Consider the following 108,984-nt stretch of genomic DNA (forward strand, 5'->3'; position numbering starts at 1 on the left):
TTGATCCCTGGGGGAAATTATTTTTTGTTACAGTGCTCCATTTTAAACCAACATTAAGACAAGACAGACAATACGCTAACTAAGAATAGTACAATATATACATATATATACACATACATACATAAGTCACTTATAAATAAATAGTTGGAAAAGAAACATGTGTAGCTGTAGCAGCAAATCAATTGCAGTTAGAGGCTACATTAATTCCCCCTCTGTAAGCACTTATTGAAATTATCTGAGCACATTACAAGTACATATTTGCTTACTCTGTATGCTCTAGTGATGGGTCGTTCGCGAACGAAATGGCTCTTAGAGCCGGCTCTTTGACGTGAACGACGCGAGCCGGCTCCTTATCGCGAGCCGTCACGTGGGTTTTTTTTTTTTTTTTTCTTCTTTCTCTCAGCCTCTCTCTCGCACTTTTTTTCCCTTCACTCTGCACGCGAGCCTTGTGCTTTACGCTGGGCAGAGGGGGGAGGGGGCGGTAGTTACACTCAGTAGCACAGGAACAGAGCCAGAGAGAGAGAAAGAGAGGCAGGGACAACAACATTAGAAAGGTATAGTAATCATCCACAACTATTTTCGGTTGCAGATGATAAAGGATTGAGAAAGTTTATTTATGCAGGTCCATATGACAGAGAATATGCATGTTCTTTTAGTTTTCATATTATAATTTATATTTAATTGTGTTGTGGTTTGCAGTGTTTTGTGTTCTTTTCACTTTAAATTTGTGAAAGGAAAAAGCTGAAAATTTAAATAGTTAAAAACTTGAAATGTGAATAGTTGATTTTTGTATTAAATGATTTATTTATTACATTTTATGTGGAGTGAATAAATAAAAGTATATTTACGGTGGCCCCTAGAGACAAAGCACATACAAACTTCAAATCACGTACGAACTCTGAAGCATGTACAAACTCCAAAACACGTAAAAACACGTACAAACTCCAAAACACGTAAAAACTCAGAAGCATATAAAAACTCAGAAGCACATAAAAACTCAAAACACGTACAAAAGACAACAGAAGTGCTCCAGGATGCTGGGCGCAGTGTTGAGCCTTTGTTATCTTGTGGCTACACAAGCCAGCAAGTACCAACGACCGGATTTGGTGTGTGGTAATAACAGGTAAATGAACTTTTTTTTAAATTATTTGAATATATATATATATATATATATATATATATATATATATATATATATATATATATATATATATATATATATGAGTGCCTGTGTATAAATACACAAACAATACACACATGCTTTCAATTGTGTCATTTAAGTGATCTAGTAGCTCTGCTTTGGAAGTTCAGTTCATGCTAGAAATGTGTTTTGGAGTTTGTACGTGTTTTGTCTCTAGGGGCCACCGCATATATTTATATATAAACATATATAAATAAAACCACTTGTTTTTACGTTAGTAATTCCTTTTGTGCATAATTTTATATTATTGTTAATAATAAATTAAAGCAACAAAACAACCTGAAGAGCCGGTTCGGAGCCGAAAGAGCCGGCTCTTTTTAGTGAGCCGAACCGAAAGAGCCGGATCTCTAAAAAGAGCCGGAAATCCCATCACTAGTATGCTCAAATGTGACCCGTTATAGCCAACAGAAAAAAAAGCGGAGGCCCGAAAAACAGGTGGGGGTTCTCCACCACCACCACTCACAGAGGCTGAGCAGTTGGCTTCCACATTTGTGATAATGTTGGCAGCATCACATATGATCTTCACAGTGCAGAGAACACAAATTAGCATCCATTACTATAATGAAATGATTTGTTAGTTTGAAATGCTACAGGGAACTATGTACCTGTACATGAATGCTGTGGAAAGACTTCCTGTTCACATAGTGTCAGAGTATTTTTGTTTTTAAAGGTTTTATTATTCATATAATAATCAACTAAGAGTGTTTATATTTCTCTTCTGTACTCAACCAGCTGTATATTTTAATTGCTGGCTCCCTACTTTATAACGGAAACTGTTTGCTTTCACATAATCACTCTTTTGCCTTCACATTGTCACTGTTTGCCAGCCACGAGTAAGAAACAACCTTGTAGAAAACACAAAGTTTTTGAGAAACCACACCTGCGTTCTTGACAAGATAAGGATGATATTTCCTTTTTTGTATGCTTCATGATGTGTATAAATAAAGCCAGACTGCACCAAGGAGGTGTGTGAGTCTCTCCCTGAGTCTCTCACCCGTGCACGTTTAAAACTGCTCTAAGTGTCTGAGTGATATTTCATTGCATCTGAGTACTTGTTAAAATAGAATATCTTTAACACATAGTCTCCTTCATTTACTGAAGGAGCAATGATTGGAATGTGAGTGCCATCTATACAGACAATCACGCCTGGGAACCGTGAACATAAATGTAAAATTTAAGTAGTAGTTCAAATATCACCACATCATGAATTAAGTTTCGTTCATCCTGATACTTGCAATTTTGTGGCATCCCTCTTTGATGAATCTTGTGGGTCTATGACCGGGGAACACCACAAACGAGTACAGGAGACGTTTCAGTGCAACTGTAACATTCCTGACTGCCCGACAGACGGAAACAGCCTTGGAAACGTGCTCAGCGTCACCAATATTATACAGAAAGCTCCCGTTTGCAAAAAACCGAAGTGCAATACAAATAATATGTACAGAACTGAGAGAATGTCCGCGATGTGTCACATGAGCAGTATTAGGCCTGAGGAGGTTATTCAAATAAATTATAGATTGTGCTGAAAAACGGTAACGTTCACACAGGAAATCATCAGGAAATGATAAAATGTCCGAACGCGCTCTAATCACTCTCTCCCGGCGGAGAGCTCTGCGGAGAATTTGGGCTTCAACATCTACTGGCTCTTCAAGGAAGGGGCAGGCCATGTCTGACACTTCCTACAGTCAGGTTTCCGACAAAGAGGCGGAGAAGGTCAGGGTTAGTTGAAGTAAACCTGCTAGGGGGCAGGTTAGCTTCACGGAGTGTGTCGTCATAGTAACTCACTCAGAATTAATCTAAACTCGCTTTGTGAAACCGAAAACCCAGAGTTTTCGTTAACTCAGGGTATACTTACTCAGAGTTTGCACTAAACCGGCTTCCTGAAATAGGGCCCAGGAGATGTCCTTACTGAATCATCAGAGCTGAACAGGTGATGGAGAAACAGGTTTACCTTTTAGGTGACATGAATGAGTTGAAGGGAAGTTATAAACTGTTTCTGAGAGAGAAATAACACCAGGATCCTTTTCTAAGTAGCTGACAGCTGGTAACTGTGCAGGGGCAGATCTAGCAAAGTTTTGCCAGGGGGGCAGGTAGGGCATTAACAGGGAGAGGGGAACACAAAGATATACTTTTCTTTCTTATTCTCATGTCTCGCTTTTAACAAATAGTTATCTGAATCTTACAGCAAACGTTTTCATCTGATGTAAAATGTATAGAAATCCATTACTGTACATAGTAATTTTTTTTAGGGTCCCATCATATTTTCTTCAGAAGTAGCTAAGTACTGTATATGATGCCAGTATTTTCCCACATTTTCTAGATACTGTACCAGTACTGTGTGTAAAATGCCATCAAAAAGTCAATTAAGTTGTATTCTTTCTCACCTGTCTTTCTGTCTCCTTTCACTTTTTAAAGGTTGCCATGTTAGAAAAAATATTTTGCCCTGCCATACTGTTTATTGATGTGGCAAATGAATGGTTTATGAAAATATATCTAAATCTGTCATCAGTAATGATCACGTCTCACCTCTAGTCTTCTCTGTCTTAATTTCAGGTTTTCACCCTGTGTTGGAGGTTAACTCGACCAAGCAGTCTACTTTCGGGTACTGTTTAGTACTGTTTAGGATGGTGTAGGTTTAAGTTTATTAGATTGATACATATATACCAACAAGACAGTGTACATCACTGTGACAACAGCGTTTGTTTTCATTCAAAGGCTTTATGGTTTTTCCTATAGTACCTGGTGGGCTGGTCTCTAGTCTAAATGCCCGGGCCGATTTTTGGCCCAGTCCAGCCCTGAATACATCTAACTTAGAACATGAATTTATTTTAGGTCTTTGTAGTTATTGGCCTACTTGGTGAAAACCCTGCACAATACTTTATTATTATTATTATTATTATTATTATTATTTAATTTGAAGATTTATCTGACCTATTCACCATGGTCATGAAGTCCTGTTAACTTGTGGAAAAACAAACTGAGCATTTAAACCGAACTGATTTTCTAATATATATTGGAAGAAAATTGGAGAGGGATAAATATGCCCCAGCACTGATAAGTGAAATTTCAATAGCAAGTTGTTGTTGTTGTTAATGAAAAGGAGAGAGAGAGAGAGAGCGAGAAAGGATAAAAAGCCGTTCAGGGTGCTGGGTAGTTTCTGACCTCCAGGCATTTTTATGACAAGCCTGATAAAGATATTAATTGCTCTGACAACGTATGTGCAACATTTTCTTTAGATTGGTTCATTTGGTCTTTATCTCACCGTTCTTGACTTGCCCACCCTAACGTAACGTAATATAATGATTGGACACTGGGAAAATAACCTGTTAGAAAACAGCAGAATCTTGCAGGATGTTAAACTTAAAGCAGACTTGCATGTAAAACATTGATTTTAGCCACATCACAAAAAACTCAAAGCCTGTTATTGCATTACATTCTGTTAGGTTCAGAAATTAAATCTAAAAAAAAAAACCTGTTAGTGTGACACTCTGTTGTTTATGTAAGAAGTCTCTTTGTGTGTCTGTTTCCTTTGTTTCCCTCTTTTATGGTTTTTCTGCTCCACCCTCATTAGTGTGACAACTACAGGTGACACTAATGAGGGTCGAGCTGTTGAAGGTGTTAAAGGTTGTTAACGATTGTTTTCACCTTTCACGGTTGTTTTCATGTGTCCAATCACTGGTGCATATGGTCTCCACCTTATCATTTATCACTCTGTTCTCCTTGTGCATGTTTACCCATGTTTTTATTTTTATCAACTCTTTGCATTTTGTATATTTTTTCAAGTTACTTTCGTCACTAAATACTTTATTTGCATTGCTTAGGAATTCTTACAATACACAAGAATGAAAGTTTTTAGGAGTCTTTAGAAAAACTAATTGGAAAGGAAATCGAAGAGTTGCATTTTCTGGTATTTATGTGTCCATTGCAGAGAGTAAGTCCACATAATGACCAGCTTTTCTCTCCTGGCTTGTCTCACAGCTGATTCACATTCTAAAAATCAGCAGTGTCTACTCTCATGTTGATGTACAGTAACACAGTGATATGAGGACAGCTTACCTCACTGTTACGCTTCTTGGCCAGCTTCACTTCTTCAGCTTAAAATAGATCCGACGGAGCTCAGCTGTACTCAAACAAAATGAATAAAAATGACCAAACTAGAGTTAAAGTGTTGATTTTTGATTATGCTGATGCAAACTGCTCATCACTTCTTTGATAAAACAACAAAAAACAAAGTTTTTACAAACATTACATATTCACTTTTAAAAAGTTGATATGACTTATCATCAATGATTGATTCAACATTATGCACGAGTTTATTCTTTGTGTTTCAAAGTCTTTGGGCATCTTCATGTGACAAATCTATTTTGGTGCATTGAGCCAGTAGAGATTTGAATTAAGCTAAATTTATGCTGTAAGATTTTTTCATATAGAATATATTTTTTGTTGCCCCCAAAAACATTTTAACAAACTGACTGTGATTAAGATTTTAATAATAAAAGATAATATTACAATTATTTTAACCATTTTGTTTCATTTAAACTAAAATTTGTTTTCAGGTATTTTTTCAGGTAACTGATTAATTTTCTAGTAGACCGATCATTCACGCTTAAGAGGATAGAATTGCCCATAAATACTGATTCTGAGCCACAAGTGATTTTTATTAAATAACACTTAAATACATTTGATTTTTTTCTGACTCTGGTGCTGCTTCTTTAATAGTTTCCTTTAAGTGGCACCTATGTTTTCCCATAGTTTTTCCCACTCTCACATGCACTTCTGTCCTTTAATGTGTAGAACAGTGTGTAGCTTTTTTGCATGTCTGAAAACGGCTGACTGGTTTAGACCAGGCATGAACTTTAACCCCTCTTTTGAGGTCTTTAGCTACAGAGAGCTGTTGAGACTCGTTGACCCAGCCAGCCCTGAGACGAATACATGTAGATTGCAAACAGCAGATAAAGGTTATGCAGGTTTTGTTTAATTCACAGTTGTACGACGCCCTCTCGTCCCTGCTTTCTCTGTTTCTTTGTTATGCTAGTGCATCATTAAAAAGATGTTTGCAGTGGTTTTGGTGGGAGAAAGTGGTCGATACTTCTGTTAAAACCATCTCACATTCTCCCGTCATTTACTTTTTTCTAACTGGCTCTGCGGGGGAGAATCAGTTTTCAGTTAGATGTGTGTTATAATGTTAAACTGTTATTTTGTTATTATCTTATTTGTAATACTTTTGTATGGTTTCATGGGGGAAATTAATTAGAGAGCATTAAGCTTGTTATCGTATTTCTATTTAGAACTTTTATTCACTATTGAATGAAAATCCTCCAGACCTGTACAAAATGATCACAGAGTCCCCTCAGCTGAAATTTACTGACATACTCTACATAAAATATTTGGCACAAATTTTATGCATGTATTAACTGTGATAGGAAACGTGAAGATCTTTATTGCCATTCTTCAGTCTGTAGAAACGATCCTCTAGCTCTGTAGTAGGTTATTTGTTTATGCACTTTAACTGTATCAAAAACAGTCAAATCAAAGTAAGAACTGATCTAATCTTTAGATGATGATGATGATAAATTTCTTCCAAATCCATTTGTAGCAGCTAGAGCGGGGATGTTCAACTAGATTCCCCGAGAGCTACTGTCCTGCAGCTTTTAGACGCATCCCTACTCCAACACAGCTGAATCAGATGTGCTTCAGCGTGCCATCAAGTTTGGCAAAGGCTTGATAACAAGCTAGCATTTGATTCAGGTGTGTAGCTCTCGAGGACTGGAGTTGAACACCCCCGCTCTAGCTGCTCCAAAAGGATTTGGAAGAAATTAATCATCATCTAAAGATTAGATCAGTTTTTTTTTTTTTTTTTTTTTTTTTTTTTTTGGCCTGTCCCGTTTGGCTCTTTTGCCATCAGAATTGTTGTCTAAAGGCAAAGAAAGATGCCCAACAGATTTACTTTACCAAACTGACCATCCCAGCCTTGCCGTAATGGTCCATTTGATTCACCTTTTATTGTTTATTTTATTTTCACTTACTGAATACGGGACAGACTTGACTGGGGGAAAGAAGGGGAGAAAGAAAGAGGGAAAGAGAAACAGCTGAGAAGAGAGGGACGGGGGAGAAGGGCAAAAGACAAAAACCAACAGAACGGGCAGAGAAAAAAAAAATGCATATATCAATCACCTGGATCACCTGCTGAGAAAGAAAAAAGAAAGCAAGCAGAAGAGAACAAGAGTAATAGAATAAACAACATCACAATGATATATGGGAATATGACAGTAAATACTAAATGTTAAACATTATTGTGCAGCACATAAGATCAACAGAACACAGTGTGCTTTGAGGTAGGAGCCAAAAAGGGTGTAGTTTGTGGGTGTGATCACCCGTGTGTACACCTGTGAGCATGGACGCGCTTGTTTTTTTAAAAGGTTCCTTCATGTAATAATCTGCTAGAGGGTGTGGGGGGGCCACAGCCCCGTCCTCCAGGGCGTGAAGCAGGTGTGGAGGAGATCAAAACTCCAGACATCCAGAGGCCCCCAGAACACAAGAGACCAAGGAAGACCAACAGAGGGCCAGCTGCGCCACTGTCCCAGAAAGAGCTGAGGAGAGTCCCAGATGAGGGCTCACTCAGCAGCCGCGGAGCAGAAGCCAGGGGGAGTTGCAGTGACGCGCCCGTGAGCTCCGCCGGCAGCCAGCTGCGCCTGAGTGACCGAGCCCCAGGCCGAGAGGCCGGGGGCACCCCACCTCCGAAGTGGCCCGAGCGAGCCCCAGGCTCCAGGCCCCGATAAGCGGCCGCCAAGGAGTGAGCCGGTGTGTACCCGGACGCCCATCCCCGGACACAAAGAACCACCAACGCACCGATTAGATCAGTTCTTACTTTAATTGGACTGTTTTTGTAAGTGATCATGGATAAAGTTAAAGTGCATAAAAAAAATAACCTACTACAGAGTAGTCACACGTTTATGTGGCTCCATGCAGATTTTGGGCTGCTGAAAATAACATGCTAAAAACAGATTTTTGCTGGCCTCTGAGTTAGCTGATATACAGTGATGGACTGCAGATAAGATCTGTGTAACTCTGATGTGATTACAAAACCTTTGGTGCTGTAGAACATTCAGTTATTACAAGCTTGAAATAAACTCTTTTAAATGAAACATTGAAAATATTCTTTACTTTGATTTACATTTAGCTAAGAAAAAGGGACAAAAATGGGTGGCGCAGTGTGACTGGTGTTGTTTTCTAAGTGTGCTAGTTTAGACGTTTTACACAGGAATTCTGCATGAACACATGCAACAGCAATATGTCATGGTGAGCTTTCAGATGCATATGAGAAAGAGAAGGGACATGAAATTAGTGGGTGTAAGTGATGTGATCAAGCAGTCTGGAACACAACAATGGAGTGATGAGCTTCAGCCTCAAGTAAATGGTAAATGGCCTGCATTTGTATAGCGCTTTTCTAGTCCTTAAGGACCCCAAAGCGCTTTACACTACATTCAGTCATTCACCCATTCACACACACATTCACACACTGGCGATAGCAAGCTACATTGTAGCCACAGCTGTCCTGAGGCGCACTGACAGAGGCGAGGCTGCTGGACACAGGCGCCACCGGGCCCTCTGACCACCACCAGTGGTCTGTATCAAAAACATGGGGTTAGTATCTTCCCAAGGATATTTGGCATGCAGCCAGGAGGCAGCCTGGGATCGAACAACCGACCTTCTGATTAGTGGCTGACCTGCTCTGCCACCTGAGCTCAAGCACCTTTGATTGACCTATCGAGAGTTTTTGAGGTGTAAAAGGAGTCGTTGACACACCCCACTTGACTGATGTCAACAGCAGACAAATAGGAGGATATACAGGGATTATTTTATTGACAAAGTCATATGTTAATTAAGTACCAGCAAGCTTTTTAAGGGTCACAGACCAGGGATGGTCACTCTGCTTTGGCCCAGTGTGTGTGCAGGCTGGAAGAGCTTCTTCATCTGCTTCTTACTGGATTTGAACTTTTCAGAAACTCCTGCAAGGTAAGGATTATTCTCTGCCACAAACTATAATTTGCTGTGTAGTTCAAGTTTACCTGTTGTAGCATCTCTGCTGGTTAGATGTACTGCAATGCTGTTTTCGTCAAGTTAAGCATTTAAAGTATGGATAGATCTTTACTGACCTGTTTTAAGTAATTTTGGGAGTGAAAGTGGTTTTTCTGTTAAAACACATCTCAGATTATCCTTCATTTGTTTCTTTTTGGCTGGCTGTAGGGAATTAACGTGTGCATGAAATGCTTTGTGAAAATAATCTAGGATTGTAATAATAATATGACTTTTTATATCCACGTTTCATGAAGCCAGACTGAGTCAGAGATTAATTTATTTGTTTGGAGATGAATACAAGGAGGCCTTGTTTTCAGTGACTCACAGGCACAAGCAAATTTCACCTCAACAAGCTTCTTTAAATTCACATGGCAACCCACAAGGACGTTGGGATAGTTATTTCATATTACAGTCTTGATGGAGGTGTGAGGCTTGCCTGAATAGTTTGGGGCAAAAATAAACACCTTTTACATAAAAAAAAGAGCTTAAGTGAGGTCTTGGTCATTTTTTGTTTAGCCTGAGTTGTAAATTGTTGTTGTTCCCTTTCCAGGTGCTCCTACATTTCAGCGAATCAGTGTGATTACTCAGGGACAAAGGACTATTAATTGTAGGTCTGCGGCCTCTGCATTGGTTGAATTTGTGTAAGGAATTGAAGTGCAATGGCTCAAACAGTCAACATGAAGGTCCAGGAGCTACCATATCTGCCACCTGAAGTTTGGGTTTTGGTGTTCGGCTACTTGAACACTGAGGAAAAGCACACAGCCCGCCTCTGCTGCAGACACTTCAGAGATCTCATCGACCACCCGTCCCTGTGGAAGGATTATACAGCAGGACTCTCCAACTTTCCCCGCTACACATCTGGATTCTGGGACACCGTGCAGTGCCGTGGGGTCAGCCGTGCCACAGTGCGACATTTACGACCCAAAGATTGGAAAATCCTCAGCAAGTCCCTCCCATCGCTCAACACCATTGTCTGTGTGAGGGAACGGCGATATTACAAGATGAAATACTTAGACAACCTGTGTGAATTCCCCAACCTGACGAGTCTTGGGGTACGAAACGCCACCTGGGTTGGGCCGTTCGTGGTGCAGTGTCAGAGTCAGCAACTAGTCGAGCGGTTGACTCACCTCAGCGTCTGCAACATTCAGATGTCCTGCGACGACACTGTGGCGTTCATCAATAGCGTGTCACGCTTGGTTAACCTGGAGTACTTGCTGTTCCACCAGCAGGAAAGTGAAGGGCTTGAGAGGATGAGGCCAGTGCCCTCCTGCATCTTCCACAACCTGCTGCTAAGCCTGAAGAAACTCAAACACTTATCCTGGGGAATGAAAGGGGAGCCACCAGTGCCACTGCCCAACAACTACTTCTACCCACTGGACCCAGAAAACCCAGGTAAGCCAGTCTCCTGATTATATTTTACACTTGCAAGCATCAGAACCAATACAGTCACTTTTTACACCTTTGACAAGAGCTTTTCATCAAGAAAATACAATATTTTCTTGACATTATGCCTTAATATTGGAACAAAACCCATCATATTGAAGTCAGTTGAGCTGCACACATGCTGCATTATTATATATATTTCACCTCTGTAATATTCTTGATGTTTATAATTGAGCGATTTGTATATATTAGTGCTATTTCTTGTAATATATTGTATTATTTAATTGGTTTAGTCTATTACTGTTACTATCTTGGACCAACTGTCTAAGCCACATAATTTCCTTAGGAATTATTATTCTGATTACATTCATAAATACATATTATTCTGATTAGTATTGTGAGCACACAGCCTGTTGTGCAGTATTGTGTGACTATGCTAAACTTAACTGACAGAGACTAAATGTTTAGCTAACCACTTCTTTTATCCTGTAGGAGAGTACGGCGGCCCAGAACTGATCTCTTTGGAGTTAGTCAATTACACAGAAATCATCCTGTCGGAGGATGCGCTGAGGGGTCTGACTTCACTCAAGTCGCTTGCTGTCCACTACAGGTACCCCTGGGATGGTCTCCAGTGCAACCTCTATTCCTGGCTCAGTCATCTGCAACAGCTGGAATCACTCTCAATCATTGGTGAGTCAAAACATGCATTTAATCTTTGTATTGTGTGTGTAAGTGTGTGTAGTAAGCAAAAATCTGTTGTCTTGCATGCATCCTTTTGTTTGTTTGTTTGTTTTTTTAAGTGAAGCTGTGTGAAGCTCCAGGCCAAAACTGTTTTCTGTAACTTCTGTCCTGTCGTTTCTTTCCTTATAGGAGGGAATTTTCTTGCCTCTTATACGGAAGACCTTCCATCCCAGGTGACCAGTCTGACACTGCGAACATCCATATGCGCATGCCAGATGAGCTCCATTGCATCTCAACTCCAGCGACTTGAGCATCTGGACATAGATAAGAACCGCTTTGCTGACAGTCTCTGCAAACGGCTTCCTACACTGTTTCCTCAACTCAAGACTCTTAGGATACGGTATGCCCAGCAGATTTTTATTTTTTATTACTATTACAAAGTAAAAGTTCCATTTGATGGTTTATGTGTGACCTGCAGCATCAAATCATCTCACTTGAAAAAAGTGTCGTCATTTACATTTTGCTGCAAATGAAGCTTTTCTCTGTCTTGATTTCTTAAGTACAACTGAAACACTACAGAAAATCGTGTCAACAATTTCCCATTATGGGTCTATCGTTGCCAACACGCAACTAGAGCTGACGTTTTTTCCTGTCTTGTCTTCTGTAGCTTCCGCCGTGAGGAACCAACAAGAGACCTGCTGTTCCTCAACAAGCTGCGACACCTGGAGCGACTGGAGCTGATCAAGAGACAGACATACATTCTTATAAGTGACGAAAACAAAACTTGGCCCAGTCCATCTGTGGAGGGACTGATCAAGGAGCTGCAGGAGATCTCCAGGAACAGGTTCAGCATCATGACCACAATGCCCGAAAGGGACGTTTTGCAAGAATGCGACTGCATTTGGGAAAGAGTGGAAACACGATTCTAACCCTGAGCAGTGCAAAGTGAACTATACAAACAAAAATTATATTATTATACAGTTTTCCTCCAGTGCCTCATGTGACTTTCATGTAGATGCAGCAGGTCCTCAGTTCTGTAACTGTCAGTAACCCAAGGACTCACAATGCATGCAACACCACCTTTAAAATAAATGAAGGTCAGAGCAAGAAGTTTTGTTGCTGCAGAGAACTTTACACATAGTTAAAATGATGTGATGAAATATTCTACTGTTTTGTTTTGTTTTTTAAAGGTTTGGTTCAACAATATTACGATGAGAAATTCTCTGGTTCTTTATGATTGAGTGTTTATGTTTGGTTTTTTTCGATCAAATAAACTAGTTTTCATAAAGAACTGTATTATTGTTTTTCTGTGAATTTAGTTTATTATTTCATTTAACAGCTTTCAAATCAAATACAGACCTTCAACTGATTGTATAGAAAGCCTCCCTTCTAAGAAGGATATTATCAGTGTCACGCTCATGTCTAGCTGTGGAAATTCAGTTCAGTTCAAAAAAATTTTTTTTTTCAGCAAAAAAAGACAGTAATACAGAGAAACCCAATCACAACAACCCTGTCATGTTCCAGGTGAGTGCTGTTTTTTTCCATTGTACCAGTGTTTCCACCTTGGGAAGAAGGCGTGTTGTCTACTCGGATTGGCAACACCTGTGTGTAATCAATGTCTACAGGGATTTAAGACCAGAGCTCACTTGAACACTTCAGAAGGTGGAAAGAGGCAGTGGCGGGCAACAGGGGAAGGTTGAGACAAACCAAGGAAATTACAGACCTATAGCTTTAACATCGAGTATCTGTAAAATGATGGAGCAAATGATAAATCAAAGTGGGTTCAGAAGAGGGAGAAATTCAAGGGATCCGGTGTTGTGTTTGGAACACAAAGTCAGGAAAGCACAAATAAAGAGGGTCGTGGCAGTTTTTTTTTTTTTTTTTTTTTTTTTTTTGATATAGAAAAAGCCTATGACATGATGTGGAGAGAAGGCCTACTAATTAAAATCAGTTAATTGAGTGTGATGGGGTCAGGCAGAGATAAAGAGTATGTTCTCCCTGTCACAGTTTGATTTAGTTCTTTTTCGTTAAAGTTTTTATTGCACGGTCCTAGGGGCCGCTGGATCATCCAGATTTCTTCTTTGAGACTCCTGTTCAACTTCTCTGCTCCTCTTCTCCTTCCCTCGATGGTCCTCTTTGGAATATACTGTAGTCGATCCCTTATGACTGACTGGTTCTTGTATTAAATGATTGTGAAAATATTCAGCTTCTGAGCTAACGGGAAGAGTGGTAGATATAATAAAATATAAATTCTAATAAATTAACTAAAAACACTATTAAAACAAGAACGGCAGACAGATTCCTGCATTAAATTGTGGAGGGGATTTAGCCTCCACAAGACACTGAGTGCTTTTGTGCTTTTGTTTAGTAATCAACATAACCACACAATTCTTTGTAAACAAATTGTGTTTTATAAAAACTAACAATCTCTAAAGTGTACATGCAATATCAGTGCCAGAGGAAACTGTCTAGTCCATCTGATATCAATATTTCTTATTTTTATTAGAGAGAGGGAGAGAGAGACTCTGTACCCACTTCTGGTGGTGAAAAAAATTGTTTTCCTTGGTCTCTGGACTTAGGTTCAGAGAGCGGTGGCACCTTTGCCTTAATAAGAAAATCACCCAGGTTCCTGTTCCTCCTAAAGGCTGCGATTATTCTGTGGTCAGTCAAGATTTGGTTTCTTTGAAGAAGATTTTGAAAATGGGTCCTAATCGTTCCAACCAATTTGCACGACGCAGGGGAATATGTCACCCATACTGGGAGCATGGGGGGGACACATCAATTGGTTTGGTTTGGTTATTAGAAATGATTTAAGGCACTTTCTTAAGAAAGAGCGACTATACCCTCTAGTGGCGAGTGCCGCAAATAGGATTCTGGTGGCCTGTTTAAAATCACATTGCTGCGTGCAGATTCTGTGAAAACGGAGTAATTGTGATTTAATAAGCCCAGCAAATGTATGTTTTGGGTGAAAACTGGTTTTAAACAGTAGGGCATGTGTATCCGTGGGTTTAAAGAACACTTTTACATCCAATCTGTGGTCAGTTAGAAAATTTGGGCCCTTGAATGTTGTCGTGTCCAGAAAATCAATCTTGGTTTTATGAAATGTGGATTTAAGCTTTATTGAGGCATTATGGCCATTTAGGGTATTCAGGAACCCTTCAAAATCTTGCTCAGAGTGATGCCATATTCCCCAAATGTCGTCCAGGAACCTGTAATAATATAGTGGCTTTTTAACACACTTGCTTAAGGCTTCAGACTCCCATTCAGCCATGAAAATATTGGCGTAAGCTGGAGCGAATTTTTTACCCATGGCTGTACCCTTTACCTGTAAATAGAAATCCCCGTTGAATTCGAAATCATTTCTTGTAAGGTTGATTTCTAACAATTGTATTAATTCTTTGTCCGGTCTCTTTTTTTGTCCAGATATTTTTGGAAAATTCGTCTGAGTTAATTCCTTCCTGGATGTCAATGTTTGTGTACAGACTGTCAATATCAATAGAAAACAAGAAGGCTTCATCAGGGATTTCTATTTGTAACTTATTCAAAGACGGAGGATAAATGTCATTTGATACATTCTTAAGATGATGGATCGCTTTAATGAGTCTGTGAATTATACGGACCTTGGCAGAAAAATCTGGGTCGTCTGATTGTATTCTATCTTCAGGCGGCCCAGCTCGCTCCGAACGAGTGGGTTTTAAATAGCGATTATCTTGGGTTGGTCTCTGCTGAAAGTTCCCTCCCCGGTGTCGGGTCACAAAGTGATTCACAGCCGGCCGTTCCCTTCTCGAATTTCGGTCCCGTGTTTGGAAAGGGCGATAATCATTGTTTTGTCCCCGTCCTCTAACAACTGACGCGTAGGTCCTCGGGCTGTTGCGGCTGGGGTAGCTGGTGTGTCGGGCCGTCCTTTGTCTAGTCATATCGGCCGACCAGTAGCGATCCTCATTCCGGCCTCTTCTCCGGCGAAACACGGTCCAGTTGTCCTCTGTCTCCCATGTGGACATGATTGGAACAATGCCTCTAAACTTTGTTTAGCTGCGTTGCTGCTAAAATTCAAAACAAGCAGCGTCAAGACGTTCTCTTCTAATGGATGAGACAAACTGCGACTGAGTAGATAACTGAGTGCTTTATTTTAGCGTAACTCAAAATTACAAAAGTCAAATATACTTGCAAGCCAAAACGCGACGTTTCGGTTACAATGAACCTTCTTCAGGCTGGCTTGCAAAAAAAAAAAAATAAAGTCCGGTACAGCAATCATGATGTCCGTACGTGATCCGTACAAATGAACAAGATACATGGTTAGACACCATGTATCTATGTGCCAAATGGCACAACAACTTTTCTGGAGGTGTTCTAACCCTACCTTCTAGATTCGCCCTCACCAAAATGTCCCCAAGACTGGGATTCTTCCTGGGAGCTCTAATTACCCGCGCCTGACTGGGTACCTCCCAGCCCGGTTGCATTACTCTAAAATGCTCTTGTATGCCACTTAAAAACTGTGTAATCCCGATGGAAGGTACAGACAAAAGGGAGGAGTAACTTCTCTTCCACCATATCCTCTGCCCCTAATTCTGTAGGAGGTCGGGTCTCAGTCTCAAACAGCCGCTGCCCTGTCCCCACGTTCGATCGACTCATACCTTTAGTTTGGGAAAGGCGAGTGGGAGAAGGGAGGAGAGAAGCTAATGTCTCCCTGCGTGCGCTCCTTTTTAAGGAGAGTACGCAGGGAGACAAGTAACCCCGCCTCCTCAGGCTCCTAAATAGTACTGTTATCACCTCATGCAAGTCTGTTTCTTTTCAATAAATCTGGTGAAATCTGAGGATTTGGGATTTTAATTATGCCACGAAATGTATGAGGCGGGTGGTAACTGGTACGATGCATGAGTACGTGCGTATCCGTGGGTTTGAAATACACCTTCGTTCTCATTCTTTTCTGACCATTCACTGTTTCAAAAAACACTGTCTAGGAAATTAATTTGTGAATGATTTGTCTCATGTTTGAATGATGGTGTGTATTCAAGACCTGCACAAACACTTTAAAACTCTCCTCTCCATGGGCCCACGCGCCTATAATATCATCCAAAACCCGGAGATAGAATATGGGTTGCAGTGCGCATTTGGCCAACGCTTCCCTCTCCCACTCGCTCATATAAATAGTAGCATATGACAGTGCATATCTCTGCCCCATGGCCGTGCCCTCAACCTGTAAGTAATAATTATTGTCAAATTGAAAATCGTTATTGGTAAGACAGAGTTTCAGCAGTTGGAGAATCTCCGTATCTGGGCGCTTAGCGTCCGGGTATCTCAGAAAGATGTTTTTTACTGCCGCTAGACCCATCTGTGTATTGATATTAGTATGTAAACTATCAATGTCTATAGTGAATAGAAAGGCTTGTTCAGGCATGACCATGGGACGTATCGTCTGCAAAAAGTGATAAGTGTCCTTAAGATAACTGGGGTGCCAGTTGGAGAGAGGTCCCAAAAAGAGGTCTGTGTATTGCGATATGTTGTAGGTGGAGCTACTGCAGTCAGAAACAATCGGTCTCCCAGGTGGAATCTCATAAGGGACCATCCAAGTGTCTGGTTGTTTATGTATTTTTGGTAACAAATAAAACTGCCTAGGCCTTTGATCATCGCACGTCCGACCCTACGGCTCGTAGAACTGAGCATACCTAAAGTCAATGTCCAGCAAGAGACTCTTTATTGGCTCAAGCTTTTGCTCCAGATTTTGCAGCTTGATCAGCTCCTGACACTAGCGGTACTATTATCACCACTGTTATGTTCATTCAGGTCCAGGTTACAGTTAAAATTAGGATGGAGGGGATCAGAGCGGGCAAGCGAGACGCTACTCCTCTTTTTCCCGTTGTTCTATCGTCATTTCCCCCACCATATATATATATATATATATATATATATATATATATATATATATATATATATATATATATATATATATAAAAAATTTTTTTTTTTTTTTTTAAATTTGGAGCTGGTTAGCTGCAGGCCGGTAAAGCTCGCTAGGTGGACGCCGGGAGCGCGGAGGGGCTGAATGAGGCGTCGTCAATATAGGAGGCGCCGGTGACCGGGCGAAATCCACCCCTGCCCCTGAGTGTGCCAAAAAGGAAGCAGAGGGAGATGCAGGTAACTCCTCAATCCCTGTATTCAAATCTACAGCCACATTAGAGCAAACCATCTTATTGGGATGAATCAGACCCTCCCTCCCCACTGTCCTCCTCCCTCCCTCCTTAGCCTTCAACTTCGCCTTAAAACTACACTCCCCACCCTCCCCAAGCGAGGTGCGGGCATTCCCCTCCCCATATTTCTTTACTTCTTGTATCTACTCCATTAGCGTTCTCCATTCGCCTAGAGAAAGCGTGTGGGTTTTGTTTGTTTGTTTTGTTAGCAAAATTCAATTTTATGGGTGCCTGAGTCGGCAAAGCTGGAAATTGCTCCTCATCATTTAAATCTATTCCTAGTGCTTCAACCGCTATCCCCTCTCCTCCCTCTCCATTTTCTGCCTGTGGATGCCCGCCCTCCAACTGTTTCCCACGCTCGTCGTCTCTCAAAACCAAAAGTGATTCCACAATTGTAAAAGTGGAGGCCTTCAACCGGGCCCCATATCTCTTCCCTGCCCACCCTTTTGCAATATCGAGTGACACCTTGTTCATTTTCACATATTTCAAAGACTGTATCACAACTTCATAATTTGCATACAGAATGTTCATGTTGTTCTTCGTCCAGGAGTCTGTGTTATCCGCTAGTTGCGCTTTAACCTTATCATTCGGTGCTGCTGGTTTAATAAAATCAGAAAGTCTGGTGGCCTGCTTTACCATGGCCCGTGGGTAAATGCCCGTTTCCAATGCTTCCTTTACCACATTTTTATGATGTACAGCTTGAATTAGGTTGAAGGTGTCTTTTGCGCACTGTCTGGTGTTAATATCGGGTGCATGGTTTATTCTAGCAGGTGGCACATCGGCTCTCCGACTCCTAAACCGTTTCACCACAGGCTTGTCTGGCCTCACCAGTACTTCAATTTGTCCCGTCCCTCCCAGCCCCACCTTGCGCGTTCCCGGACCAGTCTGCACTGGGCTTTCCCTCTGACCCAATTCATTATAGGATCTAACTAAATTACCGGTGAGCTCACCTGTGATGTCCTGCGCGTGCCAGCCCGATCCCAACCTGTCGGGTGGGTTCTCCCGTCCTCGCAGCTTTCTCCGGCGTTGTGGGAACAAAGCGTCATGTTCCACCTCCTGTCATTGCTCCTCTGCCGATGCTGCATAGCATGCTGCCATCCCGGGCGGTGGTTCTCCTGTTCCTTTCACACAGAGTCTGTTTGTAACGAGGCTCAGCAAAAACAATTAATCCACATATGTCACAATGAGGATATACACAGAAATATTTTAAATGGAGTTCCAAATGCCGTTTCTCGGGTATACCTGAGTTTTGGATCAGAGAGAGCGCTATGTCCTGTCTGAGCCTGGTAACCCCCTCCTCGTCAACAGGGTAGAGTATATTGGTCCCCGAAAGTATTTGTTCTGCAAGCTGAACATTGTCTACTCATTAGAATCTGTCCATTCATTTCATTCATTCATTTCATTTCTTTATTCATTTTCAGGCACAACAAATACCTATATTGAACATAAAATACACAAAACAAAAAACAAAACTTGCCTGAAAAAGGAGTGGGACGAAGAAAACTTATTAAATCCCACCCCTATTCAGGGGTGTATTGTATTCAGGTACAATACACCATGAGCACTTTACTTACCTTGCATACAAAGACGCCACAGGATGTTAGGTCCTGCTGTTATGGATGGGCAACAGTTGAGCACATCCATTTGCCGATGGCTGGACATTTTCTCCTAACAAGAGCTCTGGAAAGAAAAAACAAAAAACAAAAAACACAGGTACTGAATGTTATTCAGTGCAGCAGCCTTATATAATTCACATGTACAAGTTAGAAAAATGACTGCTGTGGTTAACATTAGCCTTTTTTGCTTACCTTGTTATATCCCTGCACTTATCCATTTGTGCTTGTGTTGCCCCAAATGGGTCAACAAACGCAACCCGCATCTGTTAGATACATTATCTTGAAAAACAAATGAGATCATGTTAAACCTAGTAATTTCACTTCAAATTCTCATGGTTGTGTGATGTCTTACAATGAGTGTCCAGTGTCTGTTGTCACAGACTGCTCCAGCTGCCACGTCATAATTCAGCAGATCTAGTTACAAAGTGAAGTGGAAATTTGGAATTCAATCATGAATAGTCTTAAATGAGGATGTTTAAATGTCAAAGCCAACTCACCTTTCTGAAACAGTTTGTGGACCCCTGCCAAACTGATGTCATGAAATAGGAGTCCATAATCAATGCAGCGTGTTGTCGCCCCACCAGTGTCAAATAGGCATTTATGATCTAGGAGCACAAACGGTACATTGTCATTTCCTTCCAATGAGGCGACCACTCATGTGGAAAACATTTACATACCTCACTTTCCAACTCTTTCCCAGGGGCCAAATCGGCAATGTTTTCCGAAAATAGCTTGTAAGGCCCAATTTTGGACCACAGCACCTTTCCCCTCGCATGGAGGAGGTGACACCGGTGGCGCCGATGGCCCCTCGCAGGGAGGCGGTGACACTGGTGGTGCCGATGGGCCCTCGCAGGAAGCAGACAAGTTCTTCAGTTTTGCTGGGACCCTCTCCTCAGGCTGGAAGTAGTGTGTCAGTTGGTCGATGTTGACCTTCAGAGTCCTCTTGCCCTTCTCTGACACCAAGTCAGCACTTTTGCCGTCCAGCATCACAATCTTCAAGGGTCCCAGCATATCAGCATCCAGTTTGCCACCTTTTCTCTGTTCTTGCCTCACATTTTTGCAAAAAACCAGGTCTCACCTGAAAGCCATCTTCCTCTCCCCTTTTTGTCTTTCCCCTGCGGATTTTGTCTTGGGTGGTTTTAACATTTTTGGTTACTTCAGCGTATACCACCTCCTGGGATTGTAGGCCCTCACACACGTCTTCATTTGAAATGATTTTAGTGACCATGTCTTCTGTGATCTGCCAAAATAGAATGACTGAGTAACTGGATTAGGATTGAGACATTTTCTTTCTTGTAAATTACATCATTTTACCCTGTATTCCTTTGGGATCTCCGATGGATACCTTGCCTCTCTGCCGAACATGAGGAAATATGGGCTGTATTTTGTCGTCAGCTGCTTTTTTGTCCTCAGTCCAAACATGGTGGACTGCAGAAATTTGTCCCAGTTCTTGGGCTTGTCACTCACCAGTTTGAGGGATCTGAAAGGTGAATGCATAAGAACAATATACTTAATAGCCAGCGTTGTGACATAGTTACAGCACAAAACATAAATGACAGTATTGTGCCATTTAATCTCTCCACCATTGGTTTGGGGATGGTATGGTGAGCAGAGGCTTCTTTGGATGCCCAGGGTTTTACACAAGCCATAGTTGACCTTGAAAGGGGGATCACATTAGTCATCCAAGCTTACATTACATATTTGCTTGAGCTATTAATACCTTACCTTGTTGCAGAACTCTGAGCCCTGGTTAGCAGTCTTTTAGGTGCACCAAATTTGTTGAAAAAAATCCAGAATACAACTGGTGACCTCATCTGCAGTTTTGTTTTTCAGTGGGTAGGCCTCTGCCCATTTGGTGAAATAGTCAACCATTACACAAATGTACTGATTACCACCATCCGTTAAGGTCAGTTTACCCACAAGACCCATTCTAACGAGCTCAAAGGGCTCTGTGACCTGTGAGGGGGGGGAAGAACATGTTACATTTGATGTATTTGTACAGTATCAAATATTCTGTCTGTGTTACTGTACCTTGATTGGAATGTATCCTTTCTCTTCCTTAATATTGGCCCGCTTACACTGGCATTGTGGGCACTGAGCAACCTATTGACAAATGAAGTAACGTTACATGCTAATAATCAGCAAAATGCCTTAGAGCTGTAGGTGATATGGGTTAGTCAGGAGCAACAAAGTACAAACAAAAGACAAAAACAAACAACAGAAAAACAAACAAGGGGGGGGGGGGGAGTTTTGGGGTTTTCAAAATGAGTTTGAGGCTCATTCAGACAAAATGTGCTCACCCATTTTTTTTAATGTTCCCCTCCATGCCAGGCCAGTAATAGCGTGCCATGATAGCACTGTGGGTCTTCTCCCATCCACAGTGTCCGCCAAAGTGGCTGGAATGAAATTCCTCAAAAATGTCATTTGCCTCTTTGGCAGAGCAGACCACTTTTGCCAGGTTCTCAGTTTTGTTCTTCTTCTGCCTGCATACATAATACAGGTCTCCAGCTACATTAAGCATGTAAGGCAAGACAAGAACAAACAGAAAAAAAAAGAAATGGTCACATTACAGCACAATACTACACTCTGATGGTTTACATGACATTATCCATTGTACTCACCATTTATCCTGAAGGTCTCAGCTCTTCTCTTGATTGTATATCTTTCCCTGCTGGTTGATCCTTCAGGATAGCGATTGTGGAGTTTGAACTCCAGAAGCTCCCTCACAATTTTGGGATCCATTTCCCTCACCTACACCTGTCCACCTATCTACCCACTCCACTGTACCACAAACACAGACTCAAAGACACACCACACAAACCTACTAGCACACCTCAGTCACTCACTTTCAGAAGTCTACTCTCCCACAAGATCTTCTCAACCACACTGGCTATAGTTGCCTTCTAATCACTGTCTAACTGCTGTAAATTCACTAACTGCTATCGCCTCACAAAACCCGCAAATGTTGGTTGTACTCACTATGCTTATATAGACTGCATATAACTACCAATTCTCTCCAGCTGTGCTGCTTAATTACCTATATTGGCTACCAGTGTTCCTAGCAAACACCACATGATTGCACAATTGAAAGATACAAAATCACAGTAAAGAAATAGGCAGACTACTCTGACAAGGTGTGTTGTGAGCACACTAATGACATATTTCTGTAATCTATGTGTGAAGTACATATTTTTGTTGTGTAAGAACATAAACAAAAGGAGTTGTGATGTCTAAAACTTCATGTATATGATGAGATGTAAATGGATACACAATTGTGTTTCATGTGGTTGCATGGTTTATGGGACAGAAAAGAGAACATTGACAATCACAAATGTATTGTGATACCGATACCGGTGCCAAATCGGTACTTTTGAAACGGTGCCAGTGCTCAAACCGGTGCTTAAAGAATGAAGAACACAAAATTGGTCCAAAAATCTCTCATGTTCAGCTGTTTTTTTTTTTTTTTGTAAAAAGATAACAATGTTAGCCTTTTCTGCAGCTATGGGGCATATATGGTATCACTCTTGGCTGGAAGCAGTGCTTAAACAATGGAAAAGACACAAACTCTGTCCAAAACCTCTCATGTTTAACTGTTTTCCACTTTTTCTTTGGTCATTTTAGCCTTTTTGGCCAGGGTGAAGGGAGTATCTGCCATCAAACAAGAGGACAGCCGCATGTAGCTATGATAATGTTTGCTAGTTCACCTTACATGCATTAATTTAATAACGTGGTTAGCCTACTCAACATAAATTACACACGAACAACATTAAGCTACTCACGCAGAGAAGAACGGCTGCTGCTGCCATCATCATCTGTCATCATTTCTGCTACACTGGCAGGGCTAGGGGCCAGGACTCTCCTCTTCGTGTTTTGGGGGATGTTGCTAACTCCGGGTCCGATAACAGGCACCACACCCGCAGTAGATGTGCTCGGTGTGAGGTCTCGCAGCAAGCTATCAAATACGGTGCATTTCTCGGCTTTTTAAAAAAACCCGCTATGCGTCGCCAGGTGTTTCATCGGATTCGAGGTGTTACCTCCTTTGACAGTATCACAGTATCAGCTTAAAGCACTTGTTGCAGGCTGCTGAGTTTGCATATTTTGCTGTGAAGTACAGCCAGACTTTTGACCGCTTCGCCTTGGACATTTTTAATCTGTAGCTCTGCTCTAAAAGAACGTACGTACCTGGACCCGCCTACTATCCTCGGAAACGTAAAATGATTGGCTAGAAGTGTATCACAGCTCAGGAAAAAAAAGCACCGAAATGTGCGCTGCTTTTCGGTCTGGTTACTACCGTTTATGTCAGAACACACCGGTACCCATCCCTAGTCACAAGTTAATCTAGTAGTAGGCTATGGTACTTGGCCACAGGTGGCAGCAGTGGACTGACCTGCATTGGAGACTGGTCCAGCTGCTATGTGGTAGTCAGTAGATGGGTTCCAAATTGAGGATTATATCCAAGTTTTGGAGACTGTTTATTACTGATCACTGTGTAACTGCTGTACATTCAGCGTAACTGCCATCTCCTTATGGATTGTTATTAGATTGACCACACCTATACAGACTGTATATAACAAGCAACTCTAAAATGTTCATTTGCAGAGAAAAGACACACGCAGACTATGCTAACGACATGTGAAATTACAACACTGGTGAAATATTAGTGTGTCATATATTTGTTCACGACATTTTTCTTATGGGCAAAAGTATTGATATCATGATGAACAAGGGTGGTGATTCTTATGACTTTGTGTACATAATTTGGCATTTTGTACAAATGTAGGCTGATATTACATACATGATATCATTTCATTCATTTCAAAGGTTTATTTGCATGATGCACAGACAGACACAATTGAAAGGTGCAAATGTATTGTGCATGAAACGAATTCAAACGTGGTGCAGATTTGTGTCACAAGTTGATCTGGCTGTAGGTTGTGGCACTTGGCCAGAGGTGGCGCTGGTTGATTCAAGTACATGTTAGTGCACAAAGTAAACTGCACGCTGTAGTTGTGCAGCAAAAACGCTGAAACCGGAGAAATAAAACGTGCGAGGGGGGATGATAACGATGACAAGAGTCTCCCGATCATTGAGGATATCACCAGGTAAACTCGCGACATTTTTAAACATTTTGTTGTTCAACAGCATCAAGACTGACGGAGTGTGTTTGAGATAACCTTACAAGTGTCACAGAGACTGGTTTGTCGGTAGCAGCTCCTGAAACGCAAGTCTGCCACACATCTGTTCGACCAACGCCAGTAGATCTAAACGCCAGTAGATCTGGAACACCGGCCGCACAGGAAAAAACGGTCCAGAGCAATCCAGAGAATTGCGAGAGAATTTGTAAGTTTGTCTGATGTTGACTTACTAATTTTGGTCCTGAAGCCAGTCATTTCATCAAGTTTGGGCTCCTGACACTTTTTGTTGGTACTCGAACTGCTAGCGCTAACAGCTCCCACAGTTTCTGCGCTCAGTGCAACATGTTTTACATTTAGATGGTACTGTAAGGTTCAAGTGCTTCAGTGGTATGTAAACTCCTTTTTGCACAATTTGCACAAAACAATGCTTTTATCAAGGCTTCCGTTGGGTAGTCTTTTGAAATAAAATTTGCCTCCGATTAGTCCTAGCAACGTGCTTTCTTCTGATTCTTTGTAAAGTGAAAGGTGTTCATCAGTGCAATCGGTAAACCAGGAAATCGTGCATTGACAAACGTTCCCCTTTACTTTGAATGCAAAGTGAGACAGGGCTCTAGAGTGTGACCAATTTGGTCGCAAATGTGACCAAATTTTTCAGTGGTACGACTAAAAAAAAAAAATTTGGTTGCACCTGTGCGACCAAATGTTCGGGTAGCAAAAAAAAAAAAAAAAAAAAAAAAAAAAAAAAATCTGCAACCTTCCCTGTGGTCAACAACAGACACGCATTTTGCCCCTATCGTGGACTAAACCAATCAGAGATAGTCAGGGGCGGGACCTCTCTGATTGGCCGTGGTCCAGTTGAAAGTGCAGGTGGAAGTGGGAGGTGAGTAGCTTGAATAAAGCGATATCAATTCATTAAATCCTGAATCAACTTTTAAATATAACTGTTTTGCCAGAAACGCCAGATTCTCAGATTAAAGCTCACAAAACCATTTCAACAACAACCAAACAGCAAATGAGAGCAGGTACACGGATTCCACACAAACACGTAAACACAGAGCGGACCGACGCATCAGAATCAACTTTCTTTCTCGGCTTTCTCACCCGACGGCCCGTAGACGGACATGCTGTCGGAGCTTAGGGATTCTGATGCGTCCAGTACGCGTTGTGTTTACATCTTTTTGCGCTGATTCTGAGCTGCAGGTTTTGTCTCTCTCCAACCAAAATTCACCGAGCCAGCAGCAAAAGAAGCAGCAAACTGCGCTTCACATTTGATCAATGTCGTTATGAATTTTGCTGTTTTGCTTCCACAACTATTAAAATCACACTTCATGCACAGCTAGCTCTCTCTCTATCTCTCTCTGTACTTCAAGAACAGTTTCCCGTCTCCAATCTCTGTTTTCTGTATTATTCATTCGCTTATTACCCACCAGTCTACTGTTGTTTACAGCGCTGTCGGCTGCTGTCTTTTTCTTTTCTTTTTTTCACTTAAATGACCTCGGACAAGAAAGCCTATTTTTTCTGTTGTTCAATACTGAAGAAATTCAAACTTTATATGCAGAACATTGTAGAATATTTTTAAGGTTATCTGCTATAAAAAGCCAGACCAGGAAAATCTCCTTCATGTTTTTCTGTTTTATTCTCAGTTACTTTCACACAAAGGCATCTGCTGTGATGTTCACAATTCTGATGAAGTCACTGATAAATGATGAGAATTATAATATTTCTGACTGTCTGAGGCTAAGTTGAATCGAATCCGGACTTTGAAAACCGGAATCGAATGGATTATAGAAATCAGTGATGATACCCAGCCCTAGTGAGCAGCCTAGGCATGACAGAAGTGGATGTAGCTGTAATAGGAAAAGAACTATTGCTAACTTTTCTGTTAAGGCCTGATCCTTCAGAAATTCATAGCCAGTGCTCTGACACGGTGTCATCAATCTTTGAATGCTGAAAAAGCACAGTGTATCCAGAAAAACACATATAAATTATTATAAAATTTGTGTGCGCCTAACTTTTATGCCGGTACGCCTAACTTTTTAAAGTTAGGCGTACCGGTACGCCCATGGCAAAAAGTTAGTCTAGAGCCCTGTGAGACACGTATTTTTTTTTTAAATTTGGTTGTTTTTTTTTTTCAAATCATTAATCGCAATTAACGCGATAACTTCTGTGAAATTAAGTATTTACGAATTTTTATTTTTTACGTATTTTTATCAAATCATTATTTTCATGCATATATGTATAACTGGTGCTTTAATGTTATTCTTGGTCAAGCCACAATTTGTCTAGATCAGGTGTCTGAAACTCACGCCCTGGGGGGCCACTTGCGGCCCACCTCACCCCTACTTGCGGCTCATATATTGATGTGAAGAAATAAAATGCAATATGGCCCTTGAAGTTACTTTTCTTGTTGGGGAGGATTTGTTTGTTGTTGAGTGCAATGTTAAAATAAGTTCTTTAAAAAGCAAAAAATGATTTAATATGAAGGCATTATGAGCAGAGCAACAGCAAACATGTTGAGGGATTGGCTGTCTTAGGCTACGTTCACACTGCAGGCAAAAGCGCATCAAATACGATTTTTTTTTTTTTTTTTTGACCCTATGCGACCCATATCCGATCATGCTATGACAGTGTGAACGGCACAAATCCGATATTTTCAAATCTGATCTGGGTCACTTTTGTATGTGGTACTGAATCCAATACATACCCGATGTTTTAGAAAGCGACTGCTGTGTGAATAATCAAGTCGCATTAAATCCGTCTTTTACGTCACTGACACAAGACAGACGCCAATTATCAGCGCCCGATAAGACATCCGAACGCTTCCTGGCCATCCAGTGAAACTGTTGGGAAGACAACGTTGGAGAAACGTGACGTTTTATTTATACTGTGTAATCTGCAGATTCTGACAGAAATCTGCAACTATCCTTTGAAGCACCGCTCCTCTAAAACAGCAATAAGGATAATTATTAGGTTACATTATTATGTAAATAACAAAATAACTTAAAGCAAAAATTGGGAAACGTAAAGTCCGAAGTCTTTATATTAAGGGCCATCAGTCAAACAATATTGTTTGCTCTGGGTCTAAACAGCACGTTGTGTGTGACGTCTTCTTTTGCGCATGCGGGCCGCTTTGAGGGTTCACACTAGAGCGCGTTTGCTGTCGCATTTTATTTGTAGTGTGAACAAGCAGAAAAAAAAGATTTGATCAAAAAATCGGAATTGAGCATTAAGACCTGCAGTGTGAACGTAGCCTTAGTCCAGTGAGAGAAGTATTTATAATGAAAACAATTTTCACTAGCAGTCAAAAACTACTGTGTACACTTATGTCTGCATTTTTATTTTGTTAAATACGAAACATTAAAAGTGAGAAAAAAATTTGTGTTCACATTCACAGTTTTGTTATACTTGTTATATAGCTGGCACTGTCATCTAATGTGAGAGCCACGTAATTTTGAGATCCCTGATCTACCGTATATTCTGCACTATAAGGGACACTTAACCCTTGTGCTCCCCTTCGGGGCAGCCCCGGACCCCTGGGGTCCCAGAGTACCCCACCCTCAGTAGAGACAGGTGAATGAGGAGGCTGAAGAGCCGCATGCGGCTCCGGAGCTGCAGGTTGCCGACCCCTGGCGTAGATGTACATGAAGAAATTACTCAAAAATAAATTATCAGCATTTATTAAATAATCATGCTCCATAAATAAAAGAAAACAATGTTTTTGTGCATAACAAAAAGCACAATTGTGCAGTCAAAATGTAAACTAAAAGACGCTGAGCATAATAACAAAGAGACAGATTTCACAGCTGCTCTATTCCCAAGTGCGTCATCTACTGCGTGACTGACAGCCTTGAGTTTGAAATCCTCTTTGTAACCATGTCTCTGAACAGGTGCCATTTATGGCCCTTATACACACACAATATGGTAATATTACATTGAAGCACAGTATGTATCGCTCCAGACTACGGTAGCCGTAATGCTCCGACAGTCCATCAAGCGGTGCAGCCCTGTAGCCTACCAAAGTTGTACTAAAACATTTTTTGACAGATTGCTGAGCGCCGTGTACCACATAAAATCTGTTCGCGGTCAGTAAGCACAACCAGAATTCATACAAAAGGCGCACTGTCAATTTTTGAGAAAATCAAAGGATTTTAGACCGTGCAGCCCCTGTGGGCTGCATGTTGTTAGCGCGGTTAGCTCGTTAGCGCGGTTAGCTCGCTAACGTGTTGCCGCCGTGCAGCCCCACGCACGGGGCGATCCGCGGTAACTCGCTAACGGAGATTTGCCGCGTTCATCTTGTCATTGCCTGCAGGTGAAGCTATGGGGGAGGAGGAGTTGTGTTCAGTGAAGGAGAGCCAAGGCCGAGTAACGTTGCGTAGAGACAAAAGTGGACGAAAGAGGCAAACCTGCGGCTCCACAAGTATAATTATAACGTAACATATACTATATCGATATAAACGATATTGTATCTTATATCTCGTATGAAAATATATCGATATTTTAAAAAAAACCTCGATATATCGCCCAGCCCTATGAAGACATTTTATGTAAAAATGTATTGATAAAAAAACAAAATTCTTAGTACAAAGACTACGCCTACAAAATTATGAACATGGTAATAAATCCGGTCAATTTCTAGCAAACCAGCTAAAAATAAATAAAGAAAAAACAACTATATGTGCTGTTCAAGATTCATCTGGGAACACAATATATGATCCGATACAAATAAACAACATTTTCAGGGATTTCTATAAAACGTTGTATTCACCACAAATAAACCCATCTAAAAAAGAAATTGATCAGTTTTTGGACAACATAACTCTTCCAAAATTATTGGACACTCAAGCAATGGCACTGGATTCACCAGTGACACCAGGTGAACTCCAGGAAGCTCTGATAAGTATGCCCAATAATAAGGCTCCAGGTCCAGACGGCTTTCCTGCAGAATTCTACAAAGAATTCTGGTCGATTCTAGCACCAGTTTTCTACAGAACGTTGTTGGAAATTAAAGAAAAGGGCAGACTTCCATCAAATATGAATTCTGCAAACATTAATCTCCTGCTAAAATCAGGCAAAGACCCTGTATATCCCTCAAGCTATCGTCCAATATCCCTTATAAACGTAGACCTTAAAATAATCTGCAAAGCTCTCTCAAAGAGACTGGAGAAAATAACCCCCCTCTTAATTCATCCTGACCAAACTGGTTTCATAAAAGGTAGGCACTCATCAACAAATACACGGAGATTACTTAATTTGATAGACTACTCATACAGTAAAAACCTAGAAACTACAATATTCTCTTTAGACGCAGAAAAAGCATTCGACAGAGTTAACTGGAAATTTCTATTTGCAACTTTACACAAATTTGGTTTTGGATCCTCTTTCATAAACTGGTTAAAAATATTATATAATTCCCCAACAGCTTGTGTTAGAACAAATGACCAGACATCCTCCAGCTTCTGTCTCTTGAGGGGCACCAGGCAGGGATGCCCACTCTCCCCTTCACTGTTTGCAATTTTTATTGAACCACTAGCAGCAGCAATTAGACAGAATTCAGTAATTAAGGGCATAAAATGCAAGAACGTGGAACATAAAATCAGCCTTTATGCGGATGATGTGTTACTCTTTCTCCAAAATTCACAAACCAATATCTCTGGGGTGATTGAATTGATAAACTCTTTTGCAAGAATATCAGATTACTCAATTAACTGGTCAAAATCTACAGTTCTACCGATTAATTGCTCCCTCCATAATTCCTCTTCTACACCACTGCAATCAGGAAATATAAAATATTTAGGTATTAATGTTTCTCCCAAGCTTGCAGATCTAACTAAATTAAACCATATCCCACTTTTAAAGAAGGTAGAAGATGATCTGGCTAGATGGAAATATCTACCCATATCACTCATGGGAAGGGTTGCCGCTATAAAAATGATGGTCTTACCAAAAATAAATTATTTATTCTCAATGATCCCAACTAAACCGCCACAAGATTGGTTCAGATCTCTAGATTCATGTATGTCCAAATTCCTTTGGAAAAATAAACCCCCACGTATAAGCTTAAAAACACTACAAAAGACCAAGGATAAAGGAGGACTAGAACTGCCTAACTTTCAGCACTACTTCTTAGCCAACAGGCCTCAGTTTATCTCAGGATGGCTAAAACATACCCTCTTAGATGAACCTTGGCTAGATGTAGAACAAGCACTTTGCAATAATCTAGAGATCTCAGACCTACCATTTATCAGCTCAAACATCCAACGACATGAATGCTTTAAAAGCATCAACATCAGCGCTTCTCTGACAGCATGGTGGGAGTTTCTAAAATTGACAGCGTCTTCATTAATCCCATGCAAACGTACACCTATCTGGAACAACCCTGACATATTACAAAACAATAATATGATAAACTTTTCAGATTGGAGTGGTAAAGGAATCAAATATTTAGAACATATACTAGAAGGAACAGAATTTATTTCATTTGACAGACTAGTTACACAATATGGGATCAACAAGAAAAGATTTTTAGAATATCAACAAATTAAATCCATAGTAAAAAAGACATTTAAACCGGGTCAAGTTGAACTACAAACACCACCAAGTGTGGTTCAATTTCTTACTCTTAAAACCCCCAAATTACTATCCAAAATATACAGAATGCTTTCTAAAACAGATGAATCAATATCACTTCCTATTGCAAAATGGGAAGCGGATTTATCAGTTAACTTAGACCTAAACTTCTGGTCTCAGATTTGCTTAAAAACCTTTCATCTAATTAGAAATCCCAGTCTTCAATTAATTCAATACAAAATATTACATAGAGTGCACTATACAGGTCATCGGATGTTCAAGATGGGCTTTACGTCTACCAACAACTGCTCACACTGCCAAACCAATTCACCGGACAATTATATCCACGCTCTTTGGTTCTGTCCACCAGTTCAGAAGTTTTGGCGCGAGATATGTGAAGACTTATCGAAGTGTCTGAAATGTAACATTCCAACTTCCCCCTTAGTGTGTTTGTTGGGCAGCTTAGATAATGTCACTTCAGAAAAGAATATCGCCCATATGGTCTTCACTGCCCTATGCATAGCCAAGAAAACAGTCATGAACTGGAAAAATAAAAATAATCTTAATTCTAACCAATATAGAAATTATCTATTAGATTACATTAGTCTTGATACAGCCTCTGCCACCACATCAGATCAATTGCTCTGGACTGCTTTGATCAGCTCCATCACCTAGTGGGGGTGGGGGGTCATAGTTTGGTCCCGCCTTCACTGTTGTGATTGGTGTGGGGGTAGGGACAGGCTTAGGGCGTCGGGGGGTTCCCCGGAGGCATTTTCCTTTGGGGGCTCAACCCGGGGTAGCGGTCATGTCCGGTTAGGGGCTCTGTTGGCTCTCAGGTGACTGTTTCCTCGCGGCTGCGTGCAGCGGGACTAGGGGAGGGTCTGTGCTGACGGACGTGGGTTACTGACCTGGTAGCCTGGCTGCCCCTGGGTGGGTCCGGGATGGGCGTGAGGTTCTGGGGGCGCTCCGTCTCTGGGCTGGGCCCGGGCCGGGCCTCGGGGGCTTGGGTCCTGGTTGATGTGTTGCCGGGGTTGTGGGCGGGTGGGTGCATGGGGGCCCAGCCCTGGAGCAGGGTGCCGCCGGTGCATCGAGCCACCTGGGGGGGCTCTTCAACTGGTGGGGAAGATTGTCACATCTTGCAAGAGCTTTCCTCTCCTCAGGGGCTCTCTCTACAGGAGGGGGAGATACAGGAGAGGTGGAGGAAGATCTCAGCCTGGGTGTTTATTGTCTTATGTAATCTGGAAGAAGAGTGGATGGTGGGGTGGGTGCAGTTTTCTCTGTGGTGGGGTTGGGTGGACTGTCCTGGGCTCTGTGGGGCCGGGAGGCGCTGCTGCGCTGGGCCCCGGTCTGGATGGACCTGGGCCCCCTTTCCCTGGTGGGTCGCGGAGTGTGGGGGTGCCTACTGGGGTCAGCGGGGGAGCTGGCCCCAGGGAGGGGTCACTTGCCCCTCCCTTCCATCTCCAGCTGCCTCCCTCTTCCCGCTCCACCACAACCACCCACACATGCAGGGCCTTGGAGTAGGGGTATGTCACCAGGGTGCAGAGGAGGCCACCCCCCCCCCCCCCACCCCCCGTCCCCTTCTGGCTGCCTCTGCCTCAATTTTATCCCACAACTTAGACATTCACATTACTCACACTCTCATTACACATACATATAGGATCTTGGGGGTGGGCACGATACACGGAATCCAAAGTACCATCAGGGTGTACCCCCCACCCCTGGCGTCATTGCCCACCTCTCAATGTTAAATACACGTAGACATTGAGGGCCAGCAGGAGAGACCATGCGCTTACCTGCTGCTCTCTGGCAGGTAGCTCCATGCCCTCCTGGGTTTTAAATGCACCTTAGAACACACATGCATCAACACTACAATGAGCGGGTGGAGGGAGGTTTGGAGTCTTCTCTCACCCCCATTCTCTGCGACCTGCTGGAGCGGGGGGGCTAGGAGGAGGAGTTGGCCGTCCGACTGCGGTCTGGAGTGTGGGGCCTCCCTGCTGCTGCGGAGTCGGGGCGGTCTGCCTCCCCCCTACCGCAGGGAAAAAGGGTAACACCACCTGGGTCTGGGTGCAGTTCCCCCCCTCCAGGGGCAAGGGTACCTAGACCCGGGGCTTAGAGTACGCTTGGGGAGTGTGATCGTGTGTACAGCGTCTCTTTATGTCTGTCTCCACGTTGGTTGAGTGTGGAGTAAGTGTATATGAGAGCATGAGGGTGGGAATGGATGTTTGTATATGTGTGTGCCTGTATTTCTGTGTCTATATGTCAGGTTGGGTGTCAGGCGCCACCTCTCTGGGGACATCTTAGGCCCTCCAAGGTATGGAGGCCTATCTCCCCCTACCACCACTTCCCCTGCCAGTGGCGGACTCCCTCAGACATCGGTGCGTTGGTGGTTCTTTGTGTCCGGGGATGGGCCGGCTCACTCCTTGGCGGCCGCTTATCGGGGCCTGGAGCCTGGGGCTTGCTCGGGCCACTTCGGAGGTGGGGTGCCCCCGGCCTCTCGGCCTGGGGCTCGGTCACTCAGGCACGGCTGGCTGCCGGCGGAGCTCACGGGCGCGTCACTGCAACTCCCCCTGGCTTCTGCTCCGCGGCTGCTGAGTGAGCCCCCATCTGGGACTCTCCTCAGCTCTTTCTGGGACAGTGGCGCGGCTGCCCCTCTGTTGGTCTTCCTTGGTCTCTTGTGTTCTGGGGGCCTCTGGATGTCTGGAGTTTTGATCTCCTCCATACCTGCTTCATGCCCTGGAGGACGGGGCTGTGGCCCCCCCACACCCTCTAGCAGCTCATTACATGAAGGTACCTTTTAAAAAACAAACGCGTCCATGCTCACAGGTGTACACACGGGTGATCACACCCACAAACTACACCCTTTTTGGCTCCTACCTCAAAGCACACTGTGTTCTGTTGATCTTATGTGCTGCACAATAATGTTTAATATTTAGTATTTACTGTCATATTCCCATATATCATTGTGATGTTGCTTATTCTATTACTCTTGTTCTCTTCTGCTTGTTTTCTTTTTTCTTTCTCAGCAGGTGACCCAGGTGATTGATATATGCATTTTTTTTCTTTTTTTCTTCTTTTTTTTCTTTTTCTGCTCATTCTGTTGGTTTTTGGTTTTTGCCCTTCTCCCCCGTCCCTCTTCTCAGCTGTTTCTCTTTCCCTCTTTCTTTCTCCCCTTCTTTCCCCCAGTCAAGTCTGTCCCATATTCAGTAAGTGAAAATAAAATAAACAATAAAAGGTGAATCAAATGGGGAAAAAAAAAAAAGACATTTTATGTAATGCTAGAATCATGAACTCATATGATGTAGAGATGATTTGAAAAAGGCAGCTGTACTCACATAGACCCATTGTTCCACTCAGGGTGAGGAACTGTGTTGGACTGTGTCTTAAACAGAAGTGTGAGCATCAGCTGTTATTTCCTGGATAATGAAACTGAATGGGCGTCACTGGGTCTGTGAAGTAAATAAACGTCCTTTTATTTACGTTAGGTTTTTGGGTGTTTTACCCCTTTTTGTGATTTTTAAGTTTCCCCCTTTGGCTCGTTTAGTGAGGTCAGTTTGTTTGAGGTATCAGTATTGGTTGCTGTTAACTTTGAGTAGAGTTCTGTTATTTTGACCTCTTTTATGGGCCCAAGATTTTGATTTTTTTTGTATAATTTAACCAACTATGTTGTTGGGTTAAATAAAAAACAACTTTTTTTGGGACTGCACTGCGGTGGCCCTGAGAGGCTAAACGGACTGCAACTTAAGAAAACACCAGCAATAAGAAAAGCCCTACAAAAGCACACAAAACACAACGGAAATAGGAAAAATGACAACAGAAATAGGAGAAACAAAGCAGAAATAGGAAAAAACATTTCCAAAAGCACAAGGGAAGTGTTTCTGGGGAGACAATAATCCGACGGACCAGTTGCAGGAACCAAAATATGCTAAGAATTGCGCTGGTAGACACTTAAAAGAAGTGGAGGATCTATCAGTTTTGGAAAGAAACAGAGGAGAGGTAAGTGTGTTAGCCTAACTATTAGCCTAAAAATCCATCATCATATGAATGATGATAAAACACGCCTACCATCATCATCATTAAAATACTGAAACCATCATAACATTTTGACTTTGTAGTAACAAAAACATTTAATACCTGCTTACCGGTTCCACTTGCATTTTAGCTACAACCAGCTGATTTCAGGCACCAGGGGAGGAAAATGGTAGTGCAGTATACAGCCTGGATATTGAAATTACTTTTTTGTATTGCACAAAAGGACAAGAGAGATTTCTTTCATTTGCAACCACAGCATTTTTTTTTATCATGTAGAGAAAACTGAGACATACTGTTGAAATTGCACTTCTTTTTCAAATATTGAGATAGCTCAGAAATGAAATGTGCAGTTATACTACTTTACACGGGAGATTTTCACTGGTGGCATGTATGTAGCCCTCGATGTAAAAATCAGTTTAACATCTGTGGCTTAAACAGTGTAAAGACAGTGTATGGGATGGAAATCATGAAACATCTGTGTACATCTTGTTGGATTCAGATGTGTAAATCCACAAAAAGCAGTAAACCTCAGGCCAAGATCAGCTGATCACAGACTGTATACAGGTTTCAGTTCAAGAAGACAGATTATTGTAAGTAGCCTCTTAACAGCTTAGTATTGACATATGTTTCTCTCTCTAAATTACATTGGAAATACAGTAAAGGCTCACAGTCAGTGTGACAGGAAACAGAGGCACAGAGTTTTAGAAACCTGTGCAATGTGAAAGCCCTTTTTTCTGACAGTTGGAGCTACCCTATGAGCAAGCACTTGGGGATGGTGGGATGGAAAAAAAACCTTTTTAAGAAACCTTTGGCAGAATGAGGCTCAAGGACGAGCAACGGGTTAGGGATGACAGAAAAGACAAAATAAGAAACAAATCAAGAGCATATGAGGACAGGACAAAACACATGATGGGAGGAAGAGGACCAACGTTACTGACACGCAGTAGTGATATATTAACACACAGAGTAAAAGACAGAAGTGCTCAGTGTATGATGGGAAGTTAATCAGCAGTTGTGGCCTATAACAGCATAACTAAAGGATGGGACAGGGTCAGCTGATCCAGCTGTAGTTTTAAGATTGATCAAAACGGAAAGTTATGAGTTTAATGTTAAAAGACGAGAGCGTTTCTGGTTAAACAGGACAGGGACAGGAAAGCTGAAGGCTCAGCCTCACATTAGACTCATTAGACCTCACCAGAGTGAACTTTCTCTGCAGCAACACAACTCACAACTTTTATTCACACCTTGTCCTGATACTTCTATTTCATCTGCTATAAACAATAACCATACACTATTATTGCAATCTGGACTACAGCTCAAAAGTTTGTAGAGAATTAGAAGTGTCTTATTTCTGACAACAGTAAAAATCTTTTTGATGTTTTACTAAATTATTCAGAAGCGTAAAGAAATATAAATAATTAATGGTAACATTTATCATAAATCACAAATGAGATTTAGTGGAATATCTACCAAGTGTTGTTGAGACAACGTTGGTCTCTCCGATTCTTTTTGTCTTGGTAGAGATCACGCAGAGATGTTTCCAAATTTCACACAATCATTTTATTACCCATTTTCCTTACAGATGCATCTGGAGATTAGCACACTGCATCCTGTGCAGTCCTACTCTAAAGGCTGATCTGAAGACTTTCACACAACAGTTAAAGTTATAGTCTCTGGTCTTCAATTTCTACAGTAAACCCCCCACATTGGAAAAACACTGGTAAAGTGGCCAGGGGTGCTGACACCCTGACCCCCATCTCCTTTTAAATCAAATCAAATCACTTTTATTGTCACATCACATGTGGAGGTTCACTGGTACAATACATGCGAGTGAAATTCTTGTGTGCGAGCTTCACAAGGAACAGAGGTGTGCAAAAATACAATACCATAAGAACAAGCAAAATATAAGAATGGCTAAATCTGAGAGTTATATGAATAAATATATGTACAATATAAGAGTGTATGCATTACTGAATGTGTATACTAAATGTGTTTTTCTACGTGTGTGTGTGTGTGTGTGTGTGTGTGTGTGTGTGTGTACATATTTTACAAATTAAATAGAGTAAACAATAAAATATATAAAATATACAGAGGTTGGTAGTTGGACATGTGCAAAACAAGTGGCATTTATATACAGTGTGGAGTGCATAATGTTGAAGTTCCAGTAGTGAAGCTGAGGTGTCTATGAAGTGTTCAGCAGTCTGATGGCCTGGTGGAAAAGGCTGTCTCTCAGTCTGCTGGTACGGGACCGGATGCTGCAGAACCTCCTTCCTAGTGGAAGTAGTCTGAACAGTTTATGGCTGGGGTGACTGGAGTCCTTGATGATCCTCCCCGCTTTCCTCAGGCAGCGCTTCCTGTAGATGTCCTGGAGGGAGGGAAGCTCACCTCCAATTATCCGTTCAGAGCACCGCACTACTCTCTGGAGAGCTTTGCGGTTGCAAGCAGTGCTGTTGCCATACATCCAGTGAGGATGCTCTCAATGGCACAGCAATAGAAGGTTCTGAGGATGCGGGGGCTCATGCCAAATCTTTTCAGTCTCCTGACAAAGAAGAGGCGCTGCTGGGCCTTCTTCACTGTTTTGTTTGTGTGTACTGACCACGTAAGATCCTCAGCCAGATGTACACCAAGGAACCGGAAGCTACTCACTCTCTCCACAGCAGCGCCATTGATGGTGATGGAGATCTGTACTTCTCTGCACCTCCGGAAGTCCACTATCAACTCCTTTGGCTTTGCGACGTTGAGGGTGAGATGGTTGTCTTGACACCAGTGGGTCAGGGTGCTGACCTCCTCCCTGTAAGCCGTCTCATCACTTTTGGTGATAAGACCCACCACTGTAGTGTCATCCGCAAAGGGTCCAGTGAGTCGGGTAGTGCAGAGCAAACGAAGTCCCTGATCAACTTCTCGAAGCATTTGCTCACGATGGGGGTCAGGGCTACAGGTCGCCAGTCGTTCAATGAGGAGATGGTGGCGGATTTGCACAGGTCTGCACAGAAACAGAGAGTGAGCAAAAGCAAGAACTGATGGAAAATGTGACAAGACTGTGGCATGATCCGTTACCTTGGTAATGCAATGATCTGGTTGTTTAGAAGCCAGCATGAAGACCTCGTGAGGAACAGGCGAGTAATCAGCTGATTGTTCACAAGTGACTGAGCGACAGGAACCATGACATCTACAGAAGCCCATTTTCATTTGGTACATCGTGTTACCAGATGTCAGTTTGTAATGTTAGATCTCAACTTGTCAGTCAAGAAACCTTTTTCCAAAGATATCAGCACAAACCGAAATCATTGTGCGGATTAAAAACAGTAAATTGTCGAAGTTTGTGATGGATGATGTTTGTAATCTGATTAAATCAGATGTGTTCCTGGTTTAGAACCATGTGATCTGTCAACATAGGAGTGATTGTTACTAGAAATGGGCCCATGTATAACTGTGTAGACATTTCCTAATACATCATGGGTGATTTAACATGAATGATTCATTAAACACACATCTGTGAAAACATTTCTGATAACCTTTTTGTTATATTATGTTAAAGTAAATGTAAATTATTAATAAAAGGAGAATGTTTGAATTTGACCACAAAATTTTGAGCAGTAGTGTGTGTTGTATGCATGTGTCTGTCTGTATCTGATCAGGATTATGTCATCAGTGTCAACAAAACGCTCATTTTTTTTAGCTGTCTCTATCACCAAAATTGAGTTGGAGTGTTTTAACTCTGACAGCGAACTCTCCCTAACAAGTCCACTTTATTGCGTGCTCATTGACTTAAATTAAAGAAAAAATAAATGTGTCTGGATCATCCCAGGTTTTGTTTTTAACCTCATTAAACCAAGTTTACATTTTCCTCTAAAGGGGCTACAACACCCAGCTGCACAAAACCTTCACTTTTTTAACACTTTCACTCTTTGAATATTTTTCATTTCTTACCATCAGAATTCTCCAAAAGATTTTTAAAAGAAGATTATTTTCTTTCATGCATCACCAACTGAACCTTTTATGTAAACGTCTCAAGTTCCAACCTAACCTCATTTAATTTTGCTTAGCAAAGTACTTGTAACTCTAATAATTAGTAAGAGTATATTTCTTATCATCTATTGGTCATCTGACCTGATAAACTTCAATTAACATTATAACACAGGAGTGATTGTCTCTAAAAATGGGCTCCTGCACACTTGCATATCATTGTGATGTTGTTTATTCTATTACTCTTGTTCTCTTCTGCTTGCTTTCTTTTTTCTTTCTCAGCAGGTGATCCAGGTGATTGATATATGCATTTTTTTTTTCTCTGCCCGTTCTGTTGGTTTTTGTCTTTTGCCCTTCTCCCCCGTCCCTCTTCTCAGCTGTTTCTCTTTCCCTCTTTCTTTCTCCCCTTCTTTCCCCCAGTCAAGTCTGTCCCGTATTCAGTAAGTGAAAATAAAATAAACAATAAAAGGTGAATCAAATGGACCATTACGGCAAGGCTGGGATGGTCAGTTTGGTAAAGTAAATCCGTTGGGCATCTTTCTTTGCCTTTAGACAACAATTCTGATGGCAAAAGAGCCAAACGGGACAGGCCAAAAAAAAAACAAAAAAAAAACTTCAATTAACATTATAACACAGGAGTGATTGTCTCTAAAAATGGGCTCCTGCACACTTGCAGACATTTTTCCATCACAACTTATGGATGATGAATGATTTGATTAAAGCTGTGAAAACATTACTGATAAACTTCATGTGATATTACATTAAAGCCAATTTTCTCTTAAAATCAGGGACTTTTGAGCAGTAGTGTGTACTGTATGTTTGTATGTAACTATCTGACCTGGATTTTATCACCAGTTTCAAATAAGAATTTTCTTCAAAGTCTGTCTTTAAATACAAATGAAGTTCAACTTTAGCAAGGCTGATGGTAAACTGGCCCTAACAAGTCCACTTTATTGCGTGCTCATTGACTTTCTCCTATCAGAGCTGTTTAACCCTTGTGCTCCCCTTCGGGGCAGCCCCAGACCCCGGGGGTCCCAGAGTACCCCTGGGTCGCATTTCACAGGCCGCGCATCAGGGTTGGCTCCCGCGCCCCGTACACCCACGTTTCCCTCCCTGAATGCCACTCCCGTTTCAAAGTTTCAGGCAGGCTCTATCACGTTCGTCCATGGGAGGCCGCTGTTAAGCCTTCCCACAGAACATAATCTGTGTAACGATTACATGATTTGGGTTTGTTTTTAGATAACAGCCCCCTGAGACTTAATAAAATTAACTACTTTACAGAACTAAAATCAAGAAGCTCTACTGACAGTGTAGGAAGCTGATTTTGGAGGCCAGGGCAGTGGAGGGAGAAAGAGTTGGGCATCCCATTTTGGCTCTGCAGGTTTATAAGTATCCATCCGTGTCTTGGTGTCTCGAAAACTAAAATCTGTCTTAGACCTGATCTTCACTAGAAGAGAAATAATATTAATCAACAGAAAATAGGCTTTTGATGTTGTCACAAATCAATTTGTTTCACTAAATGTTGCTGCCTAAATAGAAAAGTAAGATAAAGCTGCAAATCAAACTCAAGAAAACTACTCACAAGTGTCCAAATGCTTAAATTTTAACTTCAAGTTGCCAGGATCTCTCTCATGTGCAGTTATCATATTTGGAAGCTCCTCATCAAGCTGAAATCAGCGATTTAAAGCAAAAATTCCATTTTTGGAGGGACTGATCAAGGAGCTGCAGGAGATCTCCAAGAACAGGTTCAGCATCATGACTACGCAGGGACATTTTTCAAGAATGTGACTGCATTTGGGAAAGAGAGGAAACACAATTCTAATCCTGAGCAGTGAAAAGTGAACAATACAGTAAAATGATGTTATTACACAGTTTTTTTTTTCTCTCCAGTGCCTCAGTGATATGGACTCATGTAGATGCAGCAGGTACTCAGTTCAGTAGTGGTTACCATGAGGAACCATAGCAGCTTTAAACATCTGTATCACCCCAAGGACTCACAATGGGTGCAACACTATCTTTAAAATAAATGAAGGTCAAAGAAAGAAGCTGCTGCTTTGTTGCTGCAGAGAAATTTTACACATGGATAAAACGATGTGATGCTGAAATATTCCAGTATTATTTTTGAATGCATTGCTACAAGCATGTTACAATGAGAAATTCTCTGGTTGTGTGAGCATTTATAAATTTTTATTTTGTTTTTTTGATCAAATAAAAACTAGTTTCATAAAGGACTGCATTATTGTTTTTCACTTTATTTCAGTTTAAATTTAGTTTATAATTTCATGTAACAATTTGCAAATCAAAATACAGACCTTAAAGTCGCTGTATAGAAAGCTTCACTCAGGCTCAGTAAGACATTATCAGTGTGACGCTCACGTCTAACTGTAGAAAAATGTTCAAATTATTTCAGTTCAATTTTTTGCGGCAAATCACAACAAAAGTCGCCTCAGACAGGTGACGTTTGTTGTGAGGCTAATTACATCAGACAGTAATACAGAGGAACCCAAACAATCACAAGGATGCCCATGAGCAAGCACTTAACTTGGCAACAGGGGGAAGGAAAAACTCCCTCTTTACATGAAGAAACCTCTGGCAGAACTAGGCTCTGGAAGGGGTAGCCATCTGCCGTGACTGGTTGGGGTGAGGGCAGGGGGATAACATGTGGAAGAGAGCCAGAGATAAGCAATAAGGCAGAGTGGTGTGTAAACACACAGTGAGTGAAAAAGGGTGAGAGAAGGTTAAAGACTCAGTGCATCATGGGAAGCCCCCAGCAGCCGAAGTCTATTGCAGCATGACCGAGGGAGGATTTAGAGAAAGAAGCAAATGTGTTGAAACCTGTGAAGCCTAAACCATGAAATCATTGCAAGAAAATTCAAACTTTTTGAAACTGGTTTGTTTATTCAAATGTTTATTAAACCTTCTGATAAGTAAATAGGAAAACATAACATTTGCTACATCTGGCTTTTGTGTGTAGTTAATTGCTTAAAAATGTATTGTAAAAAGTAAAATCACACTGATGATGTAGAAGTCTCAAAACCTCAGAGCTACAGGGCTAAAGGACGACAGAGAGTCACGGTTTATTTTTCCAGGTTCTCCCAAGTTTCTCTTCCACACGGTCGAGGAAAGCACTGTACACTTCTCTTCTTTGTTTGTGTCTCTGTGAATGAAGAGAAGAAGCAATAATAAAGATGGAACTTTACACCCTCTAAACTGTTGCAAGAAATAAAATCTTTCATACATTTGATCAACTTTGACACAGCGTTTTTGTGAATGTAACACAAGAAATAAAAATAGTTTAATCAAGAGAAAGATTCAACATGAAATTATAAATTCCCCCAACATGTTAAAAATTAAAAATTACGTATTTTTATCAAATCATTATTTTAATGCATCTATGTGTTTTAATGTTATTGTTAGTCAAGCCACCATTTGTCTAGATCAGGTGTCTCAAACTCACGGCCCAGGGGCCACTTGCAGCCCACCTCACCCCTACTTGCAGCCCGTACATTGATATGAAGAAATATAATATGATTTGGCCCTTGAAGTTACTTTTCTTGTTGAGGAGGATTTGTTTGTTTTTGAGTTCAATGTTAAAATAAGTTCTTTAAAAAGCAAAAAATAATTTAATATGAAGGCAATATGAGCAGAGAGCACAAACATGTTGAGGGATTGGCTGTCTTAGTTCAGTGAGAGAAGTATTTAGAAAGAAAACAAGTTTTACTAGAAGTCAAACTACTGTGTACACTTATGTCTGCATTTTTATTTTGTTAAATAAGAACAAAATTAAACCAGATGTGGTCCCACGTGTCTGGCCAGCAAGAGAGGACCAATTTGTTTGTTTGGTAGTTCAATGAAAGGCTTCAGTTAGTTAAAAGTGAGGGAAAAATTGCATTCACGTTTGCAGTTTTGGCTTGTTATACAATATTTGAAATAAAAAGAAACAAAACACTACATTTTAGTAAATATTTGTGGGTGTTTTCTTGTTTGTTTGTGCTGCTTGAACACTAAAGTGACCTTCACATGAGATGACAGTGCCCACAGATCATTTAAGTTTGAGACCCCTGATCGAGTTTAAACTTCTCCTGCAGAGGGCTGTAATCTAAAGAAAAATTGTATTTTCATACTTTGTTGCACTCACATGGCCTTTAAGCCTTCCCACAGAACATAATCTGTGTAACGATTACATGATTTGGGTTTGTTTTTAGATAACAGCCCCCTGAGACTTAATAAAATTAACTACTTTACAGAACTAAAATCAAGAAACTCTACTGACAGTGTAGAAAGCTGATTTTGGAGGCCAGGGCAGTGGAGGGAGAAACAGTTGGGCATCCCATTTTGGTTCTGCAGGTTTATAGGTATCCATCCGTGTCTTGGTGTCTCGTAAACTAAAATCTGTCTCAGACCTGATCTTCACTAGAAGAGAAATAATATTAATCAAGAGAAAAGAGGCTTTTGATGTTGTCACAAATCAATTTGTTTCACTAAATGTTGCTGCCTAAATAGAAAAGTAAGATAAAGCTGCAAATCAAGCTCATAGAAAAAAACTCACAAGTGTCCAAATGCTTTAATTTTAACTTCAAGTTGCCAGGATCTCTCTCATGTGCAGTTATCATATCTGGAAGCTCCTCATCAAGCTGAAATCAGTGATTTAAAGCAAGTCCAGTGATCATGTTAATGTTTTGTCTGCATCTTCCTCCTGTGTTTAAACCAGATATTGTGCTCTAAAACACACTGTATTGTCTGCAGTTTGCATGTGTCTGTGTTTCAAAAAGGTACTAAATCCATGGACTGTTTGGGGACACTTACTGGTCTGAAGTCATGAGGTTTGTGGTTCTTGTACGTCCCAGAATGATACTTTCCAATCTTGACAAACATCAGTTCAGTCTCCAGAGCATCAGGAGGCCTGTGTGAAGTGATGAACTTTGGAGGTTCTTTTCTCTTTGGACACGAGGACAGAGAATTTGGTAGAAACGTCTGATATCTCCTCTTCATTTCTTTGGGCTGAGGTGCAACTATCTTTATATTTTTCTTTCTTTCCCTTATTTCTGAAGTAGACAGACTGCTGTACAGTTTCACTGAGAAATCTGGTGGCCCGATGCTCTGCACATCACACTTCCTGTCTGTGTTTCTAAGCCTAAAATATTTGTTTCTTGCAAAGGAGAGATCTTGACACGCAGCAAATTGTGTTTGTCTTTCAAAAGAAACTGAGGACAATGGCTGTAACAACTTGGTTGGAATCATTTTTATTTGCTGATGTCCAAATAATAATGGAGGTGCTTACCCTGAATTTCAGGAAGATTTCTCATTGCAGACCTAAAATATGAATCCTCTGAGTTTGAATGTAATGTCCTTGTGCCGGTTGTGCAGATGTCCAGAACCCAGTTTTAGCCTAAGAAGAAGGAAACAGAAAGGCTAACTGCAGACACATAAAACAAGCTGCTTGGTAACCAGTGGCCTTAGCCTTCTTAACAAAAAGAACTGGGCTGAGCTCAGCAGGACATTCAACAAAACAGAAAACAGGAACTTGGCAACGCTGCAAACAATGTGGCCTCTGGATTACAGAGACCATGGCACCCTGCAATCCATTTTATTTGTTTTCTATAATGCAGTAAACCTTCAGTTTTACATTGTCAAATACAGTATTTTAAAGTCAAATTCAACTTTGTCAATTTTGTAAAATGTAGAGGACATAAAGGTGCATGAAAACCAAGAGTACTTGATTGCAGATTATTATTATTTATTATTACTTTAAGCTCACTTCAACTAACCAGGAATTAAAAATCACATTATTTTACAATTTGAAACTGTTACTATATAAAGAGTTTAAAGCACAGATATTCTTATATTTCTCAAAAAGTCCTACCACAAATAATGGTGTGTGATATCTGAGTGACCGCTAGATGGCAGCAGATATTGTCATCCTGCAGCCGAGAAGCAGAGAACAGCTGAAGTTCACAGGTATGACATGCTTTCTCATTCTTCTATTAGGAGCAAACTCTTCATTCCTATCTTTCATTTCCTGTCCTGAAGTACTAAAGTTCATCCTCAGAGAAACTCAGAGATGTGAACACAAACCAATGTGGTATAAACCGTTCAGATGGCTTAGAGCACATACAGAGTTAGAGGAAAGCCAGGATGTGACAAACAGTGATGCATCTTCCAGATTCAAGGTGCAGTCAGTCTGTTAGAGAATACTGCTTGAAAGTTTACAGCTGCTACACAGCAGATTTTTATTGACTGAACCACACAGTGGAAAGGAAGCCCACTCTTTTTCCTTCATGCCAGACGTTTAGTTTATTAGAACCATAACACCAGACTTCCCAAAGTGACCACATCTCAGTACATAAAAATAATATTAGATTAAATTATTGCTTTCATTTTTGTTGTTTTTTCTTTATTCAAAAGGTTTTGAATATAATTCTTATCAAAATGTCTGTTTCATTATTATTATTATTATTTTGATGTTTTTGTTGTTATTACGTTTCATGTTTAATCTTTCAATATTTATTTGACCAAGAAGTGAAAATAAGTGTAATTGAGGATCTTTTCTGAAGGAAAATGAAACGTGAGACTGGATGTGAAAAAGAAAAAAAACATTCTATTAAACTCAAACTATACTTTAAAAAATAAACTTCTTGAAACAGTATTGTATATCTATAGATTTCACTAAGATAAAATAAAAATGTTTTAAAAAATAGTTAGATTTGGAGGGTAATCATCAGGGAAAGATTTAATGTGTTAGAAGAAGCAAACCAAGATGACAAAGTTAAAAGGACTATGATTATCAGCGAACTAATAAAAACTGAACTGAAAAAAGCAAATCCAGATCCATCCAAAAACATCTAAAACTAAAGCAAATGGTTTTTGTTTTTTTTAATTTTATTTTTTAAAAATAAATGGAAAATTTCATACTACTGTGTAATAATAGTGGTAAGAGATACCAAAAACAAAAATCTACTTTTGTGGCTCTAAAATATTTGAAAACTTACTCCAACATATATGTTTATAACTTTAGGCAAGGCAAGACAAGATGATCCAGATGACCTGAGGGATCTGGAAGGTTCATACTGGGTCAGGAGGTCACTGATGTATTTTGGTCCTAAACCATTCAGAGCTTTATAGACCAGCATCAGAACTTTAAAGTCTATCCTCTGACGGACAGGCAGCCAGTGTAAAGACCTCAGAGCTGGACTGATGTGGTCCACTTTTTTGGTCTTACTGAGGACTCGAGCAGCAGAGTTCTGAATGAGCTGTAGTTGTCTGACTGATTTTTTAGGTAGGCCTGTAAAGATGCTGTTACAGTAATCAAGTCTACTAAAGATGAATGCATGGACTAGTTTTTCCAGGTCCTGTTGAGACATCAGATCTTTTATCCTTGATATATTCTTGAGGTGATAGTAAGCTGATTTTGTTATTGTCTTAATGTGTTTTTCTAAGTTTTGTCACGGCCTGGGGGTTCAGCTGGTCGCTGATCAGCTCTCTCTCTCTCTCTCTCTCTCTCTCTCTCTCTCTCTCTCTCTCTCTCTCTCTCTCTCTCTCTCTCTCTCGCCAGGGCTGAACTCATTATGGGTTCACGCCCTTGGTCCACGCCCTCGGAGGAAGAAGCACCTGTGCCTCATCAGTGTGGTATTTAAGACAGGAAGCAACGGCTGTTCTTCGCTGGATCGTTGCGAGAATCGCGTCAGTGAAAGTCGAGCGTCCCAGCAAGTATTTTCCCCTGCAGTGTGTGTTTAGCATCTAACAAGCGTTTCTTTGTGTACAGATTCCCTGGACTGTTTCCCTGGTGTGCGAGTGGATTCGTGTTTGGATTGTGTGGAGAGAGACGAGCATGTTCCCCTGGATTTTCCCCGGAGCCCTGCCCCCCTCACCTTTTGTACATAGCACTGTTGTTTAGCTGGAGAAAATTGTGGCACAACCAGTCATTAATTTCCTCAATGCATTTACCAAGAGCCTGTACAGGGTCTCCGTCTCCTGGTGACATTGTGATATATATCTGTGTGTCATCTGCTGTGATAGTTTATTTTGTTCTTCTTTATAATCTGTGCCAGTGGGAGCATGTAGATGTTAAACAGAAGGGGTCCCAAGATGGAACCTTGGGGAACTCCACATGTGATACTTGTCTGCTCAGATGTGAAGTTACCTATTGATACAAAGTATTTCCTGTTTTCTAAGTATGTTTTGAACCAGTTTAGTACAGTTCCTGAAAGACCTGCCCAGTTCTCCAGTCGTTTCAGTAATATGTTGTGGTCAACTGTATCAAATGCTGCACTGAGATCCAGTAAAACTAAGACTGACATTTTTCCACTGTCTGTGTTCAGACATGTCATTAAACACTTTGGTCAGAGCGGTTTCAGTGCTGTGGTTCTGTCTAAAACCTGACTGGAAGGCATCATAGCAGTTATTCTGTTTTAAGAAGCAATTGAACTGTTGAGAAACTGCTTTTTCAATGATCTTACTTAAAAATGGGAGATTTGAGATCGGCCTGTAGTCAAGATTGTTCTTTTTCAGTATAGGTTTAATTACAGCAGTTTTTAGTGGTTCTGGAAACACACCTGACATTAAAGAAAAGTTGATCTGTAACAGGTTTGACTCCAAAGTCTTTGAGACCTTTTTGAAAAAACTTGTTGGCAGGACATCTAAACAGCAAGAGGAGGAGTTTAGTTGACCTAAGATGTCCTCCAGGTCTTTGCCGTTAATAGGGTGAAACTGTTTGATGGTGTTTAAACAGTTTAAACAGTTTTTCGGTGGACACAGTACATATCCTGGATCTGCTGTTGATGTACCAATTGCTTGTCTAATCTTTTGGATTTTGTCTGTGAAGAATTTGGCTAAGTCATTGCAGGCCATGGTCGAATGAAGTTCAGCTGCCACTGACACAGGGGGGTTTGTTAGCCTGTCAACTGTAGAAAATAAGACCCGAGCATTATGGCTGTTTTTAGTGATGATGTCAGAGAAGTAGGACCTTCTTGCACTCCTCAGTTGTAAATTATAATTGTGAAGTTTCTCTTTATAGATGTCATAGTGAACCTGGAGGTTTGTTTTTCTCCATCTGCGCTCAGCTTTCCTACACTCTCTTTTTTCATTTTTCACTAGTGTGGAGTTTCTCCATGGAGACTTTTTCCTTCCAGAGATAACCTTCACCTTAATGGGAGCAATAGTGTCCATGAGATTTAACATTTTAGCATTGAAGCTATTGACGAGCTCATTGACTGAACCTCAGGACAGGTCAGGTGTTAATGGGAAGACCTGGTTAAAGATCTCACTACTGTATTCAGTTATACACCGTTTTGTGATCACTGCTGTTGATATATTTGTGTGGGCTGAAATTTTACTTTCAAAGAAAACACAGTAATGATCACACAGGCCCACATCAGACACAGTAACCTTTGAAATGCTCTGGCCCTTGGAGATCAGTAGGTCAAGAGTGTGTCCTCTATTATGTGTGGCCTCTGTTATATGCTGAGTCAGCCCAAAGTTGCCCAGAGTGTTACTCAGGTCTTTAGTCCCTTTGTCCTGAGGGATGTCCACATGGATGTTAAAATCCCCCAAAATAATTATTGTTTAAACCCAAAACCTGAAAGATTTTTTTTCCCCATATTTCAAAATTAACTCATCATAACAATAAAATACCCATTTTATTTTATTTTCACAATAACAAAAAAGAAAAAATAACATCTGTTGTGTTTTAGAAGAGGCTGACAGTAAGTAGAAGCGATCCCGTCGTGTAAACACTGATCTGTATGCAGCACCACAGTTGTTGCAGCAGTCACTTTGTTTGTAGCTTGGACAGCTGACATCAGACAGCAAAGGCAACAGGAAACCCGAGCTGAGACCAAACAGCGCCTGTGAAGGAAACTGACCTCACTGAGCCTGTAAAATCAGGAGCTGCCACCTTCAAAGGCTCCGGTCGACCTGCAGGCCCTCAGTCCTGTTTCTGAACAGCCCGACCACTGAACCGAGTAACATTTCACCTGTCAGGTAATCAGGAGTTCCAAAGAAACACTTACAGGATCCGGTGGTCAGACATGACACCCTTTATCTCCAAGTCACTCAGACAATATGGCTTCGTTGTTTTAACACCAAGAGAAGATGTAGCACAGATAAATTCAGAGAGAGAAGCCTGCAGATGACAGATGTGTAATTGCTTTTAAGGAAAATACTGATGTAACATGGAGTTTCTCATGTTCCCATCCCAACGTCTGACTGACCTTCAGGGCCTCCATCTGTTTTTATGCTTGTTCGAGCACTGCAGCTGAAGCAGGAGTTTAAGGTTACATTGCTGCTTGTCCCATATGATCAGTCTCTCTTCCCTCCTTTTCTTGTTTGTGTTTATCTTTGTTCACATAGAATAATAGGGTGAGGAGTGTGTTAATGTGGAGGCAAATCAGTGAATAAAAAAATGTCAAATTAAATACAATCAGTCAGAAAATTAGAAAAGGTTTGAATTTATGAATGATAATGTGGAGGTCGAAAGGAGCAAAATCCTGTATTTATGGCCATGTAATGTTTGTTTATCAGTTCAAAAGGTGGGCTCACACACAAAAAAATATATAAATATCTTGTTTTATAGATATTATTGATTGTTTATGTATGTTTAGCATTTTAGGCTCCTATATCAACTGGTCTTAACTTACAGCATGTTTGTCCATGATGGGATTTAGGATTCTGATTAGCTGGATCAGAGACTACACATATAGTTTGCATTGTTTTTTGGGTGGTGTTGATTGCTCCGCCTTGGTCGGGGAATGCGACGGGAGGCTGGATGTCGGGAGCTGAAGCAGGAATAGCTTGTGTCATCGTGACGCAGCTGCTCCAAGGTCGCATCTGTTCCTCACAAAGCAGCTCCCTTTGTAGCATGAGCAATTACAGCAAATCTATTGTTATACAAGGCTTTGCAAATATTTATGAACCTCGTGGACAATCTGTGTATTGAATCTGCAGTGTGTTCTTTTTTCTTTAATGTGATCTTTTTTTGTTTTGTCTATAATATCTGACTCTTTGATTTCAGTTTTCTGCTTTTGTTTGTAAAATGTGTTTTTACAGGCACCACACAAAAAGTTACTATCATGTACACTGTTGTTTGAGAAGCTAACACTGTTAAACAGGAAATTTAAACTTTTTACCCAAATGTTTTGTTAATTATAGCTCTGTTTGGCTGTGACTGATTATTTTTTTACTGATTCTTAGATTAAGATTCAAATGCGCATTTCGCGAAGGTGAATGTAAGCCTTTGACTTACACATCTTTTTTTCCCAGCATATTAATGCATTGTACCAACAGGGTGATTAATAGAACTCATATGCTCGGGCCTAAGTCAGCAGCCTTGCTCTCACCCTGGCTGTAAATCAGAGCACAGACTTACAAACTTACCTCTTCCTTTTTACTCTGTCTTATTTCACTAACTCCTGATGTTGTGCTGTTTATGACTAACTATATTTGTCTCATATTTGTTCATATGTTTTTCCCATCAGTGGTGAATGTTACAGTAATTATTTAGTTTACCTGCATAGTGTATATCACAGTTCTCAAAGGGACACTGCAGTGCAGCCATTTTTGCATTATTACTGATTGTAATGAGAGAAAATTGGACACAATTAGCTTGTATGATTAGGTTAAGCTATTAGGCAATTATGCCAATTTTCCTTTCAGTTTTTTCTTGCCTGGATGTAATTTGGCAGTTACACAATACAACATATCATGCAAGTATATATGTATGCTTGACACTGATACAGGTTTTCCCTACCTGATTGAGCTGAGGCAAATTTGCTTCAAAATCTGTAAAAAGAAAAAAAAGAGCCAAAGATCATAACTTTCATTGTAATTAAAAGCCAAAAAGCCAAAGTGAGAAAAACCCACTATCATTATAACAGTCACGAACAACCTCGGCTTCTGTATTGAGGTTTAATCGCTGGTTGTGTAAGACCAGGAAGGAAAGTAAGTGGGTTTTTACCTAATGGCTTTTCCAGGCTTTTACCAGGTTGATGGTCCAGGAGATTTATGAGGGAGGTCTTAAGTCCTCCAAACAGACGAGCGTCTCAACAAGACAGTCGGGCAGCTTCATGTTGCTCAGGGGGAAGAGAGGAGGAGGTGCGGTCCACAACCTGCTTAGCTGTTAGGTATCCACTGCTTCTGGTTGGCTCTGCAAGTTTACTTATAATTAATCACAGACCTTTGTCTTCCTGCTCTTAGTGAGACTTTACAGTTTATTTAATCTGGAAATAACCTTCCTGCTGATACTTGAATGTTAAAAATGTGAGACCATAGCAGTCCTGCAGATGTATAATAACTTAGTTTAACAGCTTAAACTGCTTTTAGAAAGGAAAGTAGGAACTGAAACAAACAGTTTTGTTTGATTAATAATTTGTCTAACTCTTCAAGCTGATATATCAATCATTTGGTGGGACTAATTTGTAAGATTGTAATCTTAACCTTTCTAAATTAGGGTGGATCAAGAACACATTTCTAGATGTCCTTCAACAGTTTTATAGAAGAAGGAATTGCAGCATCACTTCGTTTGTTGATGCTCTTAAATGTTAAAAAAACAAAACAACAACAACACAAATCCCCCTACATTTTCTTTTTCTTATATTATGTCTTCTTTGTTTTGAGAGCCATCCATTTTTTTAACAACTAGAATTGAGCTATCACTTCCTCTTTTTCATATTTTCCCCTGAACAGATCAGTTTCAGGTCTTTTAACAGAGCAAACATCTTCTCAGCTCCTGCCGGCAAAACAATATCTGAGGCACACAGCTGCAGTAAAAGCTTGAGAATGGAAACAAGCAGCTTGGAAAAAAGATGTTAATGTGATATCTGGTTTATACAAAATCCCACTATTTGGCGAGGATCAGTTCCCTGAAAAATTGAGCACAGAGGCCATCTGTTTTAGCAGTTTGGAGTTGTGACTAATGAAATACCACTGACTGGCCAGTAATAAACCTCTCGTGATTAGTCCTTTGGTCCTTTTCTTCCCATTTAGAAAGACAAGAAAAAAATGTGGTGAAGGCAGTTTTACAAGCTTGAGCTGACTGAGATTACTGATTGTTAACATGCATTTCCCTTCAAATAAAAATATGAAAGAAGCAAAAACAAGTTGAATTTCATTTGCTCTCTTTGTTAATTTTCCATCGTAAATTGTTGCAGAAAAAAAAGCAAAAGTTTCTGAACCACAAAACATCCTGGGGAAGGATTCCATCCCTGAATAACAGCAGTTAGACTGATGAAGGTTTACCTTTAACGCTTACCCAAGGAAATATATATATTGTTGGATTTTCCTAACATTTGTTAGTTAAAATAAGTTAATATCTAGTTAGTTAGTTGAAATAATTCAGACTTATGATGTTTTAAATTTAAAGGTAGGTAAAATTAGTATAAAAATTACTATTAGCTGAAATTCTCAGTGGTTAGTATAACTTGTTATACTTTGATAGCTTTTCTCTTGGAATTCATTAAGCTCAATGAGAAAACTGTATTGTTAGATTTTATTTGAACCGCCTTATTGTCTACAACCTTTCTTATTTCAGAATCACTTAGAAACATTGATGGGTTTTGCTCCTCTGCATTTATCCACTTGAGGGTGCCCAGGGTTTTTCCAGAACCTGGTGAACAGTGCCCTCCTGTTTTGTGCCTTGGTCATGGAATGATGTTCAAACCAGAGATAAATATTTTTGTGTTGTTTGTCTTCTTTACAGTATTCACTGCTGTTCCCGAGCTGCACGTCATCAGCTCAATTATCGGAAATAATCAATTGTTTCGGATTTGAAGAAGAAAAAAAACACGCACATGCTGTGGCTTACATTTTATGCTCATGTTTAATTTCTCAATATTTCCTGATGTTAGATGATACCTCTTGAGGGGAAATCATTAGAAGATTATATGACAATGCATCAGTTTTGGGTTGCAGCACGATTACGATTAATTTGGATCTTTCAGCATCTGAAACAACTCTTTTTCCACTCGTGCGGATATGTGCAGAGGTTTGGGTCGTCAGTAGGTTTGCTCCTCCTAACACACTGTAGCAGTGCAGCGTGCAGCAGTTTGAGGTCAGCCGCTGCAGTCCAGCATCTCCGGTCAGCTTCTTCTTCTTCCCTCAGCCTGAAGCACCTCCGGATTTCCTGCTGGTCCGTTCGTTTTTGGCCTGAAAGCCGATAGAGAGAGAGAGGGGTGGGGGGGAGAGAGAGGTCTTTTGGCACAACAACGGGGCCAATCGCGCTGAGCGCTCGCGCTGTTTGGTGGCAGAGTCGCGTGCTGGACACTGAGGGACGATGAGACCTGAAACTCTTCCCAAACTTCTTCTCTGTGTTGCATTTTCACTGCCCAACGCAGTGCACGTTCAAACAGGTAAGCTCACAGCTCTAAGGTAATCAGAGACACCGTCTTTGAGTATTTTAAGTATTTAAGTGTCATTTTGTCATTTCATATTGCCACATACAAATAACTTTTAAGACTATTCTCGGTTTAGGGGGATGCAGGAGGTTTTCAGGAGGGTTAATATAAAGACAGCTAGCTTTATTGTTGCTGCATGACTTCTTTAGCAGTGTCAAAAATAAGCTGACGCCTTTCCATCTATCATGAAGGTATCTAAGGCCACATAACCTCCAAATATCCCACATGACGTATTTTGCTCTCAGGCTTCCCCTCAAATAGGCAAACAGGATGTGGATTCTCTAAGTTCCTGTTCAGCTGACGAGGACTGTAGTGACCAGGTGTTGATTAGAAAGGATGCTTGCTTTGAAAGCTGCTGTCCTGGCTTTCGGCAGCTTGTCTGCCTGTCACTGCTGTGCAGGCTCTTTGAGGATATTACCTTTCACTTTGACCTCTCAGGTCAGGAAACTTTACGGTGCCAAAAACAAGCTAGCTCTTCATGGTTACAGCCCCCTCTCCTTTGTCTGTCTGGTCTATTTTGCCTCCCAGTAAAGATATGAAAGAAGCCAGAACACCAGTACATGCTGAATTTCAACTTGCTGTCTCTGTTTGTGTCTCACAACAGCAGTCTCTAAAAGTGCTTTAGATTGTAAGGTGATATGAATAATTACACAAATTGATTGAATTAAAATCCAGTGTGGTGAAGTCAAAATTACAAAAAAAATAATTGTCCAAAAACCTATAGACACAACTATATATATTTAAAAGGAAATGTCTTTATTATCTTTTGAAATGTTTTGCTTGGGAAAGAGCTAAATATTTACCATTGCCATTAGGTGTTTGCAGTAACATTCAAGTCTAATGGCAGCTGACATGTACCCCAGTGATTTTTGAACAGGCCTATAGAAGTACCCATCTTTGAAAGTAAAGAGGGGCCAGTCATCAGCTTAAAGTATGACCTATGAAGTATGAATTGGTTTTGGAGATTCTGCATTCACAGATGTTTACTGCAGCTGTCCTTGTGTGTGTTGAGGTCAGCAATCCACCAGTGCACCTTGGGAAAATATCTCTCCAAAACTGGACACTATGTCATTTAAACTAGCTACATTTGCAAAGTGGACTTTGCACATACATAATTGTAACCATGCATAACAGTTTATGATGAACTCTGTTTTGTGGGCATCTGGTCTAAACTTCACAAGACAGCAAAGCACTGGCTTCTCATCCTACATTGGCTCAAGATGTCCATAGAGTTTAGTGAGTGTGTTATCACCTTTCAGATTCACTTTGAAATGTTTCTGTTGAACACAGGCCAGCTGGAGAGTTGATGTCCACAATACAACATTTGGCCAGCAGAAAGCTTTCCGTATACAGTATTTGAATATTGCTACTGACAGTCTTGGTGAGAATCCAGTCCTTATGTTGTCTCTCTGGCTGTGCCTTCAGTGCTTCCTCCAGAGTGTGCGCCAGGAGGCCACTCGGTCCTCCAGAACCCCTACCGTAGCACCACCTTCAGCTCCAGCTGGCTGCAGCAGTCATCCCTGCAGGACTTCATCTGTGACCACTCCCTCACACCGGGCTGGTACCAGTTTCAGATTTTTGACAAGCCAGCGAGTATGCCCACCCAGTGTGTGGAGGTAAATGATGTTTTTGTAAAAGATTTTTCAAAGAGAGTGAGATCTGTTTACAAGTGTTGTGTTTCTTATAAATGAGCTTCCAAGGATGTTGATGCTGTGAGGAACTATTCTATTCTTTTTATCTGACTATAAATTATATTTCCTTCATCTACTACCTTCCCATGGAACTCCATTAATTTGATTTTGTTATTCAAACCATTTAGCTGACTCCTTACATTGTTTGAGTTACACATAGTCCAGTAGTGTCAACATACTATAAGATATGTTAAATGTACATTAGAGGAGGCCTATATGCTCATTTCAAAATCCATATTTTTATTCTTGCATTCTAATAAAGTAGCTTTGTGTGAGTCAAAGTTCAAAATAATCTTTGTTTATGCTTCACTGGGCTTTGGTGCATGCATGTTTATTACCTGCCTCGAAATATCCACTTTTAGTGACATCATAGAGATCCAAGTCAGGAAAACTATATAAAACTAAGCATTTCGAGCAGTTTGAAGGGTGAGCTTCAGGCTCCCAGGGATTACTTGCATGTACACTGGCCTAATTATTTGACATATCGTCATTATGAGCAACAGTCATTGTTTAGAAATTTATAGATATCATGTAAGGTCAATCATAAAAACTGCATATAACTCAAGTGCACAATCTTTTTTCACATTGTATAGAACTGAGGTAAATCAGCTTTATTAAAAGACTGCAGCTAAAACTCCAAAATCATTAGCTGCATTTGAAAATTTCCAATAAAAACTTCAAATATACCAATGAGAAGCTGTAAAAACACTCCAACTGTCCCCATATCCATCTACTGCAAGTAATTAACTGAACTTAGTTTAGGTTTGCTGAATCGTAACCTTTCTATTTCTCTATCAGCTTGTATAATTTGTTAAAACATTGATTTTTCTAACTTTGAGGCTTGAATTCAAGATGAGTCATTTTTTTTAACCAATGTAGGAATTTTTCACCAATTTTTAGAACAATTTCACAGGTATACTGCACAAATTCAGTCACTCATTGTGACCTCTATTAAAGGTCATAAAAAATAAAATAGAATTGCTTCCATTTCTTTGTTTTATATTCATGTGATAAACTTAAATGTATATGTATATAAATTATATGCTTGTTTAATTACAAATATAACCTGATAAGATGTGAAAGCCCTTGAGACCCTATCCATGTCCTCATGAGGGGAAACTCTGAGGTAGCCTGCCTGTCATGCGAGTTGTGTGTTTGTGTGTATACACATATTTATGAAGGAGAATGAAAGGAGAGTTGGAATATGTCTCATGTGTTGTGGTTGGCCTGCTGTGAGCCTGCAGGATCCATCTAAAGTGTCACCCTCTCAGCCTCCTGCTTTCCCGGGGCATCGCTGCTCTCCCTGGGTGATGGATAACTACAGGAGTGGACGGAGGAAGGAAGAGACGATTGCTGTGAACATGTGTTACATAACAAGGCAATGTCTTTTTGATGATGTTAGCAAATAAAGAGTTAGATGTGTCAAAGCCAAGAACCTTTTAAGGAGAACCAGGGTATAATCTGTAATGTTATCAGATATCTTCTTTTGGACATTTTCTAAATTATTCAGTTGCAAAGTTATTTAAACCATTTCACTCATTGATTGATTTTAATTTTGGTGTCTGTGGATGTTTCAAACTCAGGTTTTCAGGGCATGTGTGGCAGTACTGTGCTTACTTTCTGGCATTTGTTGTTTTTAGTAGAAAATTTCTATTTCTTTTTATTCCAAAATAGCTTTTACTGGTTTTCCTCCATTCTGGAGGATTAGTTTTGTGAAAGAATGACCATAATACATCCATACATACTGATTCCCCCTGCCCCCTCTGTTTCCAAACATCTAGGTAAACCACTGTGGGACTCAGGCCCCGGTATGGCTGTCTCTGGGTGAGGGTGAGTCCCTGCCGGGGCCACTGGAGGTCAGGCAGTTGACAGCCTGCGCTGCATGGCAGTTTTTCTCGAGCAGCAGCAAAGAGTGCTGCATGTTTCGCATCCCAGTCACTGTCCGAAACTGTGGAGACTTCTATGTTTACCTGCTCCAGCCCACACAGGGTTGCATGGGTTACTGTGCACAGGGTAAGTAACAGTAATTACTGTATGACTGTAATGTAAAGCATGATTCTTATGCCGATACACTGCTCAAAAAAATCAAGGAAAGACTGAATCATAGCAGCATAACAGTAATTCAGTTTAGTATTAGTGGCCGTATGATGCTTAAAGAACAGGGAACGGATGCTGGATGCTGCATAGCTGGAGGCTTTTTGTGTGAAGTTTGTTCTCCTTGTGCCTTCGTGGCTTCTCTTTCTCTTTCCACAGTCCACAGACATAATTTCTCAGTCTAAATTTGCTGTAGCTGTGAACGTGATGGGCCAGGGTGTACTGTCTCCCACCCAGTGTCAGACAGTGTCAGCTGGCATAGGCATCACTGTCCTTTGATTTCTACATTACGTGCTAATTTATAATGAAAAATGAAAAGGGGAAGAAATGAAATGCGGAAACATAATCGTTTTGAAGTCATGCTATTTTATAATTATCTGTTATAAATCTCCTGTCTCCCTAACAGAGATGTCAGACACTTTGCCCACATCATCGCTGCTCTGCGGTCCTGGTGAGGTGAACGTCGGTGGATCTTGTAAAAGTGAGGACCCCGCTGTTGTGTTTTTATGGCTCTCGCTTGTCTCCTCATGTTAGATTAAATACTAAAACACTTTGGAGGTCAGGGAGGTCATATGGTCAGGAACACACCTCTCCTCTTAATGACTTGAGCCTGTGTCCTGCTGTCCTCTGGTCCCGGTCTCCAGTAGTGACTCAGACTGTGAATTATGCCAAGCCAGGCTTCAGGAAGTAGAGGTGGAAATTAGGGAGAGAAATAATTACAGACTACTGAAAATGTTCATTAGTGTGCTTCAAAAACCAGTATAAAGCTCAGATTTCTGATAATTAAGAGAATTTAGAATTGCTAAATTAATTCATCTTCCTGTTTAATTATTTGCTGTTGTGGGATGTCTGCAATTGTTCTTGCCTTGAAGAACTCGCACCCAACAGGCATCCCGTGTAAATAATGGAGCACATAGAATACCAGTGCATACTTTTGTCTTTGTCTATTTAGCCTTGATTTCTTTAAATCAACCATCTTCTGATTGGCTGCCCTTCATAACAGCAGATTTAAAGAGTAAGTGGGTGTGTCTTCTATATCTGAGATGACACGTGGCGTATGTTCAAAAATATTTAAAATTAGAGAATGATGATAAAAATGTGGATAGAAGTACCTCCACATTTTTCAGAGGACCTTAAAAGTGCCCATTAAGCTTCAATAACCTGCCTCATCTTTCTGCTCCTCCCCCAACAGCTAATCAGCCCCCGACTCCGTCAGTGCCAGTGATCGTCTCAGAGGTGACAGGTAACACCATCTACCTGAAGTGCAGCTTTGAGAGCAGGTCTAACAGCTCCCTGGGTTATGTGGTGGCCTGGTCCCGCCTCTCACCTGAGGGCCGGAAGGAGGAGCTCAAACAAGAGACCACAATCCAGACCTTCGCCTTTATCGAGCTCGACGGCTTCAACCTGCGATTAGGAGACAAGGTGTGCATGTGGGTGAACTAGTCCTTTAAAGAGCGTAGTGGGACTGCTGTTTAGCCACTCTGTGTTAGAGGGAGTTTTTTAAAACCAAATCTCAAAATGATTCAAAAATCTAACAAAGTATGCCTTCAGAAACTGTTCAGCAGGTTTTTGCTGGGTGGGCTTCTCTTACTTTTTGAGAATTTATGCAACCTTCCACTCGTCAGTCTTCTGCAAATAAGATCTGCTATATAAACAAAGACGAGGTTCCTGGATTTCTAAGGCAGCAGGGACTGAAGGAATTACCAATGCCTGTCAACATGTCATTTTATTTTACTGTGAGCTGCTCATGTGTTTAACTGGGCCAAAAGCCTTCAACACAGTCTGGAGTTTTTCTCTGCTTTTATTTCCCATCTCTACTCTCCTTTGTTCAATTCATTTTTTCTTTATTACCATAACATTTGCTTAGTGTGGTGCTGTCAAGGCCTGTTGTATGAAGACTATGACATAATACCCTTAAAATAAGGAAAGACTGCCTGGAAATTGCAATATAGCACACTATATTAAATACTTCATCTTTAAAAATAAACAAAAATGGAAGTAATATATGTGCATCTCCCTCCCTCTGGCTCAGATTTACTGCTCCAGCTCCAGTTTCTTCTTGGACTCGCCCAGTGTCCGGGGTATTTCGGTGGAAAGTCAGGAGTTCTTTGCTGGGATCAGGGTAAATAATATTTATCTGACATTTATATTTGTGATCTCTCTTTCTAGTAATTTTTTTGTTGGTCATTAGTCTGCAGACATGTACAGGTTTAGACATAAGTTACAGTGTTTTGAGCTTTCTGTCCTGTGAGGTAGTCTGACTCCAGCGTCAAGGAAGGTGTTAGGTGAGCAGACTCAGCAGACATTTTGGGTTCCCATAGATGAGCGATTTATTTACAGTGAAACTTAACAAAACTCCCCCAAATTAACTTAAGTAACAAAAGTCAAACACAGCAACACAACTCAGCTCTCCTCCCTTCTCTGAATCAAGCAGAGACTGACTATATATAAGGCTGTCAAGTTCTTTTCAATTAGTCTAGCCAATACCACTAGCTTGAGCTGAGGAATCTAAAACTCAACACAAATGACTGAGAATTAAATAAAGCTCCCCACTCTTCTGATTAACACATTTACACAACTAAATGGCCCGATATAAGAAGAAATATTCAGCAAATCCTTTTGTAGGGGAAGCATTCCTATGATAAAAGAAACCCCTCCTCTTTGTTTAACCTGCTGATGTCAGACATGACATCATCAGTACTTTAAAAATCAGAAAATGCTGGGCGGGCCTTTCCCCACACCTGACCTACATGAAGACTGAAAACAAAAAAAAACAATGTAATTATGCACAAATGACTTAATTCTGCAACATAATAAAATACAATGCAACATGTAACTGAGTGTTTGCTTTAATTTCTGAATGTTTGGTTTGCTGGCAATGTAATGCTTACGCAAACAAACCCGGGATAGTCAGTGAGCAATGTTACTTTGACAATACCAAATCATAGCAAATAAATATATATAGTGAATAATGTGCATAATGTGCAAAAAGTCAATACTTCTGGGACAAGTGGAGAGTATTACAACTGCTCATCCACTTTGTCACATGTCCATGTAAATAAAAATTAAGAGACGTGTACACAGACATAAAACATATTAAAAAAGACAAGATTATGCTTTCATTTAGATTTTGGTTGTTATTTTGACTCAGATCACTTAAATATCAGCTTATCGTAACTGTCTTCTTCTAGATGAGTTGTGGATAAACACTCGGTATAAAAGACCAGACCACCCTCTCTTTCTAAAATCATGTTTTGTGCAGTTAAGACCAGAGGCGAGCAGTGTATCTGAGGATGGCAGATTGTATGAGATGGTGGTCGAGAGCACGGTTCCTCTTCCATGTCCAGAAGGGTCTCCAGCTTCTGCAGAGCAGTGCACTCTGTCCCTGCAGCTCAGCACAACAAGTGAAGGTGACCTGGTTGATCTGTAAAAATGACAGTGTGTACTGTTGCTTTCTAATAGCACAGGCTGTACTGTAGGCAGTTTACAGGGAACATTAATGCAGATTTTATGCTTAAAATGCATTTTTAAACAGCAGGTTATTAACTTGCAGTAATCTCTTAAATGATCCAATATGTGGATTTGATTATCAAATATAGCATATGATGCCATGTTAATTCAATGCTGTGCAGTGAGCCTAACATCAGGGTCAAATAAAAAAATATGATATGTATAGTAATTTGATTACTTTTTTGCAATACTTAAAAGGTATTGTACCTGTATGATGTTGTATAACATTTAAATATAAATATTTTTTATAAAAATATCAAATTACCCACTGAAAAATATTATAGATATACAGATATACAAATGCATTTCAGGTTGATGTCACATAAAACTTTTTTACAGCTGTGATCTAGTAAAGCGTTTGTTCTTGTGTTCAGAGATGCTAAATATGTTGTGCCTGTTGTTTGGGATCAGTGAAGGGCTGCTCCCTCCCTCAATCTATGTGCATAAGAATAATTAAGTCAGTGTTTGGAGAAACTTTAATTGTGGTTTAAGGCATATTTAATCAAATTTACTATGCTTCATTTATTTTAGCCCATAGGAAAGTCTCCACCACTTTTTTTTGTATAAATCTGTAGAAATAAATGAAAGGAGAAGGGGCTGATTACATGTTAATAAATCTTTGTAAATGTCTCTAACGGCAGGACCATTTAAATGCTGTGTTATTGCTATTTAGCTATAAAGAAATGTCTGTGCAGTACTTTTTTGGTGTTCTTTAATCCTTCAAATGAAGTGAAAATAACTCCTTGTATTGCAGAAGATGGTTTGCTGGGTGCAGATCTGTCCCTGTCTTCCTGTGTCGTGGATCTGTCTCAGGGTGCCTGTCGCGAGGGCATTTGTAGCCGGGCTGTGATCCACTTCAGTCCTGTAACAGACTTTGTTAAAGATGGCAACAGGACAACTGAGATCACTGTTAAACCCATCATCACACAAAACTTTCTTTGGAATGGATACTCACCAAAACCTGTCCAGGTGAACACGTCAAACTATTAAACTCACACTCCCTCACCTCATCATGTATAATTTCTTTTAAGAAAGAATGAAATTGATTTCTATATTTTAGATAACGGTTAAGGATGTTCCCTCAGCCTACTGCTACTCCTTCACTGATCCTCACATAATCACATTTGATGGCAGGTACTTTAATTCAGTTAATAAGGAAGCTTACTCTGTATTAAGTTTTAAATTGTCCATAATAAAAGATGAGCTTTCTTTCCTGTTTTTGCACCATACAGATACTATGACAACTCCCAAATAGGCACCTTTGTCCTGTATAAGAGCAGCTTTTGGCCTTTCGAGGTTCACGTCCGTCAGTGGGAGTGCGGCAGCGTTGTGCATGCCGCCTCGTGTGTGTGTGGATTCGTGGCGAGGGATGCGGGAAATGTTATTGCTTTTGACATGTGCAATGGGGAAATGGGTGAAACCAAGCCTCAACTGACTGTGAAGAACAGAGACTTGAGTAAGAGCGGCATTCGGATCACAGAGTCCTACCAAGGACGCAAAGTCACTGTGAGTGAAAATGAGTACACAAGCTAAATAATTTCACAATTTAAGCTACCTGGTAAACTTCTTGCCTTTCTTGGTTTTAAAGTTATATTTTCTTTTGTCAATATTTGACTTTTTGCAGATGACCTTTTCTTCTGGAGCATTTGTTCGTGCTGATGTATCTGACTGGGGAATGAGTCTGACACTGAGAGCCCCCATTTCCGACTGGAGGCACACTGAGGGTCTGTGTGGGACCTATGATGGGCAATCAGAAAATGACTTCCACTTAGCAGGGGGCGCCAAACTGGAGGATCTACATGCTTTTATCTCCGAATGGAGGTCAGGCATTCATGTTCTAATTGCTGTAAGCAATAACAGCTTATAAGCTACGTAGTGCTCTAGCTATGCAGGAAGAAGAAATCCTCAATCTATATATACAGCTCCATATATCAAATGCTTTTCTAGAAGTTTTTTTTTTCTTAAATAGGCCTGTCCACTCATTTTCAGCCCATTTTTCACACATTGAAAGGCAATGTTTGACCATGAATATTGCCAAAACTATTAAAGAGACCCACTGTGGGATTGTATTTAGTAGTATTGGTTTAGGTTAGAGAATGTATGTTTGGATTATTTCACTTGGACTTCACGTCCCAAAGGATTAAATAAACTTGAAAACACTGCAGCCAGCAGGGACCACAATACTGAAATTGCCACTATGAACAATTTATTACGACCATGCAGAAAAACAGTTAGTAACATTTGTTACCTCTTTACTGACATTGTTTCCTTCTCTCTCAGGTTACCCCCAGGCAATAGCCTGTTTGACATTGTGCCATCCCATATTAGTACACTGAACTCCCGCAGGCACTGTACCTGCCAGGAAGAGATGCCCCGCTTCTCATCTCCCAGAGCCCCGTCTCAGCCAACTAGCTCATCCGACCCCAGCTGCTCTAATCATGGCAACATGCATTTCCCCAGTGTCGTCCCAACTCTGGACGTCACAGCCGAGTACATCACCTCTGTGGAACTACTCAGTGAAAATGAAAGAGAGCCACTTCCCTCGAGAGCCTCAAGAGTTTCAACCTCAGCCTATCAACAACCCAGAGGCAGGCGCAGTGCCCAACGTTTCATTTCTAACTCCCCACATCAAAGTCTCAGCCAGTCGGATCTGGAAGGCGTTACCTACTTTTTCCCAGAAGACCACGAACCTGCAGTTCAGCCAGAATCTCCCCTAACGTGGCCCACACCCTCTGGCCTCACTGAGCAGCAGGCCCAGGCCCAGTGCCGGCAGACTGTGGCAAACTCGAGCATAGTGATGGGTTGCAGGCACCTGCTGAAAGAATTATTTGTTAACCATGCCGTGACCATGTGTGTTACTGACCTACAGCTAAAGGACGAGCAGTCGTGGTTGAATGCGACTATACCGCTGCTAGAGAACGAGTGTGAGAGGAGGCTGCTGGAGGAGGGGGAGGGAGAAGAGAAGTACCAGGATGCTGTGGCCATCCTGAAGTGTCCAAATCTTTGCAACGGGAACGGCCAGTGCTCAAACTGGGGTTGTGTCTGCTTCCCAGGATTTAGCTCCTATGACTGCAGTGCGCTTTCTGGTAACATATATCCACATGAGACACTTACATATAGTAGACAGATCAGAGTCTTGTGATAATGCTGTACTCCCACAACACGATATTGTAAGGTATCCCTATGTTTATAGCATAGTTGTAATATAGTTATTAGTTACATACATTAATCTTCCATTGGATGTCCATGATGACAGACTTATGATCGTCAGACATGTGGTTTATGATTTGGACTGAACTCCCAAGGGTAACATTTCATGTTCATCTGCACTTTTTGTTAATGTTGTGAAGACCAGATCCCAGAGATCACTACGCTGCAGAAGGATGGTCTATGCGATGTCCGTCAGGGAAACTGCACCACCGTCAACATCCATGGTCAAGGCTTCAAGGACTCCTACGAGCTCAAGTGTGAGTTTGTTAAAGAAAAGGTAATTTTCCTGCTTCTCTTTTCCTTTTATTCCTTAGTTGATGTACATCTTGTTTTCTGTAGTACCACCTTACAAAATACCACAATATACTTTTTCTCTGTCTCTTCATTTAATTTATCCAGCGCCAAATCACAACAACAGTCACCTCAATGTGCTTTATATTGTAAGGTAGACCCTACAATAATACATACAGAGAAAAACAATCATATGACCCCCAACGAGCAAGCACACTTGCAACAGTGGGAAGGGAAAACTCCCTTTTAACAGGAAGAAACCTCCGGCAGAACTCAGGCTCAGGGAGGGGCGGCCATTTGCTGCGACCGGTTGGGGTGACAAAGGGAAGACAGGACAAAAGACATGCTGTGGAAGAGAGCTAGAGATTACAAGAAGTCAATCACAAATGCAAGCAGTAAAAACTCTTCTCTGAAAGCCTCTTTAGATTGCTTAACATTAGCAGAGGGCCACTAACTTCCAAAGTCCACTGAAACCATGAGATTGGTAGCTTTAGCATTGCTTTCTGATATTATTTTTCTTCTTCTTTCCTTTTGTTGATGGCTCTTACTGTTGGTTAGTTGTGGTTTGTTCCACACTAGAAATGGTTCTATATTTCCCTCCGTGATTGAATTAATCCTCCTCACTGTTGTTCAGAACTTTTAGATTTGTCATGCTCCCATAAATCCCACCAACCTGTAACTGAGTGATTAGGTTTCCCTTTGACCAAAGACTAATCACAGAGATCTTTAACTGAATTAATAACATGAAGTCCAGAGATCCAGTTTGTTTCCCTGAGTCTAATCAGGAAGTGAGACACATTCATGTCCTTTGTATTAAACTGACATTAACAAGCTAACCATAGTGTGCATGGATGTAATCAATTTAATTTTACATACAGTAATAAGATGTATCAAGCTGTAAACACAACAATGGCACTGGAACAGTTGCTTGTTAACACATCCATATATGTAGTGCAAGTCCAATAATCCATCACCTCTTGGCATCTTACCATAAGTTTAAAAGATCTGATATTTGTCTTTAAATGTGCTGGTGAATATTGCCGGATCAATAAAAAGTGGCAAAGCTGCACATTTTGATGACTGTAAGAATGCGAATTACAGCCAGATGTTGCAGAATTCGGCTGACCTCTATCAGTAGATTTTTTTAATATATATTTATACCAAGTTAATGTTGTTTTCATCTTTTTATCCATACATCTGTTTTTTTTCTACATTACCATACTACCTTACACATCCTACCATGTTCTACCTTAATTCTTCTTCCCCTGTTTGTCTCATTTTTAGTTTGTGGATGGGGAGTGGGTTCTGGACGAGCCTCTGTTTGTGTTGGCCACCTTTCTGAATGACACAGCTTTGGAGTGCCAGCTCCCCCTGGAGGACAGCTGGGTTTCTGCAGGTGTGGACTTGGAAACGGTGACAAACAGACCACTGGCCCGCTGGCAAATTAAAGTAAGTCATGTTTCCAGGCATTTTATAAAGAGCACACTGTGAAATTATACATTTCATTAGGTCCTGTCTACACATTTCAAACTCATCTTCTGCCTCTCTTACAGCATTTGTTTATCATTTTCTCTCATGCTCCTGTCCGCTTCTCAAAACTAATGATAAATATGAAACTATATGCTTATTTTCTGACATATATAACAATCTAACAATGCATCAATAGCAAATTTGCAGTAGGATGTTTAAATGGCATGGATGCAGTAATAGAAAGCGTGCACTGAGTGCAGCTGGAGGTTTTTCTCCAATTTTTGTTTGGCTTAGAAAGGAAAATGAACCCAGTGGAATAAAAAAAATAGTTGAGTTACACAACTGACAAATATGTTTCCACAGTTACGTTTAGTGAAAATGTATTACAGAGTACTTTAGCATTTACACTACAATGAGATCACAGAAGACGTTATTCTTAGTCTAAACTGGAAATATTTATTTTTCCATTCAGACTACCAAAAGCCTTTTTTTCCAGGGAGCTCATCGTATCATTCAGACCGCTGTTTGTCTGCATTTCCACTGCAGTGAAGATCTACTAAGATTAGACCAATTAGTCCACTGACTCATCTGTTTGTACTCACTTTTCTGTTCTTTGTGTCAGGGTGACCGGTGCAAAGACAAATACACACCCACACACACATTCTCACAGTACTCGTAGGAGACACGGTGAAAGCCAGTTCTTTTGGCTGCAAAACGTGACAATGCAGTGCATACCTGCAGGAATGTACGGGTGCATTTGTTAGTGCTTTCAAATGTAATGGCTTTGATCGGAAACAACATTTTTTTTTAGTGTCTTTATTTCTTAGATTCACCACTTTGTGTTTTCGCTGAGACATCTTCCTCTTTTTATACATTTTCTAGCTTGACCATCACCACAGACTCACTCTGTTTGTGTCTTGTTTGCTCTCTGTTTTTTTTTTCTTAAATCTTTTTTCTGTTTGGTCCGCTCTTCTTCGTCTGGCTTCTGCTAGGTTTTTAAACTGGCACATGTTGGGATTGTCTTCTCTGAGTTTAAACAAACACTGTCAAGTCCAAACATGATATTTTTAGGATCACTCAGAAGTACCAACCTCAGGAGAGGCCAGCTTTATCCCCTGATAGAATTCCCAGATCTGTGGTTTTCCCATGGTGAGAACTATGGGAAAATTCAGAGGAAAATGGCCTTTTGACTAAATAACCCAGTGTTTGTGATGACCGTTCACCTTTTTCAGCCTGTTTAACGCCTTTTCCCAGTGAGTCTCAGTAATCAAGCTTCTGCTGATGACAGGTTTCCAATGACGGTTACAGCTACAGCAATGCAAAGATACTAACTCTTTACGATGGAGCCTGCCAGATGTGCAGCCTCAGGACTGAAGTTGTCTGTACCCTGAGGGTGAGATATCTCAAATTATTTTTATAATTTACTTTATAGTTGGACAAGGAGTGAAATAGGCTTCTTTATATGTTAACTGTGAAACTTCTAATTGAACAAATTCTTTCTAGCAAAGCTCAAGAACAGATCCAGGTGTAGCATGGCCTACAGAGTCTGCCTGGTATGCAAGAAATTGTGGACTATAGATGACGTGCACATGCTTGCGGCTTTTATGATGTGTACATAAAATAAACTATTAAGCAGCCGCTTATAGAATAAGCATTATTTAAACCACTGCAAGTATTTAAAGGTATTAACATGAACAATTAAAACTGCTCTACTTAATTTTTAAGCTCCCCCCCCCCCCCCCCCCCCCTCCCGTTTTTCTTTCTTATTTTTAAACTGAACACTTTATAGGCTCAATAATTCAGCACTAAACAAAAACAGCCGGGAAACACATCAGCTAGTCTGCTGACGGAAACCTTTAGAGGCAACAGCTAACTTATAGGGCTTCTGTGTTGCCAGAATCAATATCAGCTTTAAGATAGCACATCACAGATTGAAGACTTCCTGCTCTGTGCAGCAGCCATTGTTTACAAATGCAATAATTTTTTAATTTAAAAGGTAACATTTCATCACTTGATAGGCAATAGCTTTGCAGTTGTATTTCATCTAATGCAGTCCCTGCTTTGCTCTCCACACAGGCTCTTTACCTGCATGGACACAAAGTTAGTGTACGCGTGATTGGCCAACAGACCTCAGATTCTGCACATGCATGTGAGGAAATCTGTTAATAGAGATTTAAGGAAACTTAATTATCACGTGTTGTTAGAGGCAGATCTTTTGTACACATGGGTTTCGTATTGCTAAAACCAAAGCCTTTTTTTTCAATATTAGTTAGTTGCTCACATAATTTTACAGTTATTTACATAATTTTTAGTTATTTTAAATGTCTTTGAAGCAATTTTTCTATCTACATGATCAACATCTCAAAAAAACTTCACTAGTGTAATTTCATATCTATTTTAAAATGTGCAGAAATCCAAAAAACATTTTTTCTATACATTAGAAATTAGAAATTAGAATCCCTCTCTCCAACAAGCCAACGAACAGGTGCTCTAAACAGGTGCAAAAAAGGGAAAACCCACCAGCTGGTAACATGTAGGGAGGATTTTCTTCTGCAATCTGCACCTATAACTGCAGATTTCTCATCTATTCATTTATTTCCTGTGGCTGTTGTGCACTCTGTAGTACCCCGGGGCTCCCAAACATTTGCTTATGCCTGCAGCCGCTCCTGCCAACAACCATTACATTCAAACTTTCAGCCTTATGTGAATGTGGGTGTGAAGCAGAAAGATGCTGAAATCAAGCATCCAAGCCCCGGAGAGGAAATTTAACTGCTGCTGTGCTTTGATATTACTTATACAACTACAATACACTAATAAAACACTAATTTGAAACTTCAGCCAATAAAATATCTCTAATTAGATATTTGGAAAAATACCATTTAGAAAAGCAGACTTGAAGTCCAGACAATACCTTTGTTAACACAGTAACACAGACAATGAAGGACAGAAAGTTTGCTCATCTTTAAATGAAACAACAAATCGATATAAAAGACGAGTCCTTCTCCTGCTATGGTTTAGCAAAGGTATAAATAATTTTAAGGTGGGTACACAGTTATAGATCCTTTGGCAGCTTTCTCTATCCTTCAGAATTGTCAGAATTGAGTCATCATGGGTTGATGTCCAGGTCACAGGCAATAAGACAGAAGATAGGAAAAGCCCTTTGTGTCTCTCTCTCCTTCTCTTGATTTTCCTGTTTTGTGATTTCTGCTCCACCCTCATTATGTTCACCTGTATCAGTTGTTTTTACCTGTGCTCAATCATGGCTGTGTATATATGGTCCTGTCTACTGTTACCAGCCTACGTGTTCTCTCTCATTTGACCTTGTTTTTTAATTTTTAATTTCCCATCCTTTTATTTCTGTTTTAATTTGGTGTTTGTTGTTTGTCTGATCCTGCATTTTGTTTTAGTCCCTTAAGCTTCCCTTTGTTGTTCAGGCTGTTTTGTCATTAATTCATTAATTATCTATTATTTCATTTTTAGAAATTCTAATAATAATGAAGAAGAGAATGAAGACAAGTCAGTGTGTTTTTGGAAATGTTGTAAAAGCTTAATTTTAACTGACATGGAATAGATGTGTTTTCCAGTGGGTACATCATCAAATACATGCTGTTCATGATCTGATAGTGATGTAAAACACCAAATATGCTGATTAGAAGCCACTGTTTCATTTACAAAAAGGCCTTTAATTAAGAGACCTTCAGTCTTTTGTGCGACTATGTAAAGTTACTCTTGTCACAGGCTTGGGCAGACACAATTAGGGCTTGACAAACAATTGCAAATAAGACAGGGCGCAGAGATGGATAATGTCAGAAACACAGTACACTAAACAAAAAGAAAAAACTCTGAACCTAAATCTGACACCACGGGTGTTTTGGACATGCACACACATTCCTCACTACCAGTAGTTTTGGATAAGGGTCTTCTAAACAACATGTTGTGTGTTATGAAAGGCATTTTTAATGTAAATAATATATGTTTGTTGCTTTCCAGGAGAAAACCTGTAACATTGATGGCCTGTGTTACAATGAGGGGGAGTCCCTTCCCAGCAGCCCTTGCCTCGCATGCCGTCCAGACTCATCCAAACACACCTGGTCCATTGCAGAGAGTATCTGCTTTTCTTTCTTACTTTTTTTTCAATTTGTTCACATTCTATAAATTATCAGTGTCTACTCTGATGGTGAGGTACAGTAACACAGTGTTAGACTGAAACTCCTCATAAGAGCTGAGGTTGGATACTCTTCACTGAGTTTTGTAGCTGGTTGTCACTTGGGGCAGTTTTGATCCTTCATCAGCAGATTGGATCCACTGAAGTTGCTTCTGTCCCCCAGCACTGATACAAGGACAGCTTACCTCACTGTTACGCTTTGAGACCAACTTCACTTCTTCAGCTTAAAGTAGGTCAGACGCAGCTGAGCAGCTCAGCTCCACTCAAACAAACTGACAAAATAACCAAACAGGAGTCAATGTGTTGATTATTCATTACGCTGATTCCACCAATTCATCAATCATTTATCTGTGAACACAATGAAACAAGAACATAAAACAGATTTTTTAAAATCTTTTTTTAAAAGATTTTTTTAAATAGTTAATATGTTCTATCAACGGTAACTAGTTCATCATTATATATGAATTTTAACTTTATGTCTAAATCTAAATCTCGTTGTGCCCAAACACAAACACAGAGAGACTTTGAGAGATTTGTCTGAATGAAAATTTGGTCTGACATAAGCTAAAGCTCCCCACTCATGCAGATAAATGGTGTAAATGGTGCACAAAATGCCCTCTTTATAAAGGCTACTTCCTTTTTCACAGGCATGTTTGATTTGCTGGGTTTTTACCCCAGATGCCCTTCCTGGACTTGTGTCTCCTCTTGTAATCAAGCTGGAGATCTTGTAATGGTTACAAAAAGGTTTGATCAAAAAGTTCTAATCTGCTTTGAATTTGGCCAATTTTCCATTCAAGGTAACCTTCGGGGTCATGTACAGAAAACTTCCGTGTTCGACTGTGATTCCACCGTGGACCTCAAACTTGCACAAAAAATAAACATCAACTTCTATTTAACAGTGTCCTCATGTTGAATGAAGAGTCATAGCTGCTGATTAGAGCTGTTGTCAAAAATCCACAGTTTCCAAATCCAGCAGCAGTGATGTGGACCTGTTATCAAAACATATTATAAACATAAAACATTTTTATGTTTATATTATATGGAAAAATATGTGTTCCCAAAATGTTTTCCCATAAAAACGTCTAAACTCTGGCACGCAGAAATGCTGTAATATGACGTATCTATTGGTCTGGCATCATCAAACCAAACTGTCTTTCCAAATTAGTTATGAATTTTATGAATTTTACCTGCACGTTTTTTTTATCCTTCCAGCTACACACCACCTTTTCACACCCACCTTTCACCCACTCTGAACCAGTCACACGTAGGTTTATTTAGTATCTTATTTCGACTCCCTTCGTTTCTATTTTCCCTCAGACAATGAACCTCCTCTGCTCCAGTCGCTGACTTTGCCTCTGCAGTCATTTGAGGGGGAGAATTTCATTTACCAGCTAAATGCTCGAGACCCCGAGGGCTCCACGGTTCTTTTCACCCTGCTATCAGGCCCTGAAGGGGCATCTCTGTCTCCAGCTGGTCTGCTGATGTGGAAGGCCACAGCTGAACCCACCAACAGACACACTTTCCAATTCACTGTGACCGACGACTGTAACGCTGAGACCAGAGCCTCTGTAGAGGTAAGACTCGGCTTATTAATGTAAATGTAGTGTTGCTGGTGAGTACAGATCTACATGCACGTCATGCAAAAGAATTATTCATTTAATAATTTAAATTAAATATTCAGTTAAATTTCATTTAAAGCTGGTTTAGCTCTATAACTGAGCGTAGATTTGATGCCAATGCTTAAATTCGTCCTTTATGAATTTCAAACAGAAACATTCTGATCTGTAGTCCAGTTTCAAATAACACAAAGTTGTGGTGTTGATCATATCATCTTGCATTTGGTTTTTCACTTGCTTTTTTACAGAAGACGTGCCATTAAGCCATGACAGTAAGCAAGTACAAGCAACATTTAGTCTTTATCGCCTGTGTTTTTTCTGCTATAAAATGTTAAAATTTTGGAAGTTATTGTGGCGTTATTGCTGCCTTCTCCCACTAGAGGGAGATACTGGTATACAGTATGTAGTTTGGGGCCTGAGGTTTCTCTGTAAGGTGTCATTGCAGTACACACTCGGCAAGTGTTTCCACCAAAAAACTGCACAAAGTTGTCAGACTAAATCATTTTTTTTCCTTTTTTAATATGATGTTGCACAATTCAGCGTACACAGAATAACTGCTCACAGATGCAAAAATATATCACTGTGGTTTTGATTTATCAATATCACGAAAATGCTCTAAAGCTATAATCTTTGGATAGAGCGTTTTCCATTCTCGGGACACGTTGTATCATTGCTCTTAGCAGTATACGAGTAAAATACCCCTCTTGTGTCAAGCCATGTGTTCTGTACTACAGTCACAGCCAATAGCGTTAACTAAGTGGTTCAGGAATCATCAAATAAACATTTGGGATCCATGGTCAGGAAGGTTAAGCCTCCTAATCTAATAAAGCATCTTTTCAAGCATCCTTGAAAAGCAGGTGGTCCACAAATAGGACAAGCCTTCAATAATGTGCTGGAGTAGAAAAAATATACACACGGCTTTATGCATATAACTGTTAATCATGCAAAGTTAATTGTTAGTTAACTTTTGCTACACGTTTTGATTATACTGACTGGACCCTGAGTGTCTCTGTACACTCTGAGTTTTTGTTTTCTGATTTCTGTAACTACATTCATGTGTCTTGTTCAGTGTGTCTAAGATCATAAACCTGTGTGACTTAAGTTCAGATGTCTAAATGACAAGAAACCTTTTCCTCTCTAGGTATTTGTGCGCTCCTGTGAATGCCTGAATGCTGCTTCATGTGTCGCCAGCGTCAACCTCCCTGCCGGCAGTGGGGAATATGTGTGTGTGTGTCCTGATGGATTTACAGGGAGGAGGTGTGAGGTGGACATAGACAACTGTAAACCAAATCCCTGCAGATTGGGTTTCTGTATAGATGGGCTCAACTCCTTCTCCTGTGTATGCCCACCTGGAATGACAGGTCAGCTGTTTCCTTTAACTACACGGAGGATTAATCTTTTGAATATTATTTTACCTGTGGTCCTTACGGCACTAACTGTACTGTAATTCCTGCATAATTATGACGCCTTTGTATTGCATTCCACTCATTCAGTCCAGTACTGAGAAATGTTGTAACATGACTGCGAGACACTCCTTTGGGTGTAACTGCGTAACTAAATAGATGGTTTACAGTTCTGAGTGCTCACAATAAAACTCTATCTGTCCTGAAATACTATAAACTGAATGCAGATACTTGAGTTTTGTGCTGACTTTCTTTTGAGAACCTCCTTTAAAGATAGAGCCATATTTTGGTTACAGCTTTGACTTTGTGTTTATACTTGAGTGACTTATTACATTCAAATAAATGCTTTAAATTAGTCACTGGAGCTCAGGTTTAGTCACATCGTGAGCTTACTGTGTTCGAGATGGAGGCCCACATGTAAGCTGTATACACGTATAAACAGTGGAAAATATTGAAGCTGAGGACTTTGTTGGAAGCTGGCGGGTTAAAGACTTTTTAATGTGTGATTTGTGTTGTCAGATGCAGTTCAATCTGTGTAAAATTCTTAAATGCCTGCAAGAGAGAAACAAGTTTTCATCAGAAAAAACTTGGAACAGCTTTATTTATGATAAAAAATGATCCCAAATGAAGCACCAAACCAAACGATGCAAACAATTTACAAATTTGCCGTATAATTACTCTCCTGTTTTCCTCTTCTTAGCAAATTTATGATTTTAAATATTTGTTTATTTATTGAAATTGATTCCGTGTTTCCTCATAAGGTCTGCTGTTTCATGTGTTGTCAGGGCGTACATGCAGAGAGGATATAGACGAGTGTGTCTCACAGCCTTGTTTCCCTGGGGTGGGCTGTAACAACACGGTAGGCTCTTTTTTTTGTGGATCGTGCCCACAAGGATACAGCGGTGATGGGAAAAACTGCATGAGTAAGTCTACATTTTATTTGTATAGTTATGTGTAGTTCTGCCTTAGAGAACATTTATACATTCTATTTGTTTTGAAGGAGAGTCTGTGGTTGAAGCGGTGGTGACACCAGTGAGGGTACCACAGGTTTCGTTGAGGTCCAAACCGTCGCCATGCTCCAGAGGGCCGTGTTACCCAGGAGTGCAGTGTTTCGAGAGCATCCATGTTTCAGCAGGCTTCGTCTGTGGACCCTGCCCTGCTGGTCTGCAAGGAAATGGCCAGAAATGTACATCAGCAGGTGAGAGTGGAGCAATTTATGCACCTTTGGCTTTGTGCACCTTGTAAACGAATGAAATAAGCTGGGTATATGTGTATATTTTGCCTCCATTTCTTCATCTGATTTTGTTTACAAAATTGTTTAAATGCTTGTCTGTGAAAGTAAGACAAGTCTAAAGTTTTTCTGGCTATTATCCAGCAATATATAAGTGGAATGTTTTGAATAATGTTGACAATAAAGCCTGTATTTCTATGACTTTGTAAGTCATGTCCTCTAACAGCTCAGGGGACAGTCACCAGTGGAGCAGACAGTTATTTTCACGTCACCAGATCAAATTCCACTTCCTCCTCAAACAGACGACCTCCTGACAGGAGAACGAGACCAGAAGCAACAAATATCAGGAGACTTTCTCCTGCTGACAGAAAAAGCACAGCGACTTCACAGGATCAAACCACAGTCAGAACATTTGCTCCCACTGTCCACAGGGGTCAGCCCAGTGGGGTGGATTTGACCCCTGACCTCTCCACGGGGATCAGATGGGGGTCAGCAGCTCCCCACGTGACCTGTGCTGACTCTCCCTGCTTCCCGGGTGTCTCTTGTGAGCCCAAAGTATCTGGGTCCTTCAGTTGTGGCCGCTGCCCATACGGTTACACCGGAGATGGAGTCACATGTAAAGGTAAAGTGGTCTTATACTTCTACTTTTCATGACTGAATAAATTAAACTGACAACAAAAGTGCTAAAGAAATGATTTTGATAACAATGTTGATTGATTTTCCTTTGGCTCTGGTGAAAAAGCTCTTGCAACTTTGGCTCTTGCAAAAAAAAACTTTTGCAAGGGGCATACATTTTTCAGTAAAGGTGAAAAAGTGATATTTTGTACCACAAAGTGCTTCAGTATTTAATGTTATCGCACAATTGTACCTTATAGTCATGGTGGATTTTGGTTAGCTCTGCGTGGTCTTGGTCTGAAATGATGAAATGAATCCTCAATTGGGCAACTTTTTGAGTACTGAAACATACTCATAAATGTACTTTGTTTTCAGCTGTTTGCAGGTATCCGTGTGGGCAGAACATGGAGTGCACTCTACCAAACACTTGTACCTGCAAAGACGGCTACACTGGATACAGCTGCCACATAGGTGAGAAACAGAGCGCGAGCTAATGAAATCACACTCGCCTCTGGATTTGGCTCTTATATCTCAGGGTCTAGTTGTGTTTTTTAAAGCTGACAGTTTCCTTTCATCCCAGCCATTTGCCGGCCTGACTGTAAAAACCGGGGGAAGTGTGTGAAACCAAATGTGTGCAAATGTCCTGCAGGCTACGGAGGGCCCACCTGTGAGGAAGGTAACCTGGAGTCATAGTCAAACCAGTCAAAACTGCCGACTGGTTTGCATTGCTTACATACTTGAATTGCTCGCAGAACACTGAGGAGTGTCACTGTTTGTGTTCAGCGAGCTGTGAGCCGCCCTGTCAGCATGGAGGTACCTGCCTGGCTAGAAACCTCTGTACCTGCTCCTACGGCTACGTGGGACCACGATGTGAAATCAGTGAGATGTGACTTAAGTGTTTTTGCATCGTTTTTACATTTTACATAAACCTCCACAATGCATCGATCAGTACCCCTTTTGTTTAAGTGGGTCGGTTTAATCTAGGATTGCACTACATGATTTATGTCTGTCAGTGGTGTGTAACAGGCACTGTGAAAATGGAGGCGTGTGCGTTTCTCCCGATGTCTGCAAATGCCAACCTGGCTGGTACGGACCGACGTGCAACTCAGGCAAGAAACACAACCTGTAGCTAAGCATGCATTCAGACTGCAGCTTCCTTCTGTTAGAGTGTTTAATTCTGACAGCATAATTAAGTGGCACAAAACTCAATCTGACTTGCACATAAGTACTCAAAATATATCAGTACTGCAGGAACCTTTTCTCTTATTTATACTGTAAATCTAAAAGTACATATGTTGGCTCTTAATAAAGCTTTTTGTACCTTACGTCACCTGCAGCTCTCTGTAAACCCGTCTGTCTGAATGGAGGAACCTGTGTTAAGCCTAACGTATGTGCCTGTCCCAGTGGTTTCTTTGGCTCCCAGTGTCAAATTGGTAAGCTTGTGATGAATACATACAATGATTAATACAATGAGGAATTATAGTCAAATATTTCCAGCAATTTGTACAGACTGACTTTCATTTTTATTAAAACTAGCAAAAGCCTGAGGCTGCTTTCTGTTTGAAACAGCAAAACTCACTGGCATACATTTATTAAACTGCAGAAATCTCTGTAGGTTTGTCTCTCTTCTCTGCACATTGCAAGTAATGTTAATGGCATCTACTAGTAACTTGCAGACAGGAGTGAGAACTGTGCAGAGTGTGAGATCATTTAAGTCAATGATTAGCATATTTTTGCTAATATTTCAAACAGCGGCATACATATTTTACACATTTAGGACACCCACTGGCAAAATGCTGCCCCATGGTAGAAAGTAACTGGGGTTGCAATCTCTGTGAACAGGCTGTGCCCTAGTTACAAACATATTCAGCTTACTGAGGTTTCAAATAGTTTCTTGACTCTGTTTATCTTTCATAATAGCTAACATCTGTTGAGAATGCCTGAAAGAAGTGAAGTGATGCTTTTTCAACAAAACACACCTAAATGTTGCATTTCCTCTCTTTTAAGTCATATCAATGTTGCTATAAAATCCAATCTCTAAGCTTCAGTCTGATTGAAATGTGCATTTTCTGGGTTCCTCACAGTTTAATATTGCTGTCTTTCAGCTGTTTGCAATCCTCCTTGCAAGAATGGAGGTCAATGTATGAGAAACAACGTGTGCTCCTGCCCTGAAGGCTACACAGGAAAAAGGTGTCAAAAGAGTAAGTGATATCACAGCCTAAATAGTTGAAGTACTGTTCAAAGTAACAGCTCACAATTTAAACATTTGGGTTTTAATTTGTTCCAGGTGTGTGTGAGCCTATGTGCATGAACAGAGGCAAGTGTGTGGGACCCAACACCTGCTCCTGTGCTTCTGGATGGAGAGGGAAGAGGTGTAACATACGTGAGTGATGCATGGATGTCTTGATACACATAAAATACACAACAAATAAAAAATTACCAGCTATAGCTCCAAAAAACATGTAATTCAATCAGCTTCATTTCTTATACTTTGGTTTAGGTTTAGGTGGGGTTGGGTAATAGCACTCACAAGAACTAACAAGAAGTCATACACAGTAGTTGTTGTAAGAAATTCTCTAAAAAGTTTACAAATTGTCTCCTAATAACAGTGCACAATTTATATTTTAATATTCATATGAATATGCATATGCATGACTTTTATTCATGCAAATCTTTTAAATCATCTTGCCCTCAAGACGGCATCCACTTTTAACAAGAACTACATAAAATGAAGGAAGATGAGATACTTAAAAACCAAAAGGTGTTAGCTTTTCTGCCCTGAATTCAGGCTTCCAGGCAAACATTATTTCTTTATTTATTTATTTTTTGGTTCTTAAAAATTATTTTAGTGGCTAGAAAGTCCTATTTTTTCGTTTTAATGTAGCACAGCTAAATGGTAAATGGTCTGTATTTGTATAGCGCTTTACTTGGTCCTAAGGACCCCAAAGCGCTTTACACTATACACAATCATCCACCCATTCACACACACATTCACACACTGGTGATGGCAAGCTACAGTGTAACCACAGCCGCCCTGGGGCGCACTGACAGAGGCGAGGCTAGATCTTTTCTGGCTGACCTGCAAATGCCTAATCTCAGCACTTTGGGTTTTAACCTTTTACCTATCTGTTCAGTCCAGTCGGGCTTCTGAGATAAAACCTTTTAGAAGCTGCTTTGGTGTTCATGCCTCCCTCACTGTTCTTATTTTAGCTGTGTGTCTACAAAAGTGTAAAAATGGTGGCGAGTGTGTAGGACCAAATACCTGCCACTGCCCCGCTGGCTGGGAAGGCCTTCAGTGTCAAACAGGTGAGTCTGTTCCTCAGATGTAATAATATCACTAACAGCTTCAGTAACAGCTCAATTTTTTCTTAGGTAAAATCTGGCAAAGGGTACATACCAAATACTTTAACTAGGACTACTTTATAACCAATTTTCCTGAACTATTGCTGAACCAAATTAAACTGTTCCTCTGCCAAAAGGAGAACTGCTGTCTCCTTAACTCTCAGGACAAATACACAAAAACTACTGTACCACATTACAGGATACTTCTTGGAGAGATGAACTCAAGCAAAGGAAAAACAGACATTTTCATGCAGATTGAAATTCATCCATCCATCCATCCATTTCGTTCCACTTATCACATTCAGGGTCGTGGGCAGGTTAGAGCCTAATCCCAGCTGTCACAGGGCAAGAGGCAGTCTGGCCTGGAGAGTTTGCAGACTGAGATCACTTTGTTTAAAATAATGAAGTAGAAGACATGATCGTTGGTTTTCCTTCAAGTTCTTTTTTGCAGATAATTGTTTTGATCATGTGTTTCAAGTGTTTCCAAATGACAATCAAACAGACAGCCTGAACTATAATAAAAGACTCTTTTCTGATTGTAGAGTTTAACAGGAATTGACCATGAAAAGAAAAACAATAATAGATCAAATGTTTTAATTGTGACTTTCTCTCCAGCGGTGTGTAAACAGCGGTGTCTGAACGGAGGCAGGTGTGTGCTGCCTGACTACTGCCACTGTCGGAAAGGTTACAACGGACTGACTTGTGCAATAAAGGTGAGAAATGGGGTCATGGTTAACATATCCCGGTGGGAAAAGTCATAAAGAACACTGATAACTCCAGGATTTATAGATTTATAAGATTTACAATAGAGTCATAGAACAAAGCTTCATTAGATGAATATCGTTGGTCTAGATGACTGAAATGTTTAGTTCTGTTTAATATTTCAGGCTATTAAAAAATAAATCAAAAAATATAGTGTCTTTAAGAGAAATGTGATATTAATGACTAGAGCTGGGCGATAGAACGATAACGATATGTATCGCGATATAACTTTTACTCGATAGAGAAATTAAGCTATCGCGATAGACCTCGCCGCTCTTGTTCTCTTAAAAAAAAAAAAAAAAAGGTCAGCCAATCCAAATTCAGTAGCGCAGAGCCGAACCAATCACAGCCACAGCGTCACGTCGCGTGACTTGTTACGTACAGCACAAGTGCCAAGCCGCACGTGTGTTTGTTTGGGAAGCAGCCAGCAGGTAATGGAGCCAGCGCGTAATGGAGGAAATGAGTGCGCCGACTAGAAAAATCAACCGAGCGTGACCGAAGAGAAAACAGATGATGGTTCCAACGCCGGAGAGATTGTCGAACGGAAGAGCCATAGAAGTTCCGTAGTTTGAAGGTATTTCGGCTATTTCAAGTCTGACAAAAAACAGAGTAGCGTGCACTGTAAATTGTGCCGAAAGCAAGTCTGGAAATACAATAAACTGGTGCATGCGTCACACTGTGCGCCACGTTATTGTTTGGGTGAAATGAATTTCTACAATACTGTTAATTGTACTCTCTGCAGTGTTTAAATGCTTACATATACACACAGTTACTGTCCCTCCACACATACGACTCGGTTCTGCTTCTATGCCCCAGCTTTGTTTACTTTTTCCCACCAAGGCTTCTAGACTTCTGATTGGCCAACATTTCTGCACGGTTAGGAATCTAGCGCCACCTGCTGCTTTGGCATGTTCATAGCAGCGTTTTCCTTCATTTCTGCCTTTATGTGTGGACGGGATTATTTTTTAAAACGGAAACGGAAAATCTCAGTTTTCAAAAATACCCGTGTACGTGTGGACGTAGCCTCAGTCTCTGACTGGAAGCGCTAATTCGTCATTCGGCTTTTGTCAGACTAAAGTAACTGTTAAAACTGTTTGAAAAGCTCAGCTATACAACAAGGAGAGATTGAGAATTTCCTTTTAGTTCTCAGTTTATTTGATATTGACAAAAGTTAGTCAGTTTTGTCTGTTCTTCTGTAAAACAAACTAAGATTTATTTTTAGAATTAATATTTTGTTTCTAAGTGGAATTGACAATTTAGTCTGTTTCATTTGTTCTATTTTGAAACTTAAACGCTTTAGCGGCTGCCTTTTGTGTAGTTTGCAATATTTGCCTTTATTTATCTGAAAAAGTCTCATGTTCCTTAAGTACATCTACCCTGTTGAACTTATTATGGGAAATAAATATTTAAAAACAAGCTGCTGATTATTTCACATTTTACTTGTGAGCAACTGCACATTTAAATCTTACAAATATAGTTATTTGGCTTATATCGTGATAGATATCGTTATCGCCTGAAATGAAAAAAACATATCGTGATATGAAAAAATCTCATATCGCCCAGCTCTATTAATGACACACCAAAAAACTATTAGGCACCTTTTGTGCATCTCAAAAAATGGACAACTCAGTATTTATTTTTTTGATTTTTTTTATCTTCTGTTCCTTTTTTTTTTTTTTTTTAAATCTCTGTTTAATTCTTTCTGACTGCTGATAACCACTATTCAATTCAGTCTTTTTCTACTAATGTTAAGATATATTTTTAAAAAGTCAGATCAAATATACATCAGAAAAACCTTGAATTTAACACACTGCTTTTATTTTATAACCTCTTATTACTTTTGAAAAATTTAAAAAAAAATTTAATCATATGTATTTTATGGTTATTTCAAATTTACTTTTTAACTGCAAATAGCCCCATGGAGCACATGCAGTACTTTCTTGGCCCACTAGGGGGCTGCAGGCTACATTTTGGGACATTGCATCAAATAAAATGGCACCAAACAAATGAAAAAAAAAATTTTTGTACTTCACAGGCATCACAGGCATGATGGCAAACAAATCGGGAATGTACTAAAGAAGCCACAAAGAACAAAGAAAGCACCATAACCTGTGGTGTGTATGAGTGAGACTTTGGATACTGGCATGTGCTGTAATGTGTGGCTGTGTGCACATTAGAACTGTAACAGAGCGATTTGATATATGCACTTGTCTTTTCCTGTCTGTGTAGATCACTACCTCAAGGCTCAAAGTAACACCCATCTGTTAAATGTATTAACAGTGTATTTTATGCAGGCCTGTGTGCCGTACACAGTAGTTGGTTAAGAAAAATAACGTGGTGGAGGTTATTGCCATCACACATTTTAGATTTGCACTGTTTCTTTCTATCTTATGAGGGGGAAAAAACAGCTTGAGCCTGCTTCTTGAGTAAGCATAATGAAGGCTTTGATATGAATATGTTGCATATTAACAAAAGTTGCATTTGTTTTGTTTTCTTTATTTGCTGTCATTAATATATTGCCCGATCAGGCCTGTTTGAGTTTGTTATACATTTATTGGCAAATATGGATGAAAGCAACGCTGGTGTTGAGGTTGTATATAGGGCTTGTTTTCTACGCTCTCTGTACTATATATTAAGCCCTATATTTTGTTCCACATTACACGGTGGTACTATAATAAAAACAATGTCTATTTTTTCTTCATTTAATGACAAATTACAGTATATTGTGTGTTTATACAACATAAAACACATTCAATATTTAAAAATAAAATAAAAACAAACTAAAACGGTACACTTTATATAAAAAGAGGGATGAACGTTTTGTCTGAAATGTGAAACCACTGCTGATGTACCTTAAACCAGCCTCATTTCTAATGAACAGCAGGGGCCAACTGGTTGCAAAAGTTAAAGTAAAATTGTTTTTATATATAGCACTTTCAAGATAAACATTACAAAGTGCTTCACAACAAAACACTAGAAATAAAGACATAAATGATACCCAAAGGGAAGTTTGAAAAGATGACTTCTTAGCTGCTTTTTAAAAGAGATCACTGAGACCACAAATCCCACGGTCTGACTGTGTATAAGTCTATAAAAAGATTTATTGCCTACAGCATGATGTCAAATTTGCAAGTTATATTCACATTTACAGTAAAATAGGTGAGAAAGAGGGTACGTTTTATGGTGTTTCCAGCCTGTTTCTAAAACTCCCAAGATGGGTCTTCACTAACTTTAAGGGTGACATCATAGTGGCTACATCCATCTTTTCCACACAGTTGCTGTAAAACTAACTACGTCCCAGTATAAAAACATAATCACCCCCACAACATTGTTTGATCCTTGGGTGCACTAGTGGGACTTTTTCCTCTCCTCGCAGCGAGGTCCAGAGAAAGGAGGTCGACAGCGACATTTGTTGGGAGAAACGCACTTCCCTCCGTGCAAGCAGGGCTGACTGCATACAGCTACGGACAAAAGAAAACAAAAGCACAGGTACTATTTGTAAAACCAGGGGAATGGGAAATGAGTGAAGAGCTTGTAAATTCTAGCATCATAAACTCCAGCAGCTGGTCTCAAAGGTGTGAAGTGTTGTGACATCTGGAAATACACTAAGCTGAAAAGCAAATCCAAGGTGCAAAGAGAAAAATCGGGTATGTAAAATGCACTGGTGTGAGAATGGTGCAATGTAGTCAAGAGAGCAGAAAGTACCGGAACTGGATGAAATGAAAAAGACTTTATCATAAGGAATAAATGCTCCCAGTGAAGGGCCAGCATCAGAATTGGGGTCATAACACGACTCCGTACATCTGAGACTCCTCGATTATTTAACCCAGTCTCATCACAGCAAAACGTTATCGGTCTTTGGGAACAGTGTACTCACCCATATGGCAGGCACCACCCAGCCATCCCTCCGTGCAGCTGCAGATTCCTGGAGCCACACACAGCCCTCCATTCCTGCAGCCCTGGGGACAAATTGCTGCATGGGAAACAAACCATAGAGGGGTTTGCTCAGCGTGGAACAGAAATATGAAAAAGAAAAACTTACAATAAAAGTTTGTGCTTTGTGAACACATGTGAACATATTTTTATTTAATTCAGGCAAAAGTCAAATGTGAAAATTTGACATTGGTCAGACCATACAGTGGCAGTAGCGGCTGTAATGTACCATTGGTACATGCACGTGACGTTTTTCAGGCATTTTCAGCCTTTATTGGACGGTGACAGTAAAGAGTGGACAGGCAGAGATCAGGCCTTCACTATTATTATCTACAAACCCCACCGAGCTTTGCAGGTCCCTGCAGCACTTCAGCATATGGTTCACTTGCTCAAGCATCATCCTGGCCTTTATGATTCCTGCTTAACTACATATGTAACTATCCTATGACATTATGTTTAGCAAGTGATTGGTCTGTTGTGTTGGTTGCTAAGTTAATTGTGGTTTTATGTTGATGGTGTACTTGTAAAATTAGTGCCATGCATATAAGAGAAGGAGTTCATATTAGATTTAAGCCCTCCCGGTGCCAATGACCCAATGTGTATAATGTGTATGTTAGCAAATATGGAAAATGAGCGTAGGAAGTCATCGAGTCAGCTAATGAATGAAACAGCTTTAATCCTAGAAGAGCAGCAAGGCTGAATATTTCATCTAGACCACAGAAGACGGATTGCTAGTCCAACAGATCCTTAATTTCACATGGAGAATGCATTAGTGGAAGCAGTCTAACAACAGATTTTCATCACTAAAAAGTCAAGTCTGAGTTTCATTTGAAGAAAAATCTTGGTAGACATATAAAAAATTGGCTTTTCAATCTTTGCTGGTTTTTTTTTCCAGTTCAAACTGAACTGCAGTTTTCTGCCAATATTACAAACTTCACCACAGCTCTCCAGTTGTTACACCTGCATGTCTGCCTCATCCACTAAGTCAGACTGACTGTTGCTTCCCTTGGTGACAGCTTCTTGGAGCCATAAAAAGCCTTAAACATCCACTAATGTCTGCAGCTGATGAACAGCTCCATTTGGCACCTTTGACCTCCTGTGTTAATTGGGTAATTAGATACAGCCACGAACCCTCCTGGCATTTTGATCCGGCCCAGCTTGAAGGGCAGATACACTTGGCCACGCCGTTGACAGCGGTGCATTCTCCTCCGTTCCAACATCCCCCATCGCACATCACTGCAAAACACACACACGCACACACACACACTGTTCATGAGATATTTTTACCATACCACAAAAGATTTAAGTTAATTTGGGTATAAACTCCCCAAAGCACCCAGGAAATTCTTCACTACACACCATTCTGTTGGAATGCATTGACTTATGCATTCATAAACTTAATAAAACACATTTAAAAAAATCTAATCCATAAAATGTTTTAAGAACTTAGACAAACAAATGAGGCAGTACGTGAGCAACAGCTGAAAACTGTGTGTAGTATTCTGAATAATAGTAAACTGAATACAAATGAATAGAGCAGGAAAATACACCAAAAGCAAAGAATAACTGTCATCATGACACGCACACACGTGTTAATACACTTAATGTATTAGAACTGTCCCGCTCCCATGAACTCGTTTACCTTTGTGACAATATCTTCCTCCAAATCCAGGAGGACATCTGCATTTTCCAGGGCGAAGACACACTCCTCCATTTTTACATTTGGGATCACAGTTGGCTGCAAAATTATCCACCACAGTTTTTTTAATAGGCTTCAAAGTTTTGACCTTCTTTCTCAGAAGTCTTCGTCACTTTAAATTAATTTGCAACAAAATAAGTTAGTCATAAACTGGGTCAATAAATAAAGTGGCACATTAAACCATTTATTCATAGCTGAGCTTGGCACGAGGTCTTCCCTGTGCCATCATCAGAATTTGAAATTACGCGCAGATAAAAGGTTTGTCACGTCACCATACTGGCAGGTCTCTCCTTCGTAGCCCCGGGAGCAGAAGCATGTGTTGTTGCGGATGCAGACTCCGGCGTGTTCGCACGGCGGCTCGCACTTTGCTTTCAGGTCAAAGACGAAGCCGACCGCGACACCCCGGGGCGCGTCCGAGCCTCCGGAGCACACACCGGCGAGCGACATCAAAGAGGCAAACAGGAGAGGTGCAAAGAACATGGCCGGATGTGCTTTGTTGCTCAAATGAAGAGTGAAAAGAAGCGAAGCGGTGGACGGATGGAGGAGGAGAAAGTCTCCTGAAGAAACAGGGAAAACTTCTCGGCCAGGATGGTGGTGGTGAGGCGGAGCAGGGAGAGCGCCCTGGGGTGGGGGCTGGGGCTGTTTTTCAAGACTTTGGATCAAATCTATGCAGTCCATATTTGCATGAAACATATAGGTTAGACCACCGCGCAGATTACGCAGTGGGGTTACATGAAGTAAAAGTTTGACTCTGCCACAACAGATTCATAATGATGAGGTTTCCCAATAGTTTGTCTGGAGTTATGACAGAGATGCTCAAGATACTAATTAAATTAGGGCCTAAAACATGTGGATAGCACAGCTTCACCATGCTGCTCTATAGCAAAATACTCCAAAGAAGGATTTAAGAGTAATCTGATTGTATTTGCAGTCTGTTCATTGTGCAATAATTTATCTAAGGAATGCTACAAGTGGTAACATAAAAAGTATTTTTATTGTTGCTTAGATTAAAGCGGTTGTGTTTCATATGTAGTTTATATGTAGCACCCACAAAGAGAGTAATATAACTGCTCCAGAATGTCTAATAAATAAATAAAAATCTGTAGTGTAGTTTGTTTTGTTTTTTTGCTAACCATAAAATAAAAATGTTTCAACAAATGTAAGAGCTCACCTGTATGAACTGTATGAAACACTGCTACCTGCTGTTTAATCCTCACTGATCCTGTGCTACATGTTTGGGACAGTCTACCATAAGGTGGCTGGATGAAATAAATGGACAAGTTTCTGGTACATATGCACATTTGTTGAGTAACTATACTCACTATACTTGGTATCTTCTAGTACAACATTTGCTCCACAAAATGAGACACAAAAGATGCACAACTGATTTTGAAGGTCATCAGTTGACCTAATATATCTACACACATTCAGGAAGCTCACTTTACCCAAATATTTAACTTTATTAAAGTTACATAGCATCTATAACTAGTGGTATTTAAACAACATCTTACTCACTTCTGTTATAACAGCAAGGACTGATTTCTAAGGCACATAATTCATAATTTGTGCAAAGTATTATTTTTCATGGCTACACATCTAAGGTTTTATTTTGGTTTAAAGAAACTGCTGTGAAATATGCAACAAAAGAAAAGTGCAGTATTTTATACTGAGTACATATTTCACAGCGATGTTGACAAACTATATCTAAAAGACTGTAGAATCACTTTAAATGTCTATGATTATATTTGTCAGAAAGACAGAGTTTGTGATGTTAGTCTATGTAGAGCACATATGGAAAAACCATTTCCTCTTGTTTGGTGAAAAGAAACCCTGGGCCTGTATGAAGGACGGGGTGAGGGGGAAGTTCTGTTGTAATGACAATAACACAACCAATCAGTAGCGGATGTGGTTCTTCTCTCTGCTCCCTTAAAGCTGTTCAGAGACCAAACAGGCAAAGTAGCTTTCTGTTTGATTCTCTGCGTTTTGCATTTTTCAGTAAAAGTGAACAGTGTTTCTTTATTCTGAGTTCTGTGAGCTCAGAATAAACAGAGTTTGCATAATACTTGGACTACTCCAAGTACAAGATTTAAATTTCCATAAACGGTATGGAGTCGCTCTGCTGCTTATTCACGGAAAGCTTCTCTGGACAAGCAGTCAGAGTCTTTCCTTGGACTCACCACATCAGACTTGTCGTGCATGACAGAGTCCAGCTGGAAGAGAGACAACTGGACTTTATGAAGACCTTAGCATAGTTCTTCCCAAACAATCTGAACTGAAGTAGCTCACAACAAATGCAGTTATGTAGATTTAGTTGGCACAACACACAAATATTCCAAACATCTAAAAATCAAGAATCAGCATTATACTAAGCAGTGTCGGGACAGTGAGTCTGACCTTTTAACTTGATTTAAATGGGTTTCCTCTGTGGCCAGTTTAGAAGTGTGAGTTTCACTCATATCTGGGTGGATTTCTTTGGTAATAAGATTTTCATTGAAACTGGTGATAATGTGTTGAGTCACTTTAAATCAATATAGTCCTGTAGGGAGAAAATAATAGGTTGTCGCTTATTTGCAGAGTGATATCTTCATGTGGTTTATTTGATAATGCACTATATTCAACCTGCTAATCAGCAGTTAGCCTGCGTAACCACCAAAAAAGATAAAGAATAACAACAAAGATGAATGCCATCGTGTTAAAAATCCAAAGGGGAAATCACTCATTTAGTAATAAAGTACCTCCAGAAGCAAAAATAAAAGTACAGTGCTGCCCCACTAACACTCTACTGGCAACAACTAAAGTACAATCAGTAAGCAAAATACATTAGCGATGGGGGCAAGAGGGTTTTTTCTCTGTTGTATGTATTCCAGTGCAGCTCTGGTCTAGACCTGTGACCTGGATCCCGGAGTGGAAGTGAGCTGGTGGTTTAATGACTGCAACAGATGTGAACATACCATGATACACAAGGGGCCTGTGCCTCTCGCTTTAGGAAACAAACAGATGGATAACACCAGAAAGAAGTTTTGAAAGCAGAGAACAAAATTAGGTTCTTTGAAAATAGTAATAAATATTACTATTATCATTAATAAATAGCTTAAACACACACAGCTTTACAACCACATCCTCAATTCTAATTTATTATGAGCATAAATGGAAGTTAATAGATGTTGCTTTATGTGTGTGCGTCAGCTCTGTGGATAGTTGCTGGAGTGAATAGGTTCGTGACAGGATCCCAACAACATTAATGAGTGTGTTTGTGTGGGACACCGTACTAATGCTAAGAGGCAGATAAACAGATTTGGCATGAGGAATATGAAGGACAGTTATGCTAAAGTTTGTCACTGGTCTTCTGCAATATTACTGCAAATTTGCAATCTTATTTCCAAATTTCATCTCTGAGTTTCAGTAGGAATGCACAGACAATGTCAAAGAGAAAACGTTATTTGGAGACATGTGCTCGTGAACTAGATCAGAATATGGGACACTATTTCATTTTGTGAGAAGAAAGAACAAGTTCCAGATAAAAGTACAGTATCTGGTCACCCTACAATAGCTGCAGCCCCCTGGTGGGTTGTGAGGATACTGCAGGTGTAGTTCTTTTGGTGTAATACAATAAAACCCTGTTATCCTCAATAAAAGGAAGATGTTTATGTCGGGTACATTTTCTAGACAAAATCATTTATGGACAACTAATTTATGATCAGATGAAATTTGTTTTCGCACATTTGTAAGAAACCTGCAAATTTTATCTCCTATTCATTGCTCAAACATCTGCATCCAGTCCACTGAAATGGACTGGATGCAGATGTTTGAAAACATGAAGACCTACTTTTTCTTGTCTTTTAAACGTCCAGTTTCAAGTATTAATGTGCAGTAATAACAATGGAGTAATGAAAAGGTAAGAATTTGGAGGCCTTCATACTTCAGCTGAGTGAGACATTTGGCACCACTCTGTGTGTACACAGTATATTAGAAGCACACCAAGAAAACACAAGAAACGCTCAAAATGAATAGATTTTATTGTCACCGGCATGCATGAAAAACACAAAACCACTGTTTAGATGTTAGAAAATAGCTGGGAAACTTTCACATTTATGGAATATTACGAACAGTTTGATTTCGGTTTACTTTCTTCAAAATGACGTGTAGAAATGTGGAGATTTTGCAGCGATTTAAACTGTGAAACTTTGCATGTTGATTTAAGAAATTATATTTATGTGATCAAAACAGCAAATTACACCATGGCCCACAAAAATAGGATTAATTTAAATTTTTAAAAAAAGGTGACATTTGTATGAATAAGCCTATGACATAAAAATATTATTATAAGTTATTTTCTTATCAAGTGAAAAATGTATTTTATTTTTCAGTAAAATATGCTCATTAAGGTCTTCAGAGTAGTCACGCGTCGCTTTTAACCTGATGATTAACAGAGTTACACACACACACCGCACAAAAACTAAAAGTTTAGAATAAATCAGTGATGACGTGAGTCTGCTGTACTGCTCTACACACTAACAAAATTCATGAAACAAAAAGAGAGAGGCTGTTTGTAGAAAGGAGTCAAATAAGAGCAGAAAGGAATGATTAGGAACACCTCAGTAGTTCTACTTTCAAAAGTCAATTCTCTCTCACACGTTTTAGAAACGATTTCATAAAGTGGTGTAGAATGAGAGGGGCTGTGAGCAGCTTTCCCCTTCTATTTAAGCAATATTGACATTACCTTCTCTTCAAAAGGTCCAGCTAAAGTGCATCGTAAGTAAAGCTATTGCTTCCAGTATTTCAAATACAGAGGAGGAGTGATACTGAATATTGAATAATGTGCTCTGTTTTTACCAGCCTGGAAAAACTACAAACCTCTCGTCTATGGGCCATGAGGAGGATTTACAGGTCTGGTTCACGAGGGATAAACCATCGTTTGGTGGTTTTATTGCAAAACGTCTATTCTAAACATCATGTTTGTCCTCTAAACAGAATAAACTATTCAGGACTTAAAAACTGATGAGCCACTACGACTAAATTAAAAGCAAAGATGTTTTGTATGGAGGTCAACAGCAGTATCTGATGCCTAAGCTCTTTTGCTTCCCTTATTGGTAGACCTGCACATGCCCGTGCAACGAGGTGGTGTTCCCCCCACAGTCCACATACTGGTACATCTCCTGGGAGACCTGCTCCGTGTGGCCAAAGTAAGACGTTGTCACCATCACCCTGAAAAGCAAACAAGAGTCAAACATGATCAAAGTGCAAGAGATCAGTGGAAATAGTTGTGCAGCAGTCTGATATCACTGCTATCATTATTTGCTGTTGAAAGTACTGTAGCTCAGAACTTACACCAGTGCATTTCCTCCATCTATAGATCTATCACACCTAGACTCAACATCTTGTTCTGGCCTAAGCTCTAAATAAATTCTGTGCAGCGTTCTTGTGAATTGAAGTGGAATAAACCTCTATGTTATTCTATGTGGCATATCAAGTCTTCTCTGCACAGAGCAGTTTTTCATAGTTATTCGAAAATTAAAGAAAGGGGAAACATTATCATATGAAGCGTCCATGAAGAGCTTACAATTTCTGATTAAAAGTTAACTATCACAGCCATGTACCTATAAACAGCTAAAAAGATTAAATATCTTGAAAATAGTAACAAATCTGATCAATCTGGATTCAGCACAGTAAAAATCAATAAGAAACAACACATTTTATCTTCAAAACAAACAACTTCTGAAGTTGACTTTTTGACTGCTGGGTTTGGACAGCTTATTGTTCTGATCCTCACTTGAGGGGTAGACTACAAACAAAATTCAACACAGCCAGGCTTTCTTTATGCTAGCTGTCCTAACAAAACCCCAAACCTCAGTTGGAGATAACTGTTATCACAGTTAAGAACAGGGTTTATCAGCTTCCTCTATCAGGCAGGGGTATATGCATCAGGCTCTGTGCGTGCTCAAACCAAACTGGGCATTTTGCAAGTCATGTGACTCTTCTTCTGCATGAAAGAATCATAATAGGTGCTGTCTACTCCAATCAGAAGCATTATCAACTGATGATGATGATGATAAAATTGTGATTAAGAAGATAAAAAACATTACAGCAAAATGCATCACTGCAAATAAAACAAAAAAAAATTATATAATGTTGCAGAAAATCATTAATCTGGTGGTTTCGTGCACAGAGTAGTCCAAAACATTTGAATTCAAGTTATTTTATCTCTGAGCACGCTCTCTGTGCTGCTGTTTAGCTGCTCTGAAACTGTAAACTGGATCCATTTTAACATTAAAACTAAATTAAAATTGCTGCACTTTGTCAGCAGATCAAAGTGAAAACTATTTTATGGATTGAACAGGTATTCCTGCTGTCTGTTCTTGTAGCGTCCAGCAGTGTAAAGGAGACTAAGCAGTAGATTAGAATCAAGTACAACAAGGTTTATACAATTTCTGCGTAACAAAATAAATCAGTATACATTTCAGGTGCTTCAGTGGTTTAAGCGGTGGTACGGCTTAACGACTTGGACATATAAAACATATTCCCCCAGTAGATAATCTAGATAACATTTAATACATGCTGTAAATAAAAGAATCAGTGAAACCATGAAACATAATCTGATCAGAAGCAGGTTATCTGTTCAGTCTAAGTTACCACAGTGACTTAGTCAGATAAAAAGAAATCCACTTTTATGACACAGAAACCTTTAGCCTGGACCTGCTCACTAAGTCATTAATCTGGCTTCATAGTGCAGGCCTCAGGTCTATGTTATTCTGCATTTACTACAACATGCATCAGCAGCAGGAGATCTGAGATAGCATGGAGCAAAGTGTCAGCAGTTAGCTACACCAACAGCCAACCACAGCTTTTCAGGTGAGTCATGCTGAAAAGCTCAGATAACACCCTGTTGACTTCTCTTTCTTGCTCTTATTACAGTCAAAAACTGGTTGGGAGGCTTTCCTTGTACTTATAACATCACAAAATCGACTCCTAGGAATATGACTTCACAGCTATCAGTTCCACTCCTCACTTGACAAGTTTGCATGATAGTAAGAAAAGTCTCATTGAGAGCAGGCAAAGGAGAAACTAGAATAAACAGTAGTTGTGAAGAGTCGCACAGTGAGCTGAAAAGAGATTGGTGCAAACAATGAAAACAGTGACCCCCCCTTCGCCTGTATTTGCTTTGGTCTCACTGGGATTTTTTAATTTTACTAAGAAATGCCAATCAACTAAATTTACATTCTTGGATTTATTACATTTTATTTAAACAAAACAGTGAAGCAAAGCCTGACATTGTCTTATGTAAAAAATTAACTTCCAGTCTGATCCTCAGAGTGACTGTGAAAACAGATCATTCATTTAACATTAGTATCAGATGAGTACTTGACATTGAAAAATGCATGAAGCCAACAGATCTGTGTCGTATCAGAGCTGGGAAAAGTTGCATTGGTGCATCGTTAGAAAGCTGTAGTTGCTGCCAAGGTGTCGCAAATCTTGCAAATAAAGCTGATAAGAGCCCTGCTTCCTCTGCACGTTTAGACTGTAGTTTCATGGATTTTAAAATTTCCTAGAGGTAAAACTTAAATTAGTCCATCTGAAAATCTGGTATTGCCAAAAGCTTTATAAATTTTTTTATTGACATTACCTCATTGGCCTGACATTTATAATAATGTGATCAATGAGGTTAGCAGCCTCATGGAGCTGTAGAAACACTCGCAGGTGTACGGGAGTGCTACAGAACAGTGCTGCTTTTAGCTTAAGACATTTCTGCCAGACTGCAGCAAGACGCAAGCTTTTTTCCCCCTGCATGTCACTGCATGGTATTAATATAATTACTTATTTGCTTGGTATGCTTGTCTGTTTAAATAGCAGAAGTGATTATCAAACCAGTTTTAACATCCACTTGCTTCCTAATTTTTTGAAGAGAGTCAATTACTAGTGCAAGCAAATAATTTCTCACAAAGACACGGCATCATTTTCATACTGTCAGCTGTGAGCGGCAGTGTCCTAACACTGAAGTGTGTGTGTGTGTGTGTGTGTGTGTGTGCGTGCGTGGGGGGGGGGATTGAATAACTTTGCTCATCATTACTTCTGTCAGAACTGACTTTTTAAAGAAAATCTATTCTTGGACTCTTTTAGAGTCATTCTGCATTCTTCACACTTGGGGGTGGGGGCGTTATTTAGCTTATACTGAACTTCTGCCTTAGGCTGTTGTAGCACCCGACTCTTTAAGATCACCCTTTTCTTGTAACTGGCTGCAAACGCAGAAAAAGAAAAAAAAAAATACAGTATTAGTGACATCTTCCCTCACTAACATAAGAAAATCTGTCTGAAACTGACCCATCCCCCATTTTTACAAGTGTATACGACATAATATAATTTTCTCTTATGTATACTATAGTTATTCTTATAAATCCAACTGTTTGATTCATCTTCCTAAAATATTCAAGACAGACTGAAGGGATTTTAAAAATAAAAGTCTTTTTAGAGGCAAATGAATACACTCAATTGCAACAAGACACTCGATTAGATAGTCACAACTGACCTTTATTGTATCATGGTCCAGATATAAAACCACTGAAAGGCTACATTAGGTTTTAGGATATTGGCTGCTTTTCTCATCCTCATTTTTACTGGCATTCATCAGTGCAATGATACTGATGATACTTGGCTAGAGACCAGCGGTTTGCCTTCCCCGACATTCGATTCAGAGAATTAATTAGGAGAAATGTTAACTGCTAAATTTACAGTCTGCTTCCAAGTCAGATTTGACGTGTAAATGAGCAAAGCACCCAAAGGCCCGGGGCTTCTGCTGATCTGAACAGTGCCCCACAGCAGAAGGCTGTTTGCTCTGGGCAGATCTTCAGTGTGTGTGGGTGTGTGGGTGAAGTTATGCAAGTGTGGAGGAGGGAGCTGAGAGTAAAGACTGATGCTCAGCTGAGCACAGTATCAGACATAAAAAGAAAAATATTCAATATCTTGTCATACTTACTGCATCATGACCACTATGTTGTGAACTTTAATTGTTGGTAAGGTGCAGTAGTCACTGAAAGAGAGACAAGTAAGATTAAACATGATACTGATCTGAGTGTAAAATGCCTTATTAATAGGACTTCAAATAAGATACTCACAACATGTAACTCAATTCATCAGCGATGATGGTGGGGACCATGTAATCAATCTGTAAACACAATTCAGAGAGAAAAGATATTAGATTTGAAAATCCATTTTCTGCCACTTATCCAGCGGGGGGCTGGGGCCTATCCCAGCTGTTACTGCTGGAAAACCAGCGTGCACCCCGGACAGGTCGCCAGTCTATCGCAGAGCTAACACAGAGATAACATTCACGCTCACACTCACAACTATGGCTAATTTAGACTTGCCTGTCAACCTAAACCTATACATGTTTTTGGACTGTGAGAGGAAGCTACAGCATCTGGAGAGAAACCACACGAGCACAGAGAGAGCATGCAAACTGCACACAGAAAAGCCGCAGCTGGACACGTTTCAAATTCACTAGCAAAATAAAGAAAGTCAAGAAAAAAACAAAAACAAACAGAAACTGCGAGGGATACTTTGTACTCAGTTGTACATTTTTAGGGCTCACTGAGCCAAGTGATCAAGACAATCTCCAAACTACACTGCAACATTATAATACTGACACTGGGGTGCAGAAAAATGGTAACCTCCTACATGGCCTGCTATGGTATATCTATCAGAACACCAATGCTGTAGTGATTTTAATGATTTAGCCCCCCCCCCTTTTTAAAAAAATGTATTTTCTACCATAACTAACAAACCAGTAATGTGTGAAATGGTTTTGGTGAATTGTATATTTTTGAAGCATCTTCCAGAGCTGAACTTTGTAGATGACCTCTGCACACTCATCTCACACAAAGGCCTTTACTTTATTTCCCCATGTTTTTAAAGCCTCACCCTGTACTGTGTTTTCACAGTAAGAAGGTGCTGCAGTAGTACAATAGGAATGACATAGTGAACTGACGCCTTTAGCATCAACCTGGTCTTAGATGCACACATACACCTCGAATTAGCTTGTGGGTTGCCAAGTTGTGGTAAGTGGAAATTGTATGTAAGATATTTATGAGTGTTTGTGTATGTAGGCTGTTTCATAGAACCTGGAAAATTCAGAAAAACACACAAAGCCGACTGATGCACAAATTCCATTTATGCATAATAAAGTTTGAGGTTAGTGCAAATCATGTGAGTTTCCTGAGAGAAAAACGCATCATATTTGATTCAAGAGGATTTCAACATTTAGGAGAACCCAGATTTTATCGGAGAAAATATGTGAGAAAAGTGGTCTAAACACAGAAAACATATATCAACCTACCTGCTGTTCATCCAGTGGTATGATCACTGTGCTGTTGCTAAGCCTGGCCTTCCCTATCACCGTCTTGGAGAACTGCACTTGGGCTGTGATGTTGGTCACAGTTATGGCATAGTAGTTATTGTTGGTGATGTTCAGTGTGTTCTAGAGAAAAGAAGGTAGTTAATATGGCAAACTTGTTAGCAAACATTATTGATTTAGAGCTGTCCTTGGTCATTGCCTGTCTAAGCATGCTAGCATCAATTTAAATATTTTTAAAAAATGCGTAATTCAAAATTAAGAATTAAACCATGCAGCATTCTACTGATGCAATACTATCAGTAAATTCAGTTAATTATTAATTACGTTTTATTTTGTATATATTTTATGTATCATTTATTATAAAGTGCTCACACTTACTGTAAGGTTGAGATAGACAATTCGTTTGTCATGGTCATAGGAGACATAGGCAGACTTCACTCCCACATAGGAGACATCAATGGAGCGAGGGAATAGGAAGAAAACTGCCAGGCCAGACAGCAGCAGGCACAGAGCGACTGATATTGTGACATACAGCTTTCTGCAGGAGATTGAAAGGAGAAGTCAAAAGCTGAAACAGCTGTTGGCTTCAAAGTCTGTTGTGCTGCTGTGTGTTCATTTAGTTTCATCACACGCACAGCTAAGGCAGCTAATTTATAAAAAGAGCACACAATGCAGACTTACGTCCTGCTTGGTCTGAGCCTTTGGTCGCTGTATGGAATCAGAGCCACAAGCTGATTCTCTTGACCTGTTGAATGAGTTTAAAAAAAAAAGTGTAACTGCTGGAATCGATTTCGCATCACTGCTTTAAAACTACATCCAAAGAAGAATCTTCGCCTAGTTTATTTTTCTCACTTAAAATTGCAATTTTCAGGTCTTGACTCGATTTCTAATGGTGGCACCTAAGTAATTAAACCACCTTTTTGAAGTAGGGCATATCAAATGGGAGACAACTTGATAATATCAATAAACTAATTTAGATCAGTATATTCCTCTTGATCCAGAAAACTTGGCCTTGGCAGAAATGTGCAGTCCTGAGTTCCAGATCTGGTTTTAAGTATGAGTGATAAGCAAGTGCAGGCCAAGCCAGTTTTAATAGTTGCCAAGAAAAGAACTGTGGTCTTAAGAACATAACTACGACTTTAAGTTATAACTTTCGACTTTAAGTTATAACAATTTTTGTAAGCAATATTTCCGTTTTTGTCCTTGCTTTTCTTACTGGTTGGAAATTGAGGTGACATGTGGAAAAGGGTGATGCAAATGCAAGCAACACTTGCATGAAAATGTGCAAGCAGTTGGATTGCATGTTTCCTTATAATGCAGAGTTGTCAGTCAAACTTGATAAAACCAAATGCATACACCATTCATTAAGCCATTACTAAAGGTTTATAATAAATTGGGATGGTATTCTTGTAAATTTCAACTTGATTCATGGGTATTTTGTACAGATGGGTACTTTAATATCTCTGCTTTTAAAAAACTCTTAACAGTTAAACATTTAACAGCTAAGCTTTACCACGAGGGATTCTGCCAGTGCCCTGGCATGTGGGGCAGGTAACGCTGTCCCGTCCAGTGAACTCCACATAGGGGAACTGAGACACATCTCCATTCTTTCCATCCTCTTCTGTGTGACTCCCCCCATACTCCGTCAGAGCATCTTGACTCTCGTCTTTTTGCTTAGCTAAGAGTGACTGGGTCTTGCCCATAGCTGCAGCTGTCTGTAATCAGCAGAAAAAAAAGAACATACAGAGAGAGGAACTTCTGCACAAGTTCAGCACGCCATGCTGACTAACCACATGCCAGAGAGCCATTTGGATGTAAAATTAGATCTGGATGTATCCCAGTAAACACTTCCCAGGGAAACAAACTTCATCACAAAAGTCTTTTGTAAATCTGTTGGAATTCAAACATAGACTCTATTCTTCTCTATTTTTCAATGTTGTATAAAATACATTTAACTAACACATTTGTAAGTTAAATATTTAGACCACTCTCATGGCAAAATGTGACAGGAATGAAACAGTAATTGAATTGCTCATGGTCATGCAGACAAACTGTCACATTCTTTTCTCCACCGTCAGTACGACTTTACTGTCACAGTGACAGAGTAACAGAGTTTTACAAGAAGCAGGAACTGCTGTATTTGAACTCAAACCAGTCTTTTTCCTAAATCTAATGAGTAGTTTTTAAAACCCAACCTTAAATGAGTACTTTCTAATAGATACTGATACATAGATAATAATCCAATCAAATTGATACAACAAGTCTTTCCTGTCGGGGGAGGAGGGAACGGGAGTTGGTGCAAACTATGGTGTCTAGCACCTACCTCTCCAACCTCTAAATACTGACCTACTTGCTCTTTTTAAAGTATAAAATATTAACTTGTATAGACTGAAACAAACTTAGTACATGAGACCGTTGAGAGAGTAAATTGCCTCAAGTTATGCTTGATTTGGACTACAGTGAGAAATCTATGATGTAACTGGAAACCCCTATTAATTGCTCTACCTATTTCCTATTTCTCCAACAAAATATGAAGAAGTGATGGGCAAATTAACTTTTGCATAGTACTACAGCTTTACATTCATAGAATGCCATAACTAGGAATTAATAGTCATAATTCAGACATAACTTGAGGACTCATAAATATGCTTTGCTGTGTGATGTGTTTCTTCAAGGTTATAAATATGTGAGCAATCTGTTTTTTTAATGATATTATTGCTTTAAGACTGCTTTGTCAAATCAATCTGACTCTAATGACTAGCAGACGTGTTCACTGAACAGGAAAAATCTGCTCCATATTTTCCAAAGTACATTTACTGCAGTGTGAGGCATTTTTAGGGCTGTGCTCATTTAAAACAGATGCTGCTGGGCACTGGTACCGGTGCATTTTATTTTTTCCCAGTACAACCAGTTTCAAATTGTCCAGCTCTCTTAGGTTATTTGCTCATTTTAGCAGTGCTGGCATGGCTTTCTGACTATGTATTGTCAAAACAATGGCATCCAGTGGGGGCTTTGGACATGCAAGTCACACACTTGCTATCTGCCTGCTCTGTGTCTCTGTATTGTGTTCGGTCTCACTGATGATAAAATAGTTGGAATTTAGGCCCATGTGTTTCTCTGGTATTTAAAACACTACTTACTCAGCAGTTGTAAATAATAATGTAATGTAAATAAGCACAGTGCCATATTCAAGTATAATAATATAAGAAAACGTGTTATATAAAGTGGTTAATATTGGTCTGTCATACACTAATATCAAAGAACTGCTGAAGTATTAATACGCCAGCTATAGTTTCAAATATACTAAGATTTCATGTGAGTACACTTAAGTAAATGACCAGTAACTGGCAGTTCTGCCTGAACTAATATCCTCATAGTAAAGAACTCTAGGTATTTGTTTTAAACCGTAAAGTAGGCCGGTGTTTCTCAACACGTATAGCACCGTCATGTTTGAGTTGCCTTTTTCCACACCGTTGGATATTCACGCTGTTTCATCTGAGGGTTGCTCAACATAAAACTATAAAGAAATGCTCCAGACTCACCCAGGCTGTTGTCTACATACACGACACACAGCAAAGGCCGCCATGCTGTTACTGCTACTGCTGAGCTGCTAAGGCTAGCCGAGGACACACAGTACCGGCCGGTGGAAAGCGGCTTTTACGCCTTTATTTTTACAAACAATAGGCACATTTAGCTTATACATTTTTTTAAAAATGTAAACACACTCTGAAAACCCGTATTCTGCGTCGACTGTAGGCTGCCAAACGTAATTCAGACATTTAATTAAAACCGGATCGACGGTTCGCCAGTCGTCGAAGTCGTTAAATATCCAACAGACGTTCGTTTAACATTCCGCTAACCGCTTACCTGATGTGTGTTTTAGTCTGTTTTACTTGCCATCCGGTGTATCTCCGTTGTTTGTTGTGGTTCACTCGCCAGCGGAGAAATAACGCCAGGAACGCCCCCCGCTCTTCTCATTGGGCAAGCCGATGATGGTGGATTTATCCGTCTGCACTGTTGTGTTCAAACAAACGGGATGCTGGAGGTGAAGCTGCACTGGGCCACACCTAGTCATTACTCAAATAACACATGTTTGTTCTTTGTGTAATGCTATGAACTATGAACTGCCTTTGTTCAGGTCATTATACCAGAAGAAGTCTTCTGGTATACTGCTGCAGCAACAGCAGTTACTTCCACAATTAGTGACAAAAATGTCAGTTACAACGCATAAACTGCGCCCCCTGGTAGGACGTGAAGATACTGCAACTTACTGTGAAAAGTTGCAAAAAACATTTTAGTTGAGATTTAATAGTCGTTACCATCGCTGTACAATATTTAAATAAAAAACAACAACAATAACAATAAAACAAAATCCCTGAAATTTAAAAAACAAACAAACCAAAAAACATTTTATATTTATTTTCTGACTTGTTTACCATCATGTCGCTGGCCACTTCAGTAGTTACACCTTGCTAGTACTGCGTTGGGACCTTTTTTGCCTTAATAACTGCCTCTATTATTTGTGGCATAGATTGACATGGTATAATCAATGCTTAGTTGGCACTAACAGGCCCAAAGCATGCCAAGAAAGTATCCCCCACACATTTACACCACCACCAGCAGCCTGAATCGTGCAGAATGGATCTATTCTTTCATCCTGTTTACCCCAAATTTTGACCGTTCCATGAGTCATCAGACCCGACTACTTTTTGGTTGTGCCGTTTTAGTGAGTCTGTGAATTGTAAGCTCACTGTTCTGTTCTGTTCTGACAAGCTGCTGCTGTAATCTGTAATCTGCTTCAATGTTTGACATATTTTACATGCTATGCATACCTCAGTTGTAACGAGTGGTTATTTGAGTTGCTCTTGCCTGCCTGCAGGTCAAAGCAGCCTGGTCATTCTTACCGGGCCTTTGATATCAATAAAGCATTTCCAACCAGAGAACTGCTGCTCACTAGATATTTTTAATTTGTTTGAACCATCCTCTGTAAACCCTGTCATAGTCTGGGTAAGCTTCCGGTACCTTTCCATTGTTGTTGTTATGACTGCAGAATCCGCCCTGGGGCGGAGCCCTCATCGTCTCACCTGTGCAACTCACCTGACCCCGTTTCTCAGTGATAAGCGAGACGGTATTTAAGACTAGCGTCACCATCTCTTCTCCTCCAGCTCGTCAACTAACTCTTTGTGCCTGCAGTGTTCTCGGCACGTCACCATCCCACTCCTCAGCCACTCGCATTCTCCGGACACTGGTCTCGATTACAGGATTCACGCACCTCCGCTCAGGAATAACTCCCCTTTGCACACGCAAGCTTGTCCTCCTGCCACCGTCTGTCTCTAAGTAAGCCACTCTGACCCAGTAATCTCCAAGATTCCAGCTTCTTCTGTTTCCCTGCTAATTGTATTCTCATTTGTTCAGTTTCGCCACGCCATGCATACTTTCCTCGTGTTTCAAGTTTATCCCCGTGTTAATAATAAGGCTTGTGAGAATCAATTTGCTGTCTCCGTGTCTGTTCTGCACTTGGGTCCACATCCAAGTACTGCCCTACAGGCCCCCTGGACAAACCCAAGAGAGCTGTTTAGGAAAATCAGTGGATCAGCAGTTTCCGAAACTCAGACCATCTGGCACCAACAACAACAATGCCCCAATCAAAGTCACTTATATCACCTGTGATTGTGATGTTCAGTTTGAATTTCAACAGGTCCTCTTGATTGTGTCTGTATGTGTTATGCATCAAGTGGCTAAGTGTTGCATCTCATTAGATACTTGCATTAACAAGCACTCGAACAGATGTGTTCTATTAATGAAGAATTCACTTCAACAAATAAATAGTCAAACATTTTCCAGCAAGATAAAAATGTTATTTTAAATAAATCAACACCCCTGAGTCATTCTTACTGCCAACCTTAAAGCACAGGGTGAGGAGGAGTGGTAGCAGTTTTTCACCAGCTTTTTTTTTTAATTTATTTTTTTAAAGTAATAAACCAAGGATCTAGATAGTCATAGCCAAGCCTGCACACCCTAACTCTCTCTCAAAAAACAGTTGTTCAGTTTAATTCAGCACCAAATTAGCAATCACCTCAAGTCACTTTATATTATAAGGAAGAGATCCTACAAGAATACATGTTGTTTTTATCTGTCATCCTTACTCAGAGTTTGTCTTCTCTTTTTATCTGATTCATTACTCAGTTCCGATGAAATAATTACAGTGGGTGATTTTAACATTCACATAGATGTTGAAAATAACAGCCTTAACACTGTAATCAATTCATTATTAGATTCAATTGGCTTTTCTCAAGATGTAAATGAGCCCACCCACCACTTTCCCCCCAGAAAACCGTCTTTTGTCTGAACATTTCTTAATAACATTTAATTTTAAAATAATAGATTACATAGCAGTGGGGGAAAAGATGCTTTTCTGAATAGAAGAATAGAATAGAATCATCCTTTAATTGTCCCACAAGGGGAAATTTGGGTGTAACAGCAGCAAGAAAGACACATATACAAACAAACTACACAATTTTTACATATTTATTTTATTTATTTATTTATTTTTACATATGAAAGGGCTGTAACAAAATTTACAGAAGCGCTAACCACATAATATGAATACCTCTGTTAACACTGTTAGAAATCTTGAAGTCATTTTTGACCAGGATGTGTCCTTCAAAGTGCATATTAAACAAAAATGTCAGACTGCTTTCATCTGTTCAGTGGCTCTGAAATTATAAACATCCTGACTTAGAGTGATGCTGCTAGTTATAGGCTGGACTGTTGAAATTCAAACTACCAGTTGGTCAACCAGAGTACTAACAGGGATGATAAAGAGAGACCATATTTCTCCCATAATAGCTTCTCTTCATTGTCTCACTGAATTGAATTTCAAATCCTTCTCCTCACATGTCTTACACAATTAAGCCCATCAAATCTTTAAGACCTCATATTATCCCAACAGAGCACTTCATTCTCAGACTGTGGTAATCAGAGAGGCTGGGTTTTGTATAAACATTTATTATTGTGGATGTGCAAATGTTGAAATTGCATTTTATAGTATTAAGTGGCTGAAGTTAAGAGCATTTTGCAAACTTATTATTTCAGTAGCGCCTCATTTGAAGTCTATTAAGGTAACAGTATTTGTTAGGCAGAATGACATCTTTCCCGTCCATCCTAAAGTAATAGTATCTATTACTAGAAATCTAAAATTTAAAAAATAAAACATCCACTGCATATAATGAACCAAAATGTCAGAAGAGTAAAACTAAGGCAGAAAAATTGTTTTTATTTAATATAAAAACATAATTTTTTATATATATTTTTTTATGATAATAATGTTATATTTTTATTTCAGATGTATTAAAGTTGATTAGGCAAACTTTAAAAGGGAAAACAAATTTCACAGTAATATTACTGCAACACAATCTATGCTCTCCATAGGAACAAGTAGTACTATTAGATACTTTAAGTTTAAGTATAAAAAAATAAGGGCATTTTTAAAAAATATAATGTAAAGAAAATTATGTTACAGAAGACACATCTGAATCCTTTCACTTATGCTACTGCCAAGCTGTAAATATAGTATGCTGCAAGTGAAAGTCCTGTTCCTGCAATATTACATAATTAAATGTATATGTATGAAATTGTTTGAATAGTATTCCATACAGAATAGTGAACTTTGAGTTTAAGTAACATTGTTGTCGGCTAGAGAAACTGTTGCTTCCCCCCCCGTCACATTTTTGCACTCATGCAAGTGCATCACTGTGATCAAATGTCTGCTGTCGGCCACAGCTGATGTTTGATGTCTTTCATCTTAAGTGCAGATGTCACATTAATCACTGTTCCTATTGAAACAGTGGCACGCTGAGCAGTCTTTGTGACTGAAGCTTTTGTGATAAAACATTGAGCCCTCTTTCAAAGCTCTTTAGATCTTTTCCTCTTGCCATCTTGACTCAAAATCAGAATCAACTGGGTCTGTTCAGCATTTTTAATAGATGCCATAGAGCATGATTGCAGAATTATAATGTAAGGCATCTCTGTGCCACTATTGATTGTGTTTCTAACCTTATTTAGTTTAGTATTTTTTTTTCCTTTGATTGTTTTCATCTTTTTGAATGTTTTGTCTTACAGCATGAAAATGTTAATGTTATGTATTGTTGACATAGAATGAAGAAAGTATGAATTTGAGATGCTTCTAAGTGCAGCACTACAGTAAATGTATTTAATCCCAGTAACCACTAATGTGTGTGTGTGTGTGTATATATGTATATAAATAAATGTAAAAATCTATAATACGTAGACTTTGCTTTGAATAATTTTCATTTTACAAACCAGGCAGAATTATTTTTTACATTAATGCATAACCTGTTTAAACACTATGCAGTCCAAATTTAGCACAAGTGGTCTGAGGAAAAGCCATCCCAGAACCCTTTTTCCAAACACAGTGACTCAGATGATGTGGATCGAGTTCCTGGAAAATGTAAATGAGGTTCTGTGAGAAATTTTTCCCTCAAGAGTCAAGACTGTCACTCTTAATGAGCAAGAACTGACCATATAATGGTTCATCTGAAAATGGTCATATAGAAGAACTGGAATGAAAATGAGTGAAAAAGCAGCCAACATCTACAGATAAACTGAAATGGTTTTGTACTCTGCTGTAGGTGAAAAGATTGTTTTTAACCATCAGCCACTAAAGGCTAAAGGGGTACTGTCGTCACCCTACTGGGCAGGCAGGCAGATGGCGTGCACACCTACGTTTGTGAATGCAGTAACTCGAGAACATGAAAAACATCTTCTTTTAACCATGAAGGTTTTGATTGTAAGTAGCGTGCAGTGCTGTTAACTACAGGAGAACATCTTTCGCTCCACCCGGGTTCACTGGTGTCTTTATCGTGGTGCCACCTCTTTGCTGGCTGCTGTGTACCAGAGAGGAGAGGCAGCAGCTCCACCATAAACAACACCCCTGATGACAGTGTCGTCTTCACTGCTGTGTTGTGAACATTTTTACTAAACAAAAATAGAAGTGTCTTGAGCTGATTGTTAGAACCCCGTGTTCCTAAATTTTACATTTTACAGTCTGCATGAAAAGTATTTTTTAGCTGAGCCCTCCACCCCCATGAACATCCTCCTCCAGTGTTAAATTCTTTATTCTAAAATTACTGACTGCAAGACAGAAAAAAATCCACTTGTTAGCCAAGGTGTGCTTCACCCTGTTTTCTTCAATGGGGAGCTTGATTGATGGAGAAGGCTGTCAGTGGCCCAAATACTTAAAAAAAAATCCCCTCTTGGTTATTCTGATCCCTGCAGCCTCATTCCAAATACATAAAAACCAATTACCTGAAATAATGGTCTCAGTGGAAACTTGAAATATAACTCTGCTGGACATCAAAGAACAAATGATGAAACGTCTCCTGTATCCAGACTCTAAACTCGCCTCATGAACCACATTCAGTGATTTTACAGCACTTCTGTCAACCAGATGATGGCACTGTGCTGCCACGTGTGAATGTATGATTCAGCAATAGTGAGGCTGGTGAATCCTCTCGTCAACAACATGGTTATTAATGCCAGAGAGCAAACATCAAATTATAGTGATAACAGATTTTATTTAATCTGTTTAATCTCCATGAGTTCAGAGCATCCACTCTGAATAACACATAACCTGGTAAAGTGAGGGAGATTTCAGAAATGTGCAGTAAAAATGAATGCTTTTGCACCAGTTGTGCTGCAAACTGACTTGGGTCAAGGTTTCAAATGCCAGTCAGTCTTTGTTTTGAATACCAGCTGGATCTGGGTTACTGATTTTAGGACAATACAGATTTTCCACATATTGTTTCCGTGCTTGTACTGCACACTTTTCTCTGATTGTTTAACTGAGTGACACTTATGAGTCATTGTACAGTGCCGTGTGCTGCAACCATCTGCTAGTCACATTCAAAATGTGCTAAAAATAAGCAGCAAATACTGTTTGACACAGGTTGGCTTTAACAACGACCTACTTGGCATCATCAGCAAGTTTACCATAATGCCAGCGCTAAATGACAGAAATCAGCATCAACAGTGGCCCTGAATATCCGCCTAAATACGGATTTGCTGTTTTAGAGAAAATATGTTTTTAATGACATGCATTCATGTCTATTTTCTAAATGTTCTATGAGCCATCTAGGCTGTGAATCCCCCTGATTTCCACAATAATTATGCAGCCAATGTACAGCAAGAGACAACGTTAACTTAATGCTGAGGACTGGAATAAATGTCCTCAAGAAATTGGAGTGCAGATCTCCTGCTGTTGCTGATACAAGAGTTTGGAATCAGAATACTTCCTCTTCTATTATTAACTGGGTTAGAAATTACCACCAGCTACTCTCTGTGCCAGTAGGTGGTGGTGGGTTTGTCAACTCACTCGGCACTTTGGCAGGAAATCAGCCATTGTTCCGAGCTCCAGTTGCATCGAAATGAGGCCATCACTGCATTTTTATTTTGTCTCTGATCCGATCCACTGCGGAATAGTTTTCTAGGTTTGTTAATCTTTCATCTCACCAGGTTAGGCATGTTTAAATTTTGATTTTCACTAGCTCATGTTGAAGCCTGGCATAATGAAAAGCACTCCTATCTCCTCTGGTGTTCATTCCACTTACAAATGATAGTGGAACATGCCACAAATTGAGCATAACTGCACGCTGTGTTACTCTGTGGTTTAATTTTTATTGTACTCTGCGTTCCAAGTGTGGGTAACTCCTGGTTATTAGATGTCAGTCTTCCTCTGCTTGTGTGGCATGATTGTTTCTTGCAGATAGCTTGTGTCACTTTCTGATTAACAAACCAAACCAGGCATGATTGTAAAAAAATGTGATACCATCACATACCCAACAATCTAAGCTAATAAGAAGATGTGCTGTCAACATTCTTATTATCAGTTTGATGCCTGCTAATGGGCAAACAGGTCAACATCCTGCCCTGTCTATTGATGCAGAAGTCTGTCTACCCTAATCTTAGAGTCCTCTCCTGTAGCTGCAACTCACAGTACCAATACAGTCGTGTAGTACACAGAGAGGACTAATTCATTCAGAATCACCGTGAGGAATATGAAAACACTGCTGTGCTAGTCTGAGGAAGCAGGTTAAAAGTGGCAGTGCTGGTCCAGGCTGCTGTGTGAGGAAGCTGCCTGTGTGTCCCCGATAAGGGGGAGCGAGTGGTGAGGACACGTCAGCCTACTTCAGGTGTCAGCACTTCAAACTAGAAGCATGGCTTCACAGGGAATGTGTAAAACTCCATCTTGCAGAGGTGAAGTAGAGGATATTCTGAGTTTGTAGTATTTGATGTCCAGTGTCAACTTGTTCTTAACCTAAAAAAGGAAAAAGAAAAATGAATCCTTGAGTTACTCTGTGGATTTCTGCTCTTGAAAGCTTCCTGTGTCTTTTCATCCAGCATGTCAAAACATACACCCTGTTGGCTGACAGCACCCTACAACAATAGGCCACTTTAGTTATTTGACATGATTGAACATATGATGCCAGTCTGTTCTACAGATAATGGGATAAATTCCTGAAATCTTACAGCTTACACGATTACAGTTATGAGCTGCTGTAAGGGTGAAACACTGAACAGTGACAGCAGAAATAAACAACAAACACTGAAATGTTAAATCTCATTTAATTTCTGAGGAACACCAAGTGGCATCCCAGAGGACTCCAAGAATAAACTACTGGGAGAAACAACTATCACAATAAAATCTTATTTCCTAAAACATAAAACATTATCCATTATTAGTTATGCATTTAATATAATCTGACAAAAACAACAGAATTGTTCATTGTTATTTTAGGAAACTTGCTAGTAATTCAAATGGTGTAAAACAGGAAAATATGTATATACTTTTCTTGCATACAAACTGAAATGCCCAGAGCAATTAACATTTGCATTCATGTAGCATCCTTTGATTCTAGGATCATTTAACTTTCAATCATTTAAAATGTTATCTGTCGTATGTTTAAATGCTGATATCAACTGGGGGTTTATCGTAGGGAGAAAGACAAACTGAAAGTGACTATAATTTTTAAATTTTATTTATCTTTCACTTCAAAAGTAAATAGTTTGGTCTCAGTATGACCCCCTCCCCAAATAAAGCCTACATGAATACAGTAAATGCCACTTTTTGATAAGGTTATATAGACTGTCATGACAAAAATACATGAATTAAGAGTATAACATGCATCGATATATCATGCTTGAATGCATGAACGTCCTTCTAAATGTCTGAGACACCCCTCCTGAAAGTGTGTAATGCTAACCTTCTAGGACCTGGCGTCCACATACACTCAACAAAAATATAAACGCAACACCTTTGTTACTGCTCCCATTCCCCATGGGATGGACGTAGAGACCTAAAATTCATTCCAGATACACAATATAACCATCCCTCCCAAACAGTGGTCACAAATCAGTCCAAATGTGTGGTAGTGGGCACATCTGCTATATTGAGATAATCCATCCCACCTCACAGGTGTGCCACATCAAGATGCTGATCTGACATCATGAGTAGTGCACAGGTGTACCTCAGACTGCCCACAACAAAAGGCCACCCTGGAATGTGCAGTTTTGTCTCACAGCAAAATGCCACAGATGCCACAAGCAATGAGGGAGCGTGCAATTGGCATGCTGACAGCAGGAATGTCAACCAGATCTGTCGCCCGTGCATTGAATGTTCATTTCTCAACCATAAGCCGTCTCCACAGGCGTTTCAGAGAATATGGCAGCACATCCAACCGGCCTCACAACCGCAGACCTCGTGTAACCACACCAGCCCAGGACCTCCACATCCAGCAGGTTCACCTCCAAGATCGTCTGAGATCAGCCACCCAGACAGCTGCTGGAACAATTGGTTTGCACAACCAAACAATTTCTGCACAAACTGTCAGAAACCGTCTCAGGGACGCTCAACTGCATGCCCGTCGTCCTCATCGGGGTCTTGACCTGACTCCAGCTCGTCGCCGTAACAGACTTGTGTGGGCAAATGCTCACATTCGATGGCGTCTGGCACGTTGGAGAGGTGTGCGCTTCACGGATGAATCATGGTTCACATTGTTCAGGGCAGATGGCAGCTGAGAATGTCCCAGTTCTTGCATGGCCATCATACTCACCGGACATGTCACCCATTGAGCATGTTCGGGATGTGCTTGACCGGCGTATACGACAGCGTGTACCAGTTCCCACGAATATCCAACAACCTCGCACAGCCATTGAAGTGGAGTGGACCAACATTCCACAGGCCACAATTGACAATCTGATAGACTCCATGCGACGATGTGTTGCACTGCATGAGGCAAATGGTGGTCACACCAGATACTGACCGGTTCTGGGTCCCCAGACCCCCAATAGCGCAAAAAACTGCACATTCCAGGGTGGCCTTTTGTTGTGGGCAGTCTGAGGTACACCTGTGCACTACTCATGATGTCAGATCAGCATCCTGATGTGGCACACCTGTGAGGTGGGATGGATTATCTCAATATAGCAGATGTGCCCACTACCACACATTTGGACTGATTTGTGACCACTGTTTGGGAGGGATGGTTATATTGTGTATCTGGAATGAATTTTAGGTCTCTACGTCCATCCCATGGGGAATGGGAGCAGTAACAAAGGTGTTGCGTTTATATTTTTGTTGAGTGTATGTGGACATCACATTTTTGGTTGTCTAGACAAAATAGTACATTTTTCTCTACAAGGGCCTGATATCCACTTACGAGGACATTATGCTGCCACTGTTCTATTGAAATTTAAAACAAATGTCCTCTTATGTGGATCTCATTTTTCTCAGAAACAAAAATAAGGTAATTCTTTCTTTTTACATTCATCAGGTCCCAATCAGCCCAAATAGCAAAGAGAAATTAAAAATGCATGCCATGAAAGAGTTCGGGTCTTAGGAGGCTAAATTAGTTCCACTGTGACCTCAGTAAATAGTTCAATCCATTAAAAACTGGATAAATAACATCTGCCCCTGAAAGTTTCTGTTCCCTCGGACTCCAATATATGTGTACCTTTAAAAAGTATCGATTTTGTTTTAAAGCAGATTCAATAATAATAAAAATTGTTTAGGGACAAACTTCAGAAGTCAGCAACATTGTAATGATGTGATGAAACATCTGTGGACAATAACAAAACAGATGCAAAGAAAATAAATGCCTCCAAACAGCTTCGAAATAAAATTAGCAAGTTTTCCCACTTTACTTAAATTGTTACTTAACCATTTATATAGTTTTACTGTGAGTTGACAAGTTTTGGAGATCAGCTATACAGATGTCTAACATCTCTAGAATATGATGGAACAACACTTTTATTGCAATGCTTGAAGCATCAAAAAGTAGCTTTTAAAAAATCAGCAGCAATGT

The 108,984-nt window shown here is 40.1% G+C and overlaps 4 protein-coding genes across 6 annotated transcripts; 1 reads left to right on the forward strand and 3 right to left on the reverse strand.

Annotated features, from left to right (window-relative positions):
* Positions 1-41,865: 41,865 nt before the first annotated feature.
* cUnh7orf78 (chromosome Un C7orf78 homolog) lies at positions 41,866-50,902 on the reverse strand. 2 transcript variants are annotated; one of them, XR_013973371.1, is made up of 7 exons: positions 50,796-50,902; positions 50,589-50,620; positions 44,127-44,234; positions 43,652-43,748; positions 43,395-43,479; positions 43,119-43,258; positions 41,866-42,002 (listed from the first exon to the last, which is right to left on the reverse strand). XR_013973371.1 is itself a non-coding variant. In XM_080896341.1 (4 exons), the coding sequence occupies exons 1-4, from the start codon at positions 43,835-43,837 to the stop codon at positions 41,916-41,918; spliced, it is 498 nt and encodes a 165-aa protein (XP_080752467.1). In that variant the 5' UTR covers positions 43,838-44,004; the 3' UTR covers positions 41,866-41,915. The 2 variants fall into 2 exon arrangements, 1 of the variants encoding a protein (XP_080752467.1); XM_080896341.1 differs by lacking the exons at positions 44,127-44,234; positions 50,589-50,620; positions 50,796-50,902 and having other exon boundaries at positions 43,652-44,004.
* A 1,934-nt stretch (positions 50,903-52,836) lies between these two features.
* vwde (von Willebrand factor D and EGF domains) lies at positions 52,837-81,342 on the forward strand. Of its 2 annotated transcripts, none has more exons than XM_080896672.1 (31): positions 52,837-53,184; positions 54,655-54,845; positions 56,702-56,933; positions 57,421-57,495; positions 58,207-58,436; positions 59,047-59,136; positions 60,277-60,424; positions 61,282-61,493; positions 61,585-61,658; positions 61,757-62,030; positions 62,149-62,345; positions 62,805-63,610; positions 63,875-64,011; positions 65,310-65,474; positions 66,784-66,888; positions 69,486-69,600; positions 70,978-71,234; positions 72,418-72,637; positions 73,465-73,602; positions 73,680-73,877; positions 74,137-74,532; positions 74,901-74,996; positions 75,106-75,201; positions 75,309-75,404; positions 75,539-75,634; positions 75,863-75,958; positions 76,631-76,726; positions 76,813-76,908; positions 77,736-77,831; positions 78,483-78,580; positions 80,665-81,342. In XM_080896672.1, the coding sequence occupies exons 1-31, from the start codon at positions 53,109-53,111 to the stop codon at positions 80,677-80,679; spliced, it is 5,217 nt and encodes a 1,738-aa protein (XP_080752798.1). In that variant the 5' UTR covers positions 52,837-53,108; the 3' UTR covers positions 80,680-81,342. The 2 variants fall into 2 exon arrangements, with proteins under 2 accessions (XP_080752798.1, XP_080752797.1); XM_080896671.1 differs by having other exon boundaries at positions 52,839-53,184; positions 61,279-61,493.
* Positions 81,318-85,207, reverse strand: seraf (Schwann cell-specific EGF-like repeat autocrine factor). The gene is made up of 5 exons (XM_080896673.1): positions 84,534-85,207; positions 84,205-84,300; positions 83,694-83,798; positions 82,507-82,602; positions 81,318-82,090 (listed from the first exon to the last, which is right to left on the reverse strand). The coding sequence occupies exons 1-5, from the start codon at positions 84,952-84,954 to the stop codon at positions 81,978-81,980; spliced, it is 831 nt and encodes a 276-aa protein (XP_080752799.1). The 5' UTR covers positions 84,955-85,207; the 3' UTR covers positions 81,318-81,977.
* Positions 85,208-88,259: 3,052 nt separating this feature from the next.
* Positions 88,260-98,631, reverse strand: tmem106ba (transmembrane protein 106Ba). Its single transcript, XM_080896978.1, has 8 exons — positions 98,474-98,631; positions 96,120-96,321; positions 95,288-95,351; positions 94,985-95,144; positions 94,589-94,729; positions 93,369-93,418; positions 93,230-93,283; positions 88,260-89,466 (listed from the first exon to the last, which is right to left on the reverse strand). The coding sequence occupies exons 2-8, from the start codon at positions 96,307-96,309 to the stop codon at positions 89,346-89,348; spliced, it is 780 nt and encodes a 259-aa protein (XP_080753104.1). The 5' UTR covers positions 96,310-96,321; positions 98,474-98,631; the 3' UTR covers positions 88,260-89,345.
* Positions 98,632-108,984: the final 10,353 nt, after the last annotated feature.

The sequence above is a fragment of the Rhamphochromis sp. 'chilingali' genome (assembly GCF_963969265.1).
Source record: "Rhamphochromis sp. 'chilingali' genome assembly, chromosome: 11".
Taxonomy (NCBI): Eukaryota; Metazoa; Chordata; class Actinopteri; order Cichliformes; family Cichlidae; genus Rhamphochromis; species Rhamphochromis sp. 'chilingali'.

What these genes read in the sequence shown, in the direction of transcription:
- tmem106ba (XM_080896978.1), bottom strand. Translation starts at nt 96,309, where the DNA reads ATGGGCAAGACCCAGTCACTCTTAGCTAAGCAAAAAGACGAGAGTCAA. An exon ending in AGGCTCAGACCAAGCAGGAC is followed by an intron (nt 95,145 to 95,287) that starts GTAAGTCTGCAT and finishes AATCTCCTGCAG; the next exon opens with AAAGCTGTATGTCACAATAT. An exon ending in GATGAATTGAGTTACATGTT is followed by an intron (nt 93,284 to 93,368) that starts GTGAGTATCTTA and finishes TCTCTCTTTCAG; the next exon opens with TGACTACTGCACCTTACCAA.
- vwde (XM_080896671.1), top strand. Translation starts at nt 53,109, where the DNA reads ATGAGACCTGAAACTCTTCCCAAACTTCTTCTCTGTGTTGCATTTTCA. An exon ending in CATGGGTTACTGTGCACAGG is followed by an intron (nt 56,934 to 57,420) that starts GTAAGTAACAGT and finishes TCTCCCTAACAG; the next exon opens with AGATGTCAGACACTTTGCCC. An exon ending in TGGCTCCCAGTGTCAAATTG is followed by an intron (nt 75,959 to 76,630) that starts GTAAGCTTGTGA and finishes GCTGTCTTTCAG; the next exon opens with CTGTTTGCAATCCTCCTTGC.
- seraf (XM_080896673.1), bottom strand. Translation starts at nt 84,954, where the DNA reads ATGTTTCATGCAAATATGGACTGCATAGATTTGATCCAAAGTCTTGAA. An exon ending in AGGAGAGACCTGCCAGTATG is followed by an intron (nt 84,301 to 84,533) that starts GTGACGTGACAA and finishes ATAATTTTGCAG; the next exon opens with CCAACTGTGATCCCAAATGT. An exon ending in GGGTGGTGCCTGCCATATGG is followed by an intron (nt 82,091 to 82,506) that starts GTGAGTACACTG and finishes TTTTGTCCGTAG; the next exon opens with CTGTATGCAGTCAGCCCTGC.
- cUnh7orf78 (XM_080896341.1), bottom strand. Translation starts at nt 43,837, where the DNA reads ATGAAGAGGAGATATCAGACGTTTCTACCAAATTCTCTGTCCTCGTGT. An exon ending in AACCTCATGACTTCAGACCA is followed by an intron (nt 43,480 to 43,651) that starts GTAAGTGTCCCC and finishes CACTGATTTCAG; the next exon opens with CTTGATGAGGAGCTTCCAGA. An exon ending in CAAAATCAGCTTTCTACACT is followed by an intron (nt 42,003 to 43,118) that starts GTCAGTAGAGTT and finishes CTTCATTCACAG; the next exon opens with AGACACAAACAAAGAAGAGA.